This window comes from Sycon ciliatum, chromosome 4 (genome assembly GCF_964019385.1).
Source record: "Sycon ciliatum chromosome 4, ocSycCili1.1, whole genome shotgun sequence".
Lineage (NCBI taxonomy): Eukaryota > Metazoa > Porifera > Calcarea > Leucosolenida > Sycettidae > Sycon > Sycon ciliatum.
In genome coordinates this window covers 17,336,476-17,458,975 of record NC_088646.1, presented here as the reverse complement: position 1 = coordinate 17,458,975, position 122,500 = coordinate 17,336,476, and the positions used below count along the sequence as shown (strand labels likewise).

General features: G+C 48.1%; 10 protein-coding genes across 12 annotated transcripts in view; 4 read left to right on the top strand and 6 right to left on the bottom strand.

Moving 5' to 3' along the window:
• Positions 1 to 8,646, bottom strand: part of LOC135814757 (alcohol dehydrogenase class-3-like) — a 15,032-nt gene extending 6,386 nt beyond the window's left edge. Inside the window, exons 1-8 of the mRNA XM_065327925.1 lie at positions 8,418 to 8,646; positions 8,277 to 8,342; positions 6,767 to 6,944; positions 3,965 to 4,052; positions 3,173 to 3,305; positions 2,717 to 2,803; positions 1,612 to 1,741; positions 922 to 983 (exon numbers count right to left, since the gene is read on the bottom strand). Of these exons, the coding sequence (XP_065183997.1) occupies positions 922 to 983; positions 1,612 to 1,741; positions 2,717 to 2,803; positions 3,173 to 3,305; positions 3,965 to 4,052; positions 6,767 to 6,944; positions 8,277 to 8,342; positions 8,418 to 8,438 (765 nt within the window). The 5' untranslated portion in view covers positions 8,439 to 8,646. The remainder of the gene's footprint in view (positions 1 to 921; positions 984 to 1,611; positions 1,742 to 2,716; positions 2,804 to 3,172; positions 3,306 to 3,964; positions 4,053 to 6,766; positions 6,945 to 8,276; positions 8,343 to 8,417) is intronic.
• Positions 8,647 to 9,308: 662 nt separating this feature from the next.
• On the bottom strand, positions 9,309 to 19,385 carry LOC135814754 (V-type proton ATPase subunit B-like). The gene is made up of 15 exons (XM_065327921.1): positions 19,262 to 19,385; positions 16,920 to 16,975; positions 16,565 to 16,663; positions 15,794 to 15,887; positions 15,386 to 15,463; positions 15,098 to 15,179; positions 14,432 to 14,489; positions 13,806 to 13,907; positions 13,486 to 13,583; positions 12,780 to 12,903; positions 12,106 to 12,186; positions 11,548 to 11,617; positions 11,096 to 11,283; positions 10,572 to 10,701; positions 9,309 to 9,738 (listed from the first exon to the last, which is right to left on the bottom strand). Exons 1-15 carry the CDS (start codon positions 19,347 to 19,349, stop codon positions 9,599 to 9,601), a joined length of 1,488 nt encoding a protein of 495 aa, XP_065183993.1. The 5' UTR covers positions 19,350 to 19,385; the 3' UTR covers positions 9,309 to 9,598.
• Positions 19,386 to 32,053: 12,668 nt separating this feature from the next.
• Positions 32,054 to 51,767, top strand: LOC135814751 (tyrosine-protein kinase RYK-like). Its single transcript, XM_065327919.1, has 13 exons — positions 32,054 to 33,076; positions 41,435 to 41,598; positions 43,555 to 43,663; positions 44,505 to 44,648; positions 45,198 to 45,498; positions 46,466 to 46,629; positions 47,525 to 47,599; positions 47,922 to 47,987; positions 48,211 to 48,413; positions 48,805 to 48,914; positions 49,197 to 49,356; positions 49,919 to 50,055; positions 50,296 to 51,767. The coding sequence occupies exons 1-13, from the start codon at positions 32,947 to 32,949 to the stop codon at positions 50,816 to 50,818; spliced, it is 2,286 nt and encodes a 761-aa protein (XP_065183991.1). The 5' UTR covers positions 32,054 to 32,946; the 3' UTR covers positions 50,819 to 51,767.
• A 24-nt stretch (positions 51,768 to 51,791) lies between these two features.
• On the bottom strand, positions 51,792 to 56,580 carry LOC135814753 (testis-expressed protein 36-like). Its single transcript, XM_065327920.1, has 6 exons — positions 55,965 to 56,580; positions 55,100 to 55,213; positions 54,494 to 54,568; positions 54,066 to 54,191; positions 53,182 to 53,266; positions 51,792 to 52,349 (listed from the first exon to the last, which is right to left on the bottom strand). The coding sequence occupies exons 1-6, from the start codon at positions 56,064 to 56,066 to the stop codon at positions 52,207 to 52,209; spliced, it is 645 nt and encodes a 214-aa protein (XP_065183992.1). The 5' UTR covers positions 56,067 to 56,580; the 3' UTR covers positions 51,792 to 52,206.
• Positions 56,581 to 60,381: 3,801 nt separating this feature from the next.
• On the top strand, positions 60,382 to 64,845 carry LOC135814750 (uncharacterized). Its single transcript, XM_065327918.1, has 3 exons — positions 60,382 to 60,839; positions 62,972 to 63,011; positions 64,127 to 64,845. The coding sequence occupies exons 1-3, from the start codon at positions 60,774 to 60,776 to the stop codon at positions 64,468 to 64,470; spliced, it is 450 nt and encodes a 149-aa protein (XP_065183990.1). The 5' UTR covers positions 60,382 to 60,773; the 3' UTR covers positions 64,471 to 64,845.
• Positions 64,846 to 64,981: 136 nt separating this feature from the next.
• LOC135814749 (C-terminal-binding protein-like) lies at positions 64,982 to 66,820 on the bottom strand. Its single transcript, XM_065327917.1, has one exon. The coding sequence runs from the start codon at positions 66,726 to 66,728 to the stop codon at positions 65,694 to 65,696; it is 1,035 nt and encodes a 344-aa protein (XP_065183989.1). The 5' UTR covers positions 66,729 to 66,820; the 3' UTR covers positions 64,982 to 65,693.
• Positions 66,821 to 69,165: 2,345 nt separating this feature from the next.
• Positions 69,166 to 86,176, top strand: LOC135814747 (uncharacterized). The gene is made up of 3 exons (XM_065327915.1): positions 69,166 to 71,173; positions 82,503 to 83,885; positions 85,473 to 86,176. The coding sequence occupies exons 1-3, from the start codon at positions 71,140 to 71,142 to the stop codon at positions 86,075 to 86,077; spliced, it is 2,022 nt and encodes a 673-aa protein (XP_065183987.1). The 5' UTR covers positions 69,166 to 71,139; the 3' UTR covers positions 86,078 to 86,176.
• A 495-nt stretch (positions 86,177 to 86,671) lies between these two features.
• LOC135814748 (UPF0764 protein C16orf89-like) lies at positions 86,672 to 92,162 on the bottom strand. The gene is made up of 4 exons (XM_065327916.1): positions 91,642 to 92,162; positions 89,187 to 90,069; positions 88,208 to 88,254; positions 86,672 to 87,269 (listed from the first exon to the last, which is right to left on the bottom strand). Exons 1-4 carry the CDS (start codon positions 91,946 to 91,948, stop codon positions 87,007 to 87,009), a joined length of 1,500 nt encoding a protein of 499 aa, XP_065183988.1. The 5' UTR covers positions 91,949 to 92,162; the 3' UTR covers positions 86,672 to 87,006.
• A 7,091-nt stretch (positions 92,163 to 99,253) lies between these two features.
• On the top strand, positions 99,254 to 104,074 carry LOC135814746 (NF-kappa-B inhibitor beta-like). The gene is made up of 8 exons (XM_065327914.1): positions 99,254 to 99,421; positions 99,960 to 100,093; positions 100,196 to 100,339; positions 101,040 to 101,092; positions 101,411 to 101,481; positions 102,152 to 102,220; positions 102,853 to 102,958; positions 103,271 to 104,074. Exons 1-7 carry the CDS (start codon positions 99,353 to 99,355, stop codon positions 102,946 to 102,948), a joined length of 636 nt encoding a protein of 211 aa, XP_065183986.1. The 5' UTR covers positions 99,254 to 99,352; the 3' UTR covers positions 102,949 to 102,958; positions 103,271 to 104,074.
• Positions 104,075 to 105,473: 1,399 nt separating this feature from the next.
• LOC135814745 (homeobox protein araucan-like) lies at positions 105,474 to 122,500 on the bottom strand. Of its 3 annotated transcripts, none has more exons than XM_065327910.1 (6): positions 121,445 to 122,500; positions 117,950 to 118,219; positions 115,229 to 115,518; positions 113,780 to 113,856; positions 112,603 to 113,147; positions 105,474 to 106,815 (listed from the first exon to the last, which is right to left on the bottom strand). In XM_065327910.1, exons 2-6 carry the CDS (start codon positions 118,032 to 118,034, stop codon positions 106,304 to 106,306), a joined length of 1,509 nt encoding a protein of 502 aa, XP_065183982.1. In that variant the 5' UTR covers positions 118,035 to 118,219; positions 121,445 to 122,500; the 3' UTR covers positions 105,474 to 106,303. The 3 variants fall into 3 exon arrangements, with proteins under 3 accessions (XP_065183982.1, XP_065183985.1, XP_065183983.1); XM_065327913.1 differs by lacking the exon at positions 121,445 to 122,500 and adding an exon at positions 119,484 to 120,696; XM_065327911.1 differs by lacking the exon at positions 121,445 to 122,500 and adding an exon at positions 119,528 to 120,696.

Genomic DNA, 122,500 nt, shown 5'->3' with positions numbered 1-122,500 from the left:
ACTAGCTGCACACATACTTCAAGTAGCTCTATAATTATGTGAGGACCTGTGATATTCGCGTCCACACGTGAAACAATGCTTGGTGCTGCACAACCATAGCAGTACTGGGCTTCGCACTCAAACACACAGTATCATTTTGATCACAGAATAAAGTTCAGATGTGTACAGTCATGCACATCACAGGTAACAACACCCACAGCTATAGATAGTTATACACAGCTATGTAGAGGAGACAGTTTCAAATAGGAAATAGGTTGCAAACCGGAAAGGGCTCACTATTCGCTTTCTCTCTTGGTATTTCGATTAGAAAACATATGTCACAGGGAGACTATGATGTGTTTTACTCCGAGCCAAAATTTCATGGCTCTGCGATGACCAGCGCCATACCAAGCAGGTGAGTTTTTGACGTGTTGCTTCGCACTGCGACTTGAGTTTTCCGTCTTTCGAAAAATCAACTTCTTGTCGCAGGTAAACAGCGGCTCGCTCGCCTCTCGCCAATATAGCACCGTATACCAATGAAAACTAATGGAAGCACACACAAGGCTTATTGTTGCTCTGTACTGGCCGTCGTGGAGCGATAGCAATTACCTAATTTCAGAACCCAGAGTGAACTTGACATGCACTCCAAAACATTTCCGGTTTGGAGCCATCTCTGTGACACCAAAATTTGAGGGCAACTTGGAGGCAACGAGCCAACACAAAGGAGTGGCTCAGTTCGATCGACTCTGGCCTCAGAGCAAACTTCAACATGCCAGATTCCTTCCACAAACATATTTCGAGTAACAATCCACGCTGATGATCGGTTTGGGTCTACATAATTTTGCTGTCAAACCGTTCCTATTTGAAACCGTCTCCTCTACAGCTCTGTACAGCTATACATCGTTATACACATGTATACACAGGCAAGCACAGAACACATACCTCCTGAGTCTTGCGCTCATGGTCCTTGGGGTTGAAGAACTCGGTGGCACCAAACTGCTTGGCTGTCAACACAAACAAAACAAACAAAAAACAGCCTCAAAGAAAAAAATTGTGAAGACGACCTGACCTCATGGATTGGATGACGGGAAACAAAATTACTAAGCAACACTTCGCAGCAATGAGGTACACTGTTAGCGCAGCAAGCAACTCCATGGTGAGAATAAAGCAGACCTCCAGTCACAACACTGATGACTACTACAGTTGCGCTCACTGAAATCCGACCCACAGTGCAAAGCTGGCGCCCTGGACCAGTTCCGATTACATCATTGTATGTGTACATGTGTACGTCCAGCCGCATTCATTCCATTTCGAGGACGTCAAGGGCCGTGGAAGTTGAGGGCGCCAGCTTTGCACGTTGGGTCGGATTTCAGTGAGCGCAACTGTACAAGTGCAGACAAGGACATTTTAGAAATGGCACAAGAAGGCCCAACACTTCATTGGACAATGGATATCCCGAACATGGCTGTACCAGCACAGGTACACAACAATCTCAGAGACACTCCGAACAGTTGAAACCATATCCAATACAGAACACAACACAGCAACAACCTTCAAGGGAACTAGGTAATAATACCCAGCTTAGCACAAGACTACATGATGTACGGTATGTGCATGTGTACATGTACATACCGAGCTCTGCCTTGTCCGGGTTGATGTCCACTGCAATGATGCGTGTGGCACCGGCCTCCTTGCAGCCCATCACGACGGCAAGGCCCACAGCACCCATGCCCCAGACAGCAACAGAGCTACCCTCCTCCACCTGCAACCAGTCACGACAATAACAATAACAACACCAACGACAGCGACAGCAACAACAGCACCTACATTAGTATCCACATAAGCAAATACGAGAAGGAGAAAGACAAGCTTCGTGGCAATGATGGTAATTACTGAGGAAGAAGGAGTTGAATCAGAGCAGCCCTGTTTTACTATGCTCAAAGACACTGACGTTTCAAAAAGAGTGATCAGTGGACGTGCGCTGTTGTAATCATACAAACAGCATGCAACCTGCTAAGCTTCTTACATGGGCGCACACTAATAACAAAGGTGCAACATGGCTGGAGGTGCAGTAGCAATAACACAACCACACAACAATACAACTAAGTCTGGCTAAAGTTGCAGTGCTAGGCTGGCGCAGCACCTGCTACTGTAACACATTCACAGGCCCACCAGTCATTCTCCTTTTCATTAGCTTTAGCATGTTCATTCACATTCTTCATCATTTGTGAGAACTAGACCTGGTCTAGTGAGAAGGCATTCTACTGCCTGTAATTCTGGTGAAGTAAAATAAAGTAACAACAACAACAACAACGTTTTCCTGCAAAAGTTCTCAAGATGCCACACATATAGTACATTACTTGCAGGCATCCTGTCCCACTGACACATGCATGACTACAGCAAAGGTACAGTTTCAACTGAGGGCGTAAGCCGGTAAGGCAACACCCACAGGTGTGACCTCCAACAGCATACAATATAGCAGTAACAACACTGTTCCAATGGCTACACAGTAACACCACAGCACACATCAATAGCACCATATACATGTACATGTAGCAGTATCAGCAGTTCCAATGGTCGCACAGTGTGGATACCACCACAGCACACGTCACACCAGACCCCCGAGTGAGCAGCAGCTAACCCTTTGAGAGCCAATCGAAAATTTCAGAATTCTCCATATTTTCATGTTCTTTGGAATGCAACTTCTAACAGCTACACCTCTCTCTCTCTCTCTCACCTTGGCAGTGTTCAGTGCAGCGCCATAGCCAGTAGAGATACCGCAGCCCAGCAGACAAACCTTCTCCAGTGGAGCTTTGGGGTTCACCTAAGGAAGCATGCAGCAACAATCAGCATAAAACAGACAGCTGCATACACTGTATTCTTGTGCTAAAGATACACAATGGCAAGTGCAATAACACACGTAGGCAAACGTTTTCAATTTACATTGTGCTTGGCAGTGGTAGACAAAAGACACAACATTACCAGGATCGCCGGAAGCAGTTTTTGATTGATCCGACCATACCATGGCCTTTCATACAGTTAGTGTATGATACAGTGGGTACACATAACCTCCTGGACAGTAAACATGAGTTGGTGGACAACAAGTCAGTCCGGTGATGACCTGCCCAACCGGACCGGTTCCGGTGACGGGCCTGACTACCGTACAAAAAAAAGGGAAATGGCTGCTGCGTACCTTGGCAACAGAGATCTCGGCCACCACGGTGTACTCGCTGAATGTGCTGGTACCCATGAAGTGATAGGCCGTGGTGCCCTTGCAGCGGAAGCGGGATGTACCGTCAGGCATCACACCAGCACCCTGAGTGGAACTGCAGCAAAAAACAATAACAACGAAGAAAGTTACTAGAAACCATAGTAGTAACGAAAACAATGACCCGGACGGCAACGAAAGCAAACACAGTACCAGGACCATGTCGTGGTGAGCAAAGCATCTACACACTGTACACCACTGTGTACTTGAACAAACAGCAAAAAGGATGCTTGAATACCAGTGGTCTGGTGACTGTAGCACGGTGTGCATAAAACCCCGCAGTACATGTACATGTAGCTGCACCGGTGCAGGTCTGCACAGTCATAGTCATTGCTTTCTTGTACTGGAACACAGGCAAGAGTCAGTGAACTGAGTCTCTAGCAGCACAGCTCTTGCAGCGGCAGACATATTTTTCAAGCAGCCAGCAGGCCATCCAAGCCACACACACACACACACACACACACACACACACACACACACACACACACACACACACACACACACACACACACACACACACACACACACACACACACTTGCACACACACACACTTGCACATGCACACACACACACACACACATGCACACACACATGCACACACACACATGCACACACACATGCACACACACACACACACATACATACAGCACACACCATGCTCTCACAAGGCCATACGTACACAGAAAGCATGTGAATTGCATGTATACTGTACTGACCGAATCTTAGAGCAGAGGTTGGTCTTTGGACTTTTGCAGAACTTGCATTCACCACACTGGGGAATGTAGAGTGGGACGACATGATCACCTGCAGCCAGGACAGCATACAAGCCAGCACACACACACATTCCTTCCTTCCTTCTTCTCCACTGCCATGACTGGCTAAGTGGCCCCATACGGGGCAGCTCTTGGATTAGCGCTGTCTCCGGGAAGCGGCACCAGGACCCGACGACTGACGTGACGGCGCATTCCCACGGGTTATAATTGCTATTGAACGCCGCGACCTGCAATGACAGGAGTCTGGAGCTGACCGCCGTCCAGCGAGAGCCTCCGCGTTCAAATGCCTCCCTGCATCTGCCTCGCAAAACGACAGCAACCCCTTCACCACGACGAGCAGGCTCATCCCCAGTCGGTGTTGGGCGGCCACTTGTCAAAACTAAGCAATCTCCGACAGTATATTGATGAGAGCCAAACCAAAGCGTCTCCTGGAGGCCAACGATGTCCATTCCATACTTCTTGAGCTGACGACACACAAGGTCAATTTTTCTCTCCTCGCGAATATTCGAACAAACTTTCCTTGATTTTTTTTGCTTTGGACGCCGTATTCAAATTTCCGTCAGTGTCGACAAGAGTCCTGACGTTCCACGTTCCCAGAGACAGAACAACCTTTCGAGCCGCTGGTGCACGCGAGTGAAAAGACTCTGGGCGAGGGTTTGCAAGACCTCTACACCCAGGCGAAAGAGGGTCAGCGCGAGTGGTCACATCCGAAGTGGCCATGTCGTCAACGCTGAATTTTTCCTCCTCCGCGGCAGCAAGATGAAGACTGCCTTGTCTAACACCGCGTCACTAAGTGTTTTCTACTCACCAGGGCTGGCCCTGGCAGAAGCCAGGAGCCAGCCCGTGGCCCTAAACTCACTACGAAGAAAGAAGAGTTCGGAGCCCCAAAAACTGCTTCCTCCTCTCTCAAGAGAAAACACACACACACATACACACACACACACACACACACACACACACACACACACACACACACACACACACACACACACACACACACACACACAAACGCACGCACACACACACACGCGCGCGTGCGCGCACACACGCATGCACGCACACACACACACACACACACACACACCAGGCCATGTTACACTCATCACCCGATGGACAACTGGCACTGTATCTGCCACCTTCGTGGAACATAACTGTGCATAGGCGGCTCAATATTTTCAACCGATTAGACTACGTCACTTGCTGCACGTTTTAGATGTGATGGGCATTGCCTTTCAAAAGGACTGTCATGGTTTCATCACTGAGTGTATCTACCATGGGGAAACAGGCTCATGTCCAGACCATTTTGAGCAATAACATCAGCATGGCATGCAGCTGCATGGAGAAGTCAAGATTCAAGTGACATGCTAGTGCACGCTCCGGTGTCAAGTAACCAAACTTCATGGGGAATTCGCAGCAATGCCACTGGGACTATGTAAATAGAGAAAGGTTTCGCAACTATGCCATTAGGGAGGTTTCACTATACGTAATTACGTACGGAAATAACGTACGGAAATAACGTACGGAAATAACGTACGGAAATAACGTAGGAACCACACGTAATTTCAATGCGTGAAAATCAGTGCTGCTTGGTTTCGCTCTATGTGATTTCTCAACGACTGCTAAGCATGCTTTGTTGCGTTGGAAACGTGTCGGCTACATGCGCCACATGCCCACGTGTTGCCGGCATATCACGTTCTCCATTTGTTTCCCCCGTGTCGCGTACCTTGTGTTTGGTGCGGCTTGAACGTTGCGATGGATAAATCCGGAACATGAGAACAATATTTCAAAAAGTCCTACGGAGGAGGGAACGCAGGAAAGCGCTTTCCTACGGAAATCTGTAGAGAGATTTACGTACGAAAATTGCCCTCGCTCCCCGGGGCGTGCGGCATAGGGATTTTCATATGTACAGTCTGTATCGGCTATAGAGTGACGGGATATAAGAATATATCGGCTACAGTGATATTGGTGCGAAATATCAAAAGCAAAACGTATTTTATCCAGTACAAATATCACTATAACCAATATTTTCGGATGTAATGATATATCGGATAGTATGATGGCAACAAAGAATCAAAACATGCGTAACACACTATATTATTATCGGCTATAGTGATAACTTTAAAATGCATGTACCAATAATATCAAAGACCCTATTTTTTTACTTTCTTCACGTTGCTTATTTTTATAGTGATACATGTACATGTACATAACAGAATTTTGGAAATGCGGGCACTGTCAACTACATGTATGCAGCAAGTATTTCCTTGCCTTTCATGTGTCGATCGAAAAAAAGAAATCGATCGTATCGCATATAGTGATGCATCGGTTATAGTGATAAAATCACGGAAATCAAAAGGGTACGCTATAGCCGATACAGACTGTAATTAGGTAGAGCGAAACCTCTCTCTTATTAGCAGTGTTCTGTATGAATTTGGCAGCACAAGCACTGGTTTAACACTGCATACAAGGCACACACAATGGTGTCATTCACACAACCTCTGTACAAACAAATACTGCAAACCGCCCAATGTTCGCGTCACTCAAGTTTTGCGATCTCTCAGAACCAGCGAGTTTACGATGGCAAGTGTCCACGGAGCACTGTGGCCACACATATACACTCACGGTTGAAGTTTGATTTCGCGATGGTTAATATTTTGCGTTCCGCTCTTCTCGCAAAATTAGCAAAATTAACACGTCGCAAACAATAGGCAGTTTACAGTAATAGGAGTATAATCCTGTACTTACCGGGCTGCACGGAGGTGACTCCCTCGCCGATACTCTCCACAACACCGCCACCCTCATGACCCAGGATACAGGGGAACTTGCCCTCGGAGTCTGCACCGCTCAGCGTGTAGGCATCGGTGTGGCACACACCAGAGTAGAGGACCTTGATGCGCACCTCGCCTGCCTTTGGTGGGTCCACCTGGGTGTCACAGTACAGGAGAAATTGGCAACATTAGGCATTTTCAGCAATTATTCATTAGTCGAGGGAAAGGAAACGGGAAAAGTCTGAAGAAAAAAACTGACTGTTACCACCAGGACTCGAACCAGGGACCTTCGCTTGAGGCCAGCAATTACTTATAATAAAATTTTAATATTATTTTGTGCGCAACAAAAGTACATGCATCCCAACCTGGGCACTTGCCATCCGCTCTAACTCTGACTACTCTGGCACACAACTGACACAGTACCAACAAAACACAGCTAAAGATGTTCAAACGCTTCGGCCATTGGCATTCAACAGTGAGTGTCAGTTGTGCGGAGAGTAGTGTCAGAGTGGAGGGGGAGAGGGGCCGGGGGGGGGGGGGGGGCAAATTCCTGGATGTGAAGATTAGGCTACAGCAGTACAGTACAGGAGGTACATAGCTTACTATCACGAATAAATGTACCGGTATGTGCTATTGGTGAGTATGTATATGCATGCATTGCTGTTGAGCTCAAGTCAGTTTTTGCTTCGAGATTTTGCTATGAGGGTCAGAACAGCAACAGCAGCACCAGCACCATTCCACGTACAGCCATCTTCGGGTTGCATACGGTGTTGCAGGGTCCATACAGTACATTCGATACTTTTCAAGAACAGCCGGGTGGAAAAATGTCCACGTGCATGGTCTAAATCTAAGGCCAGTTGGGGTGTGGTGTGTTGGAGCATACACAGGGTAAGTGCACACAACAACGGGGCTTTAGGCAGGAATTGTACAGCGGAGCGTGCAAGTACCGGCATGGCGCAGGGGACGGTCTGTTCGAGTCATAGTGTCATACACACCAAATCCAAGTCAGGATGGTACTCATACTCACCAAATCCAAGTCAGGATGGTACGGGTATGGTGCAGTGGCTGGGCGGCCAGCTGGGACTGAACAAGCAAATAGGCAAGGGAACAGGGTAGGGGCCCTAGACTAGTGCCAAGCAAAATACGGCATTATAAATGTATAATCCTTGGAAGTGCACCATTGACCATGAACCTACGGCTCTTGCAATTCATGTGTGTAGACTCAGTATGTATGTGCCACCCGCAGTCTTACCTACCTATCACAAGGCTACAGATCTGTTGTGTATAGTTGGATATGTTTGAAGTGAAATGGCACATTACCAGAATCCATAACTTATGGAGAACACAGCTACAGTATCAGAGAAATGTTACCAGGTACTTTTCTTTTCTCCCCCTTTGTCAAAGGCATACTACATCTTGTTCCGTATGGAACATTTGACCTGCACGTGAATTTGAAAAAATACGGCAGTCGCATTATGATGGCTCACCTCCACCTGTTCAATCGTGAGTGGCTTCTTCGGCTCCCATGCAACTGCTGCACGGCACTCAATAGTCTACAACAACGCAAAGACACGACGTTCATCTCCGGCACAAGAATTCACACCGTAGTGGCGATAGAATATTCTTACTTTGCCAACAGTGTCCGCCATGGCTCAAATCAGTTTCCGACACGTTCAGCAAAGGCTACTTGACGAAGAGAAACAAACTGTATGCAATGCAGCACGCTCGATGGGCCACCCTCAAAAAGGTCTTTTTATTTTCCCAGCCCTGCCATCTCACTTGGTGAAGATGACGATTCCGTGAACTTGCTTTGAACCCCCGACAAGCAACAAGATCAGAAGTAGTGTGACCGAGCAGTTTGGGACATCACGCCTGATCCCTTGCCGTTGTCTGGGCCATGGGAGCTTATTTACTTTGGACTCCCAAATCTTGGTGGTGCTAGCAACAGAAAGGTGGATTGCCATGATTCCAACCTGGGAGTATTGAGAAAAAAGATGAGAAAAGACTTTTAAAAGTCTGTTCACACCACGCATGACATATGCAGACACACACACACACACACACGCCTTTGACGTTTTGACGCCCATCGCCAGATGCAGAGGCGATGGTAACAATGCTACAGCAGAAGCCATAGCAACTAAGTTACTTGTTCTAAGATTGCACCATTCAACAATGTGTAAGGCTGAAGAATTGACCACCACCAAGGAGTACAACGTCATGTACATGTACGAGTACTCCCTGACCGCCACTATTCACACACTCATACTCCTGCCCATCGCGGAAGAGATGATAGCGAACAAGCTATGTTAGACATAGCAACTTGAACATCATTCGACCAGCTTGCAAGGCTGAGGAGCTCACCGCCACTAATTTTAGCCTGGTCTACACCACACGGCCGGTTGAAGTGGCTTGCCACTGAATCCCTATTTTCCTTTTTTCCACACACACACACACACACACACACACACACACACACACACACACACACACACACACACACACACACACAAGCATTAAAGCACCGGGTGGGCATTGATATTCACCAAAGCTTGCACTAACTGTGAAAATCAAAGCAAGTATTGTTCTTAGTTCAACAAGAAACAATGCCCAGCAAGAAATGTTTGCGCACTTGAAAAAGCGAGCATGACTGTACAAATCTGCAGAACGCAGACATTTTCGGAAAAAGAGGAATGTAAATAAATATGATGACGAGGCCTATGTACAGATAAAGGAGACAATGACACAGTATTTCAAGAACTTAAAAAATTTAAAATCAGATGGCTGTCATGATCTACTGTAGATTGGTCTATTATTTTTGGACGTTTTCACGGTTGTAGTGTTCTGAAAGCGTAGATTGGGGAATACGCTTCAACATCTCCTTCGGGAAGATGCGCAGCAGCTGCCAGCCGATTTCCAGAGACTCGAAGATGGTTCGGTTTTCATACGCTCCTGATGACACACAAGAACAATGCAAAGGAATGCAATGTGAAAGGAGAAAGTGACGGAAAATAACACAAAAAGAAGAATGATGGCACCGTTGTACTCATGTACAGACGTGTTGAATGCCATCCATCTTCTACACGCCAACACGCAGGCATGGCCATGGCCAAAATTTTAATCGTCTGATTTAGAAGACACTAGGGAGCTTCAGTGACTCGTTGCGAACTCGCAGAAAAATCTATTTCGTTCCGTGTTTGAATTGTGTAATGCGTAAACTAGAGAGGTTAAGTGACTCGTGAACAAGGCGCACTTTGATTGCCATGGCAACACGGCGGCAACTGAAACAGCAACTGGGAGACACCAACAGAAATACGGTAACAACTGCACGGGAACTTGTCTTGCCATGATACCTTTCTCTTAACTTTAAAACCTAGACCTGACCCGCCAACTAGTTTTGTATTAAAAATGAGTCACTGAACCTCGCTCCAGTCCAAAGATTCACGCCATCTGAAAAGTTGAAACCAATCCGAAAAAGAGCCTTTCCATTTTTGCCAGAAACCAGAAAGGTTGACCTGTGTGTGTACGTAGCAATGTGCAGAGGTAAATTCAATGCATGTATGTCACCTTTACCACACGAAGAAAATTGACCATTTTTCAGGTGTCTGGAAAAGGCAGTAGCAGCACTGTATGCCCCCAGGCCCTTCCGGGAGCAGGATTTGAGCTTACTTGCAGTCTAGCCTAATAGCATAGACAGGCACTACATGTTTCCCATGTCAGTAGACAAGCTATATTGTTCTTGTGCACACCTGCATTGGACAAGGCCAACAGAAATGTCACCTTACCTTGTGCAATGAAGTTCTTCTCAAACTTTCCAAGGAACTCCAGATAGAGCAAGTCATCGGGCGTAAGAGCTTCCTCTCCAACCACAGCCTTCATGGCCTGCACATCCTTGCCAATGGCATAGTTAGCATACTGCAGAAGGACAAACAAATACGAGAAAGTTAAATTACCCCGCACCTGAATAAACATTGCTACAGAAAAAATATCGGTTTGCACAACACACTGCACAGCAAATCGCACTAAACACTGATAAGTACAGTACATTGCAGGCTCTCACATGCTCATTGGTCATCACCACTGCATGGCAATCTACTGTAAATCAACACATTTTGGCCGGTGAGAAACTTTGGCCGATCCTGAGATAAACCTTTGGCCGATTGGAGTTTTCAAAAAATGAAATCGATCGGTAGTTGTTGCTCTCACATGCATCATTTGCCTCCATGACAAACTTTGCCTGGTTGGCACCAAGCGGCGAAATCAGCGAAATTAAACCGCCAGCGAAAATTAGTTGATTTACAGTACTTACCATCTGGTTGGACACATCAGAGTGATCACGACGTGTCATGCCTTCGCCAATAGCAGACTTCATGAGACGAGAGAGCGAGGGCAGTACGTTGATTGGAGGGTAGATTTGTCTGTTGTGCAGCTGACGGTCAACATAGATCTGACCTTCTGTGATGTAGCCGGTCAAGTCAGGGATAGGATGGGTAATATCTGCAAAAAGAAACACGACCCAATGTTGCACAGAAAAGTAAAATGGTTACGTAGGTCTATCTATGACAGACACAAGAAAAAACTCTAAAGCGGAGTACCATTTCTGGCATGCATTCGTAAGTTCTGATGCCAGTTCTCCCCCAATTCTGGTCATGCACACAGTCACACACACAAGGCATATGTCCTAACTCTCCAGGACCAAACACAGAGGCCTTACACAAACCAAACTGATGATGCTACTGTCCAGGACCCTATTGCACTTACCATCGTTAGGCATAGTCAAAATAGGAATCTGTGTGATAGAACCATCTCTGCCTTCAACACGACCAGCACGCTGTAGACAGAGGAAAAGGAAACCCGAATATTAAAATATGATGTGATCATACTTGCAGTCCCAGTCCGGACTGGGACGACAGGCAGGTACAGGACGGGCCCACATCTAGTTTGCCTGCATCCGCAAGCTCAGGCATGTACGAAAATGAAAGCCTGTTTGCTAAACAGGCTGGTCTGGTTAGCCAGCTTTCCGGGTGCCTCACATGCCCGAGATCCCGGATGCGGGTAAGGTAACAAGCGGGCCGGAGTTTCACACAGAATCGATCCTTTAGACAAACATGCAGCAAACAACTTCCATCCTGATGGTCATCGGATAGGGTCTGTATCCCACCCCAGTCTGAGTAGAGGCATGGCATGCTCTGGTTCAGGAAATACCAGATACAAGCACCATGAAGATACAATTATCTACAAACAAAACGAGGTGTTGAGCATTCTAGCAACCAGTCAAGAAGGAGTCTACTTGTGCGTGCACCAGGCTTGCTGACTTACTTCGTAGATAGTTGCCAAATCAGTGTACATGTAACCGGGGAAACCACGACGACCGGGCACCTCCTCACGAGCAGCAGATACCTGAGTAAAACAAGCAAAGAGTGATTGGATGGTGAGATATCTCTATAAAATGACACAGACAACCATACTGGAGATATGACTTAAACCAAGAGTTCATAACCCCCCAGAGTGTGCAACTCCACTATGGGTGCTGTCCCGACAGAATTTCAAGTTGACGTCATTTTGATGATGCAATGCGCACTGTACACGGATTATCAGACGAATCCGGAACCTGTGGTTGACCGAAGCCGATCGATCCTGTACAAATTATTGCAAAGAAAAACGTGTGATGCGTTGACACCCGTACACATGTTGTAAATCACTGCTGCAAGGAGCATTGCGTCATAAATAATGACGTCAACTTGAAATTCTGTCGGGACAACAGGGTATGTGGGAGTTGCACACTCTAGGGGGGTTATGTACTCTTGCTTAAACCCACTCAGAAAAGTAGACGTGCAACCCATTCGAACCCATACTCAATTGCAGGATCACTGTCGTACAAAGCAGTGAAGAAGGAGATCAGGAATAAGAATAAGCACACAAGAGAAAAGAAGCAGATGTGTGTGTGTGTATGTGTGTGTGTGTGACCACCAGGGAAGTCAGTGTCAGCTTACCTCACGCAAGGCATCGGCATAGGAGCTCATGTCGGTAAGAATGACCAGAACGTGCTTGCCGCACTGATAGGCCAAGTACTCAGCGGCAGTCAGGGCCAGACGAGGAGTGATGATACGCTCAATTCTTAACGGGAGTAAGGAGAATGAAGAACAAATAGAGGTTATGCGAGTGATGTCACGGTGGTGAGTCAGCGGAACTGCTGATGGGCACTGTGAAGCAGCGGTTTCCATCGTTTCGTTTCAGCTAGTGCATCACCGTGCTGTGCCTTTGCCAAAGCATCTCAACTGATCATGCAATCGCAAAACCTCGACATACTGTGTGTGTGTTGCAGAATGCTGTTGCCAAGCTAGAATGCACTACTAGTTTTGAAAACTTCACTGGCCAAAATAACTAGAAAGCTAAGGCCAATATAATAATCTTCCGTCAATGTGCTCTACTTGCTGGACTTGGTCAGTATCAGTTTCCCATTGCTTGTTTTCAATGATCACTTGCTGGTACAAACTGAATGTACAGCACTTGAAAGCAACATCCTGACATAGATATCTGGTGAAAATGCTAGTCTTGGTGGGAATGTCACCGCCCATTGCACTACAACAATGCACACATACTTCTAACTAAATGCATTGCCATGGATAGAGAGGTTCATAGTAGTGGGAAGGAGGCGCGCAGGCAGAAACGTGATATCATACTGCATGGGGAACTCACGTCGGATCGTTAGCCAAGTTCAAGAAGAGGCACACGTTCTCCATGGAGCCGTTCTCTTCGAAATCCTGCTTGAAGAAACGAGCAGTCTCCATGTTGACCTGTACACACCATGCAGCAATGAGCATAGGATACAATATCACAAGTTAGTAGGAATGTGCTGCCTTAGAAGGGATTACTGACAACTGCAAATGTACGGACACTGACTTGATGATCATAGGGAACACCGCGAGTGAGTCCACAGGGTATGACTGCATTGAAGGAAATTGCTCACAACCGTGCATATGTACAGACACTGACTTAGGCAAAGCAACACGACTTACACCCATGGCGGCAAAGACGATGGCAAAGTTGTTGCCAGCTTTTCCGTCCTTCTTGTCACCGGCATCTACAAGGCCAGCCTGTCGGCAAATCTGAGCGGCGATCTGTAATGAGTCAAGGAGAGGGAAATTATTAGTTTGCATGGATAGAAGAAGATTCTCTTTGGGTAACACACTCAAGGATTCTGCAGCCCAAAGAGCATATTCTCCACAGATAACAGACACATTTCAACTCGATGTAAAATTATGAAAATAAAAAGGATTCTTGAACCCGACACAAATGGGCAACAGACCACCAATCTTCTTCAGTAAAGCAATGATTTTGGAAACGCAACATTGCAAAGCCAAGTAAGTTGGAGAAAGCCGAAATGGCTCTGACATGCTAGCTGGCCAGAATTGGGTAATCATATCACCAAATCTCACTAGTGGCAACCAGGTAGCACCGGGTTGGCTAGACAAGGGTGAGCTCCAATGGGAAGCACTTCTATTTGCATTCCGGGGCTAGCTAGAACTATATTATATAGATTGCAACCGCATTGGTTCGCATGCTTGCTTCAAACCTTACAGTCATGTCATTTGCATACTCACCCACCTGGTACATGTGCACGCTAGCAGTGATCGTAACTTACTTCGTTGTGAGGAAGACCAGCAGCAGAGAAGATTGGGATCTTCTGACCTCGGGCAATGCTGAAATGTACAAAACACAGCAATCGGGGAGGACATGCTATCAAATTTAATGGTATGACACCATTTGAATGATGCCAGCAAATGTTCAGCACATAAAGCCAAATATTACATGAAATGACCACTACCACCACCACCCATGCCGGAGACCACTTGCATGACGAAATAAGTGTGCCTCGGAGAGTTCAAAGCAATCAGGGACCACCGGAGCTCTGTTGATATGACAAAACATAAGTACATGTACCGTAAAATCCCGGCAGAGCGCCCCTACCTCCGCCACCCTTCGAGAAGGTCCAGGTGGGGAGGGGAGGATGGGCGAGTCCTACTTGCCGCATTCTCTACTACATGAAACATTACCCACCCTACGAAAACATTGCGTGTGTCTCGTACACCGACAGGCGGTCAAGAGTAGGGAGTCGTAGAGAATCCATCAAAACCCAGGGTTTGTGCGATCCATGGTCAAGAGGGTGTGAAGTTGTGAACTGTTGCGTACATGCAGTGAAGAGCAAGCGAACGCTAAAGTTTGTTTGTACCCAGAAATTTCGTTGGCATGCATTGTCAAGTATGTGTGGCGTCATCACTTCGAAGCCCTGTATAGTCCCCTCACATACCTGTTCATGGTGTCGATAGCAGAAATACCAGTCTGGATCATTTCCTCCGGGTAGATACGCGACCAGGGGTTGATGGGCTGACCTGGACGAATGATGAAAGCAGACAATAATAAGTGCAGACAAAATGAGAACCAAAAAGGGAAGATAACATCGAAGCAAATGCCAACTATGTTGGAATATTGGCAGCAAATACAATTGAATGACAGCCAGCTCTAACCATTCACCATATATATAGAATGGGTGCATTATCACCTTCAATATCATAACCCTACTGTCAGTCATGACTACCTTGAATATCCAGGAAGTCCTCAGCCATGATCGGAGGTCCTTTGTCGATTGGCTTTCCAGAGCCGTTAAACACACGTCCTGAACACAACAGACAAGGCCAGCAGATCACACAGCAACGTCAATATCCCCAGAGCCTACCACTGTGCATGATAAAAAGGGGCCACTTTCTATCCAACTGTGGGTAACTCTGGGCAGATATGCCAGCACAATAGCAATATTTCTGAATATGCAAGATACACCACTTGGTAGACAGACAGAGGTGACATACTAACATAGGCTGCGGCTAGTTTCCACCGAGCACCCTCAGCGCAGTACAAAAATTCAGGGATGGACTTAGTAAGCCATCATGAGCAGGACATCAGGCTAACAGCATGTACCAACACTAGAGCAAACGTATACAGTACTAACCGAGCATGTCTTCGGACACTGGCATTCTCATGATGTCACCAGTGAACTCGCATGCAGTGTGCTTGGCATCAATACCGGAGGTACCTTCAAACACCTATGTCGACGATGACCAAACGTGACAACAACAGCAACAAAACAAAGATATGTAAAAAAAACCGAAGTTTTGAGGTTTCATGCAGTTACATCCGGCGAAGTAGAAGACGAGTCATGTGAACACACCCATTCGAAAATACACTGCCAATCCTAAGCAGTTTCAAACTTTTCCATATATATTATAACAACATGTTGGCGCTCGGCCATCACCAGGAAAAAACAATGTTTGTAGATGATGGCAAAGTGATGAAACGTTATAAAACGAAGGTGATTGGGATTTGCAGTAGATTTTGGAACTTGTGTCCACCTGATCCATCTTTTGCCAAATAATGCAGATTGCTCAAACTCTTACAAAGTGCATTATGTAAGAACATGGCCCTCAGGGAAGTGTTTGCACAGTACATTGTGGTTTGTGTTGGGTGAAGAATGTAGTCTTCTGTAGTCTCTCTCTCTCTCTCCCTCCCTCTAAGTAAAAGGAAAGGATGCCTTTCACTGCAAACAAAGGAGCTAGCATTGCATGATAAAATACTAGTATACATGCATGGATAGAAGTGCTTTCGGAGTGTCCTACAGCACCTAAGGGTAGACATGTTATCAGCATCTCTCAGGCAACCTAAACGTAGTTCAGAAACGGGAAAATCTTCAACAGTTCAGCGCCGACTGGGTGACAAGTCCTACCTGCACAACGGCCTTGTCGCCGCTGACCTCCAAAACCTGACCCTGGCGCTTGGTTCCATTGGGCAAGGTCAAGTTGACGATTTCGGCAAACTTGGCAAACTGGCGAGAGAAAAAGATAACAAACACGCAGGGGCACATAAGGAAGAAGGGGGCGAGGTTAATCCGTGGTTGGTTATAATCCCCTCTTTCGCACTTTGTGCGCCAATTGGTCATGAACCACGAGTTGAGGGAAATGGAAGGCGTAATAGTTGTGTGAAATCAAAATAAATAAATCTGGCCCACATAACATATAGACGGAGACTACATAAAACACTGCGAAGAAAGCGGGGACAAAGAGTTGGAACGGCATGCATACCTTAACTTTCTCAAGGATTACAAGAGGACCATTCACACCGGCCACAGTCTTGTAAGCTGCAGGAAACCAAGGTAGAAACAAGACGCACAAAGCAACAGCAGACAGAAGTAGGAGTGCTCAGTAAGTGTCTTATTACTGTCACATGAAGATAACCCCTCCCCATCACGACTACTAACAAGAACAACTATGTTGACTAAGTAACCATCTACCCCACGTATTTATTTACTTTAATCTCTGAGACCCCGCAGCCATACGGAGTTAGGATTGTGATTATCGCCCACTATCAAGAGGTGGCAAGATAGGTAAGCCGCACGGTGTGTCTACCATGTTGCTCAGAATTCTAGCCTACTGTCCATGAGATGGAGTCAATGAAGGCTATGAAACAGAGCTCTAGTTCTCTTGCCATCACTTTTTCAACGAGGCCACACAAATCTGCTATGACACAAATACAAGCTCTCCTTGACAGGGGCGTCGGAAGGAGTTTAACATTGGTGCGGCCAAAGTGTGAGAGGGGGTCTGGGGGTCCTCCCCCGCGAAACTTTTTGAAAATTGGGCCTAAAAAGCCATATTTTAACGCTACAGAATAATAAAAAGGATATGCATGCTGATGATACACCGCATTGTCGATGTAAAACATGGTACCTGTAGTAGCTTTACAAGAGTCGACAAGCCACCAACAAGGTTGAAATGTAAAAAAATAAAAAAAACTTCGAAAATTATTGGTGCGGCTTTGGCCGCACCTGCCGCACCGGTCCTGACGCCCCTGCTTGATACCAACTCAGTATAAATAAACACTCTGGCGACAGGTGCAAATTGTGGGAACAAGGGATGAAGCCCAACAATACGGCGAGGTGATACAAATAGACGCGATACGCTAAGATGACAGGTGCTATTTGCTGTACGACAGGGAGTTGAAACATCTCGGGAGATGTCACAGGCAAGTTGAGCGTGAACGGTTTCGCTGCCAGGCTGCCCATTCCAGTTGCCCTTGTGCGAGTCAATTCCTGCAGACGTTTGTATACCATCTATGGTCTGGGTAACGTTTGGGGTCAGAAGGTCGGGGCCTCCACTGCCATCTAATGCTACATAGATTACGCATCGCGTAGAACTTCAAGTTTTGGAACTGAAATGCGCATCATTTCAGTCACGTTGGTCTTGGGTTGTCTCCATACATCGCTAGATGCTTCAAATCCCTGGAAGGGGCGTCAGAAGGTATTCTACATGTCTTTTGTGCGGCTATGAAAAGGCAGGGGTCCGCACCTGCCGCACTGGTTCTGACGCTCCTGCCTGGCATAGTACACATAGCGAGGATTGAGAAAATGCAGCCTCATGGAAAAGTTAGCACCCTGCTCCGGTGAAAAGACCCGTGTTCGTAATGCAGAGATATCATAGTGCATGGCGCTAGTACACTCAAGACATCACGCCACGAGGCTGAATACCAGCATGTACAACGACATACATGTCGAAAGGGTATGCTTCTTTGATCTGGATTCATAATTATCTGACATGTAGTGGCATAATTATCACACCTGAGCAAAGTGTGTAGGACTATGTGGAGTTACATGTATTGGGTAGTGACATTGCACGGTGCCATGATACCGGTAGGTGGCCCGGCACTCGACATAGAGGATGCCATGCATGTGAAAATGCACATACAGTACAATACTTTGGTAAGTATCTGCGCAAATCTGGCTCTCCTATGCAAGCCATGCTCGACACTACTGTTGTATGTAGCCTGACATCTTGCAGGTCAAGGTAACATAATATTACATGACATGCATGTGGTATGACTCGACGAGAACGTGCATGGTGTCGATAGTGTACAACATGCACACTCAGTACAGTAGAATGGCAGGGGTGATGACAGTACAAGGCTGTCAACAACTCCGGCTCGACACATACATGTAGGAACGCCGCATTCGTACACCGAATACACCCTATTGTAAACGGAACATTCAAATATACTCATACATAGTCATAGACAAAATGTGGAGAGGATCAGCAACTGGCTGTAGATGTACATATGTCAGAGCTATCAATGACATCATTATCATGTTTTGTGAGATATTACAGTCTAGCTTCACGATCGCGCAAACCGCGAAGGAAGGAGGAAGAGACGAGAACAGCCTCACACCAGTTACAAGTACGAGTTTTGTTTTAGTGCTCACGGAATGTCACATGCACATAGGAAGGAAGACTGAGAGTTCTGTCGAAAATCTCCTCTCATCAGATTCTCAATGTACTCAACGATATTGAGAACATTTACCGCCTTCGGGCAAACCGATACTCGAAACCACATGGCACGCAGACGACCATTACATCTTCATATAGGCAGTACTTACTTGTCGATGGGTCCTTCCTGTAATTCTTTCCAGGGGTCAGCAAACCTTCGGCAGTGCCGCCGAGCATATCAAAACCTACAGTCGCCATCGTTCCGAAATTTGAGTGTGATTATTGAGCATGCGCACAAGCCTTATCTATGGTGGCTGTTCACTTCCTTCTTCCCCACAAAACTTTGGAGACGGCGTGCCGTTGTGTGCTCCGGAGGCCGCGGGACAAGCACTGATATTTCTTTGGTTTGCGTTAAGATCGGATTTTAATTCTAGCAGTACAGCATGATAGCTTTGGAATTCGTAGACTTCTGGCCGTCACTCCAAGGTTAGGAAATGCCAGAGGCATCTCCTAGAAACTTGGAATGTGCAAAAAAAGTGACCACGCTTGCATCCCCGGCATGCCGCATAATGATCGTTGGACGATGGAGCTGCACTACACGTGGAAGTGAACTAAAGTGCATCATGTCTCTGAGGACCCGCAAGCTTGGACTCAGACTTCTGAAGGTTCGTGGCTGTTTTTTTATTTCAGGTATTTACGGTCCATTTAGTTTTAATTTTTGAGGATCTACATAATTATACATGGTTGTATAGAGTTGATAATCAAGCGAGGTACGGAGGGCTTGATGGACCAGCCCGATCCATGGCTTTGATCAGTCATCAAGCCCGACGGTACATGTACCTCACTTGAACATGGTTCAGACCGGGGAGTCGTATAAACCCGGGTTTATACGACTCCCGGCTTCAGACGGCCCCCCACATTTTGAATCGCTTTATTCTTTGGGTGATCTCGAGTATGGAGCCATGTGCATGCAATGTCGGTCCGAGTTCGGTGATTTGGGATTTCAGAGCAGCTTCTAAAGTCTAAAAGGTGCACGCCGTTTTCGTGCCGTTCGTAAGTTTCACACAAACTTTACAGGAAAGGGTGAGTCATGGACGATCGACCTGTTGTTGATGAGAACATTCTCGAGACTGATACTTACTAGTAGTTCTAGTCCTGGTGGTGACAGTCAATTTTTTCTTCAGACTTTTCCCTTTTCCATTCCCTCAACCAGTGAATCTGTCCCCGGGGAAAATCGCGATTCCGCGGCCGCGTTTTTTGCCATTTTTTAAAAGACCGCGTTTTCTGCGATTTTCCCCGCGATTTTTGAACCTTTTGTTGCACTACACGTACACACAGTGCACTGTTCAGTCAGCAACGTCTCATCATGGCGGCTTTGTACTCAAATATGACCAATGCTTACACCAGAGACTTGTAACTGATTGATTTCACTACATACTCACTGAAAATTGCCTCATATCAACTGCAAACTTGCCGCATATCAATAATATTCACCGCGTATTTACCGCAAATTCACCGCAAATTATGCCATCTTATGCTGCGTTTTACCGCGTTTTTTTGCGATTTTTTCCGTGATTTTCCCCGGGGACAGGTGAATAACTGATACTTAGGTAAAGTATCCGATTACCTTGATCATACACATATTCTTCACGCTGAGAGCTCTGCAGTGCTGGAGCTCAGGGAGTCGTAAAATATGACTCCCTGTTGGAGCTAGATTTCAAACTCCGCAAGTTGAGAGCCACCTCATCCCCGACCACCACCCGTGTTGGTTTCATGTTCTTATACTTCGAGTAGTAGCCAGACCACCGTGAAAAGAATGAGACCTACCAGTAACTAGTGGGCATGACCAGGCCTTTGATGATTCCCTGTATCAGTTGCCCCTGACTGCGGGCACTGACGGCAAATTCAAAGCCTGCTCTCCGAGGCAGCTGATTGGCCGTGACCTAGCAAAGGGCATGAGGGTCGTTTGAGCCCTGATTCATGTACCGGTACTGATGAGTAGCCCTTTCCCAAAGGTGCTCGCCCTTTTTTTGCCCTTTTTGGCCCTTTTTGGAAAAGCCCGTTTCTTTCGCCCTTTATTGCGTTTTTTGGTGAATATCGCCCTTTTTGAGCTTTTTTAGCTGAAAAAGTGCTAAAATCTGTTTGCTCATGCATGCGATCACAGTTTCCGAGTGCTCGATGGGCCTTGGCACGCCGCTTTTTTTTGGGGGGGGGGGGGCAACAAGTTGTGAAGCCTGTACACAATGACAATGCTGTAAAAAGTGGGTTTTTTGAACTTTACTTCCTGTTTTGCCTTTCGTGGACCGATAAATGAAAGAGTGCGTATTCATTCAAGTTCTCAGCTTGGGTTCATATCTGAACATGTATCATGGCTATGCTTCACTGAAAAAAGAGCACTTTTTGCCTGTTTTCACTGAAAAAAGAGCACTTTTTCAGCATATTTTGAGGGACGCGAAAAGCACTAAGTGCGCCTTTGGGAAAGGGCTACTGATGAGTGATGTACACTGCTCACATAGCAGAGTCACCAACACATCATTCCTGCAGCATAGGATTTATGCACATACTGTACCGTGCTGCGTAACACCGTGTATGTCGCATGATTAATTGCCCGAGTAGCGGCGAGTACGAGTGAGTACAAGGCCAGCTTCCGCAGTCCGAGTCACCGTGGTCACTGCATGTATGTAGGCACTACATGTACAACCCTTTTAAGAGCGGGAAGTAAATTGTTTCCTTAGAGACAAAAAAAAGCTAGATCCGTGACTGGGAAAAAGACCACAAACTTCAGGTTCTTCACTACCAACATTCTGAAAAAGTTTCACAAGTAGACTTCCATGCCTTCTCCTCATGGGATGTGCAGGCAACGAACAGAGGAACAGGAGCAATGAGCTAAGATAAGGATGACCGTAAAAGGTGAAACGATGTGAAGAAACATAACAAGCGTGAAATGTAGTGTGACAACAATATAGACAACCAATGAACATACATTTAATTAACGAGTTATTGACGACCTACATTTACCTAACATCCTTGTAAGTGTGAATTTGATCTGTTTGCAGAGGTTAATTTATACAGCTTTCAAAACATTCAACAACTGAGGAGAAGGCACGGAAGTTGACTTGTGAAACTTTTTCAAAACGTTTATTGCCACTCTCGCTATAATATGCCATTCAGGACAACATGCAGAGAATGAGGAGACAGAGAGACAGAGAGAGCCGGTGACGGTACATATTAGGTACATGTATGAAGAATGTAAGAATGTGTACAGTGCTGCAGAACTTTGTGTCGAGAAAGAAGGAAAGATCAGGTACAGACGTACAGTCCTATTGAACAAGAAGGCGAATAAGTCAACAACAGCCAGAGATAACTTGTACTCTTGCTTGAACATGTATATGTATTTGTCTGGGTTATTATTGTTTCGGAGGCGGGTTTTTCCCCAGTTAAAGTCCATTAGCCTTGCTGAGGGGCTCGCCAGGCATGCTTATCCGCTGCTACCTGGCTACGTTACGTATCCGTGTGAAGTCCCTCATGTCCGAAACATAGGATCGAAAGTCACTCTCCCTTTAGGGTCGTATCTGCCTTGATTGTGCCCACAAAAAGGCACATGATGACTGTGCGGTCGATGGTCGTCCTCAAAATGCAGCCGAATCACATCGAGTTTATCAGTCAAATAAATACTGTAAAACAATTATTGTGTACTCAGTATCAATTATCGACATGACAACATAACAGATTGAGTAACATTATCATAATGTTGCCATTGTTGAGTGAATCACCTAAAATCTAACTGCAGAGTAGTAAGAACTACTAAGAAATGCCTCTAATTTTAGTGGTGGATGATCTCAATGAGTCACCAAGTATCTACTAGTAGTACATGTAGTAGCAAGAGTACATAACCCCCCGTTATGTACTCTTGGTAGTAGATCTACATGATTGTACTACACTCTCTCTACATCAGTAGTCTGTGCGGCGGTCATTGCAATAAATTGTAGATGTACTGATCTACATGTATGCCAGGCTAAGGTTTGGACAATGCGTGTCCAGACCTGGACCAGATTGGATGCATGCATGCACACAATGACATGTGTATGTCATACTGTCAGTCGAGGCTCGTATTGCTGATCGTAGATCATGGCATCATGTGCCACTCCAGGTAAAAGGGACATACATGTACTACTTAGTACTACTATTACTAGTAAGTAATACCGGTACATCTGGTAGATCCTACATGACTCACCGATCGACTGTACTGTCTGTAGTGTAGATTTGCCTAGATAAACCTCTGTATTTTTAGCGTGCATCGGGGGTGTCAAATATTTAGTTAGACAGGGAGTCGTATTATACGACTCCCTGGCCTGGCGTACATCTAGATCTCGCGACGACAAAACAATGAACACTGCAGCTATGCAGCGAGGGAAGGAACGTCGAAGGTCATCGGGACTGGTGCCGGGGGTGGTGTTTAAGAGCTGTTCCCGGTGCTGGCGCTGAGCATAATGCTGCTGGCGGGTTCGAACAGTATCAGCCCGTGGTTTGGGGGAGGGCGCATGCGTGTCAGACGGGGTGGGCCCTTGCAGTTAACTACCTTGTAGAGATAGGACAGCCCTGCGACCGTCCGTCTGGCCCACAGACTCTGGAGGACGGCGGTGGGTCCAATCATCTGCATGGCCTTACGCTGTGCTGTGTCCAACTTCCCAAGGTGGTTCTGGGCAGCACCAAGCCAGGCTAGTGGGGCATACTCAAGTATGGGCCTTACAAAGCCCTTATAGACGGTTAGGCGTCCAGCAGCGTCCAGGATGGGGGTTGCCTTCCGCATGAAATGGAGGCGTTGATGTGCGCGCACTGAAAGCTGGTGGAGGTGGGCGCTGAAGTTGAGCTTCTCGTCGAACACCACCCCAAGGAGCTTCAATTGGCTGCTGACAGGAACAGGGGTGCCAAGGAATTGGACAGGGGGGAAATCTGGAGGGGCCAGCTTCCTGGTCACGGACATCAGCTGTGACTTAGAGGGCTCAAAGGTAACCCTCCAAGTACTTCCCCAGGCTTCCAGCTGGTTTACGGCTGTCTGAAGTGCAGCTGCGGCGGCCTCTGTGGTCTGTCCAGGCATGACAGACGTGTATAACGTAGTATCATCAGTATACACGGCAATGGAGACGCTGGCAGGTAGCTGATCTTCGGCGTCGTTTATGTATACTAGAAACAATGTGGGCCCTAGGATGCTGCCCTGCCTGACCGGAGGGTAGAGGGGGTAGAGGTCTGTCCCCCAACAACAGCTTGCAGCTTTCAGTTCTGGAGGTACGATGTTAACCAGGCCAGCAGTGGCCCACCAATGCCATAGCCTCGGAGCTTGCGGAGGAGCCCAGGGTGTGAAACCCGGTCAAACGCGCCTGCTATGTCTATGGCGAGGGCCTGAATGGTTCCGCCCTTACTGGTGGTTAAAGCCCATTCATGCTGGAGTGACGTTAGTAGGTCAGCTGTGCCGATTGATTTCCGAAAACCAAACTGGTTGGCAGACAGGAGGCTATTGCTGTTGAGATGGTTGATGAGCTGCTGGTTGACTATTCTTTCCATCACCTTGGATACTATACAGAGCAAGGAGACTGGTCGATAATTACGGACATCGCCCTTGGCCTTGCGCTTGTGGATGGGAACCACATTGGCTACCTTCCAGGCTCTAGGCTGGTTTACCATGGGAGAGACAAGACGAGAACAGCCGCGACAACGGCTTTGAGAGCTCAGACGCACACTCCTTTAGAACGCGGCAGGAAATGGAGTCTGGCCCGGAGGCTTTGGATACTTCAAGACACCGGAGCTGCTTGAGCACTGCTGATTCCCGGAAACAGATTTGCATGAGTAGTGTACATGGATAATGTTACTGCAACTTTGTAAGTACAATGTACATGTGCATGTGCATGTGCAGTGGACTAAGCATCTTCTACAGTTTGTAGTGCTAGAATACGGACACCCTCGGGTACTAAACAGGCCATGGGAAAATGAAACGGAATGAGGCAAGGCAACCGGGTCCAAGGGCTACATGTAGTGTATGTTACTATCTAGTTGATTCTTCGCGTTATTAGGTGGCGTACATGGGCAGGGTGGGGCCGGGCCCAGGCCAACAACAGGCAATGCTCCTGTAGTTTAACCGTTGAACATAATGGTGTGCATACAGAACAAGTTAATTAACAAGGACAATCAAGGCTGGTTTGCTGCTCCTTCAAGTTTCATGCTCTCGCAATCATCAGGCAACATGAGGATGGGGTGTGTGCATACATGTGACGTTGTTATGTTGAGGCAATTCACGTATGCCATGGCCGGTACATGTAATGCTAACAGGAACTTGCGATCAGGGGCAGAGCGCAGACTATAATAACAGTATCCTGTATCTGCGGAGTGCTGGACGTACATGTATACCGGTAAGTTGACTGGTTCTATGCCGGCTTGCGACTGTGCTACTCGGCCTGGGGTGCCAGGGACTGCGGAGACTGCCATGGCTTCCTCTGCCGCCGCTGCTGTTCTAGCTTGCCTTGGCCCGACAAAAGACGCTGCTCGTCTGGTTTGAGCCAGATTGTAGATTGGTCTTGGCGAAAGGCGTACTTACTACTTGTACACGGCGCGGAGCGACTCAGTCAGTTGTGGTATTCAAGTGCTGCGCTTCTTGCTGGAAGAGTACTACTACTACTACCGTCAGGTATGGACATGTACATGTACTATTATTATGACTGTGCTGATTGTGGTTGAATTCTGTGTGCAATGTACGTGTGTTTGGCTCGAGGTGCATCCTCCGTGATGTGATTCCGTTGGTACTACTAGTAATAGTAGTATACTACTAGTAGTCGTGCAGCTATAGTCAATGCATTGAAGTTGCTCGCTATGTCTTTTTTTGGTGAAAGTAACAAATACTAGTTGACGTTCACCATGGATCGTTCAATGCATTGTAGTCACGGTCAGACCGTGTTGATTGCCTTTTGCGGCAAGAGCCTGTTGTGCATCCGTGCAGCCATGCATGCCTCCAAGCTTCACAGTATACATGGTTTATAGCATTTTACCGTTCACGCTAGTATTTAATATCGACGGACCGCCTGTACCGTTTGTGTGTGTGTGTGTGTGTAACACTCAAAAACGGTACAGCCTACAGGCCGACGTAGGGTTAAACTACTGTCGTACTGAGTACTGTAAAAGCCATTATTCTAACGAGGCGCATATAACGATTTCCCAAAATTGACTGGTTTACGTTTTATTTTTATTTTTATTTTTATGAAAGTGCACATGCCTACATATAGAATGGAAGAGAAAAACAACAACAACATCAAGAGAACATAGGGGACTACAATGGGCGTGTAGGTGCTATTGAGCTGTGCCGGTGAGGTGAAGTGCGCTCCCCCGACCAATGGTCTCGGGATCAAGGCGCACATCACGCACCATGGGGAAAGGGAGAGAAGAAAGACTGTGTGTGAAGAGCGAGAACCTGAGAGCCAGACAATGATGGAGAGAGAGAGAGAGAGAGAGAGAGAGAGAGAGAGAGAGAGAGAGAGAGAGAGAGAGAGAGAGAGAGAGAGAGAGAGAGAGAGAGAGAGAGAGAGAGAGAGAGAGAGAGAGAGAGAGAGAGAGAGAGAGCGAGAGAGAGAGAGAGAGAGAGAGAGAGAGAGAGAGAGAGAGAGAGAGAGAGGAAGAGAGGGGGGGGGGGGTGAGTGAGTGAGTGCCAGATTGGTTCAGGAAACTATGGCAATGGACCAACAGCTGCGTTGCTTTCAGTGGGGGGGGGGGGGGGGGCAATACGGAGAAGTTAGATCGGAGCTGCTGCCACGCAGAGTAGTGTGCAGGCACTGGATCAGCGAGAAAGGGGCCACGAAAAGCAGTAAAAAGGAAAGAAGAGAAGATACGTGTACCAACGGTAACGATTCTCACTCATTCTCAACGCTCAATGGACAGTATACATGTATGTATCGATTTCGGTTAGAGTTAGCACTTCGTTATACATGTAATTATATTATGGCTTTTACAGTACTCGAACTGTCGAAGTTAGCGTGAACGGTAAAATGTTAACCATGTCTAGTATCTGCGAGCAACTGTAGCGCACCTTTCTCACTTGTTGTTGTATACGTCATGTACATGTATATTGATAGTGGGAATCCAAAACACTTCTCAGTGTATCCTTTCACAATGTCTAAAGCTTCTCTTGCATTGCACTGCATGCGTCCGGATTGATTTGACCATAGTGCCCCAAACTCATGATTGTAGTAATGTACTAATGAGAACCCATGGAGAAGACTGGATCAGAAAGTAAAATCCGGTAGTACTTGTCCTCGATTATGTCTTATACTAGTTACAGGCCGCATTAATTCAATGGAGACTTCCCGTCCTATAAACCCATTACCATGATTACTGCCCTGCACTGGTGTTGTCCTGCTTGCTCCACATGTACTGTACATGAAGGTGCCATGAAGAAGTATGGTCGAAAAATTCCATTATCGCTGAGGGGAAAAAACGTCTTGTTCATGGCACTTGAAGTAGTTACAGACAGTCAGTTGATATGTGCTCAGTCTAGTGAGCATAATCGTATACTGGTTAGACCTACACGATGTATATTGTTGCCCTGCAACATAAGGCATCCCCTCCCTTCCCGGGCGCACCACCCTTGCCTCGATTGGAGATCTCTTGTTTGCAATGGCTGAGAATTACTTTGAAAGTCTTTCTCAGACCGCTTACGGGAGGAAGATCAGAGTCTGAGCAGACCTCGATCTCAGGATCTTCGCTGTGGTCCGAATTCTCCTCTAAAGACGGATCGCTCGACTGAGCAGCTGACGAAGCGCAAGTTCGCTTCGCGAAAAATCCGTGGAGAGTTTGTTGGCTCCCTGGTCGCTTGGGCGGGCGGTGCGCCATCCCCTTCACCGACTTAGCTATACAAGTTCGTCAACTGAACACTAATTATCAAAACTAAAAGTCAACCAAAGTCTAAGAGAACAACTATTCCGTGTTCAGAAGAACTAAATAATTTAAATTACCTTCTTACGCGTTACCTGACACTAGAAACTACTTGTCACAGCATGTGCAAACACTTGCGCAACTACCCACGTAGATCTACGTGCATGCACTAAAACATCGAAATATTAGAGGGGAGGGCGCGCGCCCACCGCGCCCTCCCCTAGATCCGCCTCTGCCGGGTGATATAATCGTAGATTCCGCTAGGACCCGCAGGGTCCGACGTGGAATCGGGGTTACACGAGGAGTGAAGGCGAAGAATGTGACAGTGTGTTTGGCCTCAAATCGCTCTAGTTTTCCATAAATTTCCAGCGGTTTAAAGATAAAAATGCAAATGCACGCCTTGATTACACCTAGCACCTCTTGCTTTCTTTGGCCTTTTCTGAGCGACCAAAATGATAGTGCAATCAAGAGTAGTGACAGTGAGGGGTGGGCGACACCAGCACAATGGGCGGGAACACACTGTCACATTCTTCGCCTTCACTCCTCGTGTAACCCCGATTCCACGTCGGACCCTGCGGGTCCTAGCGGAATCTACGATTACACTTCGGAGCTTCGGCTTCGAATGTGACAGTGTGACTTTTAAAGTGATCCACCACCTCAACCAAGGCAAGGGTGTAGCCAAGCATTATGCGCGAAGGAGAAGTGCGCATGTGGAGTGAAGGAACAGGCATCTCGCAGAGTGCCTGATATACAGTAAAAATGTCTCTATGTATCGAGGATACACCATATGTACAGGTGCCCTTCAAGTCGGAGACATGAAGGGAGAAAAGGGTGACAGTCTATTATTAAAAACGACTAGCACCGGACACAGATAATAATACTGCGACACCATGGCGAGGCTGTGTCAAAATATGGAATGTCACAGTACTCCTCGAGCCAGGAATGTGGACAAAGAAGTTTGTCCCTTGCAAACCAGGGAACCAGAACCATGTATCTACATACAGGTAAACCTGCCTTAACCGGACGCCCGTGGTGCAGCGGAAACTGGTCTGATATGACATTATTCCGCTTGACACAGGGATGCACGTTCGATCCACAGCCCTTTGGTGCAGGAACATTTCCCGGTCAATACGGGATTCTGCTTGGTATAGGAGCAAGCAAACACAGGTAGAACTGTACTTGCGAAACAACAATATGAGCATGGCAGAACGGCATTAAGTTATGGGCGTGACTCTGGGCATGAAACAAAGCACTCGCCGGTGCTTGCAAAGCCACGAGACCATCGTTCATCACCAATGGACTAATGGTTAGAGTGTGACAAGGCCCCCCGACAGGGCCTGCCCAATGGCGTGACGGAAGCCACCATATCTACAATGACCGCACAGTCCACCGACATGGGTGGATGCGAGTTAGGCACAGACATTGGAAAGGCACTCCTGCTTTTCATGAAATTGCCCTGACCACACCAGGAAGGCACGACTCAGGGCAAGAAACAAAGCACTCGCTGGTGCTTGCAAATCCACGAGACCATCATCCATGGATAGTGGATGGATGGATAGAGTGGTTAGAGTGCGGCAAGGCACGCGACAGGGCCTGCCCACTGTAGAGACCATCGTCCATCGACAGTGGACGGATGGTTAGAGTGTAGCAAGGCACGCGACAGGGCCTGCCCACTGGTTCGACGATCGTCCATCCGCAGTGGATGGATGGTTAGAGTGGCTAGAGTGTGGCAAGGCACGCGACAGGGCCTGCTCACTGTAGACTATCGTCCATGGACGGTTGACGTATGGTTAGAGTGCGGCAAGGCACACGACAGGGCCTGCCCAGTGGTGTGACCATCGTCCATCGACAGTGGATGGATGGCTAGAGTGTGGCAAGGCACGCGACAGGGCCTGCCCACTGGTGAGACCGTCGTCCATCGACAGTGGACGGATGGTCTGAGTGTGGCAAGACACGCGACAGGGCCTGCCCACTGCCGTGACAGAAGCCGCCGCATATCCGCGTCGTCCATCGATGGGGTTGGATACCAGTTACTTGTAGGTACAGAGATTGGCAAGCCACTCGCCAGGGCCTGCCCAATGACGTGACGGAAGCCGTCTGTTGATGTTGCTACGCGCTAAGCGCAGAGCCTTGGCAAGGCACTCGAAAGAGCCTGCCGAACTCGTGAAGGCCGCCCTGACCCAACCGGGAAATCATGACTCGGGGCATGAAACAAGGCACTCGTCGGTGCTTGCAAACCCACGGAACCATCGCAGCGTCGCCATCAGCATTGGCCGCCGAAAAGGCCGAAATTTCCATATCGGCACAAACTAGTTACTTCAGCACTTACCTACACGGACAGCACGTCGATCCGGTAGGAACTCTTCCGAGCTTCAGCTTCGGAGTCATTATTACACAACAGACACTGCCATAGCGGCAGTAGAAGACTGAAGTCTCAAGGATACTAGACAAAGGAAAAAGGTAACCTATCAGCAAAGAAGCGAAAGAAAAGGCCAAAGAAAGCAAGAGGTACTAGGTGCTAGGTGTAATCAAGGCGTGCATTTGCATTTTTATCTTTAAACCGCTGGAAATTTATGGAAAACTAGAGCGATTTGAGGCCAAACACACTGTCACATTCGAAGCCGAAGCTCCGAAGTGTAATAATATTATAGCACTAATTAGTAACTATGTCAGCAGTCCGCACTTCTCTAGATTTGTTTCACGTAACCCGTCGTTGAATTATACTCTGCAGACACACCAGATTCAATAAATATTATTGTATTTTCATTGCACAATCGTGACAATGCAACAGATTGAGCACATAGCACAATGTAGTGTAGAGCCAAGCTAGAGGTACGTGTCAGAAGTGACAACAAAAATCACGAGCCAAACTAAACTGTCAGTGTCAACACCTTTCCTTCAACAGTCCAAGTCAACACTAACACTTGTAACAGTAACAGGTTTCAGTTTTCCGAGGCTGAACATTCTCATTCTCAATGCAAACGTTACTAAAACAGGCCGGACCTCATCACAACACAAGTGCAGACTATTGCATGTTGTGTGATCTGAGCGTGCATGCAGTCAAAGCTAACGACGTCCTGGACCAGTGCCAGTACATGCTGTGTTTATTCGTGTACGTCTTTTGAAGTTTTGTGCAGACGCGAGACGCCTTGACATTCCGATTCGGCCTATCCATTCTATTCTAGGCGTGCGGAGATCGACACAGCAGAGCGTCGGTCATGAATCCTTCGCTTTACTTAGAAGTAGTTTCGTGATCTTCTCTAGACTAGAGCAAGACTTTACTCGTCTTTACGACTTAGTCTTCCCGGCCGCTGTGATGCGGCGCAGTTCTGACCCGTAACCCACGCAAAGCCAAAGGTGAAACACTCCTTACAAAGTTACATGACGTATTGACCGTTGCAATCTTGAGTTTTGTGCGAGACTCAGCAGATCAGCTCACTAGTCACGAATCACGATCACTGTCGACATACCGTAATTCATGCATTGTCAAAGCAGTGACTGTGTTGCTTTTGAAATTTGCGATAACAGATTGTATACTACTACCACAATCAAGTAATTCTAGCAATAATTTTTACTTAGTCGCTTCTGCTTGTCGAAATACATGAAGTCGTCGTTGGCCATTGGCATTGGACGATGCACTGCAGAAAGTTTGAGTGAGGCAAAACAAAGTAGCGACGTGACCTGTGAAATATGTATGCGAAGTAAAAACGCTAGGCTAAAAACTCGGCCGGGAAACCAAACGACACGCTCAACTAGTAATTGTACTCTGAGAGGTCAAACGCAGTTCTTGATGAGGTCGCGCGCGTCGGATTCCGCTCCAGCTCGTCAGGCTCGTTCGCAGTCACGTAGGTCTACGTGGGCGCGCGGGCAGTCGTAGATCTAGTCGTAGCGCGTGCTGTCGCGCCAGTGCACTACTCTTTACGGTCAATGCTTGCGCCCTTCTGCAGGGTTCAAAGCACCGACGAGACAGAGTCACTGATACCTAGTACCTGGATACTGACCGCTTGCAGAGGATGACTATTGTATGTGGATCATGTATGCAGTATGCGGCCATCCCACGCGATGGCACGATAGTCGATTTGGATTTTGGGTCTAGAATCTAGAACTAACTCACTGACTGTGATCTACTCTGTAGAAGTAGAACTGGAAAAGACGATCGTTGCCGATACAGTGTACTGCACTGGCGATACATGTGACGAATACTTTACTATCTTTAGCAGCGCGCGGGTAAGATCATGGAAAGCGCCGAGTCCGTGTGACCAGTGGTGACTCAGTCTGAGTCTGTGACAGTGTGAGGTTGCGAATGATATTCGAGTGGTCGGAGTTCCTTGAAATCAGCCGCGTGCGAATGTACTACATGATTGTACTGTGAATCATCCGTCTTTGTCGAAAGGCCTGCTTTTGCTTTGCCTAGGCTTTACTCCCTGGATCTCGTAGAGTAACCTCCACTGAAACAAGCACTGAGCGGCAGTGTCACGCGAGCCTAGCCGTGAGCTGTTTTTCGCCCAGTTGCGTCTAGTAGAACATGCTGTGTAATAATAGTGTTACTGTTATTAGTGCACCCGTGTTTACATGGTTTAGCTGTTGGTGTGTTTTCCGACTTGTGGGATCCTCTGACTGCTATGTGGACTGACCTGAGCTTTTTTGACAGCTGAATGGGCAGGAGCAGCAGCTCAGCAGCTGTACATGTGGTGTTCTGCATTGAAGCGGGACCCCTGTGCTCCGGAATGAGTGCGTTTTGCGCTATTGTAGTCTTGTACAAGTTGTAGCGTTTTGCATTCTGTAGCCGCTCTATTGTACTGTGCCTGGCAGTGGTTGGCACCTCAAGGAGTTCGTGTGAACCTTCTAATGATCATCGACTACCTGCAGAGCTGGGGAGAATAGCGTGGTTAGCGTCAGCGCGACTCTAGACGCGGAGTGGACATTTTTTCTATCGGGCAGGATGGATCGAGGTCGCTGCTGCGTATCCGTTCTTTTTCCGCTCCTACTAGTGTTACTGTGTTGCGCAGGTTGCGTGAAAAGTCTGGATTTCTTCATCAAGAAAGATGTGCTCGAAGCAGTACTTGATGATGGTAAGTGCAATGTGCATGCACAACTCTACTGCTAGTAGTACTGGATTACTGGTATTTTGCAGTTGTACCCGGTCGACCTGCTAGACATGGTAGCATTCTCTCAGTTTAGTTCACCTGAACAATGCAGCTACATGTGCAATAGTCAATACAATAAATTCCCCTAATCCGGACTCCCCAGATCCTGGCATTCCCGTCCACGGGGCATCTTTCTTACCGGTCATTAGTCACTAAAACGGGCTTTCCAGAGGAAAATGGCCCAAAATATTATTGATAGGCAGAAAAAAGTGTTCGCTTGCACACACGAAAATTATATTCTGAGTTGCGGGCAATTCCGAATTACGTCCAAGTGTTCAATCCCAGCCTGCCTGGATAAGGGGAGTTCTACTGTACTGGGCGTTACGCTTTTTCGGAAATCATGTTTCCTGTGCAATGGATACAATCACCAACACAATCAGTTCCAACGGTCTACACAATGCTGGTAGTGCTATAGTGATAGACCAACACCAGACAGCCTAATCTCAACTTAGAACAACTTCTTTGAAGTTTGTCCGAGTTGATTTTTACATCATACAAGATTAAACAATGAGGACTGAGAATCGCATGCAGACGTGCACTGTACATATCTGGTATGGCAAAAAGAAACTGCTCCAAGTAGCACTCAAGTATCTTTTGAGTCTGATCAACAGATGCACTGCAGCAGGGTTGAAGAGATTTTATTCCTGACGCTATGCGGAAGATGGTACGAATACTAGTACTTCAGTAGCGTCTGGCGCTAGCCAGGCTCCACTGCGCTTCGTTTTGTTTGTTTGTATGCGGGGGTGGGGGCGGCACGAGCCATGATTAGTTTCGCCAGGCCTGGCGCACTATCCTGTACAAATCCCGTACCGTCAAAGACATCTGGCCACCAACATTCATACACATATTCAAATAAGTTAGTAGGGCTTTCAAAGGCAGGATAATAACATGAAGCAACTTGCTAGAATGTGAATTATTGTACGTGTATGCGTTGTGTATCGAGGAACTGCATGCGGGGCATTGGTGCGGGTTCGAATGCCATGTTCTGTGTGAAAAGAAAGCTGGGACCATAGCGTAAAATAACTTGGTCGAATGTGCATGTCGGTGTAAACAGTTGGGATCATAGCGTGAAACAACTAGAAAAAGGAAAACAAGAAATTAAGTTGGGACCATATCGTGCATTGAGTACATCAGTGCAGTTTGGAATCCCGACTATATGTGGTAAACATTTGATCACAGCAAAAGAGCTCCCACCTCAGGGCCCTCGCTATGCTTCGTTTTTACCTAAATCATCATGCGTGTTATTCGAACTGATAAGACGTCTCTCCGTTATCGCGTACATGTTCTTGTATTGCGCAGACGTTTCTATAAGTCCGAATAGCACGCATGATGATTCTGTATACCAGTATGTGTGTGTGTGTGTGGTCGGGCCCGGAAGAACCATGGCGCGCTGGCCCCATACTTGTCCCGTACTGTACCTCCTAAGAGAGCTGGTCACCAGCGTTCATCCACATAATAGGGCTTGCTACGGCAGGATCATAGCGTGATGTAACTTGTTAGAATGTGCATGTGTGCAATGTGTATCAAGGGACTGCATCATGTGCAGTGCATGTTAGCAGTGGAAAAAAGGAGAAAAAAAGCTAGGACTATAGTGCGAAGTATCTTGGTATACTGTAAATGTCTACAATGCAGAAAAAAAAAGTTAGGATCATAGCATGGAACAACTCGGAAGAGGTAAAGAAGGACTACAGTTAGGATCTTAGCGTGGAACAACTTAAAAAAGAAAGAGTAGGAGCTTTGTTAAGATCATAGTGTGAAGGTGCTAGAATGTCTGTAAATGTCTGCTGTGTGCCGAGAGTCTAGATTCCCACATATTCCAATACGAAGAACAGGAACTTGAGAGAGCTGTCAGCTCTGGGCTCTCGCAATGCTTTGGTTTTACCTCGGTCATCATGCCTGTTGTTCAAACTGAGAAGCGTCTTCGCAATACCGGATATCGGGTACATCTCCTTGTATTGCAAAGATGTTTCTAACTTTCTACATCCAACGTATTGGTTCGAATTTCGGGCATGAGGACCTACACGCAGGTAAAAATACAAAGCATAGCAAGGGCCTCGAGCTGATTGCAATACTGCGCGACTATGTTGTCCTCGTTATTTTTGAAACACTTAGGGTGGATTTGGTTGATACAATCTACAACAGGATCGAACAGCTGGTGCACAAGGAGCAGCCTCATGCGGACGAAACAGTGTTCCTGAAACAGAGTGCATTTATGCAAAAAGTGTTCCAAACTTGGTTGCATATACATAGTCGGTTGAGGGAATGGGAAAGGGACAAAAAAACTTGGTTGCATTTGTAAAAACGTGTATTAGCCCCATCCCTCACACAAACAAGTCAACAAAGAGGCATCTTTGGATTGAGGAGTGCTGGTTTCGAAACAACTGGTTTGAAGCTCAAAGTAGAGCTGGTGTTAGCTCAGAGCAGAGCTGGTGTTAGCTCAAAGTAGAGCTGCTGTTAGCTCAAAGTAGAGCTGCGGTTAGCTCAAAGTAGAGCTGCTGTTAGCTCAAAGTAGAGCTGCGATTAGCTCAAAGTAGAGCTGCTGTTAGCTCAAAGTAGAGCTGCTGTTAGCTCAAAGTAGAGCTGCTGTTAGCTCAAAGTAGAGCTGCTGTTAGCTCAAAGTAGAGCTGCTGTTAGCTCAAAGTAGAGCTGCTGTTAGCTCAAGGTAGAGCTGCTGTTAGCTCAAAGTAGAGCTGCTGTTAGCTCAAAGTAGAGCTGCGGTTAGCTCAAAGTAGAGCTGCTGTTAGCTCAAAGTAGAGCTGCTGTTAGCTCAAAGTAGAGCTGCGGTTAGCTCAAAGTAGAGCTGCTGTTAGCTCAAAGTAGAGCTGCTGTTAGCTCAAAGTAGAGCTGCTGTTAGCTCAACGTAGAGCTGCAATGCTAAATGGATGTAATATAGCGCAAGGCAGAGCCGCAGCAAATAGCTAGATAACACCAGTTGTGAGAGTGGACCCGGTTAGTGGGTACGATAATATTATGATGGTGTGAATAAGTTGGATAGGGAGGGATGGTGGGAAAAGAAACACTGCTGAAGCACGATCCGTTGTCTGGAAGAGCACAACAGGGCAAGCAAGATTTGTTTTTCTTTTCCGCAAAAATGGGCTGGTGCCATTTGTGATTACGCAGCAAAACAAAGCGCATGACGTCAGTCTTGAATGCAGTACAAAGCAATGCAGTGCAGTGTGTGCGCTAGTTCGGATTGTTGCTAACAAGTACTAGCACAGCTAGTACACCATTAGCCCCATCCCTCACACAAACAAGTCAACAAAGAGGCATCTTTGGATTGAGGAGTGCTGGTTTCGAAACAACTGGTTTGAAGCTCAAAGTAGAGCTGGTGTTAGCTCAGAGCAGAGCTGGTGTTAGCTCAAAGTAGAGCTGCTGTTAGCTCAAAGTAGAGCTGCGGTTAGCTCAAAGTAGAGCTGCTGTTAGCTCAAAGTAGAGCTGCGATTAGCTCAAAGTAGAGCTGCTGTTAGCTCAAAGTAGAGCTGCTGTTAGCTCAAAGTAGAGCTGCTGTTAGCTCAAAGTAGAGCTGCTGTTAGCTCAAAGTAGAGCTGCTGTTAGCTCAAAGTAGAGCTGCTGTTAGCTCAAGGTAGAGCTGCTGTTAGCTCAAAGTAGAGCTGCTGTTAGCTCAAAGTAGAGCTGCGGTTAGCTCAAAGTAGAGCTGCTGTTAGCTCAAAGTAGAGCTGCTGTTAGCTCAAAGTAGAGCTGCGGTTAGCTCAAAGTAGAGCTGCTGTTAGCTCAAAGTAGAGCTGCTGTTAGCTCAAAGTAGAGCTGCTGTTAGCTCAACGTAGAGCTGCAATGCTAAATGGATGTAATATAGCGCAAGGCAGAGCCGCAGCAAATAGCTAGATAACACCAGTTGTGAGAGTGGACCCATGAAACCAGCACTCCGTTAGCTAAGCACTATTGACGCACCGCAAGGGTCAATTAATGTCAGCACAGGCAAGCATTGCGCAGCTAGAGTTCAGTAGCTCATTACTCACCCGAGTTGGGGATCATGGCATCCATGGCACGGCAGCAAGCCGGGATGATAGCTGGCGGTATGCGCTTGTTGTAGTCTGGATGTAGCGTAGACACGCATCGCTCTTTCCACTGACCTGCCACTCGGAAGAAGGAGTCGGGGGCACTAGCCATAGCAGCAGTGGTGGCTGCACCAATGTGGACCGAATGCCCGGAGTAGTTCGACTGGGATAGTACACCGGCCGCAGAGACAAGAGACCATACTGTTACTGTGAATGACTGCCTGGTCAGCTGCTGTCTGTTCGAGAGTACGAACAAGAGTTGCTCCGGTCCCTCGCGACGAGTGACAGATGGGTAGCTAACAATGGCACGGACCGGGCAGTACGGCGGTACAGACGGGCCAATGTCACTAGTAACGCCTTTACCGAATGGGTCCGTCTTGGATGAAAGCAGGAAGAGTTGCAGGCGTCCGTCACCAGGGGAGCTAGTACAGCCCCGTGTGATGCCATTAGTGAATTCAGCGCACCGAAGAAATCCAAAGAAGCAGCATGACGGCTTGGCAGAGCAGCTTGTCATGGCCATTCAGGATACTACTTTTCCGGCGTGCATCCGTCAGGTGTCGTAGGATTGGCATAGTTATAGGAAGGCGAGGGGTGAGTGCAGCCGTACCATGGCATCGTTGGATGCCCTTCAACACCCTCTTCAGAAGCCACGCATCTACTAAGGGGCCAGCAAACCCATTCTCAAGGTGGGCTTTATGCACCGCACTCGCATACACAGATACAGTTCAGGGCACGCTGATCATAGTTCACGCATGAATGTGTGTCCAGGAACGATGACTCGGGCAGCAAAAGTGAGCTTCCCCAGGAGGGACTCGAGTTGACGCTGGCCGATGCTGCGCTCGCTGATAGTAGCCATGAGTGGCGCACGGATCTCGGACAGCTTGTCCTCTGGTAGCCGAGCTTCGTGGCGCTCGCAGTCTAGGACAATACCAAGGAAGGTCAATGATGGTGATGGCCCTTCGAGCTGGGATGGAGCAAAGAGTGCCGAGATATGTGAACGCCCGGAGGGGGATGGTGAGTTGCTGGTTGGCTGCAGCCAAACCAGTGGAGATATCGAGAAAGTCATCGAGGTAGTGAAGCCGGTGATCTATAGCAAACTCGTGCTGCATGATCCAGTTGACTGCTGTGGCTACTGAGTCAAAGACGGCTGGGCTGGAGCGGAGGCCGAAAGGCAGAAAGCGCTCGTAGTAGTAGGAGCCTTCCCAGCGAAGTCCTGACGGCGGACTGGGATCTGCCGAAATGCACTGCGTACATCGAGCTTGGACAACTACACAGGCTGTGGGCATGACATGATGATGTTGATCGCGTTGTCAATGCTCGCGTAGTGCAGAGAGAGCGGCTCGGCAGGAATGCTGTCGTTCGCGCCGGTGCCTTCCAGACTAGACAGATGGTGGATCATTCGCGGCTTGCCGTTCTTTTTGGGGATGGCACCAATACCAGAGCGCATGAACTGAAATGGAGGTGACGGAAATGGGCCTGTGGTCTCGCTGCGGGCGCAGGAAGCAGCTAATTGCTCGGATATAAATGCCGAGTGAGTGAAAGCCAATGGTAGATTATTAGAGAAAACCGAAATGTCGTGTTGGCCGGCAGATCCAAGAGTAAAGCCACGGCGCAGGCCATGGGGAACATACGCAACACATGATTGATCTGAGTGGTTACGTAACAGGCGGGCAAAGTGGTCAGCTAGCAGTGTGGTGTCTGCAGAGTGTATAGGAAAGAAGCTACGTACCGAGTCAAGCGATTCAGTAGCCATTCTGCTAGGAGCGGCGGGGTGGCCAATTGGCTCCGCGCTGCCGCTGGTTGCACATGATGCATGGGTGGTCCTTGCCACACTGGCTGCAGGTATGGGAGAAGCGGCACGGCGACGAAGAACAGCGACCTCCATTGAAGTTGCGGCAGATTTCTTGGCCGTCGCTGGTATGGTTGCGACCACTGGAGGCAAATGCTGCTGGCTTCGGGACGAAAAGGACACAAACCGCCCCTGGATGGACCGTCTTACATTGAGCGCATTTTGGGTGTGCATGGCCTGTGACAGCTATCTGCCATAGGTTCACGTCGATGGTGTCCAACCTCTTCGTGCCTGGTTACTGGGCCACGAGCATCCGCAGCTGGCGGTCGTACTCTAGCCACGCGCTTGGGAGGAACTGGCAGTTAGCAGTCAGGATCAACTGCTGGTACGCAATCAGTTCAGCAGTGCGGTGTAGGGCAGCAGCCGTGATAACAGACATGTATGTGGTCCATGCCTCGAGCCGGGTAGCTACATGTGTAATTATCATGAACCTTGCGACGCACCTGCTTCGCGTCATCCGACTCAACGATATTTAGCTGGCTATCGTTATTCGGGCTGTGCACCAGCCGGAATGTTGGGCCGGAAGTGTGCAAGAATTTCAGGCAACAAACTTGAAAAATCTACGAACTCCCCTCGCAAGATACGTTCTTGCACAGCCTTGGGCACAGCTGGTGCAGGTGGCTGATCGGGTGGGTTACAGGAGCTTGGCCTGGCGTAGTGGCGGCAGCTGCCGCATTGCCTTGGCCTTGGGTGAGGAGCGGCGCCGAGAGTGAATGCTCTCCGATAATAATAAAATGGCGGCCGACAAAGCCGACTACACCTCGTCCCGTACGGGAGCGCAGAGATCCGTTGAGCCCGCGTCACCTGAGCTGGCGGAGGAGGCATTGGTGCACGTCGGGCTTCTGGGCTCGCGAGCCGTGTCCGCACTGTCATGTTGCTGGTTCTCCTGGCCGGAGCAGACCTCACTACCAAGGGCTAGTTGTGCCAGCAAACGGTCCTGTCAAATACTTTTACTAAGTTTCCTTTCGGATTCAAGCCGCGCTGAGAAGGCTCGCCGCGGAGGGCTTGGCAAGGCATTGCCTTGACAGTGTCGACAGTAAGGTCAGACATACTGAAGAAATACAGTGTCGAGGTGACACTCGGGCTGGCAGCAAAGCTACGAAAGGAAAAGAAACACTGCTGAAGCACGATCCGTTGTCTGGAAGAGCACAACAGGGCAAGCAAGATTTGTTTTTCTTTTCCGCAAAAATGGGCTGGTGCCATTTGTGATTACGCAGCAAAACAAAGCGCATGACGTCAGTCTTGAATGCAGTACAAAGCAATGCAGTGCAGTGTGTGCGCTAGTTCGGATTGTTGCTAACAAGTACTAGCACAGCTAGTACACCACTAGCCCACTATGGCCACTTTGTACGGTATACAATGAGCATGCCAAGTGCAACCGAATAGCGTATGCACGTGATCATTTTGAACAAACTATTGTTCCTGCCATGTTTCACTGTGAAAAAATGAAACTGCTCTGGCTGCTCCAGCCTCGAGGCAGGAGCAAGCAGGACATGTTCTGGCCGATCCAGAACAGGTGCAATCCCAACCACATGCTGTTCTGGTGAATCCTGTTCTAGATTGTACCAACCAAACGCACCCTTACTCAGTACGTCTGAAAATATTTGTTCTGCATGTTAAAATGCAGGTTATCAACATTGCAAGACAGTTTTTTAATCCTATTCATTTTCTGTAGCTGGACCGCATATGGTGTGTGCATTTTTATTATGTTCTATACACCAAACTCCTAATTTCAAGTTTGGACTTGACAGACGAAACATAATTATTAAGAAAATAGACCACCTCTGCATACCGCTCTTTGCAAGCCAGATACAAAGGAAAGAAACGAATCATCAGTCACATGTGCACACCACCGGGACTCGAACCAGGGACCTTGCTATTCGTGAGCAATGCTCTAACCAACTGAGTTACAGTATGGCTCTTACCCACAGTGGTGGCAAAGTCATCCTTTAATCAATCAATATCTGGCTTGCGCCATGCTGGCAATTCGGACCACTCAAGAGGGCCCTGGGCCATTTTCTTTACATTGAGGGGAGAGCATCAACCTATGTCAACTGTGAGCAAACACAGCACTTTGCGTGTGTGTGTGTGTGTGTGTGTGTGTGTGTGAGAATAAAAAAATGGGAAAAATGAAAAATAGGGATTCACTGGCCAGAAAAAACCACTCCAATCAGCTGTGTGGTGGATACCAGGCTAAAATCAGTGGCGGTCAATTCATCAGCCTTGCAAGCTGTCGAATGGTGTAATCCCAGCACAAGTTGCTATGTCTAATATAGCTGTTCGCTATCATCGCTTCCACGATGGGCAGGTCTGAGGTGTGTGTGTGTGTATGTGTGTGTGCACATGTGTGTGTGTGTGTGTGTGTGTGTGTGTTCATGCGTGTTTATGTGTTAATGGATTCTTGTTTCATTGTTGTAGGTTCGCCCTTTCCCGTTACTGGAAGCAGGATTCACTTCATTCAAAACAACGTAATAAATGACCAGGTTACTCTTACAGTCAACAGTTTCTTCAGTATCAATACCCGAGGGAATGAGCTGGACGCTGCGGATCGTCTTTTCTTCAACTATGTTATAGGAAGTACGGTAAGGGCATTTTGCATTTTCATGGGGATTTACGATGACACACATTGTGTACATTGCACCGCATTTTATGTGATTCACTCAGTAGTAGTTAGTTGGACTGCCCATTACCTTTGTTTGAACTTCCTCAGAGGATACGCATGCGATTGGATTTTTTCCCTTTTTATCGATGTGATATCTGGAAAGCACGCCTTGGCAGGGTGCAACACGCATCTACTAACATAGTCACGGGGTGACCCTGAGCTCATAGAGCACTGGCAGTCTTGAGCCTACAGCCGTTGGTGTGTTTCACAAGTGTAACTATGTGGGTACATCAGTGTAAAGGGCCTGTCCCTGTGGCTGGTCGTTTCCCGACGGCAAGTCTTTTCCGTATAGCAGGTTTTTTGGCTATGCGGGGCTGCATGGATTATCCAAGTACAGCTGTACACTCCGTGGACTCTGAACAAGTGATCGGGGCATTAGTACTTTGCTTGAACGCAAACAATGCAAGCATGCCTCTTGCAGTTTCGCATACAATCAAATAAGTCCTGGAAAGCAATGTAGATTTTCTGTCAGTTACAGCTAAACAGGCATTCCCCGTGGTTCCCCTCACTGAGCGTTGATGCTTTCACTGGCTCTTATATCAGTATTTCAGTTGCATGAACTTGCTATGCCTGATTCCCGGCTGCTTCTGCATCGTTCTGGCGATTCTAGCGTTCATCCATGACCATTCCGTTGTCTCTGTTTACGTTTGGGCAACAGGCTTGTGTAGTGGATAATTATTAGTAGTAGTAGTAGCTCCTCCAGCTGCTTACTGAGCTGCTCGGCAGATGTAGACCTTGGTATTAAATACTTCAAAGTATATAATCAAGTGAAGCAGCAGCCAGGTTTAGATTTTCTGCAGTGCTGAAGAAGTGTCGAGTTGTGTCCTTTCAAACATAAAATACAACGGCCCGGAAAGTGGAGCTGTGAGATGTATCGAAGGTGTTCCTTATATAATTTATAAGCTTGTTGAGGATTCGAGCTTCTTCCACCGTGCCGCCTTAGCCATACATGCCCTATAATCAGTGATGTGGGATTGTTCATATCACCTATATCTAGATCATGAGTATAACGACACTTGGCGGGGCATCAGAAAAGTGTCGTTATTCGCGAAGTGTCCTTATACCCGAAGTCTCATTGTAATGTATTTCAATTAGATGGGACTTTGCTCTGGGCATGGGAATTCTGTCGTTATTCGCAAATTGTCGTTATATCCGCAGTCGTTATTAGAGAAGTTGATTGTATCTAGATCATGTGTAGGCACCTGATCAGCTGCTGATGTGTAGGCACCTGATCAGGCTGATGTGTAGGCACCTGATCAGCTACTGATGTGTAGGCACCTGATCAGCTGCTGATGTGTAGGCACCTGATCAGCTGATGATGTGTAGGCACCTGATCAGCTGCTGATGTGTAGGCACCTGATCAGCTGCTGATGTGTAGGCACCTGATCAGCTGCTGATGTGTAGGCACCTGATCAGCTGCTGATGTGTACTTGCATTCTATACTGTAATACTGAACCATCACACGCTCTACGTGACCTCAGTGTTGAACCATCACACGCTCTACGTGACCTCAGTGTTGAGCCAAACACGCATGTCACCGGCCTCCAAGTAATTCATGTTTAATAGCAAAGGATGATTTTGAATGACTTTGTTCGGCCAGCCTCTGTTAGAGATTGGATATTAAACTGATTTTAGGCTTGTGCAACAACTTTGGATTGTAACTCCTCCCTTTTCTCTCTCTTCTCTCTCTCTCTCTCTCTCCCCCTCTCTCTCTCTCTCTCTCTCTCTCTCTCTCTCTCTCTCTCTCTCTCTCTCTCTCTCTCTCTCTCTCTCTCTCTCTCTCTCTCTCTCTCTCTCTCTCTCTCTCTCTCTCTCTCTCTCTCTCTCTCTCTCTCTCTCTCTCTCTCACACACACACACACACACTGCCTTTCCAGGAGCATGTACAGTACAACATCACTGTGTCCTCCGAAGTGCCGAGTGTAGCTGATGTGCATCTCGTGAATACCACAAACATAGGCCGGCTCAATGCCAGTAAAGAAGGAGGTTCGTACCATATTGATCTTGAGTCAATGTTAACTGTTATAGGGGAATGCATACTTGGTAGACTTCAGAGAACAGAATTATTCTTAAGACTGGTGATAGTTTTGGTACTACGATTGTATAGACCGAGTACTAGGGCAATGCCGGCAGATATCGATGCAGGTATTGGCGGCCTAGCATGTGATCAACACCACACCCATTCTTTCTTCCACCTCACATCAGCCGTAAGTACTAGTGCAGGGGTGGCTGCAGACAACCATGCAATCACTGGCGCTCCGGGTTTTCAGTCCATTTCAGTCAAAGTCTGCTGATGGAACTGCGATTAGCAGCTGATATGTCCAAAGTGAAATGCGCTTAAGTTTATCGTGTTTCACCAGGTGTTAAGGCTAGTGCCACTGCATGTACAGGTGTAATTTTGACGAGCTGCTACTGCACGCATGGTGCATTTCTTGCATAATAGCTGTATTATTATGCACATATTTCTGCGTAATGTGAGAGCTTTTTCCGTGATTGCAGTTGTGCTTAGAAGGCACTACGGTGTACATTTCTAAGGAAGTAGGTGCTATCAGTGGCATTGTTCCAGACACCTCGCTCAGCTTGTGTTTGTGTGTGTGTGTGTGTTTTGTGTGAATGTATCTACATGTGTGTGTGTGTCTGTGTGTTTGTGTGCGGAGCGCGTGCGTGCCGTGTGTGCGGGTGCATGTATGTGTGTGTGTGGGTGCATGTATGTGTGTGTATGCATGTATGTGTGCGTGTGTGTGTGTTTGTGTGTGTGTGCGTGTGTGTGTGTGTGTGTGTGTGTGTGTGTGTGTGTGTGTGTGTGCGTGCACGCTCGTGTGTGCAGAGTTCGAAATAGATTTCCGCTGCCTGCAGCAACATTTTTTGGATGTCGATTCTTCAGCCCAGTTTGAATTTGTTGTGTCAGATGACACTGGGCAGCAAATTGCCAGGCTTAGCATTGCTCTGGACTTCAAAGTGGATTGTAATGGTAAGGTTTCATGTCTCAGCTTTAGCCTCTCTGCTTTGTTCTTTACCTGCCTGAGTAGTTCCTTATTCAATAGATTGCCCAGTGATGTGTCCACACCTGTACTGAGTGTTTGAAGAAAGAATGGATATGTGCATGCAGAAAGACAGCAAGTGTGTGTAGAGCGAATGGGAAAGTAGTTGGCCTTCAGCAAATTACGCACTGATGCAGTGGCCTCCTTATCTATGAACATAGGTTTAGAACAAGTATAGAAAATTTCAAGAATACGGTAGAAAGTGATGTCGACCTGAGAGACAGAATCGAATGGGTAATGAAAAGAATTAGTCTTGGCGTGAAGTAGAAACGAACAGTGCCTATTCAACGGGCCCTTTGCAAATTTCAAAAGAACCATTGCAGTGCCCATGCTCCTCGTCAAGATTCTGGCATGCATGGTGGAACAGCTTTGGGCATTGCGGGCGTATGTGAAGGCGTCTGTCATCATCCTTGCCACAATCGAAGCACACAGCATAATTCGGTTTGTTCCGTCCTTCCCTTTTTGCTGTGTTCATGTAGTCACGGTGCCTACGACTCTCCCACCAACAACCATTCCACCCACAACACTTGCTCAAACAACGGTGCCCGTACCGGACACCACACTTCCCGTGGCAGGCACGCTTCCTGTGGTCATGACTAGCGGGAGCGTGGGCAGCACAAGCGCTCTGCCCGCGGAGAAGAAATCCAGCGCACCCGTGCTGTCTCCACTGGCCATCATTCTGATATGTGTCGGCGGAGCTGCATTCGTGCTCGCAGGTGCCATCATCTGTGCAGTGGCTGCATACCACCGGCGTAAGACTACACGCTCTCATGATGTCAGGTGAGTACTATAGTAGTTCTAGTCCCAAGTCTAGAGTGCCACATTTTATCCACAGTGTCCCAGTGGTGGTAGCGAGTATTCCCTTAAAAAATGCACATCAGTCACATCTTTGCTCCTTTACAGGGCTGGAGCGGCCCGGGTTGCTTTCAAACAGGGTCCCGGCTATCTACTACCTACGTGCCTGCCGTCCTGGCTATCTACTCCCTACATGCCTGACGTCCTGGCTATCTACTCCCTACAAGCCTGACGCCCTGGCTATCTACTCCCTACAAGCCTGACGTCAGCACACACTAGTACTTAGTGAAACACTGCTTCACAGCACACACTAGTAGTTACTAAACAATGCTTCGCAGCAAAATTGCTGGAGATGCCTTGTTCACGGACGCAGTTTGTTATGCCGTTTTCATTAAGGATTGTAGCTTCTCGTTTCGTTCCTACGCAGCCAATGAGAAGCACCACAGTGCACTGAGTTCATACAGGGGAGCATGGTCTGACATGGCAGGTACCTTTCATGGCAGACATTAGAGAGGCTAAGATGCACGTTATTTCTGATGTGACGCGAAAGTTCAGCTCGCGCTATTTGGCTCACGTGTCGAAAAACAACGCGAGTGACCTGCAGCTCACATCGAAATTTGGTGGGGAGGGGGGGGGGGGGGGTTGGAGTTTTACGCCAAATTTGACGTGAAATTGCACCTCATGTCGGAAATAACGTGCATCTTAACTTCTCTAATGAGTCAATGTCAATGCGAAGTCGGGAAAACTGAAGAAATACACGTACAAAATTGTTTGCATGTACTGTACTACTGTGCTATGGATGCGGCACCTGTGCCAGTAGTTCTGACACTTATCCCCTCACCCCCACCGTTAGGCGCTGCATCTGCCACTGTATTTTCTGGATGTTAACGCCATCGTGAGTTCTCTCGGGAACGGACAATTTGCTTTACTTTACTGTGCTTGTTGTGCTTAGTGCTGGCAGCACACCAGTGGAAGATCCGGGGTCACAGCGTATCCAAAATGACACTCAGTACAGGGGAATGAACAATAGTGCTGCAGCAGCAGCGAGCAACGCCGGTGCAGAGGGACAGTTCGTTGACTTGCCTCCGGCCAAGTCTATAGACGATAATGAAGACTGTAAGTAGCGGCAAGTAACAAGCACTGAGCATGTGTGTTAAATCAGTGTGTGCACGTGTACTCGGCCCCATGACCCTGTTAACTGGATATCATGTGTACTGTGTATGTATGTCTATATACTTGGTATAATAATTATAATTATAATAGTTACAGTTCGCATGTCACTCATGGAAGGATCCATGGGCTTTTAACGCATCTGTTAACGAAATCCAGGCAGAAGAGCCAACGAAATGCATCTCATTATTGTTAGAACGTATCACAGTAAGAAAACTACGCAAGCGCAGCACATTTTTCCACAAGCATCAGCCATTTTTTCTTGTCTAGACCCAGTTCAAAACAGTCAGAAATATCAATATTGGCGTGCTTTAGATCATTTTTATGCATACTTGTTATGGTAGATGTACTGGGTACTCCACAGAGTACATTATAGCTTTACTGATTGCAATGACATCACGGACACGATCCCCAGACTGTGTTTACATAATGCAATCACATCACTGACATGATCCCCAGACTGTGTTTACATAATGCAATCACATCACTGACACGATCCCCACGCACAGAGTGTTTACTGATTGCAATGACATAACTGAATGACGATCCCCAGACTGTGTTTACTGATTGCAATGACAGCACTGACATGATCCCCAGACTGTGTTTACTGGTTGCAATGACATCACTGACATGATCTCCAGACTGTGTTTACTGATTGCAATGACATCACTGACATGATCCCCAGACTGTGTTTACTGATTGCAATGACATCACTGACATGACCCCCAGACTGTGTTTACTGATTGCAATGACATCACTGACATGATCCCCAGCAGACTGTGACAAGGCTTAGCTATCACGATCATCTTTGTCTGTTTGTGTGCTTCTCTCCATATCACAGTGTTTACCAGATACCTCGGTAGCGAGTTTGTCATCAACCGGGAAGAAGTAAAATTTGGCAGGGAGCTTGGCAAAGGTAACTACTGGTGTAGCTGCTCATGTCTAGCAATGTGGCAATCGAATCATGGCAGAGCTGGAACTCGCAGATTTGTTAAAAATGGGGCAGAACTTATATGGGGCTCTGATGTTTGCTCTGCTCTACACTTGTACTCTGTTCATTGGTATCCGAATACTGATGCTTCCCCTTTGTGCATGTGTGTGTGTGTGTGTGTGTGTGTGTGTGTGTGTGTGTGTGTGTGTGTGTGTGTATGTGTGTGTGTGTGTGTGTGTGTGTGTGTGTGTGTGTGTGTGTGTGTGTGTGTGTGTGTGTGTGTGTGTGCATGTGTATGCATTCACAGGTGCCTTTGGTGTAGTTTACGAAGGCATGTGGAAAAAGCACCATGTCGCCATCAAGACAATGAAAGGTAATCATTCTGCTAAGACAAGACTGCGGCACTGGTCAGCGGGATCCAGCATGTTCTGCTTAGGAGCCACGGAATGTAGATGTGTCCGGTGCCGACTTTCTTCACATCTCCATTGGGGTTTTTTTCTCTTTTTTTTCTCCAACAAGAGACATAAACAGTATCACTGAATATTGTTTCTGCTTTGCTGCTGCTGCTGCTGCTGCTGCGTGATTGTGTGGTACAGGTAATGAAGGACAGGCGGAGATTGAGAAGTTCCTGGAAGAGGCTCAGCGCATGAAGGATTTCCATCATGTCAACGTACTGGGGCTGATCGGCGTGTGTAGCAATGCCAACGGCAGTCCGCAGATCGTTGTGCCGTACATGGCCGGTGGCGATTTGATGACCTATTTGAGAGCGCACGATTCCGTCCTGACACCGGGCTCCATTGTAAGTACATGATGCACACACCGAGACACAGTATGCTGGACGTCTTGTGTACGTCTACATTTAACTGACCCTGTCTTGTGTACGTCTACATTTAACTGACCCTGCTCTATGGGCCTTCTAGTCCAAGTTGTATTCAGTTCGGGTAAGTTGCAAGTTGCAATGGCAGTTGCTGAATTATGGTGGAGGTAATTTGGGTTGGTTTGGATTACTGGATGGGCTGTTAGCAAGGAGACACGGCACATGTCATGTTTTCTGTTTCAACAATTTTTCAAGGGCTGTAGGCTCCAATCCTATTAGAAACAAGGGGCAAAGGGGTGGAAAGAACCATGGTTTTTGTATATCTGACAAGAGTGTTTGTGTTGCCTGCCGTGTTGACTTCTTTCAACCCCAGGAGCTGACAGAGCAGCAGAGGATTAACTTTGCAGTGCAGTCGGCGTGTGGCATGGAGTACTTGGCTTCACTTAACTTTGTTCACCGTGATTTGGCTGCTCGAAATTGCATGTGAGTCACCAGCTCATATGTTCTTGTTCCATTTCCATGTTAATCAAAGTCGTATGTATTGCGTTGAATTTCGGATGCATGACCCGAAGTAGTGTATTTCGTTCTCATTTCTGAAGTGTTTGAGAGTGACTTGTCTGGAAGATTTTGAAACACTTGGAACCCAGACTGATTTCCCTCTGACTTCGTCATAAGACAATCCACATCCGATGATGGTGCACCTGGTGGCTTATTTTGTTTCTTAGCTGATGAAACGGCTTGCTGTTGGTGCATGCTTCTCCTCAGGTTGTCCGAGGACCTGATTGTCAAGATTGCAGACTTTGGTCTGGCGCGCGATATTGACGACTCGTCCTACTACGTCATCTCATCTGAGTGGAAACTGCCTGTACGCTGGATGGCTCCAGAAAGCCTCACTGTACACAAGTTCTCTGTCCTGTCGGATGTGGTAAGAGATACGTGCCCGCAGCCTGTTGACTTTGTTGAATTTGTTTTGTGGTGCTTTCGGGTGTTCGAAATGTAGGTAAAAATATTGTGATCTTCCAGGTTCCATGTTCTCGTCTTGTGACCATGAGCGATATCGAAACCACGTCATCAACCTACCGGAAATGAACACCAATGCAGCACTGAGTAGCAAGTAAAACAATGAGAGAGGTCGGGAAGACATTGGTAGGGGGTGGGGGGTGATGAGCCGGCCAAGAAGAAAGGTAGAGAGCTGGAGATGACACACTGCATAAATGAAAAATGGCATTCGAGACAGTGAAAAACAAAACACGATCGCAGCGGTGTTAGTTACCGTAGCAACCAGAATGATCCATAACATGTTATGCATCCATTGCTCATATGTAGCTTGTGACCAGGCATCATTGGGCCTCAGTGGTTACCGGCACAAATTATTTTTGTAGATGCACTTTTTGGCAAGAAGTACTGATGTGCGGGTATTATTTGGAAGTACTGCTCTGAAATCAATTCAAATCATTGTTTGTAATTTGCCCGTGTGTTGTGCACAGTGGAGTTACGGCATTCTCTTGTGGGAGATCTTCTCGTCCGGTCAAGTGCCCTACCCTGGCCTAGACAATTCCCAACTGACGGCATACCTGCTTACTGGCCAGCGCTTGATAAAACCCAACATGTGCCCGGACAAACTGTAAGTACAACGGATGGCGGTGTATGTGGCGTAATACTATACTAATACACAAATGAAACAGCCAGTAGACCTGCATACAGTAGTGTGATATTGTGGGAAAGTAGTCTGTATACAGTTAAATGTACCGCATGGAGAATATGTGCATTGACAGGTGTATCTCAATAATGGGAGTGGGGTGAGGGTGTACAAGTAAATCAGTCCTAATTTAGTTGTGTTGTGTTGTGTTCATGCCACGTTAAGCTTCACCATAATGGAGGACTGTTGGAAGCAAGTGCCCCAAGATAGGCCTAGCTTCACACAGATCCTGCGTCGCATCGAGGACTTTGACACGAACCTCTACCAGAACGTGCTCAAGCTGGCTTGCTATAACAACATTGATCCGAATTCCCTGGATGCAAGTCACAGTGCTATCGACTTGGCCACAGCCACTGCCGGAACTGTGAACGCTCGGGGAAACGCGCGGCCACCCAAGCCACGTAGATCTGACAGTAACACCAGCAGGCCCAACGGCGTGCCTGTCTCCACCGCTACACCGCAGTTCGAGCCGTTGAACTCTCCGGTCGTCGCCGCCAGTAATGGCAGCTCTGCGGCTCCCGGGTATCAAGACCGCAATGCCAAGACAGCAACTATGCTCACCACCATGAGTTTCCACTCAGACATGGACGACTATGAAGGAATGGACTGGCGCAAGGCCAAAGACATTCGACTTAGACCCGAGCTGACTGCTCGCGTATACGAGAACTTCACCGAAAGTGAACTGTGATGTTTGGTAAGCTGAATGTTCAGCGACTTTGAAGTTCTGCACCATTGCTGCGCCAGTTGATCTGGCCAGGCCACAGTGAATACGTGGTGAAGTGACCAGAACACAGTGAATACGTGGTGAAGTGACCAGAACACAGTGAATACGTGGTGAAGTGACCAGGACTCAGCCATACCCCCGTACAGCTATGTGTATGTATTTACAAAACTGCAACAACCTAGTATTACCGCCATCATACTATTGCTCTTGAACTTCGTATTCCCAGGAGGAGTCCCTGTCTTGAGAAGACGTGTTGCCAGGTAGAACTGCTAACGAGAACAGAGGCACTAACCAGACAAAGGTAAATAATTACCGGGAATGGAGAAAGTAAGAATACCATTCCAAGCACAATTTTATTAAGCAGTGTACATAGGGATGTTCTTATTTCTGTGTGTGACTAGTATAACTGTTAGTATACTAATAACTCTAGTGCGATTGCCACAAATTACAATTTACAGCACTGCAAATCTACGGATAGAGTTTAAAATTGTGTCCGACATAGTTTGTCCGACATATTTTTTAATTAGTTGTGACTGAGCTGCTAAGGCTGGCGTAAGCATGCACAATACCAGTTATAGGGTGAACAATAGAGACTGCTCTACACCCATCTCAGTGCTCTTTTTTCAGCTGCCCAACCTGGGTTCTCTCTCTCTCACACACACGCACACACACACACACGCACGCGTGCACACGCACGCACATCATCACTTCTTATTTTTGCACTCATAGGTTCTCATAAATTACAGTCATAGATTTTCCATATTGTGAGGTTTCTATATTTTCTAATATCAATTCTGCTGCCATCTTGACACAGTGATTTCTCAACATAGTGGTGGCTCTACAAGTCATCTTTTTATTATGACATCTGCTGACATTTGTAATGCATGGCAAATAACAGTTTCAAGTCATACTATTACGAAGTAGCACCGTGTACGGCAAGACAATACTACAGGAGGGGGGGGGGGGTCATGAACTGACAATTCTCTACTTTTCCATAGTTCAGCTGGAAGAAGTTCATCGAAGGCAAATCAAAGACCGTTTGGATTTCAAATATGATCTGGAATGTGTCATGAGAACAGAGTGGGTGTCTCAGAAAAACGCTGTCGCTGTGGATCATATTATAATACAGGCATAGCTTTGTATTCATAAAAATGATAAAGTGCCCGCTGTTCAATCTAATCCCAACCTGTCTACACACGCTGCAGTGTACGCCGCCGCACTGCTGGTCTACAATCTGCAGTGCAGTGTGCACTGCACATTCGCCAGTTCAGCAGCAGGTCTGATTGTGCTGCTCTCGGCTGAATAGAACACCACAGTGCCATGATGTCATGGTGTTATAGTGCGCTGGTGATCTAGTTATGGTAGCGATGTGTGGAGTATTTCCACTGGGATGGCTTGGGTCTTGGTTCCTGTGTCTGCGCCATAACACTGGTGGGTAGTGTAGCATGTCCTGCATTCCACGCCGTCGCCAGGGCGGGCAGAGAAGTAGACGAGTCTGAAAAGAACGGAAGCAGGGTGAGCGAGGAGAAGTGGAAACTGTGTTATGATTCTTCACGGCATCTCCTGGGCAAAATGATGGAGTATGAACTGCTGATCTGTGTCTTATGCAGAGTTGAATGGCTGATGGCACATGTACATACGGGTAAAGAATGTACACTGAACCTTTCTATGGCTGACCCTTGTCCATCTACCGTCTTTGAGCATGCCGGGATCCAGGGGAATACGATTGTGTTGATATGCGAAAGCAGGTGGATGGGTGAAATTCATAACTGCGGTTATCAATACACCAGCACAGCTCTACCGATGTTCAGCTTAGAAAAATGATGCACATGTTTTCCCTTTACTGTATTGAATTTCATAGACCACGTGTTCATGAGCAAACTGTGGATAAGCGAAGAAAGCCAGGATAATTGAAATGCAGATATGTGAGCGTGCACTGTACAAGAGTAAGATTTCAGTCCGACTTCGCTTATCCGTTTTCCTTTTGTCCATTTACCTCGTCAACCAATAGGAAATTCATTCGAGCAATTTTACTGGAGGTGCATTGACTGCACGCGACTGTTTTCAGTTATCCATGACCAGTATCTGTTCTCTCGCCGATCAGGATAGTGTGCTGGCTCTCACTGTACAGCAATGCTGTTGAACTCGATTGCAACTACGAAGGTAGTGTTACTTGTAGATAAAGATGGAGTAACATCGGTGTATCGTTTCTGTGCAGAGGCACTGCTGCTGTGTGTATATGTATAGGATCTAGTAGGATCATTATTGTGTGTAGCAGCTAGGGGGATTTGCGTGACGGAATGACGCTAACGTGACAAATCTCTTACCACTGCTCTTGGGACGAGGTGCTGGATACACTTTCGGGTATCGCCTGAACCGAAGTGCTTGGTCTGTCAGGTTTATTGGCTCGGTCTGGACACAGGTGGTAGTTACAAGAGAAACCAATGACATAACTGCACATGTAGTGAGGGCTTCGGCCTCTAGGAAACTTGCTTTCAAATAAACTCAATGAAGGTGGCGACTACTCGTGATTGAGAGGACAGTGGCGGGGGGGGGGGGGCCCCTCAAAAGTTGCTGCGTGTACATTTAAATACAATTTGTTCGTGGTGTGTGAGATTTACGGCTCCTTGACATCGGTTTTCAAAATGGCTGACCTGGGACAGTAGCATGATGTCATCTACCCCCACCCCATCCCGGCCGCAACCCCCCCCCCCCCCCCCCCCCCTCAGCCAAATCCTGGACACGCCACTGGAGGATACTATCAAGTTCCTGCTCTTGCCAGTTTGAGGCATTCCACGTGTGCTCTCACTGGTCTCTCAATAGCTGGACATACATGTACAAGTACAGTGTAAATTCATTGGTTTGAGGGAAAGGTGCAAAGGGGAAAAGTCTGAAGAAAAAAAATGACTGTCACCACCAGGACTCGAACCAGGGACCCTCACTTGTGGCCAGCGATGCTCTACCCACTGGCCTTAGGTCCTATGGTGTAGCTGTCATCCCAACAATATGGACAGAAAATTGGTTTGACTTGTTTTATGTCTCATCAGCAAAGGTCAGAGTGATTCTCCAAACTGATCACAATGAGCTCCAATGAACAACAAAAGATGATTTTAAACCCTCAAAGTCAGAGTACTAGTCAACACAAATTTAATGCTAACATAACATACTAGATCAGTGTCAACAGTTTTTCTTGCGTTGCTGCCAGGCCTACCTTGGATCGAACCACAAAGTCATCCTTCTGTACAGATCGTCCCAGGCCCTCCTCGGGAGGACTCCATTTGAAGCCTTTGGACATATGCATCCGTCTTCCGTAGGATTGCTTTTTCCGGCCGAGACCCTGCAAAAGAGACATGGGCAATAGTACGGACGGTGTGGCTTGTAAATCGATGACAAATCACCTGCACTTCTGCTTGCCCATAGAACTAGCCCTAATTCAACAGAAATCACATGTCTTGAGAATGGTGATGATTATCAGTTTTGTTCACAAAATGGCCAACTCTTGGTTGCAAATGTATGCGAGAAAATTTGGTTTGGCAAATACACAATTTGGTTGTGGTGAAGTTTGTATTTTGCAGAAATTATTTGCAAAGTTGCTATATTCGTTATCATGGACTGCGACAAGTAGACCATGGACTTTACCGTATCGAAGTGGGAGCCGGTGTCTTCGTGTCCATGACGGTTGTCGTGTGTAGAGAACGGCAAGCTTGTGGCATCCTGACCGGCGGACAAAGCAACACACGTTTGGATGAAGGTGGATTGCAATAGTACACAGGTATACAGTTCAGCTATGTCTCTCAATGCATTCTGCTTGAATAACAAATAAAAAAATTCCATGGTTCCCGCGAGACTCGGATAGACCGAGTTTTCCACATCCGTAGGATTGCCACCACTCTCAAGAATCAAGGCGCAGATGCAGCTCCTAAGGCGGTGGGAGGTGAGTAGATCAGACCCACCACCATCGTGGGAAAAGACAGAAAATCCATTTATCTGCATCCATGTTTCCCTCGTGCCAGGCCACAACTTCCCAATTTAACCGTGGGTCCACCCTGGCTGGAAAACAACCCTTCTGCTTCCTAGCAGGACTTGAACCTGATACTCTCGGTTTCTAAATCATGGCATGTACATGGTCTTAGATCACCCCATGGTGCACACCATGAAGCAAATACAAACTTGACTAGGCCAACACGGATGTACAGAAGTCTGGTACTACCAGCAAGTGAAATGGCAGAACACCGCAATGCTTACCTGCATCCGAGCACTGAACCGTTGTGTGACAAGATCACTGTCAGTCTTCGGTCTCATCCTCAGCTTGTGATCACGTACTTGTGTTTTCGTGGAGTCAAACGGCGGATCAGATCTCTAAACACGACATTGCAATGTAAAAGTCGAAACAAGAGAAACCATTAATATAGTTCGTGTACATTGTACCGGGTAGGTCAGTGTGATCATTATGCTTCCAACTCTCTCGGCCTCTCCCTTCCTTTCTAACGCCCAGTAATGTCTATGAATGGTAGCAGTACTTGCTCACTCACTGCCAAAAACTGGTCATAGCAGTTGTCAGTAGATCGATCATGCACAGTATACAATGGTATCAAGAGTACATAACCCCCCCAGAGTGTGCAACGCCTGATCCAGCTCTGCAATAGGGTCTTGGTCGAGCGTAATCGGATCTTTGCGTCATAATACCGTTCACATCTGAGGGGAACCCGGGAAGTCGCGGGTGCTCTAGGATCAAAAACAATGGTGCCCTGCCTCGAGACCGGCCTTACGCTGGTGTGGAGTGTACGCATGACATCAGAAGATCCGATTACGCTCGACCAAGACCATATGCAGAGCTGGATCAGGCGTTGCACACTCTGGGGGGGGGGGGGGGGGGGGGGGTTATGTACTCTTGATGGTACTATACACACTATTATGGTGAAGCTAGATTTCAAGTATATCTGCAACAGGAACGGTTGTAAGTTTAGCCCCCGGCAGTACAGGTCTGCTGCCACCGGTCGCACCTCCTCCATCCCATTCAATTGTCTTCAGAATACAGATATCTTATTACATTGTAGTAATATTACGATCGCATCACAGCATGTTGGAGCACTGCCGATAAGGCACATACCATCTGAACTCCGTACAGATCGCCGTAGGTCAGGTGCGGTATGAAGCGACCAGTCTGCCCAGGTCTGAAGTGGCGACGCTGCGACATCCACTCCTCTGACATCTCGCCTGCTCCACACCGAAACGCTTTGCTCACGGCAGCACAGAGCTTGTCGCCAGAACTATAAGAATAGAATGCCGTCTAACACTGCATCCAAGCAGCCAGCGCTCTCATTACAGTTGTGGACAAATTATTTCATAAGTTATACAGTCATGTACATGTAGGACAACGACATGACAGTGTGCTGCAAACCAGCCCAAGTAATAGTTAGTTAATTCCACACTGGCATTGAACATCTACAGTACAGCCTACAGGTCTGGATGAGTGCAACGCAGATTGATACTCTCACAATAAAAGACGACTGAGGAGAAGAAAGACTACAAAACCAGCTCCCCTGGCTTTGGCAAGTTTTGGGCGGATGGTCTTGCTGAAGTCTTGATCACTCCTTCTACCACAAGTCACATTGTCCTGAGTAGATCTACTGAGTGAGAAGTAATACAGGCAGTTAGCATGGTTAGTAGAAGTGAGAACTAGTCTACGAATACGATACATTACTGACGGATATCGGATAGCATCCTTCTTCAATGTTATTTTTCGCAAAAGTCAGAATTCAGTGCTCACGCTAGCGCTCGCGCGCGAGGTACACCATGTACACAGCCTTGTAAAAATGACATCTGACGTGACCGCGGTGTGTCATGCATATTCGCACATCTTCATCGGTCACTATGGCATCTGGAGGTTACCATATCACCGGCCAGTGACAACCACTGAACCAGTCGTGTAGTCGCTACATGACTGTAGTCTTCGTTCGTGGGCATGGGCTGTGCGAAGCCGAAGGGCTAGGGCGAAAGTTCCGGATTTCGCAGGCGAGTCGAGCTTTGTGGTTGAGGTCTTTTGTTTTCACCACAGTCATGACTGATATACAAGACTACAGTCATGTGTATGTAGACCCGTAGACCCGTACGGGGCCGTAGATCTACTTCTGTAATTATAATTTTCATGTATGAGGAATTAGAGTCTGGACGTACATCATGTATGCGACTCGCACTGCATGCACTTATCATCAGCTGACTGTCTGTACTGTATGTACTAATGTAGTGTAGTACAGTCAACTTCGCTAATAACGACTGCGGATATAACGACAATTCGCGAATCACGACATAATTTTCATGCCCGGAGCAAAGTTAAGTCCCATCCAACTGTGACATAATTTAATTTTTTTTTTACTTGTACAAATTTATTGATTGAGTAATTATACTAAAAATGTTTGGCACCTATGATCAGGGGATGGCCCACGCCTGGTAAAAAAGTAAGTAATTAAAAAAAATTAAAAATAAGAGGTTCTGTGTACCGGCTCTCCGCCTTCTCCGCGAACATAAGAGAACTAGAGGAGAACAAACAAACACAAGAAGCAAGAATGACACGAAAAGCAGAAATTATGAGAACATGGTATAAATGAGCACGGCCATCAACCTCAACAGGGGATAGCCGCCTCGGCAACAACAAGAGCAGCTGAGTCCGCGGCAAAGACCGGTGCATAGAGCCGCCTAGCACCCCTCAGGCACATCACACTGGATCGGACCAAGGCAAAGCTGATTTGACACCGGATCGAAGCCATCACGGCACTGTAGGCCTCTCCGGTCTTGCCGGCGATGAGGGACGCTATCCTCTTGTACAGAGAGGTGGCAGATTTCCCCATGCCTCCCGTAGTGGAGAACACGGCGGGAACAAAGCTGGAGTGCTCCACTTCTCGGATTCTCTGCTCATAGGCACGGCGCTTGGCTTTTTCGTGACGGGTGTAGCTAGCAGCAAGTGAGTTGAGGCGATTCGAGGATGCAAAAGGGTTAAACACCCGGACATCAATGTAGGTGCGCTCGAACCGCCCTCCCCAAATACCACTAGCCACCACGTCAAGGCGGGCTTGGTCGTCGCCCACAGCAGTACGGTACCGGAGCTGCTCTCCAGTGAGTGGCTGCAAATGTGGCTCAATAGCCACCTGGTGGCCAACACGCTTCGCAAGGCGAGCTGTCACATCGCGTACCTCGTTGTGGCGGAGGGTTGGGAAACCGCCTAACGGGCAGGAGAGGGCATGGCTGACGGTGAACTGCTGTCCACAGGAACATGATGTTGGCAGTCGTACTGGGTGCCAGCCATACCGGAGGTGCACAGCATCGCGGAACTCAGCCTTCGTGAGGGTGAAGCCGTGGGCCTTTAGGGGCCGGCAGGTGAGCCAGCTGGATGCCCCCCGCTCCGAAGCAAGGTCGATGGTACGTTGAACCTCTGGAGGTGCGGCAGAATGCAGAGCGACGGCCTCGGCTTGGAGTGATGTCTTTGCCTTCGCCCTCAACAGCTGCTTGTTCTTCCGCACTTCCTGCAGGGCATCGCCAAGCGTGGCAGTCTGCTGCTGAATGCGCCGCACCAGGGGGCCAACGATGGTCTTGGAGTGGGCGTACTGGGCCCCGAGGGAGGCAGGTGTGATGAGCCCCAGACCACCATGTCGACAAGGCAGAGCCAGAAGCTGTCGCTCATCATCGTTGACGGTTCTGCCACCTAAGAGAGCGGGGATGAACTTGTTTCTGATGGAATCCTCCAACGGCTGCATGTACAAATGTAGGTCAGCCATGACTCGAGACAGGAAGGACCATTTGCTTCGCAGGCCGTGAACAAACGCTGCATATGCAGCTTGGGGCTGTGACGAAGCAATAGTGCTGAGCGACATCACCTCCTCTACCCAGGATTGAACCTTGCGCTCCATAAAGCAGCGGGAGAATTCTGCTGAGCCAAGCGCGGCTCCCAGATGCCGACATCCATCTGTGCGGATGTCAAATCCAGTTCCAGCAAATATGCTGGTGGCCTCATCCAGAAACTGTGGCTTGACAAGGAGGACAGACTTGGTCGGGTTGAGGAAATAGCCGTATGATGGACCACTCTCGTTGAGGCGATCCCACCAGATTCGTACTGCTTGCAACTTGCCTCCTGCGGCAGAATCATCCGCAAACCAAGACTGCGTGGCACCGTCTGTTGCTGCTTCTTCGATGAGGGGGAGAACACCGAGAGCGTACATCGCCATAGCGACCGGGTCGCCTTGGGTGGTACCTTCGCTGGACTTGATACACTCACCGCTCACGAACAGATTGGCTGGCTCTCTGTATGTGTTGATGACTGTCGGAGCTAAGGACGGGCAGGTGTGTTGGATGTTCCGCATGCATACTTCTCTGTTCAGACAATTGAACGCATTAGTTGCATCAGCCAGTAGGATTGCTTCCGTGTCATCCAGCTGATGGAGGTCATTCATGGCGTGAATGGCTGCTTCCACACCTCCGTCTTGGCCAGCACATAGTTGGAGACTTCCGGCTGCACGTTGAATTTCGTCATTCGTGATGGAGAGGATGGCTTTCCCCATGATCCGGCGAAGGACCTCACCTATGCCGATGGGCCGCACGCCTGGCTTCTTATCAAGGGGAATCAGGCGACAGGCGACGTAGGCCTCCAGGCTTGATGGATGGACATAGGTCGTTGCTAGCCGTCGTGCACATGCTGCAATCGCGTCGCACAGCTGATCGGAGATGTCGGCGAAACCTGAACACATGCGTCGCCAGTTGTCGGCGGCGACTCCCGAGGGACCTGCAGCACCATGGGTATTGAGCGCTGCCCGTAGCACCACTTGTCGTGTTAGTGCCTCGAATTGGATGGGATGGGGTGGGGTAGGCGGGACACCACGCATCACCGCTTGGGCGTGTGGCGGCGCAGCCTCCGGATGCTTGTCCTTGAGGATATCGAGGACTGTCCTCTCACCAATTCTTTCGTCCAGGTGCAGCATTCCTCCTGAATCTCCACTGCTCAGTTGGTCCAATGCGGCATGAAGCTTGCCCTTAGTTTGCCCCCTTAATGAGACTTCGGATATAACGACACTTCGTGAATAACGAGACTTTTCTGATGCCCCGCCGAGTGTCGTTATAAGCGAAGTTGACTGTACTGTAGATCTACACACAGACTCGGATACTGGTTGCCTCTACGCCTACGGTCAACTGTACTGAGTCTGAATGTAAAAACGGCATTGCTATGCATGCAGACTATGACTAGTCGAGTCGACGACTGGACAAAGAAGTCGTTACCATTTGTTCAGTGACCAGTGGTGACAGCAAACGCTCTGGATGGAGGTTGGATTATGCTCTTGAGATTGTCCGGATGCACTCAAAGGATTGCCGGATGCACGGTGAGGTGACTTTCATGAGGCTATGAGTGTCCAGACTATTGAGCATGTGCTTTGTTCGTGCCAGTAAAGCTAGAGACGAGAGTGCCGCACCCGTGATGAAAGAGGGTGAATGCAGCACAGAGCCTAGCCGGGTACGGTGTGCATTGGCATCGCACTTCATCATCTCTACTCTGTGACGGTACTCGACGATTAGCGAAATGCACAGGCTCAGGAACGATTATACATGCTGAAGATGCTGGAGAGTCGACTTCACTAGTCTACAGACTTCCCCAATGTAGACTCGGAGTCTCTAGGTCTGTGTACCCGGCCGAAACGACGTTTTGTATTGCGCCCTTCTTCCGCAAACCATCAGGGAACTGCAGGGAAAGCGGACTATCACGACCTTGTGTCTCCGTTGTTTTGACCAGTGTGAGATATCGAGAGCTAGAGTTACTGATGTGACGGGCCAGAAGGCCTACTCTAGTTTCTGTGCGGGTTTACCCTTGCCGTAACGCGTTGGCCTTGCCGTTGCAGCGGAATTATTCGTCGTCGGACGGTTGTCTCTAGCTCTCAACATGTCACTCTTTGCACAGGTGACGGTGTACGTGCTGGCGACATGCACTCTTCCGGTATTATCACAGGTAAGCAAGTCCCGTTCGCATTGTGCTTGTTGTGGTTCGCGGACAGTGGTTGCACGGCTTGTGCGTTGATTCCGATCCTGTCCACACGGCCCGGTCCACGTTCGGGGTCGGTGTCCCTGAGTCGCATTCCATCATTTCGCAACGAGCCATAGGTGAACCCCTCTGGAAGATATTCCTACAGTACGGCTGAACTGGACTTGTACTGTCCACATTGTGGTACGTGTGCTGCAAGTACATGGTACATGTGCAGAGTTTACTACAGTCCAGAGATAAAAACCGTAAAGTCAACACTATACTCTACAAAGCTTTCTGATGTAAGCATGACATGTGTTAAAACTAAAACCGAGCTATGCAATCTCGAATGTGAACTTTCCATTTTGTCCTTGTCAAGAGGATTTCTTGTTGAAACAGAATGGACATACACTCATACATCGGTTATCCGGACCTACCGGGCACCCTTTGAGCGAGTTTCAGTGGAAATATTACTACTCTGTTGTCACTTTTGTGAAATAGTGACGGCATATGCCATAATCATACAATGATGTAGATGGCCTTTCCCATCAAAATGTATGTAACTCGGAGTTACGGACGTTTCAAAGTCATGGGGTAGTGTCCGGTCCCGGACCGCCCGGATAAACGAGGTATGAGTGTAATTATGGTCTGAAGCGACCCAGGTAGTCTTAGTAGTCGTTTGTTCAACAAAGGGGGCTTAACCGGTTATGCAGGAGGGGGTGGGGGTTGAAACAACCACCTCTTTGTTGCGCCGTCCATCGGTTTGCTATTCACGGAGGTACGATGAGGAGTTGCCACTTGTGGAGGTGTGCGATGATCCTCTCATCCCCTCAGGATTTCCAACTAGCCCTAGTAGATTATAAAATCCATCAAAAAGAGAAAGGGAAGGGTGATAGAGGAGGGTGATGCAGGCCAGTAGCAGCCTCATTCCGGTTGGTCCGGCAAGATTCAGCCTCAATAATTGACGTGGTGGTGGAGGGGGGGGGGGTGCTATTAGCACCCCCTCCTGCTCGTGATGCTGAAGCTAGTGGATATGCCACCACCACCAGCAATTCAGTGGACATTTTGGTAGCACCTGACAGCGTGCGGGCCAGGTAGCTCTCGGCAAGCAAAGAATCATTTGTGCAGCGATAGACCATCCGTATAAATACATGTTTATTTGTGTAGCACCAGCGTATCGCAACAACTACGATTTCAACTTCTCGAGTTTTGCTTCTGCTTCAAGGCAGTAGTAGTAGTCTATACTATTCCTAGCTGCTCTCCTGATTACGGGAAGCTAGTAGGACTTCTACTACACACTGGTGATCCAACGCCTAGGGGCACAGTATCCGACTGTTTCCAGGTTATAGATTCCATACTGGACTGCCCATAGTGACCCAACTACCTACTGAGTCCAATTTATAAAAGCCGCCTTCGAATAGAAGCCTCACTTTTGGAAACATCAGATCGCACATAAGCCACCCTTGTGTAGTAGCTGCGGCTGCAAAGCACTACATTACACCCACTCCTAGATCATACAGGCTACACTATAGCTGCTGTATGTTGTAGAACCGTCGCATATGTAAGCCGCAAGTACAGGCGAGCTCGTGACAGAGATCAGATATCAACGGACGAACGTGCAGAAAAAGAGTTGTAAACAAACCCGGTTGTGCTGGAGTGGCTGTGGTATTCCAGGAAGGTATACCAGCAACAGGCTTTCCTTGTTGCGAGTGTTGCATCTCGCACGTCGCATAGCAGAAAGTGACATTGTGAATGGGCCCTGGTGGTGTAACCCAAAAAACTACTTCAGTATGTTTCACGGGGTGGAGCAGCAGAGGATCGTAACCATGTTCTCTAAAACAAACAAACTCCATGGCTCGCATGAGAGTCAGTAGTCTGGACCTTTTCACATCCTGAGGAACACTATCCAGCACCTTTAAGGATCACGGTGCACATGCTACTCCTCAGTAAAGTGGTCGGAGAGTAGTGAAGCAGACTCAGCACAAAATGGTCAAAGACCGAAAATCACGTTCGCTATATCCAATATCCATGCAATTATGATCACTACTTATCCATTACGGTATGAACTGTGTGACCATATACACAAACGTATTGCCACTGACATGCTTTTGTCTGTGCAGATCACGACTGGTGCAGTGGTCTCAGATTCATCGGACGAAAGTACGTCTCAGTCTCATTATGTTGCTCTTTCAATCAACATTAAGCCCTTCTAGAATAATATTCATTGCCATTTTCATGTTGCAGTTAACGGGAGGGGGGGGGGGGGGAGGAGGGGGTGCTGTGTTCACAACTATGATTATGCTGAACAGTGGTTTGGATGAGAGGAGTGAGCAGAGGTAGCAGGGAGACAGCCAGATGAAAAACAAAGTGATACACAATAGCAGAAAGGGAAACAGAAAACACGTAAAATGAATAGTGATGGTACTGGAATGTGGATTTGAAAACCAGCCCCTATGGCAAAAAGAATCCCTATGGCATTGTGGATAGGTGGTATCCAAACGGCATGAATTGCGGCTCAACCCAAGAAATCTGAAAAAAATAATACTTGGCTACTGAAGTGTACTACTATATTGTAGGTTGGTGTGAACACTCAGAACAGGCCTAACCAACACTCAGAGCAGGCTTAACCAACACTCAGTACAGGCCTAACCGACACTCAGTACAGGCCTAACCAACACTCAGAGCAGGCCTAACCAACATTCAGAGCAGGCCTAACCAACACTCAGAACAGGCCTAACCAACACTCAGAGCAGGCCTAACCAACACTCAGAGCAGGCCTAACCAACACTCAGAGCAGGCCTAACCAACACTCAGAGCAGGCCTAACCAACACTCAGAGCAGGCCTAACCGACACTCAGAACAGGCCTAACCGACACTATATTAACTGCACAATACTGCCCTTCCTGCCCTTGCCCCAGTAAGATGTCAAATCATAAAATTGATAAGAACTATTGGTAATGCATGTGATTGAATTGATTTTTGACTGTAGTCTTTCAAGACTGGGGTTTGTGATGCAAAATGATGCGAGTCATTGGCAGAACTGTGCAGTTACTCTAAATGATTGTCACTGAAACATTATAGCCAGTATAAGGAAATATTATTTCCTGCAAAGTGTTATTATGATGGGCCTGGATTCCCCTTGTACTCTACAAACTCTGGCACCTTCACTCAGCCCGAGTGGCACTGCAATGCATCTTTCCATTTGATGAGCTACTGTACTCTTTATAACATTTTAAAACCAATGTTCCTGCCCCTCTTGTGCTTTGCATGGCTAGATGTCTCAACTTGTGCGTCTATATGCCAGAGTAACTGCCAAATGTTCTGTCCAACACCTACTTCTGCTGGTCCACCGACAACGAGTATCAGCTTCCGTACGCAGGAAGTTACAACGGACGAAGCACCGAGCGGCCTTCTGACCGACGAGCCAGTCTTTTCCCTGATCATCCTGGCGCTTGTGGCCGTACTCTGCATGACAACCTTGATCATTTCTTTTTGCATTGTGCATATCCGCAAGAAGCACGAGCGAAAGCAGCCATGGGCGCGCGAGTCTGTTCGTCGAACCACAGTCCTTTCCAATCCTGCCAGAGCAAATGGAGCAAACGGAGGCGCATCAGCGTAGGTGCTAACCGCGCCATGCCGAGTTCGCTCCCTTCACCTGCATGCATACCGCTGTATAGTTTCACTGCTTGCTTTGCCCTTCTCCACTGTACTGCTTGCTAGCAACTGTAATGGGCTAGCATTGCAGACTCTGCATCTCTTGATTAATGCTGTAGAGAAATACGATGACGATATCTTGGTGCAGGTTTTCATAAGCTATCTCACAACGACTGATCATTTCACAACACTCTGTAGGACATGATTGTTTTGGGCATGTATCTGACCTGTTTTTCTCCTTCATTCAAAAGTGCTTACCAATGTTGCCGTGGCATGACACGCTGCGTATACTTTTTCTTCAATTTGTCCATCATTACGGAATGCTTCGTTGCATCCTGAATGGGCACAGGTGTGTGTGTGTGTGTGTGTGTGTGTGTGTGAGGGAAGGGTAGTGTGTGATTGTTGCTTCCACTATGGCACAACTGGCCATTTACAGCCATTCAGAAACTTTATACCAATCATTCCAAAGAGATCGGTAGTTGACAAGGACATTTTACGGATAACAGATTCTAAAATTTAATTATTGTAAGTTTAAAAACTTTCGAAGACTGCATAGTACAATGGTTTAAAAAATGCATGTGCGTGCATTAGTCGAGTTACATCCTCCTCCAAAGCTGACCATAAGTGACCTATTCCACATGTATCAACAACGAGATGTCGAATTATACCTATAGGCTATACCAACTGTCATTAATCACTGGCTAGTGTGCAAAAAAACGGACACCTGGGCATTCCTTTGGAACTGATTGTTCTGCAAATGAATAGCCTGCCTAGCTATTGCAATATTGAAATCGCTTCCCTGATGAGTGTCTCATGAAAGTTAATAAGAAAATTCTTCATTCCTTAAAAGGAGAACTCAGAAGGACAAAAATAATACGAGTTTATTATGACTAACTGTCCACCAACGTAACCACATCGTATACAGTCAGCGAGTGCGACGGAATTCTTTATAATTTTGATACTTCAATATTCAATGTCCACCTCACTAATACTATTCATCGCTCTAATAATGTTCCGCAAAATATCCACGATATCCTAAAATTCTTATTGCATCATAGATAGCCAGGGCCACGCGAGCCGAGCCGTCATGGATAGCTTATTTTCAAGGCAAGCTGCGATCAGTCAAGCAGGACCAGATGACTGAGCAGTGTAATGTTACTGTTAGTGTTAGTGTGTTGGCTGATTAGCTCAGGACCAGACTCTCCTGGCTGCCTCAGGACACATCACGTCTCGGTTCAAGCACAGTCTCAGGTCTGTGCATGTTGCGTTCTTCTTAAGTGCCCTGCAGATTTCCTCCACCGCAATCTGCCATATCTCCGCAAGACTTTGTTCGCTGAACCAAGCCAGGTGAGGCAGGCAGTACACGTTCGTAAACTTGGCCAATGCCGACTGATCGCGCACATACGGCTCCTCCTCGTGTACGTCCAGAGCCACGCTGGCAAATTTTCCCTGTTCTAGCGCAGCCACCAGTGCAGTCTCGTCAATCAGGCCACCACGTGCCGTGTTGACAAGTCGCGCTCCATTCTTCATCTTTGCAATGGACTGGGAGTTCAACATGTGCTTGTTAGCGGCCGTAAGATTGCAGTGAAACGAGACAATATCGCTCTCTGCCAGCAGTTCATCAAAGTCATAATGTCGTCGTATCCCATGGGATTTCTCCACGCCTGCGGGTAGGCACGGGTCATAGAAAGACATATCAAAGCCGAACGGCTTTGCCCTGTTGCACACAGCCACGCCGATTCTTCCTAGCCCGACCAGTCCCAGCTTCTGGCCGCGGACTCGAGTGACGCCCTGTGCCACTGCAGATGTCTGCACTGCATTGATCAGGGGGTGGTTCTTATGCGTCCATTTCTCCATCTCCAGGGTTCTGCGGTAGAGGTTTAGAATGTGACTCATGGCTGCGTCGGCAACCTCTTCCGTGCCATAGTTTGGTATGTTACTTACAGCAATGCCCAATTTACCAGCAGCTTCAATATCCACATTGTCATAGCCAACACCCATACGAATTATTACACGTAGGCACTTGAATCTGCTCAGATATTCAGCATCAATACTGACAGTATGCCACACAAGTAGAACAACAGGATCCATTCCAGGGATTTCTGAAAGGCGCTCAGCGTCCACCGCTACAAGTCTACTAACTCCGGATAGCGTGGCCACAGCCACTGGGTCTGCATCATCGCAGATTACAATCGACAGCGGCAGCTCGCCAGGCCCCGACATACTCTATAATTATTTCCAAGAAAGTATCTAGTCAAACCGATTTGATGAGAGACGTTAGTGTCGTTGCACTAGACTAGTAGTGCCGAGTAGGCCGAGCACAATCTACAATATTTTTTTGTAGCCGACAAAAAGGCTACATTCTGCAAGCCCCATACAAAAAACATGTTAATTAACAACGATGAGCACTAGGGCGGTCGCGTGACCATGGTGACCATGCGCATAATTATGCATAGCGAATGCGTGAGTTTATCGAGTCTTGGCTTGAGTCAAGAAGCGAGCAGCCAAGAATGTTGTTGTATTGTTGTTCACTTGTTGTTTTCTTTATTCGAATTCGCTAAAACCAAACGGACAGAACTGTCCAGTGACATGGGAGCGAATAGAAAGGTTTGAGAAGACAGCGCGCAGCTACATCATTATGGTGTACTAGCTGTGCTAGTACTTGTTAGCAACAATCTGAACTAGCGCACACATGTACACGGCATGCACTGCATTGCTTTGTACTGCATTCAAGACTGACGTCATGCGCTTTGTTTTGCTGCGTAATCACAAATGGCACCAGCCCGTTTTGCTGAAAAGAAAAAACAAATCTTGCTTGCCCTGTTGTGCTCTTCCAGACAACGGAGTCGTGCTTCAGCAGTGTTTCTTTTCCCACCATCCCTCCCTATCCAACTTATTCACACCACCATTATAATTATCGTACCCACTAATCGGGTCCACTCTCACAACTGAACTGGTGTTATCTAGCTATTTGCTGCGGCTCTGCCTTGCGCTATAAATAATATTACATCCATTTAGCATTGCAGCTCTACGTTGAGCTAACAGTAGCTCTACTTTGAGCTAACAGCAGCTCTACTTTGAGCTAACCGCAGCTCTACCTTGAGCTAAAAGCAGCTCTACTTTGAGCTAACAGCAGCTCTACTTTGAGCTAACAGCAGCTCTACTTTGAGCTAACAGCAGCTCTACTTTGAGCTAATCGCAGCTCTACTTTGAGCTAACAGCAGCTCTACTTTGAGCTAACAGCAGCTCTACTTTGAGCTAACAGCAGCTCTACTTTGAGCTAACAGCAGCTCTACTTTGAGCTAATCGCAGCTCTACTTTGAGCTAACAGCAGCTCTACTTTGAGCTAACCGCAGCTCTACTTTGAGCTAACCGCAGCTCTACTTTGAGCTAACACTAACAGCCGCTCTACTTTGAGCTAACACCAGCTCTGCTCTGAGCTAACACCAGCTCTGCTATGAGCTAACTGCAGCTCTGCTCTGAGCTAACAGCAGCTCTACTTTGAGCTTCAAACCAGTTGATTCGAAACCAGCACTCCTCAATCCAAAGATGCCTCTTTGTTGACTTGTTTGTGTGAGGGATGGGGCTAACCATGATTACACGTGTCATGTAGATCTACAGTGAGGACTGTAGTCTGTACAAGCAGTACAAATCGTCCAGACGAGCCGCGGTATGGAATCTCTCGCGCCAATGATGCTGGCTTCTTTGTGTTCAGTTGAGTACACGAGTAATAAGACTTAAATAGCTTTACTTAGGTACATTGTACATGTAGTTAGGAGCCTCTTACTAACATCGTCATCGGTCATGATTGTACATGCGTTTCTCATCGTTCTCTTGTAGTCTTGGGCCAAGTTTGGGCATGATGCGACTCCGCGAGAACGAGCATTTCCTTAGGCAATTTCTTACACTATCACCATGATCACGCGAATAGTTGGGCGAGCCAGCGGACTGAGCGGAACCGCTTATGTGTACTAGTATGTTCATGCTGTCAGTAATCTAACAGTTTTAGTATGCTCATGTGTATGCAGCGTGAGTCAGCGGATTCGCTGCACGAGTACTCGTACAATGACTATAATTATTATGTGCAGCGCTGCGCCACGAGTCAAACCGTGCGACACGTGAATTCCACTGTGGCATCCTGCGTCGTAGCGTGACCAGAATACCCGGATGCCGGATTGCCATCATCAGTAGCTGAGCCGGGATAGAAGAACTGAATTTTGGCAAACCCATATCATGCACGTTTTCAAAACTATCCAGTATTCATAGTACAGCTGTAGTTGAGGGAATGTAATAGGGAAAGTCTGAAGAAAAAAGTTGACTGTCGACATGTCACGACCAGGACTTGAACCAGGGACCTTCAGTCTTCACTTGAGGTCAGCGATGCTCTATCCACTGAGCTACGTGTATGGTGTAGCTGTCATCCACTATCTACAACGGTCGAACCCACAATAATTACTAGTACTTCAAAGAATTATTATTTTGACGACTCCACAGGCAGCTCTCGTGTACATTGTATACTAGTACACTGTACATGGCCTGCGTGAATAGTACAAATTAATGACGCTCAACACGCGGAATATCACGCGCTCTATTTCTAGGAACTATTTCTAGCTACAAGTACAAGAAGTTGTGTCAAATCTTTCAAGTCCATACTGTCTCCTCTCCTCATCACCATGCGGCATCAGTTCGCGCTTGGTACAGAGAATCTAAACGTTATTTGGCAGTTAACCTCAATAACAGTTGAAATGTTTCGTCAAGATCCTCAAGTACAGATACATAGACCATGATGGCATTCTTTTCTTCTGTTGCACTAACAGAATCAAACGGAAGACTCAGGCGGCAGTCATGCCTCTTTTTGCTGCACGATCTGTGCGTAGACCTCATGCTACATGTACCGGGGTATTCGGCACTCTGACTCTGCAACTACTTTTCTCCTCCCTAACAGGAACACGGGCTGCACGATGTAAAATGTAGAATACTATAAGAAGAAGAAGAAGTCTATTATACATGTAGACTTATAATACACGTACATGTACATACATATCAAGAAAACGTCCGCGTTCTAAACACTCTTTTACCACTATCCTCGGACGCGAGGACTCAAGAAAATTTCACAAAACCTGTTTCCGGGCATTCTCATCAAGTGAAATACAAGCATCTAGAGCCAAAGAAACGTATGCCGGATATGATAGCATCACATTCACAAGGTACATGTACATGACTGTACCGGTATTACTGAATTAGTCACAGTAGTCTATCGTGAGTGAGCGTACAATGTAGGGTATTTGGTTTGCAAACGAGGAATCTACTTGGAAATTAGTGGTCGTGCGGAGACTGAGAGTGAAAGTGGTCCAGGCCGGGCTGGCTGTGCAAGGTACATGTACCGGTACAAGTACTATTAGTTAAGTCTATAGCTGACGGAAACTTTGGCGTGGACATTTGTGCACATGGCATGGCTAAAGCCAAACTACCCCAAAGGTGATCGCGAAGGCTGTAGCTCAAGCTGTGATCATGGCGATAGGAAAGGATCATTCCGCCGACGCCCAAGGCCAAGGCCACATTTCCAAACGAGAACAGCCTCATACTAGTCATAGCCATACCGCTAATGCCAGGGACATGGCCCATCCACCCCGTTCTGGCCAGGGAGTCGTAAAAGCCCGACTTCCTGGTCCTGGCCAATGAAATACGGAAACGGTCTCTCGGGTACGGCGCCGTGTAGCGATTCTCGGTGCATCTGCGGTGTAGAACCATGGATAGACTGCACTGCACTGGTAGAGTCGGACGCACAAGGGCCGCCGCATGAGGCATGTCTTTCTTTCTGTCCAGTGCTATGCTCCTCATGACCGCCGCCACAAGCGGGGCAGATCGATACGACTAGACGCGACATGTCGACACGAGTGATGCAAGACTGCATGCCAAGACTAGACTGCAAGAGGCAAGACTGCAAGAGTCCAACTCCAACTACTTGTCCAAGTCCAAGATCAAAACTCGTCACCATGGTCATACTCACATAAGTCATAGCGAAAGCGCGTAGGCGCTAGGCGATAGGTACCAGTAATGGCAGTATACTATAGCTATATACTAGCACAGCACAGTCGTGACTATGGCCCTGGTAAGTGGTATCAGTTGTGAATGTGACTGTGAGTAGAATCTACTACTTTGTAGTAGATCTACAGACTACTGGTAGATCTACGCTGAAACGAGGCCAGGACCTGCACGACTTCCACAACATGGTAGATCTACAAGTACAAGCAAGCTCGTGTGTACGTCGCGTGTGGGCATGTTGGGCGGAATCACTCATGCACTAGAGTAACTGGCCCTCTCTCTCTTTCTACGATTCCATGCTCTTTTCGGCAAAGAGCCCTCAGTCCTCCGAATCGCTGAGTCAACGAACGAACGCTCCGCAGTCAAGCTATCAAGATCTCAGCGTCTTCATTATACATGGATTGATCGAGTTTGAGCCGGAGAAGGCGCTATTGCACCAAGCCGTAAGCGGAAAAGGCGTTGTTGCGAGCTATTGCCTACCCACTGGAGCAGACCCTACTCGCTGAGTTTCTTCTTGCGGCCAAAGCGTTGCCTGGTCTATGGATGTCATTTTGGCAAGCGTGCCTCGCAAGGAGCAGTCCCGTTAGGCATGTTCGAGAAGTTGCGCTCTATCTTCCGCAAAGGTGAGGTACACGATCGTGTGAACATGAGCAAAAGTATCGTAGGCTTACCGTCTTCCGCGCCATGGACTGAGCGATTGCTTTCTGATAAAGAATAATTGTGTGTCGCCGCACAATTTGTAGAAACATTTCATCTTCATGATATTGTAGATAATTGTTACAGTACGGAGTATCCGCACCAGTTCGGTTTCACGGTCGTCACTGGCCACCCACTGCAGTGTCCAGTCGAGTTCACTGGTATGTATGTATGTATGTATGTATGTATGTATGTATGTATGTATGTATGTATGTATGTATGTATGTATGTATTCTTTATTTTACTTCGCAAATGGGATCGTTGCCCAATAATAATAATAATTATGATAGCGAAGGGGGGGGGGGGGTGACATTACATGTCAGTACTCAGTAGGGGAAGGATAAAAGAGCAGAAGAACGGCAGAAGAACGGCAGAAGAACGGCAGAAGAACGGCAGAGTTTTCTTCCTCTTTCACATGTATCATCTTTCCGTTTTTCCTTCCTCTATATAAATGTACCCCCCCCCCCTCCCCTCCCCCTGTGCCTACTCCTCCCCAGTTTTTGGTGCTCTGAAGTGTCGCTGAAGCCGAGACCTCAGGTCGGCGGAGATGCTCCAGTTTTCACCACCACAGTTGCGTCTGCAACCACCTCTACCATGCAGTATTCTGTTCTCGAGGTTCGTGGTTTCTCGTAAAAAAAAAAAAAAAAAAAAAAAAGAAGAACGGCGGAAGGATAAAAGTAGGCAATGTGTATCACCGTTGTGTACGTATGTACTAGCACTCTAATTGGGTAAGGACGTAGTAATTACGATAAAGGCACTAGTGGTATCACAGTATGGGTGGCGAGACACTACTAGTAGTATCACGGTATAGTCGGCCAGGCATTAGGCAGGAATGCATTATAGTCATACATCGTAGCAATATGGCAGGCAATTCAGTTTAAACTTAGGGAGCCACGAGATGGTCCGCAGCGGCACATCTTCCGGTAGAAGGTTCCACAAAACAGCACTTGCGACCAGGGGCCGGGATTTTCCAGCGCGAGTAAGGCTTTGCTGGCTGAGAAGCCCTCCGATTCTTTGGCGACGTGTTCTTCTGTCGGTTGGACGAGAGATGAGGGTAGGTAGGGAGGGGCTGATCCGTGCTCGGATTTGCCTCCACACGAACACGAGCAGCTTTGCGCTTGCCGAGTTCCGTGAAGCGGAATAGACTGTTCTTGGTCAGCAGAGGTTGGATGGCTGTTTGGGGTGGGTTCCCGTCACTGTGGCCCGTATAGCTCGGTGCTGCAGTGTTCGCAGGCGATCTAACTGGCGGCCAAGTAGCCCGGCAAAGAATGCGTTTGGCCCATAGAGGAAGTCAGGCATGATCATCGCCTGAACGAACATGCGTCGCGATTTACCGGACAGTGCTCGTCAGGACGGCCACAAAGCGCCAATCCTGTGGGCAGCCTTGGTGATGATCATCTCAACGTGGGGATCCCACGACAGCTTGGCATCTATAATCACGCTGAGATACATAGCGGAGGTGGCTGACGGAAGAACTGTACCATTGCACAAAACCTCGACCTGGCCATCCATCTGCCGATGGGGCAGGACTGTGACTACCTTGCTCTTTGTTGGGTTCAGAATCAGTCCCCTCCGGTCAAGCCAACTGGAGAGCCTGCTTACAGCTGCTGAGAGGCTAGTGGAGACGTCTGCAGCGGTAGAGTTGCTGTCGTGTAGTGCAATATCATCAGCGAACTGGTCTAGGGTTCCCAGTAAAAAGGCAGTAGCCTTTTGAGACTCCCCTAGTAAAATAATAGAAACCAGGCCAGTACTACATGTACTACTGGTCACTCACTGCATTGCCAAGTCCAGTTCTTCTCCACCCTTCGCCTGGGACACTGCAAATGTGTGCACATACTGTTCTGGAATATTCCCAGCTTGTGGTGAATCTTGCATGACCTTTCATTGTACTCAGGTTTCATTTCTTTTATTCTAGTGCATGCTGCTGGCGCCTGATGTATTGACTATTGTTACCGCAGGCCAGTCTCAACCTTTGCATTGTCTGAGATTCAAGTAGCGTATCGTTTGATGCATGTGCTGTCTCCATGCTATCTAGTCGTAATATATTCACTCGTCTTTGCATTTGTGCACAGTCCTGTGGATACTCGCAGGCTGCGGTTGCGCTCGCTTTCGTCATTCTAGAATGTATACTTCCATGCCTTTGAAGTTTTTTAGTTGTCAGTTTTGAACTGTAGGAAGCAGTTTACAGTTTTGGTTCTTGCAGTTTTATCTCAGAGGAGAAAGTTCTTGGTCTCATACTGTTACGAGTTGCTGTTGTATCTGGTTGAACGCATGCCGGGGCAACAGAGGGCAGCATGAGTAGCCATAGTGGTCCTATTCGAGCCGGATCTCAGAGCCAGATCCAAGAAGTCCTGCGCGACGACGAGCAAGTCCCAGGCGCTGAGTGTAGACGGAGCTCGCGGTCTACCAAAGGGAGACCGCCGAGCAGATACGGGTTTGATAACTGGAGTGACGTCCCGGACAGCGTGAGCTCTGCAGGACATGCGCCCTCGAAAGTTTCAGGAACTGCTGCGTCGCAGGCGTCACTTCGTGCAGAGATGCTTCGTGTAGAACTTGAGGCTGCAAGGCAAATCGCTGAGCTGGAGGAGGAAGCCGAGACACGCAAGTTGGCTCGTGAGACAAGTTTGGTGCAGAGGGAACTGGAGGTTCGAAGAGCCGAGGCTGAATCTGCAGCTGCACTACGATCCGGGTCAGGGAGCAAAGTGTCGTCTCGCAAATCAGAGACTGGAAACGCTGCATCCAGTGGCAGGGCAATATTGACTGCCAAGAGTCTTGCTGAGCACGACAAGTTGGCCGGACCTGGTCGAAAATTCGTATTACCACCGCGTGAGCACTTCAGAACGATGAGTGATGTCGGTGGAGTGAACGGACAACGCGACCACGGCAAGCCAAGGAGTTTGCAAGGTACGTTTCGTACTGTTAATGCGCCCACACAACCTGAGGCTGTATTAGGTGTGGCGGAAGACAGCCCAGCTCAGTCAAGTACATGTAGTGTCAATGCGTTTGGCGGGCCTGCCCTGGGGCCAGTGGCGCAAGCATTCATGCGCGCGCCCGCTCAAAAGTCTGTGACCAGTACAGTGCTGTCAGTAGTGCCAGCCAAGAAGTCAATGGCCAGTGGTGCGCCTGTAGGACGTACTACAGTGTCCATACAGGCAGCTAGTAATGCAGTGCCTGTACAGCCAGCAATAAGCAGTGCAGCAGTACAATCAAGACTGCCTGGCAGTAACAAGAAGGCAGTATCAATGCTGAATGCAACACCACCATGGCATACACCACAGAAGCATACAGCAGTGGCCAAACAGCAGCCACCAACACCAGTGGCAGTGCAAGAACACTCCAAGCAGGTGCTAAACCCGCAAGCAGAGTCCTTCATGCCCTATCCACCTCAACTGCAGACACTACACCCTGCTAGTTTCAGCTTTCACGTGAAGCCACTGGAGCTACCAAAGTTCTCTGGCAAGACTAGTGACTACGACCGGTGGAAGCAGAACTTTCGCCGCGTTGTTGACGAAGATCCACTAACGACTGAAGCGTACAAACTTGCACAACTGCGTGAGTGTCTCATGCATGGCACGGCCAGCGACCTTGTTGATGGCGTGCTTGACGGTCCAGGAGCCTACCACACCATCCTTAGGGAGCTAGATGCATGGTATGGCGGCGACAATCGCACTGTTGAGCGCCAAGAGAAGGAGATTTTGCAGTGGCCGAAGCTAAAAGAGTCAGACGACAACTTTACCAAGTTTGTCCTCAGACTCCGGACGATGCTCATGAATATGGAGATGTGTGCAGTAACACCGGGCCGTGAGTTGTACCTATCGGTTACGCAGAAGTTGCCGAAATCGCTGTTGCTTAGGTACATGGAGAAGTATGACGATGCTGACTGTGATATTTACCAGCTAACACAGTGGCTCCTCAGACGCGTCAACACACTACGCCGTGCCGATGAACGACTCCGGTCGACAGAAGTCACTGCCTCAGCACCAGCACCAGCAAGATCATGGTCGAAGCAGAGTGCTACAAAGTCTGAACGAACATTTGTGGCAACTAGCAAGGATGCAGGTGCCGACAGAAGCTGCCCCTCGTGTGGCAAGGCGCATCAGCTCCACCGCTGCCCCGATTTCATTAAGATGGAGGTCAGGGACCGATGGAAAGTCATCAAGTCCAAGCCAGATGTCTGCGCCCTATGCTTCGGTCTCAATCATCGCGCAAAGACTTGTACCAGGCAACCCTGTTCAAAGTGCAGCCGCACGCATCATGACATGCTACACTACAACATCCGACGCTCGGATTCCGCTGCAGACCCATCAAATGCCGCAATCAAGGCCAACGCAGCTTCGGCCAGCAGTGGCGGTCCTGCCAAGATTGCTACAACACATTGCGCAAGTCATCAGCCAGAGATTGACAGTGGCGAGTCATTCATGGTTGTGCCTGTTGTATTCCGACACAATGGTGTGAGCCTCCAAGGTAATGCACTCCTGGACCCAGCATCGTCCACGAGTTATGTCCAGCAGTCCGTGGCAACAGCCCTCAATGTGCGTGGACCCAAGCGGCAGCTCGTCACTTCCGGAGTAGGCGGCAAGCAGACCGCAGCAAGACGTGAGCATGTACAGATCCAAGTGGCGGCTCTGGGCGACAAGACCATGAACAAGCTTGAAGCTTGGGTTCTGCCCACCGTCACCGTGCCATTACCGGCAGTGAACTGGAATCAGCACAAGAGCAGCTGGCCGCATCTCAGTGATATTGACTTCCCATCCATCAAGGGCAGTCAGATCGACGCGCTTATCGGCCTGAATGCCATCGAGCTTCATGCTACTCTAGAAGAACGGCGAGCAGAAACAGCAAGAGCGCCCATTGCTCGACGAACTCCTCTCGGGTGGGTGTGCATTGGTACAGGAGTCGACACCACTCGTGCAATCACAGCTACTACACCAGCTACTAACACAGTGCTAACTGATGGGCTGACCGAGCTAGTAGAGAAGTTCTGGCGAGATGAGTCGGCGGGCACAGATAACCCACTAGAGGAGACGCCTTCACCCGATGACAGAAGAGCCGAGGAGCTCACGAGCCAATCAATCAGCTGCAACGGCAACCGGGTAACTGTCCGAATCCCATGGGTCAATGACAGCGGTAAGCCACGTGTCAGGTCCAACAGAGCTCAGGCTGAGCAGCGGCTCCGCAGTCTACAACGCTCGCTACAGTCACGGCCAGCCGTGAAGCAGCAGTACTCTGACGTTATGCAGAAACACATTGCCAAGGGTTACGCGAGACGCGTGGACCCGGATGAGATAGCCAAAGACGGCAACGACCAGTGGTACCTACCCCATTTCCCGGTAGTACGCTCAGATAAATCCTCGTCAAAAGTGAGAATAGTATTTGACGGTGCAGCCCGCTGGGATGGACACTCCATCAACGATGAGATGTTTACAGGTCCTGCACTTCAAAACGACATGACCAGTGTGTTGATCCGATTCTCACTGGAACCAGTTGCGCTTGTTGGTGATGTGTCGGAGATGTTCCTCCAAGTCAAACTGGCGGAACGTGACCAGCGCTATCATCGCTTTCTGTGGTATGATGACAATGGCCAAGTGCAGGTGTATCAGTTCACCCGTGTGCTCTTCGGCGCTAAGGCGTCACCGTATCTGGCAGGACGAGCGGTGAAAGAGGTCATCAAGCACCACGGTGATGAGTACGACTCTGACGTCGTGCAGTGCCTAAGCAAAGACCTCTACGTTGACGACATGCTGTCATCACTACCATCCACACAGCGTGCCATCCAGGCCAGAGAGCAAACGCAGCAGCTACTTGCCAAGGGCGGTTTTCACATGCGAAAATGGCTGTCGAACAAAGCTGAAGTGATGAACACCATACCAGAGGAAGATAGGTCACCTGATGTCGTCCGAGATGTGGACAGTGACACCAGCCTCCCAACTGTCAAGACTCTCGGCGTCAGTTGGAACGCCGAGAAGGATGCCTTCACCTTCCAGCATCAAATGAAGGACATCACGACATTCACCCGACGCTCTGTGTTGCGCGGCCTGGCCTCCATATTCGATCCGCGTGGCCTGATCTCGCCATACGTCATCACGGCTAAGGTACTCCTGCAGGATGCCTGGTTGCTGGGACAGGGATGGGACGACCTGCTGCCAAAGGAACAAGTCGTCAAGTGGCAGGGTTGGTTCCAAGGCCTCCCAGACCTGAGTAACCTGGAGATCAGCCGCTGTTTCAAGGATCCACAACAACCATCCGAAGACGCCAGTCTTTCCGTGCACTGCTTCTCCGACGCCTCAGATCGGGCGATAGCAGCCGCTGTGTATGTCAGAGCCAGCTACCCAGACGGTACCACCCGAATAACGCTAGCGATGTCGAAAGCGAAGCCGGCACCAGTGAGGCGACAGACGATCCCGCAGCTTGAACTGAGAGCAGCTGTGCTTGGCGTTCGCGTTAGTCATCTCGTCGCTGAATCCATCGGTATCCCAGTGTCAGCTCACACATTTTGGACGGACTCGATGAACGTCTTGGGCTGGGTCCAAAGCCACAGCCGGCGCTACAAAGTGGACATTGGCAACCGAATCTCTGAGCTCCAGACCTCAACGAGAGCACACCAGTGGCGACATGTTCCCGGAAAGAACAACCCTGCAGACAAAGGTACTCGTGGTTTGTCTGCTGCATTACTGTGCCGTGACGCAGTGTGGTGGTCCGGTCCACAGTTTCTTCGCCAGCAGCCAGATGAGTGGCCTCAGATGAAGGAAGTCAGCACATCCTCGCTGCCTGGTCAGCTCAAGACGGCGCTAGTTGCAGTCGTCCCTCCACCCTCCGAGATCCTGGGTCGCTTTAGCACATGGTCGCGACTGGTACGCGTGACAGCATGGTGCAAGCGATTTGTGGCAAACTGTCGGCAGGCAGTCAGTGACAGCAAGTCCACGAAGGGGGATGCCGCATCGGACAGCCAGTCCAGCACGCCAGTGAGAGTGCCAGTACAGCTTGGCGGCACCCGCTCCATCAGTGTTCCAGTTCTCAGCACTGACGAAGTATCAGTAGCAGAGCGGCACTGGATTGCAACTGCCCAGAAGGATTGCCATGGTACAGCATACCATCGTCTACAGTCTAGGCAACCGATGTTGAAATCGGACCCTCTGGCACCTCTCTGTCCCCAGTTCGATAGTGCAACAGAGTCACCCCTGATGACGGTAGGAGGTCGATTGCAAGCTACAAAGAACATGCCAAGTGGCGTACGCCACCCAGTCATCCTACCAGCAAAGCACCGAGTAACCCAGCTGATAATCGAACAGGAAGATCATCGGTGCTTCCATGCAGTTGGGCCACAGCATCTTCTGGCCAATCTGCGACAACGCTACTGGATTGTTCACGGAACATCAACAGTCAAGGCCGTTCGAAGCAACTGCGTCACTTGCCGTAAGAACCGTGCGGAGCCAGCATCCCAGATGATGGGCCAGATTCCAGACTTCCGAGTTGCAGGCTCGTTGAAACCGTTCAGCCGTACAGGAGTTGATTACGCGGGTCCCTTCCTGACCAAGCAGGGCCGAGGTAAGACGCAGGCTAAGCGGTACCTGTGCCTGTTCACTTGCCTTGAGACTCGTGCCTGTCACCTAGAGGTATCCTATGGCCTCTCCACTGAGTCATTCCTGTTAGCATTTGAGAGATTCACAAAGCGCCGTGGTGTCCCGCTTGAAATGGTCAGCGACAACGGGACCAACTTCACTGCCGCGGAGCAAGAACTCCGTGAGGCCGTCCGGGCCATGGACAAGGAGAAGATCGAGAAGCGACTGGTCAGTGATGGCGTGCGATGGCGCTTCAACCCACCTAGAGCACCACATTTCGGTGGCGTATTCGAATCCCTCATCAAGATGGCTAAGCGCGGACTCACAGCAGTACTTGGGAAAGCGGACGTCACAGATGAAGAGTTAGTGACTGCCATGTGCCAGGTTGAGGGCATGATGAACTCGCGCCCGCTGACAGTTGTAAGTGCCGATGCAGCTGATTTGCAGCCTCTAACACCAGCACATTTCCTCGTCGGACGACTCGACCCACCAATGGCTCTGGAAGTGAAAGCAGACGAGCACCCCAGCAGTGACCCACGCAAACGTTGGTTGTATGTTCAACGGCTTGTAGCAGACGTGTGGAACAGGTGGCGAGATGAGTATGTTCCCTTGTTGAATGTCCGTCGTAAGTGGCAACGTCAAGGTCGCAATGTAGCCGTAGGTGACATCATGCTGTGTCTTACATCAAACACTCCCCGTGGAACATGGCCCATGGGTAGAGTCACAGCAGTGCATCCTGGTGCAGACAAGCTCGTCCGAGTAGTGGATATTAAGATCGGCGACAAGATCTACCGACGGTCTATCCACCATCTAGTACCTATTCTGGACACCGAGTAGTTTGTGCCTTGTGTATCTGAAGTGCTACAGGCAGCCCTGTGACAGTACTCTCTCTCTCTCTCTCTCAACCTATGAAGTTTTTCTTTCATCATACAGTACCATAGTAGTACTCACTCGTCACAGTTTGTTTGCTGACCCTGTGCTCGTGAGTGAAGGGGGATATGTTCTGGAATATTCCCAGCTTGTGGTGAATCTTGCATGACCTTTCATTGTACTCAGGTTTCATTTCTTTTATTCTAGTGCATGCTGCTGGCGCCTGATGTATTGACTATTGTTACCGCAGGCCAGTCTCAACCTTTGCATTGTCTGAGATTCAAGTAGCGTATCGTTTGATGCATGTGCTGTCTCCATGCTATCTAGTCGTAATATATTCACTCGTCTTTGCATTTGTGCACAGTCCTGTGGATACTCGCAGGCTGCGGTTGCGCTCTCGCTTTCGTCATTCTAGAATGTATACTTCCATGCCTTTGAAGTTTTTTAGTTGTCAGTTTTGAACTGTAGGAAGCAGTTTACAGTTTTGGTTCTTGCAGTTTTATCTCAGAGGAGAAAGTTCTTGGTCTCATACTGTTACGAGTTGCTGTTGTATCTGGTTGAACGCATGCCGGGGCAACAGAGGGCAGCATGAGTAGCCACATACACCATGGTGTGCGTGCACACATTTGCAGTGTCCCAGGCGAAGGGTACCAGTCAACCTCGTGAAAAACAACCCCGGGTGTAGCACCAACTACGACTCGTAGGTGGATAGCGCATAGTCTTCAGACCTGGTGACCATTAGACTGCATACGTTCAACCTCACAAATAACAAGAACTCGCGAATAGCGACACTTATCTAATGAGTAATGCACAATTGAGGGTGGTTATTCAGGAGGCTGATTGTACATTCACTGACACAAGATCCAGTCTTCAGTCTTCACCATACACTGCTATAGTATAGAGGCGATGCAGTTACACCATCAGTTGAGATGCTTTTGCGAAGTTGCAGAACAGCGCTGCACTTGCACTAGCGACTGATGCTGCATACATACATAGCGCTCATGAGCGGTTCCGCTGTATACTTAGCGCCCATAAGCGGTTCCGCTGACTCGCCCAGTGAAATCATTCGCACAATCTCTATTGCTCCTCTATGGAAACTCATCGCATCTGCAAAGTCTGTAGACAACCACTTTCCGTCCTTGTCGATCACATTTGTCTTCTGGTATGCATACTATACTGCATTGTACAATGTACAGTGTTGATGTCTGGTGCTGCTTTTTTTTACCGAAATTGTGATACTTCTTGATCCCGATGCGGATGTGGATAGGATGGAGGAACTAGACCAACCAGCTGATGTTGCATTATGTGTTTTTCATGTCCCAGCTCTGGGCAATTAACAGTAGACTGCTACGCTGCATGTATGACAACATCACACAAAGAAATCGGAATGTGTGTATTTCAATACAGGGTTTCAAACGGGAATACACATAATAATATTATGTCGATACCGCGTGACGCTTGTCACTGACACCATGCAATGCCGCTTGTTGTATTTGAAACTATTGTAGGCTTGTTAGCAAACCACAAACATGGTTTTACAACCAACTAAGATGAAATAAATGATTTAGCGCTCTGCTGTGTTACGCCGAAGATGCTGCTCGGACGCGCCAACTGGCCGCCGCCGCCAACACACTCCTCAAGATCTGGACCCGGAGACTCCAGATCAGTGAAGCTCTTCATGGTCTTACTCTAAGGCTCTATAACTGCTACGTCATCCCTGTTCTTACCTACACCTGCGGCACTTGGGGGCTACCGATGCCGGAGCTCGCGCAAATGGATTCGTTCCACAGGACCCAGCTAAAGAGCATCATCGACATGCGATATCCGAAAAGAATCAACAATGACACTCTGTACAAGCGCTGCGGAGCTGGCCCCATCAGCGAGATGATCACAAGGCAGCGCTACAGTCTCGCTGGCCAGATCTTTCGTTTGGCCCCAACTGCTCCTCCACAGCTGACAGTGGATATGTATCTTCGCTTGGCCAACGACGAGGGCACGGAACGTTTCAGGGGTCAACCTCGGACAACTTTGGTAACGGTCTTGCAGACGGAATTGTCATCATGGCATGGACTTTCCCTCTACCAGCCGCTAGATGCTGACGCAGTCCGCACAATGGCAGCGGACCGTCAGGCATGGCGTGGAGCCCGCCCCACCTAACAGGACTGATTGTCGTGATTCACATGATCCCGCCAGACATGTTGTATGTATGTATGTATATTCTATTTTATACTTTCGATTAAGTTTTCCATTAGGCCGATTGGTATTGTTGATAGCGGCTTTTGTTGAACTCGGATGGTGAGCCAAATAAATTATGTTGAAAAAGGAGAAGGACAAAATGTTACGAGCTGTCCACCAACGTAACCAGATCTTATACAGTCAGCGAGTGAGACAAAATGTTGGAGCTAGGTTTCAGGTCGCCGAATGTCTCAGTACTCCTTGTCAGTTTTGTGCCATTTTGTCGCACTCGCTGACTATATAAGATCTGGTTACGTTGGTCGACAGTTAGTCATAACTCGTAACTTTTTGTCCTCCTTTTTTAACGGCTTTTGTCAACGTCATTTCTGTCATTTCATTGTATTGTATTACTCTAACAATCCTGAATGGCATAAGCGAAAGCGGGGTTGCCATACTCGTCAGTGTTATCTGCGGGCTGATGTTGAACATATCACGAAAAATTGTATTATTGACTACTCCATAGCTTAGTAATGGAGCATCCCTTGGCTTCTTGTGAGTTATAGCAAAGGTCCGTTCAAGTCCTGGTATTGACAGTCGACTTTTGTTCTGACTTTTCCATTTTCAATTACTGCTTCATGTTTGTGTTGTGCAGGTGGGAAGCGTGGAAGTAAGACTTCCTCCACTACTGCACGCCATGCGGATATAGGATTGTATCAGAGTTTCTCCATCGAGCCTCTACCCAAGCAGAGAATCAGCTACGAGGAGAGACCATCTAGAATCCGCCGGTCATTTCGACGCCAAAGCTCCTTGTCGCTACATGGAAATGATGGAGGCGGCTACATGTCAGATTCTTTGCTGTCGCGCCGCAGCTCAAAGAGGTACCGTCAGCCGGTCGTATGGGATGAGTACCACATGCCAGCGGGACAGCGCAGCGGTGCTGTCTCAGCTGACGAAGGCGCTGGCAAGTACTACGCTCTAGCTCATCGGAAGCAATCACGCAGCCACTCAGTGGGACCTTCACCACTGCATCCACTACAAAACCAGCACGAATTTCCATCAGGATCAAGAAGCAATGTTGCCGGTGGTCCGAAAGCATCCTCCAAACCAAGTTTCCTCCCAATGATAGTCAACAATGACTTTTCGCCGTGCTGCAAGGGAGAGCTACCCGTTGAGCAAGGCCAGCACATCACGGCACTGTTCCGTCATAATGACTGGCTTTATGTACGGGCCCGCAGTGGTGCAGAGGGATATGTACCAATTCAATACTGCACAAGAGATCAGCGCTTTGCCAATCAAAGCAAGTCCACTATGTCTCTTAATCAGCAGCAACAAATACAAGAGAATATTCCAGCCTCTATGTCGCTACCAGCAAATTCGTTTCCCATAGCATCGTGCTCAGCAGCAGCGGCGGCAGCAGCAGCAACAGCAGCAAAACCACAGCCTTCCAGCACAATGCCCGTATCGGCATCCTCCAGGTCACGGGGCAGTTCATTGTCACATGATGTATTTTCACAACCCTCCCAATCCACAATGGGTGGAAAGGAATCCCACCGTACTTCGCTTCCATCCTTCAACAACAACTACTCTGGACAGGGATACAGTCCAGGGAAAACGCCAGGAAGGTCAACTCCGGGAAATTTCTCCACGGCTAGCACTTCTAACGTCTTCTCGACATCCTCGTACTCCGCTCGTCCCAGTGCCTACTCGCGTGCGACTAGCCGGGCGGCTATGAGTGACAGTGAGTTGGCAACAAACAAGCAGTCTCTCATGAAGCAGCAATCGCATTCACAGGCACAGGGCGCGGCACCAACACCACCAACGTCGAAGCCTCACAACCTATGCCGCTGTGTAGCTCTGTACGACTTTGTTCAAAGCCAGCCGACAGAGGTGACGATGCTGCGTGGTGAGAAGGCGTATGTGCTGAATTCTGATAACCAGCACTGGTTATGGGTGAGTTGCAAGGACGGAAGAAAGGGATACGTGCCCAGAAGCTTTGTGGTACTGGAAGACAGCTTGACCAACCCGAAGGTTAAAGGTAAGCTACGTTGAACCCAGATACTGAGGCAATATTTTGTGAAACCTAAGTCTCGTTTTTCAACTGTGATGTAATGCTATAATATTGTACTAATAGCTAGTGTTCAAACGGGTAGGCCGGGTAGCCAAGAATCCGCTCTCTAGATGACTTATATTGCCCAACGTTAGTCGGAGACTCAGTACCAACTGGAAGTGATAAATACGCATTTCAACATTTCACAGAAGTGCGAGCAGTTCAGACAACACGCGTGAACAACCAGTAATAACCTCCTGGAAGCATACCAAGTTCTTTAAAACGTCTGTGACACCATGGGTACCAGGGGGGAAATGTGACAAACCGCTCACAGAATTTGTTTGGGTGAAATACAAGTGTTTAAAGTGCGGCCTACACACCAGAAAATACGGTGCAGGGTAAAAGAGGGAAACAAATTGCTTTTCACTCACAAAGCGACTGTTCAGTACATGGGGTAGTGGTCTACCAGAGCAATCACACTCACCACCGTGGTTTTCCAGAAATGAGTAGAAGCAAAAAACCACACTCGCAGCCACATAGTAGATAAATAGCCGAAAAACATCTAAATCCATCAAAGAACCGCCAGCAAGCGGGAGAAAAGGCCGTGAAATCAAGTGAAACAGCATGGCCAGTGGTGAGCATGGGTGACTGGGCAGCAGGGGAGCGCCTGAAAAACAATGACTCCCTACATTCCTAGCCGCGACCGCTCAACCGGGCTAGAGGAAAAACACGCCTTTCGGCCAAAAAACCTTTCTATTTCATTAATTCCTGCCCCGCTGCCAGTCAGACCCAAGAATAGAGATTGCAAGAAATGGTATGTAATAACCGGTGTATGTCATAATCATAAGCCACACACATAGGCATAGATTGTCAAGAAGAACAGCGGACGACTCCCATGAAACCAGGGTGGGTGGGCGGGCAACTTCAACTACCACGAGGAAAAACAAAGACCACGATGGCAGGTTCAACGGAGTTGCGCAGAACAAGAGCAAATGCACGAAAATATTTGTGAGTGAAAAATAAGTTTTTTGCACTCTTTCGTTACGCTCAGCCGTGAAAGAAAAACTATAGGACGAAACGTGTAGGCATATCATATTCATGCTACGTGATCAGTTCAAACTTCAATGACAGAAACAACACCCTGGAATTTCTAAGATGTAGGCTGATTCTTGGGCCATGTCAGAGTGCGTATAGTGCTCACATGTACAGTAATAATTAGTCTGGTGCAGTGCTGTGAGCTTGGCTGGCTGTGAGCTTGGCTGGGCTTCTTTGGCTGGCCTTGTTCATGGTCATGGGCAAATTTCTTTACGTACGCTAGTAAATGACAGCACATTGCCATCCAGTACACCTTGGGGAGATCCGTTACGATTCTGTTGGGCTTGCATCAAGCTGTGTGTAATGAATCATGGTGAGTTTCAACTGTGTTGCAGACACATAACAGTGATGGTGGCACATGCTGGGCCTACAAGCAGAAATGTGATTGACAAGTTACGTTATTGTGTTCAAGTGCACCACACGTACTGTGAAATAGAAAGGGGCAACGGATTGTTTTGTTGGTCTTGGATCTGTCTTCAGATAACAATCGTCGTGCAGCTCATGGCAGCGACACGGAGCTACAACTAGCTCTTCGCGCAGAAACTCGACGTCGGACAAACGCAAGCACACAGAAGTCCATCAAACCGATCAGGCCATACTTGTCTGGGAGTCACAGTGACACAGGGCTATCCTCCGGTCACAGGTCGGCTAGCTTCCGCAGAGCCACATCCGCTGACAGCGTGATCTCACTAGCATCTCAAACATTCAGTGAAAGTGCTGTGGATGTTCCCAATGATCTCTTGGATGGAACTCTGGGAAAGACTGGCCAACGTGCCAGGTCTTTAAGCAATCCGAATCCACTGAAACGAGAGAATCGTTGGAAGCAGAATCCACTGTACAATACATCCAAAAAAGGTAAGACTCTGCCTACACCCAAGACGCACAGCACATCAAATGGTGTTGTTGTCCTGTGGGGCTTTGAAGCCCAGCGCCCGGGACAAGTATCGGTTGAGCGAAGCGAGTGGGTCAGGTTCGTGAAACCTTCAAAACAGGAGATGGACAAAGACTGGGTGAAAGTAGTCAATCAGAAAGGAGCAACCGGGTACATTCCATCAGCCTGCATCAAACCAGCACCAAGTAAGTGACCAGGGGATCATTTTGAGGAAAATAATGACAGAATTATTGTCCTAACAGTGTGGAAACAATACTTATACTCTTGTACAGCTCTACTAAAAATACTGTTGTCGTCGATCATTCATCAAATCATCCAGTGCTACCTATAATCCAATCGTCACAACCATTTTACATAGATATAATATAGCAACACAGAGGCAGTGTGCCTTAAACCTTCTTACACGTGAAGCAAATGGTGCATCAGTAAGATTATACCTTTTTAAACTTTCGTTAGAAATCTTATGCAATGCCTTCTTCATTTATCTTGGTGCTTTTCTCGACAAACTAAAGTCAGCTGAGTTGTGTTCGTGGAAACAATTCAAACTACGCAAAAATACACATTTCTCCAAATCCTAGCCCGGTACCTGGTATAATGTTAACATAACGTGATAAGGGTTCCGCTAAACCTGAGCCTATGTAATATATGAGAAGAACAGAGATGTCCTGATCGGCTTTGCATGCTCTTTCATTGGAACATTTCCCCTCGTTATACTTATGATTCTATTTCACAGTATCGAGTGCCAATTCTAACGTTCCGAAAGCTGCACCATGCAACAGCCGCTCTGTGTGCTGTGCTCATGGAACTATGCACCACATTCTTTGAATTATGCATATCCATAGCATATTGCATACACACGGGAAGGAGCGCATTTTGAAGGTTAATGAGCTGCATAGTGCTTGTATGATGAAGTAGAAACATCTGCTCTCTGCTGATACATGTACACCTGATTAGACGATATAAAAAATGCCATCTGAGTCTTATAATAAAAATGTTTTGTATAATTTGTATTAAAATACTTGAATGTTCTGCCTGCAAACCCGGCTTGTGTTTTGTGCCGAAGATAATGGAGGAAGTGTTACTCAGACAATACGACATACCGCGTGAGTATGCAACGAAACGTTATGTGTAGTAGCTTTCCTTCAGTGCAGCCAGAAGACGCTCCAGTCCTCCGCTCAAGTAGCCTGCTGCACTCTTGACCCTACCTACTCCCCCTGCGAAGAGGGAGCCAGCCTCCTGGTTCTTCGTCCTCGTCTCGTAGTCTTTCAGCCAGCCGGACTTGGAGAGGTCATGGCGATGGCGATGTGCCAGTAGCTCAGTCATGTAACGCATCTTACCAGCCAGGTAGGAGACAAACAGCCCCGTGCTGTGTTGACTGCAACCATCTGGAAAAGACGAAGAAAATGGAGGCAATGAAAGGAGGCAAGATCCTGGCTCCGTGGATAGTCACATTTCGCTCTATGGAAAAAAGTGCAATTGGAGCTTGGATTCTATGTTTCTTCAGTAGTTCATTGGACAGTAAGGGTCTTCCGGTAATGGCCACTTCGTGATACCTTATACTGCAGATCATGAAACTACTTCTACACATTTTATTGCTGTCTCGTAAGCGACGGCGCCAACATTATGCATGCAGACTTCTTGAAGTTGCAAGAACTTGCAAATGTATCCTTCATCTTTTGCATTTGTTTCAATTGCATTAACGTCATGAGTTGCAGAACTGCCACTTAGATCCTAGGACAGGCTGTTATGTTGACTTAGCTTGCCGCTACAAGAATGGCGGCCAGATCTGATTTTGAGCCACAATTTTGGAAATTTTAGGATGAGCATTGGTGTGAACTTTTGCCAAAGTTTGGTTCCCGGCATCGGTGACAACCGGCGTGCCCGGTTCACATACTGCTTTTGGTCCAAATTGTACAGGATCGGTGCCGGGGCAGATCGCTTTAAAAGTTTGCCACTGATCATGTTTGCCAGCCCTCATCGCCAATGATTCACCGTAGGATTTTTGTACGCCGGATTGCAATGCTTCACATAAGTGCAATCCGCTGGGAGAGGTTGCAAGAGGCACTGCCGTCTCCGGCCCCGGTGTGTACCAGAGATATGTGAACTAACCTCTACTCAGGTACTTACTAAGCGAGTTCCACCCTACTTCATTAGAACAATGTTACTGTATTGCCATGGGCCGTCTTTTTAACCTGCAGCTCAACTGCATGATTGTACTACAAACAACGGTAAACTTAAAAAAGGTATCTCTTCAAGCTCGTGGCAAAAGTGTCCACTCCACCAACTAACTTATTCAGACACCCCTCCCTCCCTTGCTACTTACCTGGCATTTGCCTATCATACATAAGTTTACGTCCAGTTGCACGACTTCTGTAGGAAACAGTAACGACAAGTTACATACTGTAAGTAAACAAATATTCGGCGCATATTTATTTTCGGCTATTTCCGGCCTGGTCATATTTGGCCGAAAATTTGTTGCGGCCGAAATTCTGTTTTGCGAGGTTCAGTGTGACAATGTAGACAGTCAGCAGCAGCAGTACAGGCAGTTTTGTAAGACAGGAACAAAGAGGCCTGTTTCTGAAATACGCCAGTTGCTGATCTGGACATCATAAAAGAAGCAGTTGGTCAAGTCAATGTGAACGGTGCAGTCGTACAAATTCAAATAATGTCACATGACTCACATCAGCTACCTACTTGTACAGTCCTGCTCAGTGAAACCGGATCGCGAGAGTCGAGTAAGCGCAGGGCAGCGCTGTGCAGCCCTATACCTACGACGGTGACACTGGGATGTGAACAGGTGCAGGCAGGGAGCCTCAACTTGATTCACTCGATCGGATTTCATTGAGCAGCACTGGAGATTTACTTTTTAAAACTGCACTTGCACATGCTGCCATGTATTCTATTGCCGGGTAAAGTAGGAGGGAGAAGCAAATATTAGCATCAACCCTGGGCTTCATCACCGTGACTAGAATAACTGATCAGGTATGAAATCTCTCATTCACGGTCCACTGGAGCATCCCACTTGATTCACTCGATCGGATTTCATTGAGCAGCACTGGAGATTTACTTCAACTGCACTTGCACATGCTGCCATGTAATCTATTGCCGGGTAAAGTAGGAGGGAGAAGCAAATATTAGTATCAACCCTGGGCTTCATCACACTAGAATCACTGAGCAGGTATAAGATTTCTCATCATCCACTGGAGCATCCCACTGGTATTATTCAATTGTAAAAACAAAGTGGCAATGCTGATCTCTAGAACCATCCACTTCAAGGGAGCTGAGTACAGTGTATCACAAACCTTGACATGGTAAATTCACTGATTTCCCGGGCGTGCCGCTTGCTCCACTCAGCGCGTTCATCAGCCGAGACTTCCTGGTCTACATCATACTTCACCAGGTCTTCACCGGCATTGGCTGCTATGCGCCTTCCATCGTCAAGGCAGCCAAGACCGGTCTGGAATTGAAGTGCCTTGGCAAGCCATGCATCGGGAACCATTGCTGGGTAGCCGTAATACGTACAGATTGTTCCTTGCTCCAGAAATATATCCTGCGCTATGGAATCTATAGGTTCCTTCGAAGCTTCGCTATCCGACACCGTCTTGTTCATCTCAAGGTACACATTGGCGCAGCCAACGCTGAATAAATGCCGCATGGACGTAGCCGTCTTCACGTCGGATGGATGCTCCTTGGCCAAGACACGCAGGGCTTTCTCGTAAACCTCCTCACAACCGAGACTGAGAGATAGCTGTGCAAAGAGCAGCTGATGAGTTAGTACATATCCCTTAGTTCGTGCTCCTCTAGGCTCCAGCATGAAATGCACGCAGTCTGGGGATAAGGTACACCTTCTCTGAGTAGGCCCGGTGCCGATGATCTCACTCATGCACAGATCGCTGCTCTCCTCGGTGAAATCCGGCTTCTCCACTCTGTCCAACACCGGCGTGGAGAGAAGCATATTGGGTATATGTGACAGTGAAAAGGAAGCCATTGGAGCCTCCAGAACGTAGCCCATTCTACGGAAGTAATCGCGCATCTTCGGTGACTTGCTATGCCTATTGGACTGCACTCCGACAGTCACTAGATTATCCACATTATCAGCCAGCGATACGAATGATCTCAGCTCCTCCTGCGGGAGAGGCGGCCGATCCATCTTCTTTAGAAAACTCTCCATTGCTCTGAAATGAACTGCACAAACAACAGCGACCATGACAGAAGATCGGGAATAATGAAAAAGAGTCTGCAGCAGGGTATCGGAAATTGCACTTCCAAGTAGGGTTATACACATGATAGACCCTGGTGCCAGCTCCTGTGGGATGGTACGGCCCCAAGTAGGCCCCAGGACCGATTATTTCCCCCATGTCCAATTTCAAGTTCATATCCTGGGAGGATACATCTCTAGCTCAGTGCATCACATGTTCATTACATACTTCCAGATAATCAATTGCATACTGAGCAGCCAACGATGAACACTGGAGTAGGTAAACACTGGTACAGCCATGGCCGTACCAGCCATACCAGTGACGCCAGCCGCTGCCCTGATGGTGCACTGTAATGGTTTGTTCATGCATGATGTGTACATGTATTGCATGTATTCACTACATTTGCATCACATGCTGCTGCTTCATTCCTGTATTCTATGTACCGTATTTCCCCAATTATAAGTCGTACCTTTTTCCCCAAAAATCAGGGTAAAAAAGGGGGTGTGACTTACAATCGAGCGTGACTTACTACTGAAGTGAATATATCACAACAATATTGCTTAAACCTGAAAATGGGGGTACGACTTATAATCTGGGAAGTACGGTACATAGTGACATACATCCCAAGAAATGCAACAATGGAACTTACATGCTACTTTTTTTCTTCTTTTTTAAGTATCACCTGGCAACTGATAAATCTCAAAACTCAGAGTCAAAAGGGAATGTATCCCGTCTGTAGCGGCTAAATGTATTGGTGACATGAAAGCGCTAGGTTGCAGAGACGCAAGGTATAATCATTACCATGCTCTACATCCCGCAAGATGTGATAATACTGCAAAGCACTCGAGCCAGGCACTGAATCGTCAAATTCCGCATAGTTCGTGTAGTCAGTACACTGTCGAATGCACAAACAAAAGACCCCTCTTTCTTCTCCTCATGCACAAATACACACACACACACACACACACACACACACCATTGGACCATTGGACGTCCATCGCCGGAGGCGATGATAGCGATGCTACAGCAGAAGCCATAGCAGCTTGTGCTGGGATTGCACCATTCAACAGCTTGCAAGGCCGAACCGCCACTATTCAGCCTGGTCTACACCACACAGCTATGAAGTGGCTTTTTTCTGGCCAGTGAATCCCTACTTTTTGGTCTTTTTCATTTTTTTCATTCACACACACACAAGCACTCACTCGCGCACACGCAAATCCACACTTCACGGTCTTGGGTTGTTGCAATGTCGATTCTTTATCTGCAATGTCTACTTTTCGTCCAGGACTTCTACTACTAAGTAAGTAAGTTCTAGTGCACTACATTACTATGCTGCATAATGCATCCCGTATCCCCCCCCCCCCCCCCCCCCCCGCGCCCTCTCTGACTCTGAGTGTCTCTCTCTCTCCCTTCCCTCTGACAATCTGTGTTCTTGTTTCACAGTTGCCATTATTCGACGAATCGTTCTGTAAAGGACAAGAAAAACACCAGCTGTGCCATTCTCATGCTAGTCATGGCAATTACCTTGTGCTATTCTCATGCTAGTCATGGCAATTACCTTGTGCTATTCGCAATGCGTACACTCCGTCCAGTGTGATCCTGTGAGAATGCCGGACAAAAAAATTCACTGCTCGACCCGCCGCTGTCATGTACTCATTGAGCTTCGACAACCGGTCATTGGACGCCGCCGTCTTCGCCGATCCCGCTGCGGTTGCTCCTGGTTGTGCTCTAACTTTGAGCAGCAGCATGGTTAGAAGGATGAGCAGCGTGCTCACTAACAGCGATTGCCGCATCCTTTGATTTCGGGAACAGCGACCACAAACAATTCGGCACCTCCTGCTACTACTACTAGTCCTCGTAATCATCAAATCATTGTTGCAATGGAGCAACCCGTGGTCAACGGATCTCCCTCTCAAACCTCGACTTGGGTAACTGTCCACTGCTGCAAGGCCTTATCTCAGGGCGGAAATCCTGGGGGTGATTAGAGACTATTCATTTTACTGGCTTTTGTTTTTCCAAAGACTGTTGTTGTGTTTTTGCAGCCAACGGACTTTAGTTCTTCATGCAGATCCCTGCTGGTATCAGATCACGCGTGCAACCTAGTACCTAGGCTACAGGCCGTATCGATGTTTGGCAGCTCACTGAGCATGATGATGAGCTCAGTACTGCTGATGGACACTGTCTTGCACATCGTGTCGCGCGAGCTGTGCGAGACTGCCAGATACATGAGTAGTACAAGACAATGAGCTCCCCACGCGGGCAGATTCCTTCCGTGAAGTCAGTGACATGATGTAACGTCTGTACCGTAGCTAGCTAGCCCAGGAGTTCCTCGGCTCTAGGCTAGCCGTCTAGGTAGATCTACTTCTGGTGAAAATGACACCAGATCCCTGACCATGCTGACTGTTGAAAGCAGAGGCAAATCCCAAACCAATACAAGGCCCTTGCTTTGGCCTGGGTTTGGGATGAGGTCCGCGATAGTAAATATCGGCCAGGTAGCCCTTGGCGGAAAGACTAAGATGCTCGAACAATTGGCAGATTCTGCTAGAAAAGCAGTGAAATTGGCAGAACCATGCAAACCTTATGACAGGAATTCCTTGCTCCATTTCTGTATCCACATACCAAACATGCATGAAACATACCAGAAAAAGCACCAGATTCTGCCAAATATTTTTCTGCCGGCATATCCACCAAAGGAAAGGAAAGGCAACTGCCAGGGCTGTGTTCAGTATGGAATCGAGCATGAGTACGAGGACGAAAGTGCGGAATCGGAGCCCGACGCGCGCTAGCGCGGAGGGCTCCGATTCTAGCACTTGAGTCCGAGTACGAATGCTTTGATACCATTTCTGACATGCATTGCACGAACTACTTCGTACTACTAGTACTACTACATGTAGTACTTCACACATACCTAGTACCTACTCAAGGCACGCACACTAGACCAGACAAGGAACACAACTAGTCGCCAGTTTAGTACTTCAGACAGGTTACATAATGACTAATGTACACAGTCACAACACAGAGATAAAACAAGGGCGGTCTAGTCAGCTAAAAACCAGGTCAGTTCAGCTTCTCTTCTTCGCAGTGACTACACCCTACAGCCTACAGGTGCAGGTGAACATTGCAGTTTGCACCAAACTGAGCTCCGGAAAAGTTGATGGTCTTCGTAGCTTTCTGCATCAGAGACCGTTGGTGAGTTGGGGATTGCACTGTTGGGTCACAAGTTGCGATGTACTCATCAATGTCGGGATCGTGGAACTCAGTCTGCTGCTGTGATCGCTGAACGCTCGTTGTTGGCGCTGTAAGAGCACGGGTAGCAGCATTGGTTGCAGTTGGAAAAAAAAAAAAAGCGGCCTCTGATGGCTGAATCGGAGCACGCCTGGGCGTGCTCCGATTGGAAAATCGGAGACCTGCCAGCGCTCACAGGTCTTCAGTGGCTGATTCAAAGCACGGCAAGTCGCGCTAGGATTCGCTGTTGCCATGTCGATTGTCATGTGACATGTCAGAAATGATAATCACCACATGTGCAGACTTCGGGGCCTCGGTTTGTATACAATCATGTACTTGAGTCTCCAATCGGGATATTATCGTATTAGGATTATTATTATCGTATTAGGATTCGAAGGTTCGAAATACATAGTATCACTAGATCTGTGCATGAATGTGCTAAGACATACATGTACAACATATTGCTTTTAGCGCTAAGATGGGAGCGCGACAGAAATACAATGTAGTTCCATTCGTGTCAGCCGTATGGGAATTTCATTTGTAGGCCTACAATTGGTCTACAATTATAAGTGGAATTTAACTCGGATACTGAGCCGGCAATAAAATGTAAAATAGAGGAAAAACATAAGGGAACGAGTTATGAAGCAACTATCCTCGACTGTAACAAGGTAACACGGTAATAAGCAGTCAGAAAATGCGATAACAGGGCGCGAAACTGACGGTTGAATGTTTCAGTAGCCTGTCGAAACTGACCGCTGAATGTCTCCGTAGCCTGTCAGTTTCGTGCCCTGTTATCGCATTTTCTGACTGCTTATTACCTTGTTACAGTCGCGGATAGTTGCTTCATAACTCTTTCCATTTTGTTTTTCCTCTAATTTACAAATTTTAAGTGGCATAACAGTTACACATTGCACTCTACTAGTAACTGACTGGCATTTGCAATGTAGTCGTGTAGATTAGGGCAATAGGGAACACGAGCTCAGCCCTGACTCAGTCTACGCTGTACGTATACTCGTCCACGTATGCAGTAACGTTACGTTACTTCGTGGAACTGTTTACTTGAACACCGGGGTTACGCCGCTTGACGGGCATTGTGCCAGTGCCAGCTGGGCTGGGTTTCAGGATGTGGCTGTCTATCATCTTCTTGCACGCGGAAGTCGGGTGCAAGAGGGAAAGCTTTCCCTCTCCGCCTTTTGTAACCTGCATGCACGTTTCCAGCAATCCTGGCATGTATTTGAACAACTACTGAACTAGAGTAACGAATGCTGTATTATACACCATTATTGACTCGACTCAGTGAATCAAAAGGCAGCTCTACACGACATCCGTGGCAAGCTGGCTAACTACCTTCATGATTCAAACCGGGTTACTTCCCCTTTCTTCAGTCGTGTCTTTGTCCTACAGATTTTTCAGGCTTTTTCTTTACACAGCCCCTGCACCACGCCATTGCTGACAATGGTGCTGCTCAGATTTATCCTGCACACTTACACTGGCGAGACCAAACGACAGGATTGTCACGTGCAGATCCCGGGCTTGGTGTTTAAGGAATGATTCATGACATTGGGCAAACAGTTTTGCTTGACTCTTCCTTGTCCACGACTATCCATGTACAAGTAATGCAACAACAAAGAAAGAAAGTGAGGGAGGGAGTGCGGGAGGGAGTGAGGGAGGGAGTGCGGGAGGGAGTGAGTGAGTGAGGGAGGGAGTGAGGGAGAGTCATGCCATCTGGTTGCCTGATGGTCGTGAACGTGAAACTCGAAGTCTCAACACAGCTTCCTATGCCTCTCACTCACTCACTCACTCTCTCTCTCCCGCCTTCCCTCCCTCCTCTCTCCCTCCCTCCCTCCTTCTTTCTCCCTCCCTCCTTCGCTCTCTTTCTCTCGTGGGGAGCTCTGCCCTATGGGCATCGAGCGCTCTTGATTAATTGTTTGATCGATTCTTATTTAAGGATTGGCCAAAGGCTGTGGGAGCCTATCGAGGGGCTCTTCTGTGGAAGGAAAGATGAAGTAAAGTAAATAAGAACTCAGATGGTGAGCCAAGGACAAAATTGTAACATGGAGCTGGTGGACTCGATCGCATAACTTGTGCCCACATTTTTCCATGTTATAAAGTAAATATAGTAAGGCTCGCACATCCCCTAGGCTAGGTTGTTCGGGCAGTTGAGCGTCCCGCTTGATTACAAGTACAGGTTCTCATGGTTATATGAGCCGCTCATCGTAACTTCACACTCTACACCATAATTTCATGGAGAGACGAAGTCCGAGATGAGTCCAATGCCCCCTTCTGCACAATAATATTGCATGTACCGCGAGTCAGCCACCTTTCGTCATCAGACTGAATCAGCGCTGATCGTATGAAGTGTCTGAGGCAAAAGATAGTAAAAAATAAGTCGGTCCGGTGTGGGCAGCAGACCTCTATAATAATTACTTCGAAGTATTATTATCACTGGCTCTTTTACCAACATCAGCACTCATTTAGGTCACGGTTTATTGTCAAGCTTTTGTGTTCAATCTTACATTTCAATTGAGTGTTCTATTTATTTCCGAATTTGGGTTGTCTTTTTGCATTGGTTCTTACTTCATGGTTTCACGTTATTGTTGTTGTGAATAAACCTGTTCTCATTAGCACTCAGCAGTCAGCACGGGAACAAAGTAAAGTAGTTCGCACATCGTATCCGCGTTACCTCAGTATTACTAAGAAGTAACAGGCAATGTGTGAGGAACATCACCAGCTACAGACGTTTGGCTTGTGCCAGGCCACCCACCACCACCAAGCCCATGCCAGAGAAATGAAGCCTTTGATAGTTTGAAGGGCAAGGACTAGGTGGCAGATCTGAGATGTAGCATCATCATGCCTTCATCATTATTTTCATTTTTTTTATTTTTTTATTTTTTTTTTTTTCATGGTCATCATGGTCACCAGGCCGGGAGTCGTGAAAATCCCACTCCCAGGTTTTCGCGACTCCCTGGTGACCATGCCAGTACTATTGGCAGTAGTGCCATGTGTAGTGCCAGCAGTACGCGTAGATCGTCACTACTGGTATCGACCAGGGAGTCGTAAAAGCCCGGGAGAGGACACGGGATGCGCGCACGCGGACGATGTTTGCCTCGGCCAGAAAGTGAAGCACGCTAGGCCGGCGCGGCCGGATCTGCTCGATCCACGGCGCTGTGCTCGTCTTCAGGGCAGGAGTCCTAAAATACCAATATTTTACAACTCGTTGTTGACACCATTATCCGAAACTGGTGGCGAAGGAAGCATAAACATGATTGTGTGTCTGTCTGTCAGACTCAGTACACATGGTACAGGGGGTGGGGAGTTGAGTGTGTGTGTGTGGGGGGGGGGGGGGGGGGGGGGAGGAGGCGTGTGTAGGTGCACATGTGCTTGTACTTTTGTGTGTGTTTGTACAGTGTTTGTGTGTGTGTGCGCATTTTTGTGCACAATTCCGTTATGAAGTACAAATGATAGGTTTACCTTTTGTACACTCGCCAAGACTTCGGTTAGATTCACTGAGAACCTTTCTGGCCAACCTGGAGGCTGAGCCTTCCGTTTCCTAAACGGCTAAAGTCACCGCCGGAATCGAGTAGAAAAGTGTTCAAATTATCAAGATTTATAAATAACGACCTGCAAGTTGCAACCATGTACAATGTAGATAGATAGGGAACACACATTGATTGTTTTTAAAAGAATCCAGGCAATATCATGAATCATGGAACGAGTGTAGTAATAATGCTCTATGTTGCGTTTTGACGATGCTGAAGGAAGGGAGCCGTTGCGATTCACTCACAACACACACGCACAGAAGTCCATTCGACTGCAATTTAAAGGGGAAGTATACCCTAAAATCAAATTTTCACCAGTTGTAGTCTTCGGGGTGCTGAGTCGAATGGTCTTGGTCCGAGGAAGCTGCGACGCTCCCTTCCTACTTGAATCCCAATCGAACTCGCGCACTTCCACCGAAACTGGGTGACTGCGCCCTACTAGATGGGGATTTGTACGCAAAATGTCACTAAAAGCGCCATTTCGTTCTTATAAAAGCACGGATGACCGCGATTGGCCCATATGTTGTAGTCTTTTGGACGCTGAGTCGACTGGTTTTGGTCCGAAAAGGCTGCGATGCAGCGTTCCTCCTTTATTCCCAATCGAACATGGTTGAACAAGCAGTCACGTGCTCCTGGGTGCCCAAATCACCTGGTCACCGCGCCAGCAGGCGACAACTTTCACACCAAGGTTCAACTCGAGTTCAACTCGAGTGACAGGACTGCACCTAAAAAAGGTCAAACAGGCTAGTAAGTTAGTTGTACCCTGCAGGCACGGTGACCAGGTGACTGGTGTACGCAGGAGCACGTGACCGCTTGTTCAACCATGTTCGATTGGGAATAAAGGAGGAACGCTGCATCGCAGCCTTTTCGGACCAAAACCAGTCGACTCAGCGTCCAAAAGACTACAACATATGGGCCAATCGCGGTCATCCGTGCTTTTATAAGAACGAAATGGCGCTTTTAGTGACATTTTGCATACAAATCCCCATCTAGTAGGGCGCAGTCACCCAGTTTCGGTGGAAGTGCGCGAGTTCGATTGGGATTCAAGTAGGAAGGGAGCGTCTCAGCTTCCTCGGACCAAGACCATTCGACTCAGCACCCCGAAGACTACAACTGGTGAAAATTTGATTTTAGGGTATACTTCCCCTTTAAGTGCAATTTCTGACACAAATTCATAACTCCACGAGTACGAGGATGCTCAGCGGATCTCCACAAGAACTTTCGCCCATCACCTGCAATGGAATATGGGCTGTATGATACGACTAGCGGCTAACATGGGAAGTGGCTTCATTTCCCACAAATCTCGTTTCATTCACAACCATTTGGCTGCAATTTCAGTGCAATTTCTGCCACAAATTCAACTCCACCGAGTACGAGGAAGCTCAGCGGATCTCCACAAGAACTTACTTTCGCCCATCAACTGCAATGGAATATGGGCTGTATGATACGACCAGCGGCTAACACGGGAAGTGGCGTCATTTTCCACAAACCTCGTTTCATTCAGAACCATTTGACTGCAATTCAGTGCAATTTCTGCCACAAATTCAACTCCACGAGTACAAGGAAGCTCAGCGGATCTCAACACGAACGTTCGCCCATCACCTGCAATGGAATATGGGCTGTATGATACGACCAGCGGCTAACACGGGAAGTGGCGTCATTTTCCACAAATCTCGTTTCATTCACAACCATTTGATTGCAATTCAGTGCAATTTCTGCCATAAATTCAACTCTACGAGTACGAGGAAGCTCAGCGGATCTCAACACGAACGTTCGCCCATCACCTGCAATGGAATATGGGCTGTATGATACGACCAGCGGCTAACACGGGAAGTGGCGTCATTTTCCACAAATCTCATTTCGTTCACCCCAACTCAAATAAAAATTGAAGTACAAGATTTACTAGTCTTGCATTTCCAGCGCCTCAGAATAAATTAACTTCGATAAACTGAGAGAGAATGAGTGAGGCAGCTGGAAGAATTGAGGATGAAAATAGAGATCAGATGACTCGACGGAGCAATCGTCTCCGTGCTCTAAGAGAAATCGGAGAATGTCCCAATTAGTATTTCAAGAAGACATCACAATTTTCGAAAATAATAATTTCCTTGCCTCGCAACACCGTTCCCTGGCAGCGTTCCCCGGCAGCGCGAGGCAAAGATGTTTTCTGGGAATGTGTGCCGTGTCCTCTCCCGGGCTTTTACGACTCCCTGCTTGAAAGCGACAAAATGAGCGCCAGTTTTGAACCAGTGCGCCGAGTCTGTGCAGCTCAGTGTCACTGTCAGTACAATACTTCCTTACACTAGTAGTAGTAGTACTAGTAGTAGTACACAGGTACAAGCAGTACTGCAGTGTCAGCGCTAAGTAGTGACTGAGTGTCAGTAGTGCGCACATGCACAGCTAAAAGTCTTGAACTCGCAGGCGAATGTGTTACTCTTTTTCAGTTTAGTTTGTTGTTGACGAGATAAGAGCTTGAGCATTGGGTGTCCCAGGCTCGCGGAGCAGAGCATGGCCCAGTTACCGGCTGAAGCTAACATTGGCAAATTTCATGAAGTCATTGTGAGTGGCGATATACAGGTGAGTTTGGCCTTCTGGCAGTTCTGCTTAGAGTTAGACCTGTGCAGCTAGTGTTTGAATGGTAGTCTCGAGTCGGTACCGTAGCCTACACTGCAGAGTCGCTTTGGCAACAAATCTCTAATGGGCATAATCATGTTTGTAGTCAACCAAGACTGAGTTGGCAAGAGTCAATGTTGAATGAATCGGCAACACCGTGCATTCAGCCTCACCGAAGAGGCCCCTTTGTGGTTTACCAGGAAGGAGTACATTAATGATTTGCTCCGTCCTTGGCCGTTTCAATGGAGCACTGTGTTGAAACAGTAATTCTGCCATACGAGACTACATTGTACCTCTACTCGAAGACCAGTCTGTCACCAGACTATGTTTGAACATCATGTAGATCGGCATGTCGTCCCTACATCCTTTTCCTCGTTTCTTTCTCCACCTGTTTCCCAGTAGGGCTGTGTTAATAGTATAAAAATAAATTATAAATAAAATCTACCAGTATTTGTGTGCTCTTGTCTTGCACTGTCTCAAATGTGTGACTGCCCGGCACCAGGAGTTGATCAGGCAAATGCGTGGCAAGGACAAAGCTCTCATAGCCACCTCAGTGTGCGGAAACGGACACACACCACTGGAACTGGCTTCTTTCTGGGGTCATCTTGAGATCATGAAGCTGCTGATAGCTGAGGGGTAAGTCAGTACTGTTGAGATGCTACACATCTCCAAGTACATTCTCCATACCATTGGTAAAGTCGTGTTATAAGGGTATTGCTCTTCGCTCAACTGTTTCAGGGCCGATGTCGATGAACAAAGTCCGGTTTCTGGCAACACCCCGCTGCACTCTGCTGCCCTTCAGAACCATGCACGTGTTGTCAAGTACTTGCTGTTTAACTGTGACCCTGCCGCATGCATGGACATCACAGATAATGCTGGAAGGTAAGCAGGCTAAATATTCCCATGAAAGCATAGAAGTATGGATCTGTGAAAAGTGGTTCAGTCGGCTTCTTTGATCACACCAAGCTGGCTTTACGCGGCTTGAAAGTGTCAATTTAGTTCCTGATCACTTTGGAAAGGTGTGTAGCTTAGTCATGGCTTTGAGAAAACTTTTTCCATGCTGCCAGGCTCGACCCGATTTTTCTGTGCTGCACTGATGCGCCTGAGACAAACCCGGCGCTACTGTAATTCTGAGGTATGCCTCCCACAGCTTCATGTTACATGAGTGTAGGCAAGTTGCCTATGAATGAATTACAAATAAGGTGGAACAAAATTGTTGTTACTGAAAATCCCCTTTGTGAGCAGAGACTTAGATGTACTGTGTATTTCAAAAATTATTATTTTCCAGCTGGTGATAATTATGTAAAATCTGCACACTGTATTCAAGACTTGAAGATGACAGAGTGTAAGTGAATCTATTTCGAATTATCTTACAATATGACATGTGGTACGATGGGAATCTTTCTCATTCTCATTCCAGCATGTGGTAATGTAGCGATACTGGTTGGTTGTATATAATGAATACAAGATACGTTGTCTGATGATCGGCAGGCTATTGCATGAAACTCTGAGTTCCAATAAAGTGACAAAGTTTCCAGCCATTGTGTAGGATGTGTGTACAATGATTCTCTATGCTTTGTAGAACAGCAGCAGATTATGCCATGGTCTCAGACGCTCTTTGGCCATTTTTTCAAGGTGAGACGTGAATCATGTGCATGGCTGTAAGACAAATCTACTGAGGCAGTAGGTCTCAGAATATTGTGGTTTACAACAATTGAGCCTTCATGCGCTGGATTGTCCGTACATATCGTTATGGCAAGAGTATACATTATATGCATCCCCCTAGGGCGTGCACCTCTGTTGACATGTGTGTGTGTGTCTGACAGTGGAAGTCGTAATCACATGATTAACCACTACGCACGGTGGTACTATGTACATAGCGCTGGATGGATCTAGTTATGGTGTTGCTCATCGGGGTCATATTTTCCTTCTTTTTCCCACCTTGCATAACAGCTGCTGGCTACAAAGGTGTACGGAGGCCCAAGGGGGAATTGGTAGCCCTCGGCATCGCATTCCCAACTCATGTGAGTATCAATTATTCTTCCTTTCACGGCCAACGCGACTGGCGTATGTGTGTGATGGGGGGGGGGGCAGGTTAAAGGGGGTACCAGTATTGGTAAGCTAGTTACTAGCTGTTTCTAGACGCCCAGAAAACCACCACACAACCTTTCCAGCCTACAAATACCCAAAGGCAGTGCACTCACTTTGCTAGTACAGTCATAGTGTTTTGGCAACACGTGGTTGTGGTTTATGATGGACGATTGACACTCTTGAGCCGATTTTCGAATTCTTTATTGTTCCCTAGGCCGGGCCCCATTGCAATTGGTTAGGCCAGTGACTCTGAGCTCTGCTAATTCACCAAACAAGGCTAAGCCAGCTAGCTGACAATAGTTAATGAATGATGAGTCCACAAAGGATGAAATAGTTCTGTACGAAGAGGGAGTATTTCGCTCCTGCTCTTGTAGTAGTTCGGAAACTCTCACGTTGGGTAGCACCTTTGCTGTTTGCGTTACACAGAGCTCACTGACTTGTCAGTTTGAGCACTCTGGCAAGGTACGTTCGAGCCCGGGATTTTTTCATTGCTATCAGGTTCTGCCTCATTTTCTCTGTGCTGCGCTTACGATTCCACAAATGACGACGCAGTTCTGCCCGCAGATTGAGTGGTTTAAATTGATTTATGTACGTGCTGTTCAGGATGAATTGGAGGAAGAGGAGCGGTCATCCTCCGGACCCGGTCCACACGATTCCGAGACAGGCCAAGAGGTACTTTTTAAAGAGGGATTGATTAATCCGGTCCTATGTTTGCAGCATGATGTTATCAGATTCACGCATTTTAGACTGTCCGGAGTGTTACCTCCACAGTCAATGCCGGCCACATACAGACGCCACACAATGAGACTGTCAGGAGAGTCTACTCAACACAGTGTGCTTGCCTGCTTCCAGGTTCCCTCTTGGGTTCTGATGCCAGCACTGCTCTGAAAATGTTATAGGTTTGGCACCCACATGGTAAGAAAGGTGTGCCGGTTGGTAGCTGTTATGACAGCTGTATTCTTAGAAAGAACGATGAGTTTTGACAGATCGCTGCCTGATTCGGCAAACTAGCTAACCGGCTTTTCTTGCCAGTTATCCCAAGTTTTTACACGTATAGCCTCTAGTGATAGCGGTTTATCTATGCACTTTGGATTGGATCAAATGCATGCTTAAGAATATATTTAGCTTGTCCGCGCTGTACGGCCACCTGCGATACCGAACGCAACATGTACCAGCTTGATAACAGTGAGATCTGAAGACAAACGGCATGCACTAATGATATGGATACAAATGACTGTGTGCATAAAAAATATATAAATAATGGTCTCACGGATAGGACTCTGTCCCTTACTCTGTTCTCGCAGCACTTCTATCGAGCTCGTTACTTTGGCGACGTGCTCCAGGGCGAACCTAGTAGTGATGATGGAGAAGAAGATGCTGAAGACGAGCATCGAACATAGTGACACTGAGGTGAGCTGCTTGATTCCTGCTTGTGTGCACTGCATTACTGAAATGATATAATCGCCGTGACAGCAACCCTTTCAAGCTGCACACTAAGAGTTTCATGCACTCTTTGTGTAACTTCTGTACCTAGTGAAGTTGGTTGTTCCAACTTCATGACTAATACCGCTGAAGTTGCAACTTCTAACTTCCGTACCTCGGTTCAAAAAAAAGTTGTTTCCGAAAGAAGTAGCATGAACATTTGCCTAACCGCCTGTGTGCGTGCGAAGGGTTGTCTATGATATTTCTTTAATTCTATTGTGCTTTGTGTTCATTTACAAGGGCACGGCATGAATTGAGACTATCAAAAACAAAGGACCAAATTTCAGGATGAGGAGCAGTTGAGATGCCACCGGTAAAGATACCTATGACTAACGGGTAAAGATGAATGCCACACTGCCGGTGAAGATGACTATGACAGAAGTAATATGTACATAACAATAGTCTATTCAGAAGCCATTTAGCTGCTGGGATCTTCAAGCACATTTTAAGCCGGATTAAGCCAAAATTGGTTTTGGACCTGGATACCTGTACATGTATTGATGCTACAGTCGGCTGTCTTTAATCCAGCACTTTATAAACCAGCACCCTCTATAAAGCAGCATCATTTTCAGTTGCCAAAATGTCCTTTTCATGCGCACTGCGGCAGTAAATCAGATCAAGTTTCTAATCCAGCACTCTCCCTAATCCAGCAGAATTTCCCTAGCGCATATGGTGCCGGGTTAAAGAGGGACCGCTGTATATCTGGCTGAAATAGGCAAAATGGGCTAAACAAGTGAGGTTGTTGTTGTCTACATTTGGAAGGATAGACCTGAGCAATATACTAATTTTTTTAATAATAGAGCACTACACACTGGATTGCCGAGTGCAACACTGCGGAAAAGGTTCATCCCCCGACCCGTATATGGTCAAAGCAAGACGACTGCCTTTTTGTGAATCTGTGGACTGTAATATACTATTGTCTCTATCTGATTTGCATGTGACATGTCAGTAGAAATTTCACATTTCGTGCGAAAATGATCGTTTCTTTAGAAATGATGTGTGCTTCACTCTTCTAAAAAATGTTGATCAGTACATGTTGCGAGACTGAGTTGTGTTTATGGTGTGGGAATTGGACGGTCGGTGTGTTGTGATGACCAAAAGCTGCCTCCCTTATCATCCGGGCCCGGTTGGCAGCATGCATGCAACCAAGAGTACATGACCAGCGGAGTGTGCAGGTGCGCATTGGGCTGTGTAACAACAACAGAGTGCATGACCACCGCCGGAGTGTGCAAGTGCCACCCCGCATTGGGCTGTGTGACAACCAAGCCCACAACAGTGCCGCATCATACCAGGGTGTGCACTGGCACTGAAGACTGTGATGCGGTTCTAGGTTGCGCAACTTCACAATCAGTTCCGGAATGCCTTGTGTGTGTGTGTGTGTGTGTGTGTGTGTGTGTGTGTGTGTGTGTGTGTGTGTGTGTGTGTGTGTGTGTGTGTGTGTGTGTGTGTGTGTGTGTCACACTCACCTCTGCCTACTGCCATTTCCTGCTAACATAAGAAGTTGAGATTCCGTTATGAGAAACCTCCATGTAGCAAAAATCAGAAAAACGGCACGCTCCAGTTGTGTACTCAAGCTGTAACCGAGGGGGAGGTGTATGGAAAGCTGGTGGTATATGTTATGGGAATATACCAATTTGACTGAGCTGTTCTTTGCAAAAGGAGCACAACGCCAGCATTTAACCTACTCCTGATCATACACAGCTGTAAATTGCTCACACATCATATTCATTTTGGGCAATGCATAATGGGTATAGTTCAATTATTTAGAGGCGCTAGAATGCCACTGAAAGGCACTGTCGGTGGAATTTTGCCATTTGGGCCAAGCAGTTTTGAGAGTTGCGGTAATATATCCAAGAATTCTTTTGCCGTTTCCTTATTGTCCTTCCTTGAAGAAGTGTTGAATTTCCTCAAGCCACAAACTAGCTGCTCGCAGGACATACAGGTATATATGTAGCTGGCAGAACTTACTGACTAGCACAATAGTCTGTATGCTGGTTATGTTGTCAATAGACAAGTCCCACAGTACACATAGTTAACCAATGAAAAATGGCAACTGTCCAACAATGATGTCCTCTATACACACACCATGTGTTGCCCCCCCCCCCCCCTGGATTCCTCAGAGCAACGCAGTGGTTACCTTGGTAAAGTCTCGTTTTCGATAGGCAAGCAGAGTGTGTCAAGGTTTAATGGGAGGGAAGGTATGCCTGACTTACGGAATGGGTTGACTTAGTAAGTATTGTTGTTCCTCCATCGATCGCGTGGTTGGCTAGCCGTGCAAATGGATCAGGACCTTTACCCAGGGCACGACGTGCAATGAATGCCGTGATGCATTCTTTTTATTTCTCACTGTGGCTAATAAGGCCATTGCTGATTCTCTGTCCCTGCGTCTGCCAGAAACACTACAGATAGCCATGCTTTTAGAAGCACGAACTCTCAAGCACTCTTGATCTTTCATACTTAAGATTTCAGTATAAACAGCACAGAAAGAACATACAAACAAAAGGCAAGCTCACCAGGTCAATCAGCAGCCAACACGGTCCAAATTCGGGAAAAATCTATTTGTTTACAGCCTTTGAAGTGGACAGTGTTCAAACATGTATAGAATCCCTGGTGTTCATCGAGCATGAAGGGGCATTTTTAAAATAAATGTATTCATATCACACAACTAATTCACGAGTGGTGGTAAATTATGTGCACACTAGCTTGTTCGTATAGGACTGATACAAATAGACAATGGCAAAGGCCAACGGTAAAACTTTGCACTTTGCAGATTGTGTATTCAATATAATTATCATCCAAGCAATCTCTGTCACTCATACTATAGAAACTTTTCCCAGGCTTTGTGCATCATAAATTATATCCAGCAAAGGAAAGTATACAGCCATTAGCAAGTGATCTAGAAGGTTACAAATGTGAACTTTTCTGTTTCCAGAACCTAACTAGATATTCCTGAGACTTACTTGGCTACTACTAGAAAAGCTATTGAAATTTTGTATCAACTAGAGATTCATAAGATTGAGGGAGTTGAATTAATTAAAGTAAGTGGACATTGGTCGTTATCTGATATATGGAAGCTTCATGTGAGACTCAATGTGTGGACTTGATGCTGGACTGAATTTGTATAAGCTAGTAGATCAGGGTTTCTGTATAGTTGTAAAAGCTACTCAAGTGTGCATGTACAATTACAATACTGTACTGTTTTCATGTCCGTCATGCTACCATGCCTGGCTGCTAGTTACCTGGCCGAGAGAATCAGGCCTAAACTGCATCATGTTATGGGGGATTAGGCTGCGACGGTGGCAGCAGAAGCACAATGGGTTGCTGTTGCTGTTGATGCTGATGCTGTGGTTGCTGCTGCTGTTGCTGTTGTTGTGTCGGCGACATAGCACTGTGTGCAGCAAACGGCACAGCGCCTAGCTGTAGGTGCTGCAGCTGGTTAGCGGCACTCAAGCTAGTGGCTGTGCCGCCAGTTGTGGCTATTACCGGCATATTGCCCTGTCTTGCTGGTACCATGGCAAGATACTGTGGCTTGGCCAGTGCCTGCAGCTGCACTTCGTCTTTTCCGCCGGCGGCTTGCATCGGCTGACCGGCAGGTGCTGGCATGTACGCCGTCTGCGAATCTCCCATCACGAACGAACGCTGTATGTGCGGCATGGACTGATAGTGGGCTGGCTGAGTCTCACCATCAGGTCTGTATATGCACGGTGCACTTCTCATCAGCCGATTGCTGTCCAGCTGATGGTGTCTGTACTGCTGGAGTTGTTGTAGTCTTGGCTGCTCCTTGCCTGCCGCAAATGAGAACAACCGAGAACAAGATACTCTTATTATTGTGGTGAGTAGATAATACGGCAAGGGTGTTTTGTGTGTGTGTGGGTGGGGGGGGGGGGGGGGGGGGGGTTAATCAGAAACGAGAAAGGGCAAAGAGAAATAGCCACACACCTGGTAGGGAGCACTGAATTTCAACTCCACTGATATCTATACAGCTCCGTATGAAGATATCCAAGAAGAAGATTGCCTGATGAGTCCAGCGGGGACGAAACGTACGTCGCAATCGAGCTATGTCGTTGCTGTGTCATCATCTATGCGCCATGCGCTACTTGATGTAGCAGCCTGCTATGCCGGATACCGCCAGCCATGCATCGACCAGGCGCCAGGCGCGAACTGATGGTGGTGGTGGTGAGAAGGAGAGCTCTGTGCCAGAACTTTGCAGCCTAGAGAGCGTGTGTGGGCAGGCGTGTGTTTACCGCCATGTTGCCAGGTGTGTCTTTACCACCATATTTATCAACCATAAGTACAGCTGCAGTGGTGTCTTCAACTTCATTCTCCCGAGTCAAGCTCCGTATGAAGATATCCAAGAAGAAGATTGCCTGATGAGTCCAGCGGGGACGAAACGTACGTCGCAATCGAGCTATGTCGTTGCTGTGTCATCATCTATGCGCCATGCGCTACTTGATGTAGCAGCCTGCTATGCCGGATACCGCCAGCCATGCATCGACCAGGCGCCAGGCGCGAACTGATGGTGGTGGTGGTGAGAAGGAGAGCTCTGTGCCAGAACTTTGCAGCCTAGAGAGCGTGTGTGGGCAGGCGTGTGTTTACCGCCATGTTGCCAGGTGTGTCTTTACCACCATATTTATCAACCATAAGTACAGCTGCAGTGGTGTCTTCTGTAGTGGATGCACATCCCACTGTTTGTCATTGTGTCCTTTTATGTAACATGTATGCATTCATCCGGCCGCGCTGTGCGACATGCCAGTTGTACCGTACGCACTTTAGCTGTACTTGCCTGCCTGGCTTTTCCTTTGATCTCTCTGTCGTTCTCTGTATTCCCACACACTTGTGATTTGTAGTAACGAAGCTAGTTACAAGATGTCTTTGGTGCGTTTGTAGAACCACTACATGGTGTCAGAATTGGTTTTCCTGTAGTCTTTGGCCTCGTGAGCGGTGATGGCTCGTTTCAACCCTCCAGCGCCTTTCGACTTCAGCTCACCGGACCAGTGGCCCGCGTGGAAACTCCGTTTCACCCGTTTTCGTGCCGCCACCAAACTGAGCTCCGACCCGGGAGAAACTCAGGTGGCCACTTTGTTGTATGCTCTCGGACCCAACGCCGACTCCTTGTTCGAGTACCAACTCGGACTATCCGAGGACGACAAGAAGAAATATGACGAGGTCGTCAGTGCTTTCGACACGTACTTCCGCCCCTCTACCAATGTTGTTCATGAACGGGCTAAATTTGAACAGCTTGTACAACAACCCGGCCAGACCGTAGAGGAGTTTGTCCGTGCTCTGTACAAAGCCGCAGAGTATTGTGAGTTTGCTGGCACGAAGGATGAGCGTATCAGAGACCGCTTCGTCGCCCACATGCTGGACAAGCGGGTGAGTCGGGAGCTGCAGATGAAAGACAAGAGCGAGCAAACTCTCGCCAAAGTTGTTGCGTTCGCACGGCACGCCGAAACTGTCCAGCAACAGGTTGCAGCCCAATCGCGCAGTGGCTTGGCCGCCGCCAGCTCGATTTCAGACGATGATGCCTCAGCCTCAGCTGTCCAGTCGCACCGTGGTGGTCGATCTATGCCGAAGAGCAGACCGCATGGTAGCTACAAATCTGCAGCAACGCCGCCTGCGACCGAATCGAAGTGCCCGAACTGTGGTGGAAGCCACCACTCGCAACGCGATCAGTGCCCAGCCAGAGGCCAGTGCTGCAAAGCCTGTGGCAAGCGCAACCACTTCGCGCGAGTTTGCCGATCGAAACCGTCCACCTCTGCCGTCACGAACGACTCTCCGGACTCTCTATTTGTTGGCCACACGACGTGCGCACAAAGTGTAAGTGATTCACCCTGGTTGGCAGATCTAGCTATCGGAAAGAGTGTAGTCCAGTTCAAGCTAGATACTGGAGCTGATGTCTCTACCATGTCCGTGCAATCATACAATACACTGCAGCCCAAGCCGTCCTTATCTGCTACTAGTGCCCAGCTGAGAGGAGCGAATGACCAGACTATGCAGGTCCTGGGTGTATTTGAGGCTCACTGCTCCTTTCAATCTCAGTCCACTACCATACCCATCTTTGTTCTAGATGGTGCCAGCACTAGCCTGCTCAGCCGATCTGCGTGCACAGCACTGGGTCTAGTCCAGCGTCTGGCTGAAGTGCAAGGTCCAGTCCCACTCGTACAGTGTATGGTTGGTCCTGCTGCGCAGATTCACTTGACTTCCGACGCCACACCGTATCACTGCCTCACAGCTCGCAGAGTTCCTCATCACCTGTATTCGAAAGTACGTGAAGAACTGCACCGCATGGAAGATGGCGACATCATTGCGCGTGTCGACGAACCCACAGACTGGTGTTCGCCTATGGTGCCCGTCCTCAAACCTAACGGCAAGGTACGCATCTGTGTCGACCTGAAGCGTCTTAATGCGTCTGTCAAGCGGGAGACATTTCAGCTGCCAACGTTAGAAGATGCCCTGTCTTCACTGGCCGGAGCGACTGTGTTCACGACATTGGACACTGCTAACGGATTCTGGCAAGTCCCACTCAGTCCCGACTCTGCCCGTTTGACCACCTTCATCACGCCGTTCGGCAGGTTCTACTTCAAGCGACTGCCATTCGGCATCACATCAGCACCTGAGATTTTCCAGAAGCGTCTCACCAACCTTCTGGACCAGCTCCCCGGCGTGTTCGTCTACATGGACGATATCATTGTCTCTGGCCGTACGCGAGAAGAACACGACCGTAACCTAGCTGCCGTACTAGACATCCTGCAGAAAGCCAACGTCACGCTGAACATGACGAAATGTCACAAGCGTCAGGCCGAAGTGAAGTTCCTTGGTCACATCTTCTCCGCCAAAGGTCTCCACCCTGACCCAGCGAGAGTGTCCAGCGTCGCTAATCTGAAGCCGCCCAAGAACGTCACGGAACTGAAGCGCATTCTCGGCATGTTCGCGTTCATGTCACGCTTCATTCCCAATCTCTCGGAAGTCAGCGCTCCACTGCGTCTTCTACTGGGGCATGACACCGCATGGGAGTGGTCTGCTACACAACAACAGGCCCTGGACAAGCTCAAACAGCTTGCCACCAATGCGCCCTGCCTCACGTTCTTCGACCCAACCAAGCCCACGGTCATCAGCGCTGATGCCAGCAGTTACGGCTTGGGAGCTGTCCTATTGCAGGAGCATGACGACGGAATGCGCCCCATTGCATTTGCCTCACGCAGCCTCACCACTACTGAGCAACAGTACGCGCAGATCGAGAAGGAGTGCTTGGCTGTTGTCTGGGCTTGTGAGCGATTCCACGGCTACATTTACGGCAACTCGTCCCTCACTGTCCAGACGGATCACAAACCACTCATCCCGCTGATCAATACGCGTGATTTGAACCGTGTCCCGATGCGATGTCAACGCCTCCTGATGCGCCTGCTCACGTACAATCCAGCCGCCGTGTATGTCCCTGGCAAAGAGCTAGTTGTTGCCGATGCTCTGTCTCGCGCTCCGCTCGCCTGTGACGACACGCCTAGTCTCCAAGACGAGATCAGCATCAACCTCGCATCTTACATCGGCGAGATCGTGTCGGATGGTAAAGCCCGTGACATTGCTGACGCCACCACACAAGATGAGACGCTCAAGCAAGTCCTCCACTTCGTCCAACACGGATGGCCGTGCAACCCACGTGATGTCGACGACACTGTGCGCCCATACTTCCATGAACGCCAGTTACTGTCCTGTGAGCAAGGTGTGCTGTACCATGGCTTCCGCATTGTCATGCCACCCTCTCTGCAGCCTGAGATGCTCGAGAAGCTCCACGAGGGACATCAAGGTGCAACGAAGTGCAAGTCTCGCGCCCGCCATTCCATTTGGTGGCCAGGCTTGTCAAGGCAAATCGACACGATGGTCGCTACGTGTGAAGTGTGCACCAAACACCGCGTCCAGTCGACCGAACCACTGCAACCCGTCCAACGCCCAACACTGCCGTGGCACACGGTTGGTGCAGATCTGATGGAATTCAACGGCACGACTTACCTCGTCATTGTTGACTATCTCTCGCGTTACCTCGATGTCGTACCGCTGACTGCCACAACCTCGATTGCTGTCATCAAGCATCTGCACCGCATCTGTGCCGAGCATGGTTTCCCGTCCACCTTGGTTACAGATAACGGTCCTCAGTTTGCCAGCGAAGCGTTTACTGAGTTCTGCACAGCAAACGACATCACCCATCGCACTTCCAGTCCACGGTATCCTCAGTCGAATGGCGAAGCGGAACGTGCAGTTCGCACCGCCAAGAATCTCCTGCGGAAGGCCGAAAGCCTGCAAGATGCACTCTTGGCTTACCGCACGACACCGCTGAGCAACGGCTATGCCCCATGTCAGCTGTTGTATGGCCGCCAGCTCCGTACCGGTCTACCTGCAACGACTGAACAGCTGGAACCGAAATGGCCTGATCTCCCTAGTATTCTGGAATCGGAAAATCAGTCCCAGGAACAGCAGAAGTTGCACTACGACCAACGGCATGCAGCTAAGCCTCTCGCGACTCTACAGCTTCATGACCGTGTATTCATCACCGATCTCGAACGGGAGGGCAAGATAGTAGAGCAAGTGTCCAATCGTTCTTACCTCGTTGAGTCTGGTCACTCTACTGTTCGCCGCAATCGTCGTCACTTGATCCGACTGCCACTGCTAGAAGCAGAGAAGCCGACAGTCGAGGTTGAGTACGGTGGCACAGCAGCTGATCCAGTCCGTCGCTCTGCTAGAGCTCCTCAGCCTGTCAACCGCCTCATTGAATCATGCTAATTCAGCAACGTGCCGAGACGTATCTGCCGTCGTCTCTGCACATCACTCTTTCACTGCAACTTGCTCTACAAGCAATACCTACATTATCGAATAGTCTTTGGACTCCTCATCTTCTCTATTATAGCCTGTTTAATCTCAGAGGGGAGATGTAGTGGATGCACATCCCACTGTTTGTCATTGTGTCCTTTTATGTAACATGTATGCATTCATCCGGCCGCGCTGTGCGACATGCCAGTTGTACCGTACGCACTTTAGCTGTACTTGCCTGCCTGGCTTTTCCTTTGATCTCTCTGTCGTTCTCTGTATTCCCACACACTTGTGATTTGTAGTAACGAAGCTAGTTACAAGATGTCTTTGGTGCGTTTGTAGAACCACTACATCTTCAACTTCATTCTCCCGATATCTATACAGTTATGTATATGATGTATTGAGGCCAAGTGGCATGCATGATGCATCATATGCATCAGCATGGTTTCCTCAGTTCTTTTTTTGTTGTGTGATCCTTTGTTCTGGGGCATTGTGAGCAAGGAAGTGAATACTATATAGAGGCATGTACTGAAAGAGCTATCTAGTTTTGGCAGCCTGGCGTTATCAACTGGTCATGGCGTACTTGTCAAACGCTGTGGCACCCTACCCAGTCTACCCTGCCTCTAGTGGCTCTACCGTGCTCTGTGCATCTGCGTCCAATTCTGTGTAGGTGTCACAGTGTGGTTGGTCCTGTCTGTAGCAGGAGGAAGCTAATCTAATATGATAGTGTGTTCAATGCTGTTCAGAAATCAAGTGCTGTGTCGTGTCCTAACCTGGTGGTGATCTGCGTCTCCATTCGCGCGGCTGTGGCGCTGGTCTCAATGTCACCTGACCACCATGTCCATTGGATAGGTCTCCGCCACTGCCGGCCAAGTCGGACACGTTATCCGCACTGCTCCGATACAGCTGATCATTACTGCTGGTAGAGCCACTGGACTGAGGTCTGCAGAATGTCTGGTATGGCAGTCCAAAGCCGCCGGCAACGAAGGTACTGCGTGCCTCGGGTATTTCCTCAGTGCTTGTCATGGTGGTACTGGAACTGAGGTCGCTGCTGCTCGACAAACTGCCCTTGCGCACCTTCTTCAGCTGAGCAGCGGTGGCGTTCTGAAGGCTTATGCTGCCTTCAAGATCATCCGGGTTCACGTCGTCACCTTCGCTGATCATCATATCTCCATCGGTGTCATCTTGGTCTAGCAGCTCATTGTCCTTTCCTCGCCTTGGCAAGGGTAGTTGAATAGGAGGCAGGTTGTTCTTGGCTCGCTCCTTGTTCACTTCATCTTTCAAACCAGGCCATACCCGCCGGCGGGCATTGATAAACCTAAAAAACAGCCCAAGAAAACCAGAGGAAAGTCAGGGAAAACTCAGTGGAATGTCCACTCCAATCATCATTCAATTTAGGAATGCATGAAATTCCCTCATAGTATACTTTGCCACCGGTTTTGTTGCTCAGGCCTAAACTTTCTATACGTGCGTGGGTCCAGCAACGAAGCTGATCCGTTCCATACCATGGCATGTCAACATTGCAGCTTCTGCCAATTTGCTGTGCAAACCGCAGCACAGGACTGTTGTGTTCGGCCCGCAAGCCACGCAGGAGTCCATCAGTGTAGGACAAGACAAGGACTGATTTATTTACATCGAGCATGCGCTTTTACGATGCAGATGTGTGTGTGTGTGTTTGTGTGTGTGTGTGTGTGTGTGTGTGTGTGTGAGAGAGAGAGAGAGAGAGAGAGAGAGAGAGAGAGAGAGAGAGAGAGAGAGAGAGAGAGAGACAGAGATAGACAGAGACAGAGATAGACAGAGACAGAGATAGACAGAGACAGAGATAGACAGAGACAGAGATAGACAGAGACAGAGACAGAGAGACAGAGAGAGACAGGCAGACAGATAGTACGGAGAGCGACAATGCTGCGACACTCCCTATACACCAGAATGACCAAGCCGGTGACGTACCAGTAGTTGAGTTGTATGAGCGTCAGCTTTGTTTCCTTGCACAGCTGATCTTTCTGCTCCTCGTCAGGGAACGGGTTCTGCATCATATCAACACCAATAGCCACAACACATACATCCGAAAATGAGCTCCACTGGTAACTGCATTGCTGTTCGGACTTCCTGTGACGTTATCATGACTGTTTCATCAGCAATCTATTATTCTAATTTTGCAAGAACAACGTCAATGACGCATTTCAACGCATGTCCAGCACAGCTTGAAGTTGACTGAGAAACTTTGGAGAGAACCCGCCATCCTGTAGGAGAATTTCTCGTCATATTCCCAGCAATTCCCTTTGATCAAAAGGTAGCCGTTTGACTTTCCAGACGGAGTTCAATTTCGGGCAAGAGAGCTGAGTTTGACAGCTCAATGTTTGCATACATGGTCCCTATCAAGGGTGACCTTTGCCTTCGCTGTGAAAAGCTTGTTCAGGTTTCCCAGTCCGAAAGATGTTGGGTGATTAATTAAAGGAGAAGTTATGCCTAAAATCAAACTTTCACCATTTGTAGTCTTCGGGGTGCTGAGCCGAATGGTCTTGGTCCTAGGAAGCTGAGACGCTCCCTTGCTTCTTTATTCCCAATCGAACTCGCGCACTTCCACCGAAACTGGGTGACTGCACCCTACTAGATGGGGATTTGTATGCAAAATGTCACTAAAAACGCCGAGGAAGCTGAGACGCTCCCTTCCTTCTTTCTACTAGATGGGGATTTGTATGCAAAATGTCACTAAAAGCGCCTTGTCGTTCTTATAAAAGCACGGATGATAGCGATTGGCCCATATGTTGTAGTCTTTTGGACGCTGAGTCGACTGGTTTTTGATCCGAAAAAGGCTGCGTTCGGCCCTTATTCCCAATCGAACATGGTTGAACAAGCGGTCACGTGCTCCTGCGTACACCAGTCACCTGGTGACCGTGCCTGCAGGCTACAACTTATAGCTTGTTTGGGCGAGTTTCTGTCACTCGAGTTGAACCTTGAGTTGAACCATGGTGTGAAAGTTGTCGCCTGCTGGCACGGTGACCAGGTAACCGGTCTACGCAGGAGCACGTGACCGCTTGTTCAACCATGTTCGATTGGGAATAACGTCCGAACGCTGCATGGCAGCCTTTTCGGACCACAACCAATCGACTCAGCGTCCAAAAGACTAGAACATATTGGCAAATTGCGGTCATCCGTGCTTTTATTTAAGAACGAAATGGAGCTTTTAGTGACATTTTGCATACAAACCCCCATCTAGTAGGGCGCAGTCACCCAGTTTCGGTGGAAGTGCGCTAGTTCGATTGGGACTAAAGGAGGAAGGGAGAGTCTAAGCTTCCTCGGACCAAGACCATTCTAGAACCAGTACATGTACTTGAAGTTAGTTAGTTTGAGGGAGATGAAACTGAGCTACTCGAAGTTTTACTTATTATTGTTTACCTCAATGTTGTCCTTGAGCCATTGTCGGAGTTTGCTGGTGACATGCTTAGGAAAGACTGTGCGCTTCTTCAGGTATGGCACGCCGGTTTGCGGTGACCCTGCAGCTGACGATGGCCCATAGATCATGCTATTTCCATACGGCTGCCTTGCCGCCAGGTACGTGGCTGGATAGCATTGCGACGGTATGCTGATATGACGCATTTGCTGCCGACCCGACGTTTGCAGTGCGAACGGGTGCGGGTTGGGTGGTAGTTGAACAAACCCAGGGTTGACCGGTCCTGACTGACCACCTGTAGAGCAATACACAAAGAAAATGAATGATATTGAACTTTGAAGTCAAAGGAATTTAGGGGCAGTGACTGTGACAAGAATGTGCGCCCACGACGGACTAAAATGGTTCCTTCCACAATGGTTTGTCCACGTCTGCTTTTATTTTTCCGTACCAAATTTGCTCTGGTCTACGTCTCTATCGTGGCCACAATCAAACCATCACTGGCTCAGTAGTATACGTCCCTATGAGAACCCTATCTCTCTTTGAAGACATTTTGATCGGTTTACAGCCGCACGGCATCCCATCAAAAGCTGCGACAAAGGCCAGGCAACTAAACTAGTCTTGTACATGGTTGTACTTGACTCCGCTAGCAGTGACACCATCACCTGATCACTGTAGACCGTACCTACAAGTGTACTGATTCTGTCGTGCATGGAGCACAGAGTCCAGAGGTCATTGCCAGGGGTATTGGTATATCTACGGGTGGATTAGTTCCAACCAAAATTCTTCTGATTTTCTTTGGGTCCGGGCCGATAATTATTTAGCCTAAGGCTGTTTTAGCTGTTACTAGTGTGAGGGTTTCGACTTTGGAGTGCGACAGGCGTACAACTACAAGTACTTCACCTTCCACATGGCCAGTAATACGCACATGTAACTGACATAGTTTACAACTGCCGGACGGGGTATTCTGCATGCTCATCACTACAAATGCCAATGGCTGGCGTCATCGTTATGCAGTCAATCTCGCGAATAATACCCTCGAATACAACGACAACCCGTGAATAACAATCTCGGATATAACAACAATTCAGACAAAGCAACCACTACACTGCACACTTTACCCTCGCGAATAACAACCCTTTTCTCATCGCCGATCGATGGTAGTTATTCGCCAGGTTGCCTGTAATGCGGTTTCTCGTTGCTTGACGTAGTCGTCACTACATTCGAACCCTACATGTAGTAAGGTATTTAATTGTCCCTGCTCTTGCTTCGTTTCCGTCGTAATTTTGTAGGTAGGGTTGTGTGTGACGTGAAAAGTAACGGAGGCATCTTTGCCACTTTGCCCGACATACCGACTCCAAGAAACCTGAGGTACACTGGTTTGCGGCCCCGCGCGGGTACCGGGTGTACGTTCAACCTTACCACGAGGCAAGACTAGGCAAAGGCAATTGCAGATGCGCGTCGGGATGCGCTTTTATCTGTTTACCGACATGTCCCTGTCAACAGCCTCTGGTACCTGCATACTTCACTAGATCCGTACCCTAGCTGTATGTGTCATCGACGTGTCCGCGTGCCTTGGCCAATGCCGCCGAAAGCTTTTATTGCGTTGAAGTCGATCCGAGCCGTTGATAACTTATGGCGTGTTGTTTAGGAGATCCTGATGGGCTGTATACGGTTCATGAGTGGGAAATAAAGTGGTAATGCTACAATTGGTCACTGCTGCTCCTACTTTTAGTCGTTTATTTTTAAAAGAGCGGTGATAGGAGCTTGTGAATGTGATCATAGTCACCACCGTCTCTCGCCTGAAGTAGCTACGCAGTGACTAGCTTGGCACGGGTCCGCGCTGCAGTATGTATAATGTAGTGTGGCATATTACGACATATAAACGATGGCGTACACATTATGTTGCAGCAATTCAGTTGGCCATCGACCAAGCGACTCGACAACAACATGCAGTCTGCGGAAGATCGTCTGCACACGCACTCATTGTACTTGTAGTGGTAAGAAGGCACGTCCTGGTCCTACAAGTACCATGCAGACTTTGTACTTTGTAGTGGCCAAAAGGCAAAAAGGCCCGGGCCCCTTCTCCGCTCGCGTGCCTTTCACCAGCGTGGGCTGGGTCGGGTGTGCCTGTGCCCGATCGTCCAGCTTTGGCCAGTGTTTCCGTCGGGGTGGAAAAAGGACGTAGTGTCGAGTCGGGCCAGCTGAAAGGTTGGCTAGAACGTCTATACAGTCATTGGCTAGAACGTCTATACATTGGCTAGAACGTCTATACATCCTGGACGTGGTCTTGTAGAGGTAATTCAACAACTCCTGACACCTTGTCGCCCGCTGACAGTAGGCCGAGGAAAAGCCGAGGGAGAAAACTAGACTGGCATCCATTCTTAATCTGCGCCATGTAGACATGACGGTATCGATGAGGCTGTGATCAGTGTCTTCCTGATGCCTGGCACTGGGGTTATATGCCATTATGGGCATGTTCACCGCAATGAAGCCAGTAGCAGTAGGATGTAGTATCCTGCTAACTGAGTACTGTGTTCAACATCATGTTCAGTCATGTACTGTCTTGATCACAATCCGATGCCAATGCCTGCCTGGTCAATACCAATACTATAGCATGAGTAGATTATGCAACAACATGGCTGTATATCCAGGCCGGGGAAAGGCTTTTGCCCAGCACTCAGTGTACGCATACACGTGTATCTCTGGCACCTAGTAGATCTACGTACCTGCTGGAACTGGTTGTGTAGGTCCGGCCACGGTGAATACCACATTTGGCAGTGACGGCACAGAGCTATGCCGGCTCGGGTACATGTCGGATGGTTAGTGCCTAGTGGCGACCAGCGCGCTGTCCGGGAAAGAGTGCGTGTGAGCGGTGGACTCTGCTGCGTCCTTGGAGCCGTGTCACCCACTGTGCCTGCTCAGCCCAGTATCCTGCCGAGCGATGGGTGATGGTGACAGCCTTCAGTGACGCCGCCGTGTTGTAGGGATAAGATACACTGTGCGGCATACACACAGGACAGACAATGAAGCAGATCAAGGACAATATTTACAAACGTTGAAACAAATCACCAAGCAAGCTCAAGATGTATTGCCATGTGTGCCATGCAGCATGCTTGGCACATACAAAGTAACTTACACCATGGGTATTTTTTGTGCTCAACTCACACAACGTTACACCATGGGTATATTGTGTGCTCAACTCATTCCTGTTTGCGTTATGCAGAGCTCACTGACTTGTCAGTTTTAGCACTCTGGCAAGGTACGTTCGGGCTTGGTCTAAATCTGGCCCGCTTTGGAAAATTGATTTTTCATTGCTATCAGGTTCTGCCTCATATTCTCTGTGCTGCGCTGATGAGTCCACAAAGGACGAAACAGTGCTGTCCGCAGATTGAGACAGTTACTCCATGGGTATCATGTGTGCTCAACTCACACAAAGTTACACCATGGCCTGGGTATTTGTGTGCTCAACGCACACAAAGTTACCCCATAGGTATTTTTTTGCGCTCAACTCACACAAAGTTACCCCATGGGTATTTTGTGTGTTCAACTCACACAAAGTTACCCCATGGGTATTTTGTGTGCTCAACGCACACAAAGTTACCCCATGGGTATTTTGTTGTGCTCAACTCACACAAAGTTACCCCATGGGTATTCTGCCCAGCTCATACAGAGATACCCCATTGTTACGATGTGTGTTTAGCCCACATGAATTTTCCAGAACGTTAGTGATGATGTGGACTCAGCTCGGTCATACAGGCTAGTTGCTACCGTGATGTATTTACAAAGGGGTGCTTTGGTCAGTAAATTGGATACGAGAGAGAATGCACCAAGGATATAGGTCAGTTCTGTTGCGATATAATTTGATACTTTGAACCTGATACAAACATCAGTCACTGAGAACGAACACCTGGAAGCTTCCGTTTTCACTTATGTGATTTCCCCAATATCAACCGTTTTGTTGATATCACCGATAGAATCAATCTCCAGATTTTCTACGCACTTGTGTGTGTGTGGGGAGGGGGGGGGGAGGAGTAGGGTGAGTACAGTGTTCAGACAAACTGTACAATCATGTACATGTAGATTTCAACATCGACGTACGTTAAGCCATGGCTTTACCTTAATTAACATTTGTGTGTGTCCTGAAGTCAACGCAATCAGAATGAATGCATGTTATTGCATTCCAGTACTACAATGATCATCATCGACCTCCTGCCCCCCCCCCCCCCCACACACACACACCTTACAACCTCGAAATCTAACCTTAATCAACACATGAACATGAACAGGAAAAATCATGTACTGACGTCTGACGTGGGCGAAGCTCTCTTCCTATTCCTGTGGGGATGTCGTTTTCCTTCTTGCTCGCTCTCCTTTTGAGAAGAATGCTCCCTTGTTCATTGGTCGCAGCACTGGTTCTGGGCCCCGCAATTAGTGCTTCTAGTTCAGCTGTCTTGATCAATTACTGCCATAGTACACATCACACATCACTCCGGCGGCTAAACTGAGACTGGTAGTATTCAGTATTATAGTAATGCGCTCCTTCTGGAAGATGACAAACCTCTCCAGTCAACTGCCAGCCACCTTCCTTGCTGTCAGCACAGAACTTCTACCGTTTGCAATCGCCAAGTAGAAGAATAGGACAACTGTTGGGTAGGAGGTCTAAACTCATCAGCTAGATCCACATAGGCGCACTCTCTTCTTTGCCTCTCTTCGCTGCACGGACTGGCACAACCCAACACTAAGTCGGAAGAAGGATATTAGCGTCCCCTGCTGCCAACTCCTCACTTTTCTCCTGTCGTGCCCGCACGTTTTGCTGCTGCTGTCAGCACCTTTCTACCTGTGAGTTGCAGAAGATAGTGTATCAACAAGCGCTCTCACTGCGGTTGCAGTTGCAATCAAAAGAAGGCACGATAAGCCGCAGAATTGTTGGAGCGATAGTACTGCGACGAGCGCTAGATGTCTGCAGGAGACCAACGGACAGAGGCAATGTTTAGCAACCTGATGCTGAGAATGTGTCCTTGCTTTCCACATCATTAATTGGAGGTGTACATGTTCTGGCCACCAGCATCAACACGTGCCTGGGTGGTAGCTAGCAGCTAGCGGCGGAGTTGCTGGTGAGGCTGGGGCGGCGGAGCTTGATGTCCCTTCCTCCGCTCTCTTGCCATGCTTGCCCGTGTCGCAGTGAAATGCCGAATCTAGCAAATGCTAAACTATCCAACGACGAAACGGTACAACCTGCCACTAGTGTACTGGAGACGCTGACAGAAATGTTGACATGCGACAGAAAGCAAGGGAAATGAGGAAGCTGACCAATGGTTGAGCGACGCTGGTGACATTCAGCTCGCCGGTGCAGAGATCTCGCACACACAATCATTGGGGCACTGCAGTAGTGGCTAGTGGCACTGCACACGCGTAGCTAGATCTACGCACGCACACAATTACAAGCACACGGTCCCTGGCTGACGAGGGGGGGGGGGGGGCATTTGACAGCGTCCTACCAGGCCGGGCAGGGGTGGACATGGAAATATCTACAACTTACAAGGACCCCGCGCCGTCTGAGGACGACGGTTCACGGCAGGCGACAGACGGCGATGACCTGTATACTGGAGCTCAACTACATTTTAGTCCTAACCTTGCTCTATCAGTATTTTGCTTTCAATTATAAGACACATCAACATCCACTGGCTCCTTTACACAGCCCCTGAGGGGATAATACGATTATTATGTTGATTATGTCATGCCATGACAGAGGGCAGATACCAATGGCAAGTAGGTAGGGACGAGGTGGGGTTGATGCTAGGCCAGGGTAGCTTGTACGCGTCATGTTACGATCAAACCCGCTTTACAATAATCATCGCCTAGTAGTAGTACCCTACCATGAATACTAGTACTCGTTGCCGCCATTCAAACCTAGTGCATGATGGAGACAAATCGAAGACACGGTGTGAAGTGTTGTATAGGTCGGAATTCGACATGATAATTTAAGGCCTGGGTTTCGCAAGTTTAGTTGGCCTGCGGGAGAATACCGCGGTTGCTTCTCAATCTCACAAGCAATGCAGTGTGTATTCGGATAGTGCTAGTAGTGTACACTCACTGGTACTAGTACATGTTGCAGGTAGGTGCATGGGTGAGCAGGACAGAGACAAACCTTGCTGGTACATGTACAGCCCATCATGTGGAACGGTTTTGTTCGCCTCGTGCAAACCAGGAAAGCAACTCACCTGCAACTCCTGCGGCCGTGTGGCAAGAAGGCCGGGTCACATTGTCACACGCTTCAGCAGCATGCTGGAGCTGGACCTTTCCCGGTGCTTACTAATCGGTACAGCGGTGACTCCGCCAAAGACACTGCTGAGAAATACCAGATGACAGCTAACGTAGCGTACTGGTTCTGCTAATGTTGTCGCTCGCAGTGATTTTATTCTCCCTTTCCAGCTCTGCCTTCCAGCATTTCCACGTGCGCACAACTAAGTTACCTAGAACATTCGGCCCACGGTACTGACTACTGACAAAGGATGGCAGCCTGATGCGATTCGGTGAGATTCCATCAACCTGTTGAGGATGCCGCCATGAGCTGAGCACTCTTTATAAGGATCATTCGCCAACCGCTGCTCGCCTCCAAGTGTACTGCTGTACGCTGTACCAATTAGCTAGCAACCAATAGGGTCTTGAGCGGCGACTGCTCTGCGCGTGCATGGACATTGACGAGAGGGCCTTATGCAACCTTGGCTGGCAAGAGAAGCAAGGTCAAGGGCAGGCGTGGTGCAATTCTAGATCTCTGGCCTTCTAGATACCTTAGCCTCAGCGTACCCAAGGCGAAATGGACAAGCAACCAGCAGAACCGCTGCACTTCACAAGGTCACAGTTCTAGTCCTGTACTCACAGCAGTACTGCCTTTACCAATTCGCCGCTGCTACTGCTGCGGCTGCTACTGCCACTGACTGCTGCTGCTGCCACTGCTGCTATCAATTCTTGGCACTCAGTACGTAGCAAGAGAACATGCCTTGCCACTACAACCAGGACTTCAAATAGCACTGCGAATAGCGTCAATGTAGCCTACTGTTGTCGCCAAGCATATGTTCGGTACACAGGGGTTTCGCCTCGGCCTTATGTCTGGCACGCATTGTATGGAGCTTGCATGGTTGTTGAAGTTCTCGATGGTGGTGTTTCAGCTCCTGGTTTTAGTCGAAGTCGTACAACAGGTAGTTCATATGCTTTACTCGTGGCAAGCAATGCTTAACATACATGACTGTATGTGCAGAGTACACGTTTACTAAACC

Bases quoted from the DNA above. Each gene is read 5' to 3' on its own strand.
- LOC135814749 (XM_065327917.1), bottom strand. From the start codon at position 66,728: ATGTCGGGGCCTGGCGAGCTGCCGCTGTCGATTGTAATCTGCGATGAT.
- LOC135814745 (XM_065327910.1), bottom strand. From the start codon at position 118,034: ATGTACCCGAGCCGGCATAGCTCTGTGCCGTCACTGCCAAATGTGGTA. The intron at 113,148-113,779 runs GTACGTCACCGG...GCTGTTTTTTAG, and splicing joins CTCATACAACTCAACTACTG to GTTTATCAATGCCCGCCGGC. The intron at 106,816-112,602 runs GTTAGGACACGA...CATTTGCGGCAG, and splicing joins GAGACGCAGATCACCACCAG to GCAAGGAGCAGCCAAGACTA.
- LOC135814751 (XM_065327919.1), top strand. From the start codon at position 32,947: ATGGATCGAGGTCGCTGCTGCGTATCCGTTCTTTTTCCGCTCCTACTA. The intron at 47,988-48,210 runs GTAATCATTCTG...TGTGTGGTACAG, and splicing joins CGCCATCAAGACAATGAAAG to GTAATGAAGGACAGGCGGAG. The intron at 48,414-48,804 runs GTAAGTACATGA...TTTCAACCCCAG, and splicing joins TCCTGACACCGGGCTCCATT to GAGCTGACAGAGCAGCAGAG.
- LOC135814746 (XM_065327914.1), top strand. From the start codon at position 99,353: ATGGCCCAGTTACCGGCTGAAGCTAACATTGGCAAATTTCATGAAGTC. The intron at 99,422-99,959 runs GTGAGTTTGGCC...GCCCGGCACCAG, and splicing joins TTGTGAGTGGCGATATACAG to GAGTTGATCAGGCAAATGCG. The intron at 100,094-100,195 runs GTAAGTCAGTAC...CAACTGTTTCAG, and splicing joins AAGCTGCTGATAGCTGAGGG to GGCCGATGTCGATGAACAAA.
- LOC135814753 (XM_065327920.1), bottom strand. From the start codon at position 56,066: ATGTCAGAGGAGTGGATGTCGCAGCGTCGCCACTTCAGACCTGGGCAG. The intron at 53,267-54,065 runs GTAGGCCTGGCA...ACCTGTGTCCAG, and splicing joins ACTTTGTGGTTCGATCCAAG to ACCGAGCCAATAAACCTGAC. The intron at 52,350-53,181 runs GTAAGAGATTTG...CGTTCTTTTCAG, and splicing joins ACCTCGTCCCAAGAGCAGTG to ACTCGTCTACTTCTCTGCCC.
- LOC135814747 (XM_065327915.1), top strand. From the start codon at position 71,140: ATGTTCGAGAAGTTGCGCTCTATCTTCCGCAAAG. The intron at 71,174-82,502 runs GTGAGGTACACG...TGTGTTGTGCAG, and splicing joins GCGCTCTATCTTCCGCAAAG to GTGGGAAGCGTGGAAGTAAG. The intron at 83,886-85,472 runs GTAAGCTACGTT...ATCTGTCTTCAG, and splicing joins GACCAACCCGAAGGTTAAAG to ATAACAATCGTCGTGCAGCT.
- LOC135814750 (XM_065327918.1), top strand. From the start codon at position 60,774: ATGTCACTCTTTGCACAGGTGACGGTGTACGTGCTGGCGACATGCACT. The intron at 60,840-62,971 runs GTAAGCAAGTCC...TTGTCTGTGCAG, and splicing joins CTCTTCCGGTATTATCACAG to ATCACGACTGGTGCAGTGGT. The intron at 63,012-64,126 runs GTACGTCTCAGT...TTGCATGGCTAG, and splicing joins CTCAGATTCATCGGACGAAA to ATGTCTCAACTTGTGCGTCT.
- LOC135814754 (XM_065327921.1), bottom strand. From the start codon at position 19,349: ATGGCGACTGTAGGTTTTGATATGCTCGGCGGCACTGCCGAAGGTTTG. The intron at 12,904-13,485 runs GTGAGTTCCCCA...ACTCCCGTTAAG, and splicing joins AACTTGGCTAACGATCCGAC to AATTGAGCGTATCATCACTC. The intron at 10,702-11,095 runs GTAAGTACTGTA...GTCCTTCTGCAG, and splicing joins CTGATGTGTCCAACCAGATG to TATGCTAACTATGCCATTGG.
- LOC135814748 (XM_065327916.1), bottom strand. From the start codon at position 91,948: ATGATTACGAGGACTAGTAGTAGTAGCAGGAGGTGCCGAATTGTTTGT. The intron at 88,255-89,186 runs GTTTGTGATACA...TGTTTCCTACAG, and splicing joins AGTGAATTTACCATGTCAAG to AAGTCGTGCAACTGGACGTA. The intron at 87,270-88,207 runs GTAAGTAGCAAG...CGTCTTTTCCAG, and splicing joins GTATGATAGGCAAATGCCAG to ATGGTTGCAGTCAACACAGC.